The sequence below is a fragment of the Aquarana catesbeiana genome, linkage group LG07 (assembly GCF_042186555.1).
Source record: "Aquarana catesbeiana isolate 2022-GZ linkage group LG07, ASM4218655v1, whole genome shotgun sequence".
Taxonomy (NCBI): Eukaryota; Metazoa; Chordata; class Amphibia; order Anura; family Ranidae; genus Aquarana; species Aquarana catesbeiana.
Window position 1 is genome coordinate 322,918,239 of NC_133330.1, and position 144,179 is coordinate 323,062,417.

At 44.0% G+C, this 144,179-nt stretch overlaps 2 protein-coding genes across 3 annotated transcripts; both read left to right on the plus strand.

Annotated features, from left to right (window-relative positions):
* Positions 1 to 237: 237 nt before the first annotated feature.
* WLS (Wnt ligand secretion mediator) lies at positions 238 to 81,298 on the plus strand. Its single transcript, XM_073593767.1, has 12 exons — positions 238 to 451; positions 21,786 to 22,058; positions 27,494 to 27,618; positions 28,711 to 28,872; positions 34,483 to 34,619; positions 41,912 to 42,080; positions 44,687 to 44,784; positions 52,727 to 52,790; positions 61,173 to 61,316; positions 66,850 to 66,933; positions 67,145 to 67,298; positions 80,797 to 81,298. The coding sequence occupies exons 1-12, from the start codon at positions 346 to 348 to the stop codon at positions 80,904 to 80,906; spliced, it is 1,626 nt and encodes a 541-aa protein (XP_073449868.1). The 5' UTR covers positions 238 to 345; the 3' UTR covers positions 80,907 to 81,298.
* Positions 81,299 to 117,587: 36,289 nt separating this feature from the next.
* DIRAS3 (DIRAS family GTPase 3) lies at positions 117,588 to 128,426 on the plus strand. Of its 2 annotated transcripts, none has more exons than XM_073593770.1 (2): positions 117,588 to 117,735; positions 125,362 to 128,426. In XM_073593770.1, the coding sequence occupies exon 2, from the start codon at positions 125,456 to 125,458 to the stop codon at positions 126,050 to 126,052; it is 597 nt and encodes a 198-aa protein (XP_073449871.1). In that variant the 5' UTR covers positions 117,588 to 117,735; positions 125,362 to 125,455; the 3' UTR covers positions 126,053 to 128,426. The 2 variants fall into 2 exon arrangements, with proteins under 2 accessions (XP_073449871.1, XP_073449870.1); XM_073593769.1 differs by lacking the exon at positions 117,588 to 117,735 and adding an exon at positions 124,584 to 125,043.
* The last annotated feature ends 15,753 nt before the right edge of the window (positions 128,427 to 144,179 follow it).

The following is a 144,179-nucleotide window of genomic DNA, read 5'->3' on the forward strand; positions in this document are numbered from 1 at the left end:
CCCTGTGCCGGTCAGTGTATGGCTGATAGGTGATCCTTGTGCCGGTCAGTGTATGGCTGATAGGTGATCCCTGTGCCGGTCAGTGTATGGCTGATAGGTGATCCCTGTGCCGGTCAGTGTATGGCTGATAGGTGATCCCTGTGCTGGTCAGTGTATGGCTGATAGGTGATCCCTGTGCTGGTCAGTGTATGGCACTGCAGTATATGGACAGGGGGAGGCAGGCAGGGGAGGTGCAGCACAGCCGGGCGGGCGGGTCACGTGACGCTGCGGCAGCTCTCAGTCTGGCTCGGTCGGTAGCCGCTCTCTCTCCGCTCTCTCCGGCATTTCTCCGCTCCGTTGGCAGCCATGGCGGGGGCGATCATCGAGAATATGAGCACCAAGAAGCTGTGCCTGGTCGGCGGCGTCCTCCTCATCTTCCAAGTGCTGGCATTCCTGGTGGGGGGGCTGATCGGTGAGTGGCGGCTTCCAACAAACTTTTCTCCCGGGGTTCCCGGATCGGCCCGGATCCTAACCTCCTAAAACTGACCGGGGGAGCCGGGACCCCCCCTCCCCCGGCACACAGGGGGGGGGGGGGCACCGGGCAACTTTCCTGAACAAGAAGAAAAGTTTACTTTGTAACTTATGTGAGATCCTCATCCTGCCTTTGTTGGAGGATCCTCACCAGGAAGGGTGGGCTGCCTGTGATCACTCCTCCAGACCCCCCCCCTTTATCTATGCCCCCCTAAATACACCCCCTTATCTACCCCCGATAGTAGGATCCCCCAATCCTGGCACTCCTTATGTACTAATGTCCTGCTGACCCCCCCCCCCCCAATGGGGGACTTTACTAAAAACATCCACAACCTTCATCTAAGCCCCCCCTATACAACCCCCCTTATCTACTCCCCATACCCCAATTGTAGGAACCCCTTTCTTGGCTGCAGGCACTCCTTATGTATTCATGTTCTTCAGACCATACCTTATGTTTTTAATTAACCAGACTCTATTTCCCATGTACGTTTTGATTATGATCTTCTTTTTTCTTTTTTTTTTTTTTTTTTTTTTTTCATTGTATGGTCTCTTATTTTACCGGCACTTTAATTTATGAGTTTAAACAAAAGGAGTACCACTTAGGGGTTGTTATAAGACCCCCCACCCCCAGGGTACTCCAATCCCTAGCGGAGAGTTTGCAGTGCTTTGAAGCCCTGTTTGTTTGGGGGGAGGGGTATTTGTAATTTTATTATTTTTTTGTGTCTAATTTTTATACTTCTTGTTTTTTCATATTCTGCTTTACAGCAAGATGCTTATTAGTAAAAAAAAAAAAAAAAAAAAAAAAAATACCAAATAGAAAGTTTACCTTTTAAATGTCTGCCTACATGACACAGATAACAGGACTTGCACATTTTATGTGTGTGTGTGTGTGTTTTTTTTTTTTTTTTTTTTTTTTTTTTTAATATTTTATTATATTTTTATCTGTATGCATAACACAAATAAAAGCAGGACTCAGTTTTTTGTTTTTTTTTAATTTTTATCTGTATACATGACACAGATAAAACCAAGGCTAACACATTTTATGTTTTCTTGATTTTTTTATTTTTTTTTTATTATATATTTTTTTTATACCTATTAACAGTATCAATTTCTGTCTGTTTTTATGCATTTATTTTCCTTTTTATTATGCTGTTTGACCATAGTTGATCAAACTGCATATAATTTGAAAGTGTGTGTGTGTATTTAATATTATTATTGTAATCAGATTTTATTTAAAGTGCATGTCACCCCAACACTTCATATACCTGATATGTGCCTGCTGTACCATGTACTTGAATTAGGAAGTCTCCTGTTCTCTTTGTGTTCTCTATCTCTGTATGATCCTTTATGTGAAAAAAGTTGTTCCTGCTAGTTCCTCTGCTTTCCTATTAAAAACTGACCACACTAAGCAGGAGAGCACATTGTGCTCTAGCTGTTCTGGGAACTCAGCTGATCGGTTCCAATTCCTTCAAAGAAAGCTTTACACCCCTTTCACACTGAGGCGCTATATCGCTAGAAATGGCGCCTCTACTTTTACTTCAATGTGAAAGCCTGAGGGCTTTCACACTGGAGCGATGCGCTGGCAGGACGCTCAAAAAAGTCCTGCAACCAGCATCTTTGAGGTGCCGTAGGAGCGGTGTATATACCGCCCCTAAAGTGCCCCTGCCCATTGAAATCAATGGGCAGCGCCAGCAAAGTAGTGGCGCTTTTAACCCTTTTTTTTTGGCCGTTAGTGGGGGTTAAAAGTGCCCCGCTAGCGGACGAAAAATGTGGCAAAAACGTCAGTAAAGCGCCGCTTTACCCCCGACGCTGCGCAGTGTGAAAGTGCCCTTATACATTTACACCATTGATAGGCTGCCACACAGAGTGCAAAACAAAAACAAGAAAAACATATTAATCATACATTATATTTAAACCAGAGTAAAAGAAAGGAATACATTGTGAATAACACTATAGATTTTTTTTTTTTTTTTTTTTTTTTGGGGACCCTCAAAAAATGTAAATGATTATTCAAATACGTTTTTGGTCTGCATACCTGGCATAGAAAAGTAGGACAGACACTTTTGTTTTTAATGCTTTCCTACGTTATTTTATTATTATTATTATTATACAAGATTTATATAGCACCAACAATTTGTGCGACGCTTTACAGAATAAAGGCAGACAGTACAGTTTCTCTACAGTTCTAGACAAGTGGGTTGGCTGACCCTGCTCATGAGAGTTTACAATCTATTTATTGTTTGTATACTTTGAGTATTGATGGGCTCTAAGGATTTGGCAGTTTTTGTTTTGTTTGTTTTGATGATGTTGACCTTTACTGCTGATTTGTAATGCAGTCTGTGTTTAATGTATGTATGTTTTATGTAACTATGTTGCAATTTTTATTCATGCTTGCTAAATATTTAGCAAAATTGTTTATTTTAAGATAGCTTATAGTATTAGTTGTCAGTGTCACATTCCATTGTGCTTCTGCAATCTTAAAGAGGCTTATCTCAGTCTCCCTTCCTTTTTTTTTTTTTTTTTTTTTTTTTAATTAAAAAAAAAAAAAAAAAAAAATTAAAAAAATATATTTTTGTTATCAATGGATAACAAATGTTAATATTGAACTCCCATTTTTTTTCTTGTACACAGCATGAGACTGTTTACATTTTGTGATGACAATTAGGTCCTAGTGTAGAGACACTCCAACAATTGGGGGGGATTTACTAAAACTGGAGAGTGCAAAATCTTGTGCAGCCCTGCATAGGCAACCAATCAGCTTCCACGTTTTATTGTTAAAGCTTAACTGAACGAGCTGCAGTCTGAAGCTGATTGGTTACAATGCAGAGCTGCACCAGATTTTGCACTCCCCAGTTTTAGTAAATCATCTCCATAGCTTTCAAGTAAATCTGCCATTGTAACCTTCTCAAAATGTAACAATGTTACCTTAGATTTAGGAAATAAAATTGCTTGATTTCCCCCATTCACACTGACTGTGTTTGATGGGGAAATCCCTCACGCTGCGCTATTGTATTCTGGCAGCAGGAGGTTTCCCCACCATCGGAATACAATGAACCGCTGAACCTGACAAATTTCGATCTGTCTATTGCCGGCTTTAGTTTACCTGCTGTATACAGATGGACCCCCCTACACCCTGTTCTGAGCTAGCCGAACACATATACAGTGCCTTGAAAAAGTATTCATACCCCTTGGAATTTTCCCCATTTCGTCATGTTGCAGCCAAAAACATAAATGTATTTTATGTGATAGCCCAACACAACGTGGCACATAATTGTGAAGTGGAAGGAAAATGTTAAATGGTTTTCAAATTTTTTTTTTACTAATAAATATGTGAAAAGTGTGGGGTGCATTTGTGTTCAGCCCCCTTTACTCTGATACCCCTAACTAAAATCTAGTGGAACCAATTGCCTTCAGAAGTCACCTAATTAGTAAATAGAGTCCACCTGTGTGTAATTTAATCTCAGTATAAATACAGCTGTTCTGTGAAGCCCTCAGATGTTTGTTAGAGAACCTTAGCGAACAAACAGCATCGTGAAGGCCAAGGAACACACCAGACAGGTCAGGGATAAAGTTGTGGAGAAGTTTAAAGCAGGGTTAGGTTATAAAAAAAAAAAAATATCCCAAGCTTTGAACATGTCACGGAGCTCTGTTCAATCCATCATCCGGAAATGGAAAGAGTATGAGTCTATTGCATTTCATGTAATAGACACTGGGGGCGTTGTTTTGCTCAACAGATCCAACCTGCCCCAATATATCTGCGGTCGGCAACTGATTAATTGAGCAAGCTGAAGTTAAAAGCTGGTTACTATGCACAACTGCACCAGATTCTGTGTACTCCAGTTTTAGTAAATCAACCCCCCCCCCCGCCCATTGTGTCGCAGTTATATATGCCTTTTTTTTTTTTCTCCGCAAAAGTGAAGTTACACTTTGATTGTCCTGTAATCTATTTTTATGATCCTTGCAACATTTTCCATGAACTCCCTCTCCTTTTTCCCTCTAACGTCTGTTTATTGGAAGTGAGCAATGCATATTAGTTGTGGTCATGTGCACTACAAATCCCATAGTCCATAGTGTATGTTAGGAGCGAGCAGGAGAGGGTGGCTACATAACATAAGGAGTGGCCTACGTACTGTGAGACCATGGAGAATGAACATGGCCACCAGTGGCGGCTGGTGGTAAAAATTAGTTTTGGGGGGGTGGCAAACAGTGATGGGTGGAGGCTTCCCCTTCCCCTGCAGGCATCACAGCGGCTTCCACCATGCGTCTCCTCCCTCCTCCTCCTAGGTTAATTGGGAAGCTTCTCCTTTCGGCCAATCAGGGAAATGGGTCTCTAACCCGCTTCCTGATTGGCCGGGAGGAGAGTCGGTGTGACAACAGCGAATACTCATTTGCTGTTGTCACACAACTGGGTGGGATCAGAGCCCACCTTTTTTTGAAGCCTATTAGAGCCTCTGGCTCTAATCACATGCTACAAAAAAAAGAAAACATTGGAATCCATGTGTCCAGTGCCCTGCATGTAGTTTAGGGGGCCGGACACATGGATGGTGGGGGGGCACCCCTAATGGAAGGTCCGTCACTGGTAGCCACCCTCTAACAAAAAGTTGGATCACAGCAGCAAAAAAAAAAAAAAAAAAAAAAAAAAAGAAAGAAGGAATTTGGAGATTTGGGGAAGGCTGAGAGTAATAGGAAGGGACTTGACTGAGCTAAGAATAAGGACTTGAAGATAATTTTCTTCTCTTCCTGGAAACCAGCTAACCAGAGCATTGATCTTTTTTGTTTCAGTGAAACTGTAATTTTTTTTTTTTCTCATCTTTGACTTTATTTACTTCCTAATTGTCATCCTGTATTGCTAAGACAAATAACGTGCTCCAGCATGAGCTTCCTTTTCTTCTCTTTAAATTCCAGCATTCATTTCAAAGCCGGGAGTGTCAATTACAGCACTTTACACAGGAAGCCCATACTCAGCGCTCGGCGGCTTTTATTGTGTTGAATCAGGAAATTGTTGTGTCTGGCCCTAAGGCTGTCACATGGGGAACCTGCAAATAATGACCTTCAACTTCATATGGAATGGGAGGTGAACGCTGACCCATCATCATATTTCTCATGTTAAGGGCGTATATGATATAGAATGTATAGGTTAGGTAATGTATAAGTGTAGCATTTCCAGGTATTTATTACCACGCCTAGATATCACAGTCCTTCCTCTGACAATGAATTTTCTTTCCAGAATGTTGGAACCATCTTTGTCCAGGAATCATCCAGAGCCTCCATCCACTCCCTGAACTGAGATGCCAGCTCAGACATGACAAAATCCTGTAAGGCTCCATGCACATTGGACGTTAAAATAAAGTTATAAAAACGCCAGTAGCTTTGCAGTGAGTCTTTCAACGTTTTTGAAATAGCGTTTATTATCTTTTTTTAGCGTTTTTCCGCGTTAGCGTTTTTAAAAATATTTTTATTTTTCAATGCATCAAAAACGTTAACGCTGGTGAGCCACGTTTTTGAGCGTTTATTGGCATTTATGAGCATTGGGCGTTTTTTGTGGTCAGAAAAATGACTCCTGAACGCGATTTTATGGCGTTCAGAAAACAGCCCATTAACTCCACTGCTGATGAACATCAAAAAACGTCCATGTGTGCATGGACAAATAGGATAACATGGAGGGGAGTTTATGGGCTTTTAAAAAAAAAAAAAAAAAACGCCCAAACTCCCATAAACAGCCGTTTATGAGCTTCAGTGTGCATGGAGCCTAAATCTTGATGCCTGTGCATTATTTTTCTCAAAAAATAGGTGCAGGACCCCCCCCCCCCCACCACCACCTTTTCTGAATTATCTTTTGTCTCCACCCCCTACCCACCTCCCAGTACCGTCCCAGTTAGAGATTACAGAACCAAGTACTATTTTGTGATGCTACAGTGCATATGAAAAGTCTACACACCCCTGTTAAAATGTCAGGTTTCTGTGATGTTAAAAAATAATTTCAGAACTTTTTCCACCTTTTTAATGTGACCTATAAACTGTACGACTCAATTGAAAAACAAACTGAAATATTTAAAAGTAAAAATAAAAAAAAAATAATAATGTGGTTGCACACCCTCTAACTGGGGATGTAGCTGTTTACAAAATTAAGCAATCACATTCAAACTCATGTTAAGTAGTAGTCAGTACACACCAGCCATCATTTAAAGTGCCTCTGATTAACCCCAAATAAAGTTCAGTTGTTCTAGTAGGTCTTTCCTGACTTTTTCTTAGTCGCGTCCTACAGCAAAAGCCATGGTCCGCAGAGAGCTCCCAAAGCATCAGAGGGATCTCATTGTTAAAAGGTATCGGTCGACGTGTCCTGGCTATGAAGGAGTGACAACGTGTATCGCCTCAGCTTGGTATCACCGCCGCTTACAGCACAGCTCCGGAGGGGGACTCTTGCCTCAAACAGCTCCTCCAATGTCCCAGCGACAGCGGCTTTCTTCTCAGCCGCCACGGACTGACCGCTCGCGGCAGGGACAGCTAGATTCGAACTACCCTGGAACCCGGGGGCAAGGCCGCGAGGCTTCCAAGATGGCGCCGACCAGGAAGGCCAAGAAAGCCGCAAAAGCCTCCCAGCATGCCGCAGCTCAGCTCCAGAAGACTGCAGCTTCCCCGGTTCCCTGAATCAGCCCCCCACCTCCCCCGCATCTCCAGATAGAGGCTCTGAATTGCCTGACTTTCTTGGGGATGAGGACATCAGATGCCATATTTTGTCCCTCCCCACTAGAGAGGACCTGGAGCGCTTCACTAGCAGGGTAGAGAAGGCCTTCACAGAGGACATTGCACACGTAAAGGCTGATACTTCACACCTGGGTGCCAGAGTGGAATCTTTAGAGTAGAACATTGAGGAAGCTCTCCCTGTTATTACCATGTTACAGTCTAAATGTCTCATGCAGGATCAGCAAATTGATACTTTACTATGTCAGGTGGATGATGTGGAAAACCACAGTTGGAGGGCAAATATCAGAATCCGGGGCCTGCCAGAAGCCACAGCTTCCAGGGACATTATCCCCACTCTGGTGGATATCTTTAGGGAAATACTGGAACTACCAGCCTCTGCTCCCATTGAGATCGATCGTGCACATAGAGCACTCCGACCTCCATCTCAGGATGTGGACAATCCCAGAGACATCATTTGTAAGCTACATAAGTTCACGCTTAAAGACCGCATCATGTAAAAAATGCGTGGCAAGCCCTTTTTTGATTTTGATGGAGCACATTTATCTTTCTATCAGGTTATCTCCAGATGTACCCTCATGCAGCGCAGGGCACTCCGCCCCCTACTGGCTGCTGTCCAGGAAGCAGGCCTGACATACCGCTGGGGTTTTCCCTTCTTTCTACAGGTGACTAAAGATGGCAAGAAGGTCACCCTACGCACCAAAGATGACCTCCCGCACTTCTTATCTACTCTTGAGCTGGACTCTGTGGAATTCCCGGACTGGTGAGGATCTTCAGACATCCCTGCCATACAGCTACCCCAACCATGGCTGCCTACTAATTGCAGAAGTCGTAAAAGTGATCGGCAGCTTCCAGCCCCTGGTCCCCCGTCAGGCCCCTCCACTTCCAGAGACTGACAGAGCAGGTTTTCATGGTCTCCGCGATTGAATCCGAGGTCCTTCACTGTTGTTGTGAGGTGACCCTGCTTCCTTGCATATAATTACATTTTTATTTATTTTTTTCTTGCATTACAGAAACCTGACATTTTAACAGTGATGTGTAGACTTTTTATATCCACTGTAAGTAATTTGTATGGAATTTGCTAATGACGAGACAGTAAAATAGATTCCCTGTAGCTAGCAACAATGGACCCCCCCCCCCCCAGCAACAATAGACTCCCAACAGCCAGCATCAATAGATAGACCCTCCAGCAGTAATAGACCCCTCCCTCAACAGTAGATTTGACTCCCCCAGCTACATAAGACCCACCCCCATCAACAATAGAGTTCCCCAGCAACAATTATCCCCCCCCCTTCTCCTGCAAAAATAGATCCCCTCCAGCAACAATAGATTCCCCAGCAGCCAGCATCAATAGACCCTCCAGCACACCCCACAGCACCTCTTGCTACAACATACATTCGGTGCTGGGATTGCTTTGCCGCAGAAAAAAACCCTGGTCTTATTATGGCTGCGATCAGACTGCTCCGTTGCAAAAATGCATATGCATTTTTGATGCGTTTCCAGTGCATTTTCTGGGTGCTTATTACCCAACATGCACCTGTGAAACTTGAACATGTGACTCAAAGAGCACTATAAATGCAACGCAGGTGCGGTGTTGCCACGTTTTCTAATCATTTTAATGGGGACCTGTGTTTTTGGTGTGGTTTTCATAACTTTCGAAGATGCAGCGTGCAGGACTTTTCAAAATGCACTACACCGGCAGTACAGTGGTGTGAAGAGTCCCGTGGAATTTCACAGGATTGAGTTTTTAGCACAGTAAAAGCAGTGTGAAAGCAGCTTTAGGGAGAAAGAGGAAATGCTTCCTGCTGCCTGCAGCAGACTGATATCAACATCTCGGGCATTTGCGCTGCAGTGCCTATGTGCTCTCCAATAGGAGCAGAGAGCAGAGTGAATGAGAGGAGTCATCGGCGTGTTGCTTCTCCTTTCACTGTCCAGTCACAGGCTGGGGGAAGGACCTGTAAGTGTTACTGAACTGTAGTAGAGGGAAAAGAAGGTTTCCTGTGCTGTGTGGCAGAGCTGTGTAGATCTCAGAACTGGATGGACAGACATACAAATCCTTTGACAAGTTTACCAGCTCCTGTGTATACATTTCATTTATTGTTTGCCTGGAGTTCAGCTTCATCCTGATCCTAATGAAAGTTTTTTTTCTTGGATATGCAGCATTTCACTCATTAGATATGGGATAAATTACTCCGAGCATCACCTTTCTGTTCATTTCTTGAACATTCTAAATTGAAGGTGCCAAAACAGACTTTCCACTGCTAAGTATTAGGCAATGGCAGTGTGCGTGTTCCAATGTGCTTTTAAAACATTTATAACCTATATAATCATTTTACTGATCTATATTCTCTCTCCTGCTATGTGACCGGCCTGCTGAGCCTGTATGTATGTATGTATGTATGTATGTGGATAAAAATCAATGATTTATTTTTTTTTAAATCTGTTTTTTTTTGTGTTTTTTTTATAAAATTAATTTGAATAAAATGCTTTTTGGAGTAAAAATCTATCTAAAGATAGTTTTCTATTTAAGATACATTAATATTTTAGTTTATTCAGCATGAAATTGAGCTTAGTTATGTAGCATGAGGCTGTATATTCTGCAATATTTACATTTGGGGTGGTTATCATGTTGGAATACTGCCCTGCGGCCCAGTCTCTGAAGGGAGGGGATCATGCTCTTCTTCAGTATGTCACAGTACATGTTGGCATTCATGGTTCCCTCAATGAACTGTAGCTCCCCAGTGCCGGCAGCACTCATGCAGCCCCAGACCATGACACTCCCACCACCATGCTTGACTGTAGGCAAGACACACTTGTCTTTGTACTCCTCACCTGGTTGCTGCCACACACGCTTGACACCATCTGAACCAAATACGTTTATCTTGGTCTCATCAGACCACAGGACTTGGTTCCAGTAATCCATGTCCTTAGTCTGCTTGTCTTCAGCAAACTGTTTGCGGGCTTTCTTGTGCATCATCTTTAGAAGAGGCTTCCTTCTGGGATGACAGCCATACAGACCAATTTGATGCAGTGTGCGGCGTATGGTCTGAGCACTGACAGGCTGACCCCCCCCCCACCCCCACCCCTTCAGCCTCTGGCAGCACTCATACAGTTGCGGTGCATCCATTAAGGGCTCTCTCCAGCCACCCCCTCTGTGTAGTATGGATAGATTCATGCATTGCATGAATCTATCCATGGCCGCTGTAGCCACCCCCCGATTCAGGCATCCAGACCCTTTTTCGGGCGCTGGTTGGCTGAATTACGGCAGCGTAGGGGGGGTTTGAAGCACCTGCTTAGAGCCATAGGCTCTAATGGGCTTCAAAAAAGGTGAACGCTTTGCGCTCGCAGTCCACCCAGGTGTGTTAGCAAAGCAAATGAATATTCGCTTTTCTAACACTGATCCGCCTCTCAGCCAATCAGGAGGCATGAGTCTAATACCCGTCACCTGGTTGTCTGAAGGCAGAGGCACTCTGGACGCCTAGCAGAAGGAAGAAGACACACGCACAGGAGGAGAGAGAACGATGGAGGATGCAGGAGCCGTCGCCTGACCCGCCACCATAGGGTCAGATGGGGAGTGGGGGGGGGGCGCTGGGTGGGTGTCACAGAGGCTGTATATGATATTCACAGAAGCTGCATATGATGGGCACAGTGAGGCTGCGATGTATTTTGTTTTTGGTTTTTTTTTCAGTATTTTTCAAAATTTTTGAGCACCAGCCACCACTCATACGTCTTATTTCCCAAAGACAACCTCTGGATATGATGCTGAGCATGTGCACTCAACTTCTTTGGTTGACCATGGTGAGGACTGTTCTGAGTGGAACCTCTCCTGTTAAACCGCTGTATGGTCTTGGCCACCGTGCTGCAGCTCAGTTTCAGGGTCTTGGCAATCTTCTTATAGTCTAGGCCATCTTTATGTAGAGCAACAATTCTTTTTTTCAGATCCTCAGAGAGTTCTTTGCCATGAGGTGCCATGTTGAACTTCCAGTGACCAGTATGAGCGAGTGAGAGCGATAACACCAAATTTAACACACCTGCTCCCCATTCACACCTGAGACCTTGTAACACTAATGGGTCACATGACACCAGGGAGGGAAAATGGCTAATTGGGCCCAATTTGGACATTTTCACTTAGGGGCGTACTTACTTTTGTTTTCAGTGGTTTAGACATTAATGGCTGTGTGTTGAGTTATTTTGAGGGGACAGCAAATTTACACTGTTATACAAGCTGTACACTCACTACTTTACATTGTAGCAAAGTGTAATTTCTTCAGTGTTGTCACATGAAAAGATAGAATAAAATATTTACAAAAATGTGAGGGGTGTACTCGCTTTTGTGAGATACTGTGTGTGTGTGTGTGTGTGTATAATATAGCAATAGCAGAAAACTTCCTGTGTCCTCATAGCTGTTTATCTGCAGTGTGAAATCATCCAAGGCACTGCTGCCTTTGTCTGCTAGTCTCACCAGATTTGGTGTGAGATTTGGTAATGTTCCTCCAATGCTGTTTATTGTTCTCCTTGCTGGAGAGGAAGCTGTACCTGAATACTCGCAGTGCTTCTGCATTTCTTTTGGATCTGCGCTTACCCCACCTCTCCTGACTGCTCATCACAGTCCATAATGGTGAAAAGATCAGCTGCAGGGAGCCTACAGGCAGTTCTAGGGACTAGTTCTTTTGGCCTCTGCTTTATTTATTTATTTTTTTTTGGAGGGGGGGGATTTGATAAATGTAGTGACTGACCCATCAGAAGTATACAATAAGAAACATATAAACGTGGCGTCAGAAAAAAGACTGAGTAGTCCATCGCGTCTGCCCATGGTGTGTGTGTGTGTGTGTGTGTGTTTTGTTTTTTTATTTTATTTTTTTTAATACATAGTTTGAATTTCTTATTGTGTGTGTTTTTTTTTTTTTTTTTTCATTAACTTTTTTGTCTGCGTAAAGATCTATGTTTCTAACAAGTATGTTTGAAGCCATTTACTGTTGACTGTCTCACTACCTCTACTGGAAGTTTATTCCAAGCAGAGGTAGTGAGCCTGTCAACATCTGACAACCTACAGTTCTTTTCCTGGGGTGAGTAACTCAAAGTATTAAAGCCATTGGATGAATATGAGAGCAAGACACCTGAAATATTTAGATGGAAGAGCTGGCAGTGGAGTCTCCATTACTTTCCCTGTGGGAAATTTCCTTTCATTATTATGTTGACTTCTCTGCTCCTGCTTTTATTACTGTGTCACTTTTAATTACAGTTTGATGTTGTATTGATTTTGCTGTATTTTAGCATTTGGTTTTAAAGGACTCGGCTTGCATAGCTTTTGCTTATTGTCAGAGGCTGTGAGTTGCTCACCCAGGCTTATAATGCCTCTGCCCTGTATAAATATGTCTGCAAGTCTTGCATTGTTTTATAGCAGCATTGACCCTTGGCATTATATATATATATATATAATTATTATTCTTCATAGGGGGTGCTAAATTTGCTCATTACAGATTGTCTTGGAAATGTTATAGATGGACAACTCCCTATCCTAAAATTGATCAGTGGTTCCAAATTAATAACTACTCCAGTAGGGAACAGACACCTAAAGAAACGCCCACTATCTTTCCAAATGTTCTGTTTATTCAGTGCATTTGTGTTTTTATTTCATTTATATCATGCTTATGTAGGTATTACATTAAAACCACTTGACCTCCAGAAGATTTACACCCCTTCACGACCAGGCCATTTTTTGCGATATGGCACTGCGTTACTTTCACTAACAATTGCGCGGTCGTGCAACGCTGTACATGAATGAATAGGGAGCCTCTGTACAGAACTCTTCCTATTCATTCATTTCCAGCGTAGCTGAGGCTGCAGAGAGAGGATTGAGGACCTCGCGTCCTCATTTTTTTATTTTTTTGTTCTCGTTCTCAAAAAAGAGATATTAGCGGTCTGTTCTGGGGGTTGCATCAAGTTGACTGTATGGGGCCGTGTGATTTCTAAATTCAGCCCTGCAGGCTATTCTCCTGTACTGAATTTGCTTACTCTGATTTCACTGCACACTGTGCATTAGATACTGTAGCAACTTAGTCTACCTCTTTTTCTGACTGGAAGACATCCAGCATCATCTAGCACTTTCCTCCCCAGCTTGACTGACCCTGGCCAGCCCCTTTCATTTGTTGGACTTCAGTACTTTTGATCATGGAGGCTCAGCATCGCACGTGGGCATTACCTAAAGTGAACTGCATGCAAATACAGCCTGCCCACTCCTCTAGACTGACATCCACCCATCAAGGCATTTGCGTAACTCCTCCCAAGAGCCAGCCAACGGCTTGCATCAGGACTGAGGACTCTTGAGAGGACTACTGAGGCAAGGGGGCTGTGATGTTTTCAGGAAGCAGCCTGTTGCACCCTCCCACCAGCCATGATCTGCCTGCACTGCATGGAGAAGCACAGAGTCCGAGTGGTAATGTCACTGGGTCTAGAATAAGGATATGTAATAAAAACGGAAATTTTATAAAAAATTGAACTGACACGTTGAGGGGGAGGAAGGAACCAAAAAAGGCAAATATAGGCAGATTAAACTACAGCGTTAATCAGCCATCTGCAGATTATCTCAGACCAGTGGTGGAACTACCAGGGTCGCAAAGATCGCACTTGCCAGTGGGCCCTGGCGTTCTGCCAGGGGTCCCCACCGCAGGGCTCTAAGCTGAGAGCGTCTCCCTCATACAGCCCAGAGCCTGCACTCACAGTTCCCTCCTCCCTCGCACGGATAGGAGAAAGCCGATCTGCTCCTTCTCCTCCCGCCCCTCTCCTCCTGTGTGGGCACCACGGGGAGTGTGAAGCTAAGCAGCCGGGTTTGATCATTTAGCAGCTGGGCTTCACATTTCCCACAGTGGACACACAAGAGGAGAGGGGCGGGAGAAGAAGGAGCAGATCGGCCCTCTCCTCTCCCATCTGTGCGAGGGAGGGGGAACTGTCAGTGCAGGTACTGGGTGGTATGAGAGAGACGCTCTCAGCTCAGATCCCTGGTAAGTGGGCACTGATAGGAATTTAGGCGGCACTGATGATCAGTGCCCCGATTAGCAGTGTAAACAATGTACAGTTTTGCTGGTTAACGGCTCTCCTTTCCCCACACAGGCACAGCATGGGAGAAAAGGACTGCAGATAACTGGCAAGTCTGTTTACAGGTGATTAGCTGATCACATAGTAATGGGTCGCTGTGATTGGACCTTTACCATGTGATCTGTGCTCAGCTGTGTCCGAAGGACACACCAGTCATAGAGCGTGCTGGATGCACGCCCCCAGGGGGCACGCAGAAGGCAGGGTTCTGAGAGATGTCCAGGGACATCCTCCCAGAACTGGAAGCCCGGGGTTTAGATGGATGGGGAGACGGTCAGAGGGGCCCTTCATGGCTTCTTGCCCCGGAGCCCTCAAGATTTTAGTTAAGCCTCTGTGTCAGACTGATGAAGATTTTATTACACCCAGACTGGCCGGATGATCAGGACCTTGTAGTTCTCCGAGCCTGAAGGCCACAGCATGCGAATCCTGATCAGAATACAGATCAATCCTATCCTTATTCATTCAGATTCATTCTTTCGCATAATCCTCCCCGGCTCTATCTTATTTCCCTTTCTGGCTGGTTGCCCCCCCCCCCCCCCCAATTGGCAGCGCAGAAGAATTTGGCCGCCCAGTCTCCAGCTCACAGTGGGAATGACTAAACCTCGGCCTTTGTGTTGTACAAGGTCATTCGTATTGTCTGGGGCAGACACAAAGACCAGCTAATGCCTTTTGGTATGCTTGAATACCTGAAGAGAAGAGTCCTCCAGCAGAGCTGAAACGGAATCTTTCAAACCGTTCGGAATGTTTGGGGACGTTTGGAGTAGCTCAGTCATAGCCTCAGGCCTACAAACTACCAGTTTGTTCACATTTCCCCTTTCCTCGTAGGTTTATGAAATCTACAAATATTTGGCTTGCCAAAAGTAAGTTCCTGCTATTGGCACTGAAAAAAAAAAGGATTATTGCTTTTAGCAACAGAAAAGGTCGTTGGTTCCAAAGGATTTGGGCAGGTGGGCAAGAAAAGGGTGGACAATGGCCAGAGGTAGAATTGTAGCAGAAAGATGGGCTCCAGAAAAACTTCTTCCTTTGGGTAGGAAACTTTCGACCCTCTATTCCGCATGTGTGTAGGTGCAGCGTGGTGCAGCAGAAAACATTTAGAGTCCAAATGCAGAAAACAGAACTGCATTGAAATTGCGGATCAGCAGCACCCGCAGTGGAGAAAATAGACTGCACCTACCTACAGGCGACTTCCAACTTTTTCTAGCTTGAGGCGGCTTACACACAGATATGGACAGCTGCTTTACCTGTCCGTTCTCGGCTGCGCTAGTGGGCAGTGTGGTGCGTGATTCAACACATCGCATGGCTTTTTTTTTTTTTTTTAACAAACTTTATTTAATGTGTACTTTTGATTCAATGTACAGCAGCTTTGATGCACTATGTGATTCTGCGTTCATTTTATTCTGCGATAAAATGCAGCACGTCTGCTTTTTGAATGAATGTTAAAACAAAAAATTATGAACAAAATTCTACTAGTGTATGGCAAGCCTAATGCTGAAACTTTTTTTATATTTTTTTTTCTTCTGTTTTATGGACCATTATAAATCCAAAGAAAATTAAATAGATGCAGCACACAATGCACAACCTTTTAACAGACTAAATCGGTAAAGTAGTGCAAGGAGAAAAGTGCAGCGTTTTAACTTTTGAGTATTGCGATCGGTGACTGCACCTTGAATTTTTTTTTTTTTTTTTTCCTATTATAATTACATATCAGGGTTGGTAATTTCAGTGTTGCTTTCCGGCCACAGAAACCTTCCACACTGACTTCCTGAATTCCAGCATTTAGAATTCCAAAACGGTCCCCACCTTCTTTTGTCAGTGCGGGTTCCATCGTGTGTGTGTGTGTGTGTGTGTGTGTGTGTGTGTGTGTGTGTTTTTTTTTTTTTTTCTCTTTAAAATGTGATTGAGGCCAGTAAACAGCAGGGTTGCATTTTACTGCCACTAGAATATGTAACAATGTATCATATTCCTCTTGAAGTCATCTGATTATTTTTTTTTTTTTTTGTTCTCCCTTTTTTATTTTTTTTTATTATTTTTTTTTATTATTTTTTTTTTTTTTTTACTAGAGCGAGAGATGACCTGGGATTTCCTGATTTTCAAAATTTCTGGGCAAGTTTAAACTTGTGCGCTTATGTAGCAGCCCAGGAGTCCAACCCTCCTGTGTTTGAATGCATTACTAATACCTAACCGCAGGAGAGCGCGGAACATGATTGGCTTCCTGACTGCTCAACAGATCATTGGAATTTTATATTTAGATACATATGTTAAAGGGAAAGTGTTTTCATTGAGCATTTTTTTTTTTTTTTGGGGCTTGTTCCCATTTCAAGATGTGCGTGTGTTATAATATTTGTTATTATTATCATACAGGATTTATATAGCGCCAACAGTTTGCACAGTGCTTTACAATATAAAAGGAGACCACGCAATTACAACACAGTTCAACACAGAATGAAAAGGAGGGTTTTGCTCATGAAGCTTACAATCTAAAACTTTTTTTTTTTTTGCACTTGACAGGCTGCACTGAGAGTCCTTTCACACTGATCTGTTTTTCTGCTGTTTTTGGCTTACCAAAAAGCAGAAGAAAAATGTATGACCATTAAATCCTAGGGAACTCTTCACACCAGTCAGTTGCATTTTTAAAGGTCCTGCATGCTGCATTTTTGGTAAAAAAAAGTACACTAAAGGCACTAAAAACGCACCTCCCCATTGAAATAAACACATCGTAAACATGCCCCCCCCCCTTTTCACATGTGCATGTGAAAAATGCACTGGAAACATGGCAAAAATGCATATATATTTTTTTTACAATGGAGCAGTGTAAAAGCAGCCTACTCCATATATACTGTAGGTACCCCACAGAAAAGACCTATATGAACAATGGAAAAATAAATACATTAACTTTTTTTTTTAAAACTTCATAAAATCCATATTAAATACTTATGACCCCACATAAACATTAACACATTTTATGCATACGAATACCTCAATATATAAGCAAGATGCAAAATAATTATAATCTAATAGAGTGTGCCATAAAACATTGCAACAACCACCATTTTAGTCTCTAGGGTCTCTGCTAAAAAAAATAAATAAATAAATAAATATGTGTGTGTGTGTGTGTGTGTGTGTGTATGTATATATGTGTGTATATATATGTATGTGTGTGTGTGTGTGTGTGTGTGTGTGTGTGTGTGTATGTATGTGTGTGTGTGTGTGTGTGTGTGTGTGTGTGTGTATGTATATGTGTATATATATATATATATATATATATATATATATATATATATATATATATATATATATATATATATATATATATATATATATATATAATGGTTGGAGGTTCTAAGTAATTTTCTAGCAAGAAATACTGATTTTAACTTGTATGCAACAGAGCGGATCTGCCCCATGTAAAAGGGGCCTTACAGACCGAACTCCATTTCTGCGGCTCTGGTGCGCTCAGATGAGGCGGCTCTGGTGTGCTCAGATGAGGCGGCTCTGGTGCGCGCCGATGATACTTTAACACAAGCCAGTTATCGCCTCTCTTCTCCTCTCCTCATGCTGTCAGCATGAGGAAAGAAAAGGCGATAACTGGCTTGTGCTTACATCCATGATCAGCTGTCATTGGACACAGCTGATCACGTGGTAAAGGTCCCCTGTGATTGGCCCTTTACCCCGATCTGTGATCAGCTGAGTCCGAAGGACTCTGCAATCACAGAGCGTGCCTCAATCACAGGAGGACGTCCATGTACTCCCTCCCAGCAAAGTAAGCCCGGGCTGTAGCTGTCTTTCGGCTATAGTGCAGGCAGAAAGTGGTTGAATACTAGAGGGCGCTTTCAGTGGCTCAGTGCAGTCACTTAGGGATGTATTTATAAAACTAAAAACTGCATAGCAATTCCTCCAGTGGAACTGCTGGTTACTGACCTTCGTTCTTTGCAAATGGGAAAAAATCAAATGTTCTCAAGTTATTTCCTCCACATTTCAAATGTTATTTATTGATAAAGAAGTGTGGTTTGGGAAAACCCTGCCTTATGGCCAATAGATGGAGCTAATGATCATAGGAAATACATAAAACAGAAACATTCTTGAAGCTATTGATTTTTTTATTTTTTTTTATTTTTTATGGGAATATAGCAAAAGGTACAACAAAATACATTCATAAAATCATAGTTTTTTTTTTTTTTAATTTTATTTTATACAAATATTAAAGTTGTATATAGTACTCAATTAAATTCATATCAATTAAACATCCACACGTTGGCTCAACGTGCTTCAAATGCTACAACGGGAGCACATGTGAGGAGTATCCGTATAGGAAAACCCAGTAATGTAAAATCAAGTTTCCATACATTTTGCTGGAACGGAAATTCTCAAATACGGAAGGGGACAGCCTAGGGACATAAAGATAGTAGTTCAAAAGGTGTAATAAATCTCCAATACAGTTCTCCACTTTTCTTCATCAAAAGCAAAGAGCTTCAAAGGCAAAGAACAAAATATTCCTGCAAGAATCGGTTCTGGTCTGGAGTTTACTCCTGCCATCCATAGAGGGGATGCAACAGCACCCCCAGATCCTTAACCACAGTAGCAATATACTGTATGTATTCCAGATAGTTTAATAATCAGAAGATCAAGATACTCCAAACACCATCCCCCAGGCAGATCCTATCAAACTGTCTAAGGCTAGCTATGTGGTTGAACAGACCATCCCTCTTTCCTCAATGGCCGTCCGACAACACCTCTAGCAAGAAGACAGCTGCTTTGACAGACAGAACTTTTATCTGTCCTCCATGCATTTGCCCCATTGCTCGTCACACTTTGGAAGACAGAACCCCCTCCCCCTGAATTCCTCATGAGACGCTTGTCTCGGGCAAGTGCTTGAAGATGGAGCAAAGTGATGTCTATCAAAGCAGCCATCTCCTTGCTAGCTGTGTTGTCGGATGGTAATGGAGGGAATAGGGGCGCCAACATCGCAGCTAGCCTTAGACAGCATCTAGGAAGATGGGACAAAGTACTAAATGTTATTGAAGAAAGACTTCTTTAAAGTTTTGAGGTTCACCCCTTTTTGTCATTCTTCTTGTGCATTTGAATGTGATTTTTAAATAGTTTTAAATAAGGGATTTATCGCATTCTACTGAGCTTCGAATAATAGTTAAGTTTCCTGCAATTGGAATGGAATACATTTTATCCCTGCCAGGCTGCTGCTTGGAGTAATGAGGCCGGGCCTCTATTGTACTATTTGTGCTGTGCAGAGCGGTTTACCCGCACCAGGGGGTAATTGACCGTAAAGGCAGATCGCACTCATTGGATGAGAGGCGCTGACACCACATCTGTGCTCCGTTATACAGGATTTAATCAGCGCGGACACCCAGCATCGGAGGGTTTGAAAAGGCTTGTTGTTGGTGCCGTCCCAGGGGTCAGGTGCCAATTAAATGCTTCCTTGCTGTATTGTGAGCTAAACTTGCCTCCAATGCAGTGTCCATGCTCAGAATTACTAGGAAAGCCAAGATTTTTTACCTTCTTAACTGAGTGCATTTACAGCGTATCTAATCCTAAGAACGTAAATGGAATATATTGCAGCTTGTCAGGCTTTAGATGTAGCAGTTGCCTTCGTTTTTTGTTTTTTTTTTGTTTTTAACTTTGCATCCCTTTGTTAGCAGCTGGTGATCCCGCCATTAACCCCACCTCCTGTCCTCCTGCCAATAACCCACCTCTTGTCCTCCTACCATTAACCCACCTCCTGTCCTCCTGCCATTAACCCCACCTCCTGTCCTCCTGCCAATAACCCACCTCCTGTCCTCCTGCCATTAACCCACCTCTTGTCCTCCAGCCGTTGACCCACCTCCTGTCCTCCTGCGCCGTTGACCCACCTCCTGTCCTCCTGCGCCGTTGACCCACCTCCTGTCCTCCTGCGCCGTTGACCCACCTCCTGTCCTCCTGCGCCGTTGACCCACCTCCTGTCCTCCTGCGCCGTTGACCCACCACCTGTGCCATTGACCCACCTCCTGTCCTAGGGTGAGAACACTCACACACACTGTACTGTATCTATGTAGCGCTACCCCACAGAAGCCGCTAGTAATTTTTCCCCCCCACTCTCAGCCTGCACAGCCAGGCACATGGCATTTTCAGCATTGTTCCACTGGCTCAAGAATCAGTCTAGGGGTTTCTTTTTATGGTTTTTATTGAACAGGAACTTGCATAGGGTGGGGAGAGCATGGTATACCCCCAACTGTAGAAATGAAGGGCTGGTAGGTTTCTGGCTGCTCTAAAAAAAAGTTGCAAACTGTATTGCACATCGTTGGGCTACACTGTACTCTCTCCTGGTTAATTAGTACAAATCCTGGCTGTCTAAGCACTTTAACAGCATGGCACACTCCTGGTGGGGCCCCCAGCTACTGAACACACCTCTCCAGGGATTGGCCAGAAATCTATAAATATTCAGGCTGCTTGTTCTGCTCTCCTTCCCATTATATTTCCAGAACTCTCCAGAAGACATGGGAAAGTAGCAGAAAAGCAACCTGTGAGACACTGAATAGCCCAAAGTAATCAACCCCTGCTCTTCTGCTTATAGAGGAGCTAACTAAATTTACCTAGCAGCCTACTCTAAGCCGAGGAGGATGCTACATTTATAAAAGTGGACTGGACTCCTCCTACTCTCCTCTTCTCCATGACATAGGGAAGATTTTCTGTAGTCCCCAGAGATTTGAAAATGATGAACTTCCTGTGTTGTACTGTTATCAGCTCACAAGATTTTTTTGGCAGGATCAACAGGTATTTGCTCGCACATATTGAACGGATAGAACATAACATACATTTTACAGAGTAACTGCAACTTTCTACGCTTTTCTGGCTCCAAAGGAGTTTATATATGTTCACCCATGGTGCTATATGATGCCAGGAGACACCCGTTTTAAGGTAAACCAAAATCATTTTTAGCCAGTTTTAGTTAGAAGCTGGTCATCCTGGTATAGACATCTTGGAACTTTAAAGTGGTTGTAAAGTCTCAAGGTTTATCCCCTAAATACATTCTATGCATTAAGGTGAAAAACCTTCTGTGCAGCAGCTTGCCCCCCAGACCCCCCCCTTTGTCTTATCTGAGCCCGATCCAGCAATGTGCACCAGCGCAGCGGCTCCAGCCGCTGTCGCTCTCCTGATTGCACAGATTGATAGCAGTAGGAGCCATTGGCTCCCACTGCTGTCAATCCAAAGGTGTGACACGGGAGCAGGGGGCAGGGGCGAGTGACGCTGTCTGTGACAATGGACGCAGCAGCGGGCCTTGGGAGCGAGCCCACATGGGTGCCCCCATGGAAAGCAGTTTTCCGTGGGGGGCACCCGATGAAGAGGAGTAATGAATGGTATCTAATATCTTTGGGTACCTTTTTGTAAAGCAAAGACAAACATTTAACACATATGACAGAGCTGTTCTAATAACATTTGTTCTGTGTTTTTGTTTTTATTTTGTAATATACTTTTTGTTTTCTCTCATTCAGCACCAAAGCCAACAACGTCACTGGACTTCTTGGCAGCAAAATGTATAGATGTCCGGAGGCCCCATCAAGCTCAAAAGTGGTTGCTTCCATGGGGGAACGATCGCTGCAACAGCATCCGGACCTTCGACGATGCAGCAAGTCGTCTCATTGAAGCTAATGACATCGTATTTTCTGTCCATATCCCTTTCCAAGGCCATGAGATGAGCCCCTGGTTCCAGTTTATGCTGATCATCTTACAGTTGGACATTGCCTTCAAGCTCAACAATTATATTGGTACGAACCCTTAAAATCCCTTTAAATTCTCTTGATCTGTTAAATGTGTGATTTTTCTTTTTAATTCCTGTGTGGAAAAGACACAAAAGGAAGCAAGAGAAACATTTTTGCCAAAGTGAGAAGAACTTAGGTTTTTAAATGTCATTGAAACAGGTGTCACCCCATTGAAAAATTTCTCCTTACCTCCTGTTTTGGCAATGGTCACCAAGGCAAGACGGTAGATCTCCCCGATGGGGCTATTGAGATTTCACAAGGCTTACTATTAACTGAAAAAGAAAGAAGCAAACTATAGATGCTTTAAAAGAGGCTTTTCAATTATATTTTTTATTTGCCTCTTAGGACCGCAGTCGTTGACACAAGGCCTTAGGGAATAGCTTGGCATTTTGGCCTCTGTTGCACATCAGAATTTGGACTGGTCATCAAGGATCAGACTTCCATGACAACTACACAGGATGCCCTCTCTTTGTGACCAGCAATGTTGAGGTGTGGTAAATGCATAGCTGTAACTCTGCTTGAGTGCTTTCGTCATATACCGCTTCCTCCCAGTCTGAATATAGATATCAGATATTCCAACCGCTAACAACCAGAAAACAAGACAATACTCGTTTGGTTGCCGAACATGGACTGTTTATTGAAAACACAGGTAATTCTCTGGACAACCCCCCCCCCCCCTTTGCATTCCAAGCGGGGTAGACTATCCAATCAGCAGTGAGAGCTGTTGGAGGAATATCTACATACACATCCCATAATATCCAAGGCAGACAGACACAATAGAACATTGGAATACAGCCACACCCCAAACGACCCAGCAATAATAATGTCCTTTTGCATTACATAACGGAATATCTTCCTAAATGCTTGTAGCTCCCTCAAATGCCAGGGCCCATAGTCGGTAGGTAAGAGGCTAGCATTCAGTCCCCTCCAGAAGTCTCTGTCCTGGGTGAGTCTGTCACAAGGTCATTAGAAGGGTTGGCTGAATTCTCTGTCTCAGTCTTTCTCAACCCTTTAAACACAGAGGAACCGTTAAAATAACTGTTTGGTCTCAGGGAACCTCTGCTAAAAATGACTTTATCTACAACTTATGATACAATAGTGTCAGGGCCGCTGATAGGCCAGTACAACTGGCCCTGTTGTACCGGGCCCGGCCAGCAGGGGGGCCCGGGCAACCTGAACAGTTAAAGTGGGGTTCCACCCAAAAAAAAAAACCACATGAAAAATCCTAAAAAAAAATACAAAAAAAATTTGGATATTTTTTTTTTTTTTTTACTCACCTCTAAATGACTGTTGCTAGGGGGTCCCTCGTAGTCTGCCTCTTCCAGTGCCTGGGCTGGTGACATCACTTCCCCCTCGGCACAGGAAGGGCTCAGCTCTGTTCCCTCCCGTTACAGGTCCCAGGTGACTGAGCGGCCAATCACGGTGCTCGGTGCCGCTCGCGCATGCGCAGTGGGTGCCAGGCTGTGAATCCACAGCCCGGCGCCCACAGTTGCAATGCCGGCGCCGCCAAACGGAGGGGGAGACGAGCGGAGCTTCGACCCCCCCCATCGCTGGACCCTGGGACAGGTAAGTGTCCAATTAAAAGTCAGCAGCTGCAGTATTTGTAGCTGCTGACTTTTAATTTTTTTTTTTTTTGACTGGAACTCCTCTTTAAGTAATTTAATGTTAAGAAAAAAAAAAAATGCTCCAGCCATGACCGATCAGAGTCCCCGCACCCACTGCAGACTAGGTGGTGGCAGGGGAGGGCCTATTTCTTCTATTTCGGGCGCGGAAGAATGCCTCTTCTGTGCCCGCTCCTCATGCTGGCTCAAGTCCCGGCCAGCGCGACCTCCATAGTGCTGTCACCCTGGCACCGCGGAGTGATTCCTCTCTCTACGCGTGAGAGAATTAGCAGTGAGGCGGCAGAGGACAAAAAAGAAGCAGCTGTCATCGGCATCGCATCTGACTGTAATAGTTTGTGGACACTCCAGTCCAGGCAGCAGCAGGATCAGGGAAGAAGTGACTCCTTGGGCCCGGCTAACAATTACACAGGTGTGTGCTTGCTTGGGGGGGGGGGGATTCAAGATCTACTACTACTGCAGCAGCATCTTTACATTATGGCATTGGCGGCATGGGTGGCACTGTCTACAGCACAATATGGCATGGGTGGCACTGTCTGCAGGTAGCACATGCGTTATGGCCCATATTGCATGTGCTGCCTGCAGAGACAGTGCCACCCATGCCGCCAATGCCGTAATGTGCTGCAGACAGTGCCACCCATGACGCTAATGCCATAATGCATGTGCTGCCTGCAGAGACAGTGCTACCCATGCTGCCAATGGCATTATGCCATTGGCGCCATGGGTGACACTGTCTGCAGCACAATATGGCATTGGCCATATTCACTTTGTTTCAAGGCAGGGCCTGGGGAGGGGCCGGGGTGGGGCTGAAGGAGGGACCAGGGGTGGAACTGAAGGGGGCCCCGTCAGGTAGGCTGTACGGGGCCCCATGATTTCTATCAGCGGCCCTGATTAGTGTTATATTCACTGGGAAGAATTGTTCTTTACACTTGTGGTCATTTGAAAGAATCACCCCATTATAGATAGCTAAAAAGATCAGTGGTCAGTGGGAACTTATCTGAGAGGTGGAATATGCTCATTGCTCAAGGAACCCCTAGCAACCTAGAGGAACCCTGGTCTAGCAGTATGATCCTTGAAGACCATATACAAGATCTATAGAGATCCATTTGTGAAGTGACTGTCTCCTCACTCCCCTCATAAAGCAAAGGGTATTTATTACTTGCATACTGAGGTTCACCTCTACATGTTCTGCCACCTCTCAGGACACCTTGTTGGTCCTTAGTGTGGTAGATGACCAGTAGGGATGATTGGGAAGTAGAAGGGGCTATTCCAAGTTTGACTTGGTTGTCTAGAACAGAGGTCTCCATGCTTTCTAAACAAAGGGCCAGTTTACTGTCCTTCAGGCTTTAGGGGGGACAGACTGTGTCTGGTGGGAGTAGATAATGCCCTGCTATCAATGGGATTAAGCATTACCTCATCATTGGTTTTTTAATAGAAGAAGGAATAGCTCCCCATCGCTGGTAGGAATAGTGCCCCATCATTGGTGTCAAGGGTGAGGAAAAGCACCCCATTGTTGATATCGGTGGCATGAATAGTGGCAGTGATTTTTTTGGTTTTGCGTTATCGCAAAATGCCATCTTGTCCATTCAAGGCAAAGTGAAAGTGCCCTTGTAAAGGGTCCCCATGACCCACTATTAATAATCTTACCAGCACACCCCTGCCACTACTGCATCCCAGCTGGTGGCAGATTATGGTGCTTCCAAGTATGAGGGAGCCCCAGTGTAGCAGTGCTCGGGGCTGGCAGCCAAATGCTAGGCCTAAGCACTGCCACATGATTGAGTTTGCAGTTGCAATGGAGGGTACAAGACATGAATGGGTGAGGTGACAATGTCTCCTTATGCACCATGCTTTACAAAATTGTGAATTAAAATAATGCACCCAAAACATTTTTAAAGAAAATTCTGTGTCCTGAATTTCATCTGTCTCATTTCTCTTTTGTCCGTCCATGGAACGCAGGGTGTTTAGTTATGTGAGATGCCTTCTTTCTGCAACAATTTGGCCACTTTGATTAAAGAGGGGCTTCTCGAAATAGACATCTTGTCTCACATATGTAAGCTGTGTGTATAGAGCGGGCTCCGTCTATTGGGGCTGGAAGGGCTCCAACAAAAACACAGCTGCTCTGAACAGGAATGTTTTGAAGTTCAACCTGACAGGCCGTCTGCAAGATGACAACAACCTTTAAATTTCACTGGGGAGGTCCATGTGCCCTAATAAACTTGGATATCTCCTCGCCCTGTACTGGTAGCTTTAACCCTTTGCAGGTGGTGGAAGCCAGCCGGTCAAAGGTTCGTAATGCTGGAGGTGTTGCATGGGCTTCCTGGTCATGATTGACTTTCACAGCGATTATGTGATCGGGAGCCCGTCCCACAGGCTGATTATAATAACAGTGACTGTGTGGTCACTATACAGGGGGTGTGCTGAGAGAGCGCGGTCACGGCTATTTTTGCATTATATTTACAAAAACATGAGAGGTGTACTCACTTTTGTGAGATACTGTGCAATATATATATATATATATATCTCTCAAATCAGGGTGGATTTGATTTGAATTAAGTCAATTTAAATCACTAGAAAAAGGCTTGATTTAAGTCAACTCAATTTTTAAATCATAATTTTTAAAGAGCAACTGTCATTTCTGTCCCGATATCTGAACATTCAGGAACAATCGGTGCGGCGGGGAAGTTCTAATCACCGATCTCCCTGTGTGGCATTCAATAAAGCAGCTCATAGCCATGGAGCGGAGAGGAGGAGAAGCACACAGGGAGATCCGTGATTATAACTTCCCCTGACGCCACACCGATTGTTCCTGAGTTGTCCCCTGTATCCTCCTCTGGCTCCCCTCTGTGTCCTCCCCCTGTGATCCTCCATGGGCTCCTCCGGCCCCCCCCCCACTGTGTTTTCCTCCAATCCCCCCTGTCCTCCGGTCACTTTCTTTGTGCTCCTCTGGTCCCCCTCCTCCCCCTCTGTGCGCTCCTCAGGTCCCCCTCCGTCCTCCTCCGGTCCCTCCCCTGTACCAAATCTTTCAGGATGAAGAGCAGAGGAATGAGCCGGTAAATATGTCATTTACCGGCTCCTTCCTTTTCCGAATGCAGAGTCAGTAATCACTGACGGTGTTTACGATGCTTCAGTTTATGAATGGAGAGGAGCCGCGGTCTCCTCTCCATTCATGTTCAGTGCAGCTGAGGTTGCTGAGAGAGGGACTGGGGAATCTCTATCCTCAGTCCCTTTCCATGTCTCAAAGGGGAGATGTAAAAAAAAAGGAAACATTATAATATTCTAAAGTAATATTGTAAAACAAATAAAATAAACACTGACGGTCCACTCCACTCAAGCATTGTAAAAAAAAAAAATTGTAAAATTAAAATAAAAAGCTACGGACAGTCCCTGCCTCATTAGTGGCCATCAGTGCTGCATATTAGTGCCATTGTCACATGACATTAAAAAAAAGTTATCGTATCGGCGAGTACTTGAAAAAAGTATCGGTACTTGTACTCGGTCCTAAAAAAAAAGTGGTATTGTTACAACCCTAGCTAAAATCAATGGCCACTACTCCATACTCATTCTACTAGACCTGTGGCCTTTGATGCTGATGACCACTCGCTCCTTCTCAATAAACTGCACTCCTTGGTCTTGAAGATTCTGCTCTTTCCTGGTTCTTCTCCTATCTATCACAGCACTCCTTCAGTGTAACCTATAAAAAAAGAGAGGATAGTTTGGCTTTTTTAATTGCAAAAACATCAAGTGGTTCTCTAGTAAATATCAGAATATTTGTTTCATCTATTTGGGTGATTCTGAATCTATATTTTTTTTCACGTTTTTTAGAAGAGAGCGCAATGGTGACTCTGGATGTGGCCATGGCATACCGGGATGAGCTGAATGACCCGTGGACTGAAATGGCTCGATCGGTGGAGCAGAGAAAACTTCAGTGTACTTTTCCGGCTGCAAAGGTTAGTTCACCAAATACTTTACTAGTCCACGGAGCCCGGTGTTTTCTTGCTTTTTAGTGAAAGTTCTCCCTACACTGCCCCCCTCCCACATGACCGTCTTGAATTCACCCCGCGGGGATCTTTGCCAGGTCTATGGAACCCAGCTGATGCCCGTGGTGTGTCTGTGCAATGCGCCCGAGGACACACCTTTGGACCTCTGCCAGTAAACTCTCCGACATCTCTTAGTGCATTCTGTGCATTAAGCTAAAAAACCTTCTGTGTGTAGCAGCCGCCCCAGCACCCCCATAATTACTTACATGAGCTCCTTCTCTCTCCAGCGATGTCCACAATCCCCTCAGCCATCCAGTGCACACTCCTCCTAATTGGCTGAGACACAGCAGCGGCGCTATTGGCTCCCATGGCTATCAAAAAAATTCAGCCAATCAGGGGAGAGAGGGGGCGGGGTCAGGCCGGGGCTCCATGTCTGAATGGCTACATGGAGATCTGACTCTGGCTGAGGGGCACTGAAAGGAGGGAGGGGCCAGGAGCAGCAAAGAGGGACCTGAGAAGAGGAGGATCTGGGGGCCACTCTGTGCAAAACCAACTACACAGAGGAGGTAAGAATAACATGTTTGTTATTTTTAAAAAAAAAAAAAACACAAGCCTTTAAAGTCAGTTTTTCTGCTGTCTGTGCCCCCTTTAGGGAGAGTCACTCTCTCTATTTGTCCCTTTTACTATTATCATTGAAAGTGAACGTAAAAGAAAATCCCAAATTTTGGATTGTCCCCAGAAAAGTAATAGAAGGGAAATCTTCCAATGAGGACACTAGTTCTGGTGACCTGGGGGTCCCCAAGGAATTCCCTTAATTTACATGGATTTCCTCTCACTTCCTGTTTTGTTTTCATAATGACGGTATCCTCTGTAACTGTTTGTTTAAAGCGGACTTTGACCCTATTTTTATTTTAATATAATAAAATAAATAATAAAACCAAAATCTCAATTTTGAGTGGATTCAACCTTTTTTTTTTTTTTTTAAATAATTAAAAAAAAAAAAAAAAATGTTATGTCCTTGAATGTTTGCTTTACTTGCACCTCTTTTAATTATCTTTACAGACAGAAGAGAACGAAGGACGTTATTATGAGTGCGACGTTCTTCCCCTCATCGAGCTGGGCAGCGTGACTCATAAATATTACCTACTCAACATCAGGCTTCCCGTCAACGATCGCAAGAAAATAAATGTGGGCATTGGAGAGATAAACGAGATGCGTCTTGTGGTGAGACATCGTAAAATATTCCAACTCCAGACGTTAATTCTTAGTTGAGACTTTCACAGGCTCGTTACTCTGATAAACGACCTGAAATGGAGCAAATGTTTTTGTGCCTTCCTTCTTGTTGATTAGCGGTGCTCGGCAGAATACACAATTGAAAACTTTTGGTGTTGAACTGTAAAACTCCTGCAGAGTGGTGATACCAGGAAGCAGACTTTTTCTAATCAAAAAAAATATTACACACACACACACACACACACACACACACACACACACACACACACACACACACACACACACACACACACACACACACACACACACACACACACACACAGTGATGGGGGGAAAAAGCATTTGTTCCCATGCTGATTTTGTACGTTTGCCCACGGACAAAGAAATTATCGGTCTATAATTTTAATGGTCGGTTTATTTCAACAGTGGGAGACAAAATAACAATTTCCATAAAAACGCATTTCAGAAAAGTTATGAATTGATTTGCATTTTAATGAGTGAAATAAGTATTTGACCCCTCCGCAAAACATGACTTAGTACTTGGTGGAAAAACCCTTGTTGACAATCACAGAGGTCAGTTGTTTCTTGTAGTTGGTCACCAGGTTTGCACACATCTCAGGAGGGATTTTGTCCCACAGATCCTCTCCAAGTCATTGAGTTTTGGTAACTTGAACCCTCAGCTCCTTCCACATATTTTCTATAGGGTTAAGGTCTGGAAACTGGCTAGGCCACTGCAGGGCCTTAATGTGCTTCTTCTTGAGCCACTCCTTTGTTGCCTTGGCCGTGTGTTTTGGGTCACTGTCATGCTGGAATACCCATCCACAACCCATTTTCAATGCCCTGGCTGAGGGAAGGAGGTTCTCACCCAAGATATGACGGTACATGTCCCTGTCCATCGTCACTTTGATGCGGTGAAGTTGTCCTGTCCCCTTAGCAGAAAAACCTCCATGTTTGACGGTGGGGATGGTGTTCTTGGGGTCATAGGCAGCATTCCTCCTCCTCCTCCTCCTACAAACCGTGAGTTGAGTTGATGCCAGATAGCTCGATTTTGGTCTCATTTGACCACAACACTTTCACCCAGTTCTCTTAATCATTCAGATGTTCATTAGCAAACTTCAGACGAACCTGTACATGTGCTTTCTTGAGCAGGGGGACCTTGCGGGCACTGCAGGATTTCAGTCCTTCACGGCATAGTGTGTTACCATTTGTTTTCTTGGTGGCTATGGTCCCAGTTGCCTTGAGATCATTGGCAAGATTCTCCCGTGTAGCTCTGGGCTGATTCCTCACCGTCCTCATGATCATTGAAACTCCATGAGGTAATATCTTGCATGGAGCCCCAGACTGTTGTCACCCTCTCACCAAGCTGCTTGGTGATGGTCTTGTAGCCCATTCCAGCCTTGTGTAGATCTACAATCTTGTCCCTGACATCCTTGAACAGCTCTTTGGTCTTGGCCATTGTGGAGAGATTGGTATCCGATTGATTGCTTCTGTGGACAGGAGTCTTTTATACGTGTAACAAGCTGAGATTAGGAGCACTCCCTTTAAGAGAGCTCCTTACCTGTATAGAAGACACCTGGGAGCCAGAAATATTGCTGATTGGATAGGGGATCAAATACTTATTTCATTCATTAAAAAGCGAATCAATTTTTTACTTTTTTTAAATGCATTTTTCTGGATATCTTTGTTCTGTTTCTCACTGTTAAAATAAACCTACCATTAAAATTCTAGACTGATCATTTCTTTGTCAGTGGGAAAACAGCCAGATCCCTCTCAGATTACACTGTCACAATGGTCATAGTGGAGGACCGGGCCATATAAGGTACGCCGTTGGAATTATTGTAAGGTTTCTAGGTCTTGCCTTGTACTCCCAAGTTCTATAGAGAATTTAGGTGCGTGCTACAGCCTTAAGATTAGGTAAGAAAACCTTTACTGAGTTTACTGTGAGTGAAGGAAGAGGCCTCACTGTGCCACCTTCTGTTTTTTTCAATCTTTCTCCGAGGGGTGGGATGTCTGATGCCACTATAGACTTAAGAATCTGTCCAGGTCTAGCTGACCTCAAGGCATTGGCCAACTTTATACATAATTTTCTCCCTGTGCTGGTAGATACTACTTTGCAATCGAGCAGTCACAAGGGGCCCTGGTCTCAGACCTCCACTTCATTGACTTGAATTTTACATTTTCTTTGAGCCTGTAATCTTCTACAAGTGGTCTGACTCATCATTTCTGATGCCGCCAGCCCAGCAGAGCTTATTCATTTCAGAGGCTGAGGCCTGACTTACTGATGACCTTTCCTGCGCCAGAGAATGTTTGTCTAGAGCTGTTGACTTTAATGCTGAATGGTTTCAATTGTTTCTTGTGCCATTTACTGCAGAATAAATGCATAATCGCAAGTGAAAGGGTAGACCAAATTGGTTTATAATATGTAATCCATTGTACGATCTTGAAGTGTACCTGTTACCCTAGTAGACCTTTTGCGGCTTAAATATTTTTCTTGCTTGTTCAAAGGGAGCCTTTGACAGAACTTGTAATGCAGCAATGTTACAGGCTCCTAGCAAACTGATAGAAGGGTGATCTGAAATATTGGCAGTGACTGCCTCCCCTCTACATGGATGTTGGGTAGACCTTAAAGAGAACCAGTCACAGCTGGACTGTAAGACTTAGAATATTCTGTTGTAAATTTGCATACCTACTTATGATTTTCATTTGTCCCCGTAGTAAGCATTTTTTTTTATCAATGATATGATTTAGGTACCATAACAAGTAAGATGGATGGCCATCTTGCAGGGTCAGTCAAAGCCTGGCAATCTATACTTTAGGAACTTGTGAAGTCATCTTCGGAGATAATATGATGGCTGGCCATTGACCATTTTCTCCGAAATACAGCCTACCAACAAAAATCCTTTTGCTAGTAGTAGAAGTAGTGATTTTGATTTTCCTAAACAGTTTACACAACATTTTTCTAGGCACAAGTAACAGAAAACACAACAAAACAGGTTGGTTTCAATTGAAAGTTGGCGCAAATCCCGGACAAGCCCCCAATTGTTTTGCTTGTACCTCTTATGCCACATACACACGACCGGTTTAGCCGTTTGTAATAAACTCCGGTTTCTCCGGCGGAATTCCATTCAAGCGCTCTTGCCTACACACATGGTAGGAAGAAGCCGTCACCTGAAGATATTAAAGGCTTACCTTCAGGTGACGGCTTCTTCCTACCATCCTTGCCTTTCCCGGGAATTCTGGTTGCTTTCACATAGCCTCTCCACACACCTTTTATTCCAACCTTCAATCCAATATGGGCGTTTAAAGTACCACACTTTTGTTACCCCGTTGGTCTCATAGCCTGTTGCGACTTGGCTGGCATAAGTCGTCCCAAGTCATTTACTTCTGGTAAGCCCCCTAAGATCCTGGGTGGTGGCTTCCTCACTTCCTTTATACTGTCGGTGGACTTTAATATGTTGGCTCCTTGTGGTGCCAATCCTATTTAGAGCCCTCTTGGATTTTTTTAAGTTTATTCTGTATCACTTCTCACATGTTTTGATACCTTTTATTATTATATATTATATACACAGTGTATTATTCGTAATTTACACTAATACCGTAGAAGTTTTTTACACATTGGTTCACACTTTTGTATATTATATAGATATTATCTGGTCTTTTTATATTACATGTAACCATATGGCATGTCAATATATACAAACTTTATCTGGTTTGATATGTCACTTATTCTATTATAATCTCTTTTTGAATCTATAGCGCCACATTTTTTTATATATTTTTCTACTTCCTGGGTCTATAGGTGTGTTGGCAGCTGTTTACTCATTTTTTACGCAGCGCTGTTTTATTTATAACATTTTTCTAGTGTATGCAATGCTACAGACTGTTGGATACTGCAAACTTATTTTAGGGAATAGTGAGAGACTACAGTTATACTACCAGTGTGGTTGAATTGTATAGAAGTATGGTGTAAGACATAGAGACTGTGTACGTTGCTTGAAACTGCTGGGGATGACAACTGTTATAGCCCTATTGCAAATCAATACTCTCACTGCTAAATGCTTAAGTCCAAGGGCCACACTCTTTTTGTAGTGTAGCGGTACCCCCATAGGGGCTGCTGGTAATTGTGGCCCGTCCCCCCACCCCACACAGCCAGGTACATGAATTTCCAGACACACTTCAGTCAAGAAATAGTCCTTTGTTTTGTTTTTTGTTTTATTAGGGGAATAGAACTTGGGTGGGGATAGGGTACATATGGGATGCCAGTAACAAACATGCCCACTTGATTGAAGATAGGAAATTTAGGGATTAAACTATATACACCACTGGTATATACAACCTCTTCCCTTCACCTCCAGCACATACACTTGCTTGCAGACTATCACTCCCAGGACCAGCTAGAACTGTGGTTGAGGCCTGACACTGGCTCAGCTAAGCCCAAAGCAAATGCCATTTGCAGGCAGGGACTGAAGGCCCCTATGGTGTAGCAGAATTGGTATTGGTTCTTAGTGCTAGCTGTCCCACATGTGGCTACTGCTCCCAGCACCACCTCTTCAGGCTCTGCCAGCCCTCCTGGCTTTAGCTGCCTCTTTCCACTGCCCGTGCCACAAAAGTCCTCCTGATTGCCTCTGCACCCATCCTAGACTGCTCCATCCCAGTCCTCTCAGGCTTGCCTCCCAGTCCTCCTTCTGATTTGTGTGTCACTCACCAGCCCTCTCGGCTGTTTCTGTTGCGCCTGGAGACTTGCCTGGCAGTGTTCCCCCACTGTCCTCCTTGCTCCTGTGTCTCCTGTCTAGGACATCTTAGTCTGTCTTGAGGAGGGCCCTGTCTACACCCGAGCCCAGGCCCAAGGTCACCCCCCAGACTGGGGAGCTCCCTCAAAGGCCACGACAGCCTAAATCTCCATCTCCAGCTTCTACCCAACACTTCTCCCCAGCTGGGCTGACCCTAAGTATTTGAGTTGCCTGCACCCTGTCAATCCAAGTTGGGGATTGGTCAAGGCCTTCAGAATACTCCAGGCAGTTCCACCTTACCTCCCCTCCCATCTTTCCAGAAGGTTCCAGCACATTCTAGAAACAGATGGGAGTTCTCAGTGATGCTGCCTGTGAGTCATCCAGCTCTCCCTGGATTTCTGCCCAACCCAGGAAACAATCTGGCTTGGCTGCCAGCCAAGACTGCATAAATTTACCTGTACTATGAAAAAACTATTTACACTTATAGCACTAGAGGTTGCTACAGTAGTATGGGTGCATTTCTTAATTTTTTACAAGATGTGGCATGTACCTTTTTTAAGGAGAAATTCACATCCTGGGCAAAGTAACAGGTTGACATAAAGTGGCTAGTATCTATGTTCCCTGCAGGCTGCAAGACTAAAGCCCCTTTCCCCAGAAATGTCCGGTAATTACAGGCATAGGGGGACACATGACACTAACCTCCCTGCTACTCTACAATGGAGGACTGCTGTCCTAAGCTAGTCAGCAGATTATCTGTTAATTGATTGGTAGCTCCTAGATTGTCCTGACTCCACCATAGACTGCCGTCCCTGCTCCAGGTACATTGCATGTTTGCCTCTGATTTATTTTTTATTCTCTATCCCCTATGTAGTCGATTTTCCAGAATGGAGGCTTTACCAGAGTGTGGTTTGCTATGAAGACATTCCTGACACCGAGCATCCTAATTATTATGATCTGGTACTGGAGGAGAATCGTTATGATGACCCGGCCGCCGGTGCTGCTGGAAAAGTAAGGGAATAGTAAATTCTTCTTTAGCAGATTTGCGTTGTCTTGCGTTGTCTTAATAGCTGCAGTCTGCAGATACCGTATCTACAATGACATCGGTCATACGATACAGGAATAGAAAGAAAAAAAAAGTAACATAATACATAGTTCTACAGTAAATGTTGTCAAATTAGATGAGCTGTTTCATTTTGAAAATTTTTGATTATTTAAAGTCTTTTGTTAACAGCGATTTATATGGAGCAATCTGTGCTTTGACACCCATTTCCTAATATTCCAAACTCTGCCGTCATCTCTTGGCAAATGTACCAGTTCCTGGAAAGATTGTCCAATACTTGGTGACTTTGTCTTTTTAAATATGGATGTACAAATATACCCTAGCCTGGCAGATTGACTCCATAAAAAGGGCCAAATAAATTAAGATTGTTCAGGAGTAAGAATTGTTGCTCATGACCTATTCTGTTCATAAAATAAGTGCTGCACTAGAGAAAAAAAAAATATGATGCAAAGAATTATATCAAAACTTAATCACACCATGTGCAAGAAATAAGAGTCCAAATAACTATATAACAGTCCACCATTCAATGTGACAACAAGTATAAGTTTGCGATAAATCTTCCCTCAGTGGTAATAAAGTGCAGTTCTTCACACTTATGGACACCACACCACAGTGTTGCTCGCCAGCACTGAATGGGGAATTGAGCTTTAAGACCTGCTTAGACATGTGCAATTCATTTTGTTCTAAATCTAGTTTTTTAACGAATTTCGATAAATTCATTAATTTGGAAATATCCGAATTAACGAAAACCCGCTTAACAAATTTTTTCAAATATTTAAAAATTCATAAATTTGAAAATTTGTAAACCCGAAAATCCTAAAATCTGAAACAATAACTAATAACTATTACGAATTATTTATAGGTATTGGAATTTCCTTTTAAAAAAAAAAAAAAAAGTTGGTGAGCGTAACGCATATGAATTTATCCAAATTTACGAATTATCCAAAATAACGAATGCCATATCTAAACGAATGGAACGTAACAAATTTATAATAATTAAATAACAATAATAATATTTTTATAAATTATGGACACCACACCACAGTTTTGCTCACCAACACTGATGGGGGAATCAAGCTTTAAGACATGCTTAGACCTGTGCAATTCGTTTCAGATTTGTTTTTTAATGAAATTTCGACAAATTCATTCATTTTCAAATATCCGAATTAACGAAAACCCGATTAACACATTTTTCCGAAATATTCGTAAATTCAAATATTTTAGGATTCGTAAATTCGATAATTTGTATATTCATAAATTAGATTATTCGTATATTCTAAAATTCGTATATTCTAAAATTCGTATATTCTAAAATTCGTATATTTGCATATTTGTAAATTCGAAAATTCGTTTATTCCAAAATTCGAATTTCGAAAATCCAAAAACCCGGAATTTTGAAAATCTGAAATAACTAATAACTATTACTAACTATTAAATTATAGGTATTGGAATTTCCTTTCAAATTTGGCTGTTAGTGAACGCAACGAATACAAATTTATCCGAAGTTACGAAATCCGAAATAACGAATGCTGTATCTACACGGATGGAACGTAACTAATTAATAGTAAAAATAATTTTAAAAAAGTATTACTATTTATTAATTATTTTGTCCCATTTCTTTATATGCGGCATTCGTTATTCTGGATAATTCATAACTTTGGATAAATTCGTATTAGTTACTTTCACGAGCAACCAAATTTGAAAGGAAACTCCAATACCTATAATTTAATAGTTATTAATTAGTATTTCTTATGGATTTTCATATTTTCGGATTTACGAATTGTGATCATAAAGAATGACCCGAAAAACTGAAAAAAACAAAACAAACGAAAACTAACGAATTTTTCGGCAGTTCACATGTCTAGTTTGCGATAAATCTTCCAATGGTAATAAAGTGCAGCTCTTCACACTTGTGGACCAACACCACCGTGTTTTTCGCCAACACTGATGAGGGAATCGAGCTTACCTGAGCCATTTGACCCTCCATTTAAGAGAAGTCAACATGCATTCATATATAAGGGATCCTCTGGAAATGTAGCACTTCACACACGCTATTCTCAACTGGCTTCCTCCAAAGCTCTAAAAGATTCATAAAAAGGATGCCATATAGTGTAAAAAAATGTATTAAAACATCCAAAATACTCACGTGTGTGTGATATATATATCACAAAGCCGGTCCCGGGAATCAAACGGGCCGCTTCTGGACTAGAAGACGCGTGATGACGTCACATACGTTGACTTCACCCATTTGTGACATCATCTTCTAGTCTGGAAGAGGCCCGTTTGATTCTTGGGATTTGCTTGTGTTTGTGTAAGCATTGTTCATATACAGTATATACTTGTGTGTATTTTGGCTGTTTTAATACATTTTGTATCTGTATAATATTACACTATATGGCATTCTTGGCTTTCTTTTTATAAACCTTTGGGGGAGCCAGTAGAGACCAGTGTATGTGGAGTGCTACATTTCCAGAGGATCCCTTGTATACAAATGCATGTTGACTTCTCTTAAATGAAGGGCCAAATGGCTCAGGTAAGTATGTCTTAATAGGCATGCGGTGGATACTGTGGTGCGGTGCCCATAATTGTGAAGCGCTGCACTTTATTACCATTGAGGGAAGATATATCACAAACTTATATTTAGTCTTTTACATTAGATTGACCGTTGTATAGTTTTTTGGACAGTTGTATTATTTCTTGCATACAGTGTAATTATGTTTTTAAGTCTTGTATTTTTTTGAGTGCAGCACTTCTTTTAAGATTTTAGTTGCCAATTATACAGTTGTGCTCTAAAGTTAGCATACCCTGGCAGAAATTGTGAAATTTGGGGATTTATATTGAAAATATGACTAATCATGCCAAAAAACTGTCTTTTATTCAAGGATAGTGATCACATGAAGCCATTTATTATCACATAGTTTTTTGGCTCCTTTTAAAATCCTAATAACAGAAATCACCCAAATGGCCCTGATGAAAAGTTTACATACCCTGGAATGTTTGGCCTTGGTACAGACACAGAAGGTGGCAATCACAGGTTAAAATCTGGGTATAAATAGTCAATGAGTTTGTTAGCTCTCAAATGGATGCACTAAGCAGGCTAGATACTAAGCCATGGGGAGCAGAAAAGAACAGGCAAAAGACCTGCGTAACATGGTAATGAAACTTTACAAAGATGGAAAAGGATATGAAAAGATATCCAAAGCCTTTGAATATGCCAGTCAGTATTGTTCAATCATTTGCCAAGGTCAGATAGATCAAGAAAGATTTCAGCCACAACTGTCACAGGAATTGTTCAGGATACAAAGAAAAACCCACAGGTAACCTCAGGAGAAATACAGGCTGCTCTGGAAAAAGATGGTGTGGTTGTTTTTAAGGAGCGCAATACGATGATACTTGAACAAAAACAGCTGCATGGTCAAGTTGCCAGAAAGAAGCCTTTACTATACAAGTTCCACAAAAAAGTCTGGTTACAATATGCCCAACAACACCTTGACATGCCTCATTGGGCTTTTTTGGCATTGGCGCAGTAAAGGCTTCCTTCTGGCACCTCAACCATGCAGCTCTTTTTTGTTCAAGTATTGTTGAATTGTGCTCCTTAAAAACAACCACACCGTCTTTTTGGAGAGCAGCCTGTATTTCTCCTGAGGTTACCTGTGGGGTTTTTTTTTTTCCCGCCAGTTGTGGCTGCAATCTTTCTTGGTCTACCTGACCTTGGCTTGGTAAAAGCGCCCCGAATTTTCAACTTCTTAATAAGGGATTAAACCGTACTGACTGGCATATTCAAGGCTTTGGGTATCTCTTTATATCCTTTTCCATCTTTATAAAGTTCCATTACTTTGTTACGCAGGTCTTTAGACTGTTCTTTTCTACCTCCTCATGGCTCAGTGTCTAGCCTGCTTAGGACATCCATGTAAGAGCTAACAAACTCATTGACTATTTATACACAGACACTAATTGTGATTTAAAAAGCCACAAAGGTGGGAAATTAACCTTTTAATTGCCATGTTAACCTGTGTGTACCACCTTCTTTGTCTGTACCAAGGCCAAAAATTCCAGGGTATGTAAACTTTTTATCAGGGCCATTTGGGTGATTTCTGTTATTATGATTTAAAAAGGATCCAAAAAACGATGTGATAATAAATGGCTTCATGTGATCACCATCCATAACCGCATGCCGACCAGCCGCTGCAGTTTTACAAAATGGTACGGCTGGGCGAAACGACGTTACCTTGCGTCTCTTTGCATTTTTGGCCACTAGAGGCGCGCGCACCGCTGCGTGTGCCTGGTGCCGATGCAAGCGCCCGGCCGGCATGATCGCTCGCGACAGAGCGAGAACTGGGATCTGTGTGTGTAAACATGCAGATCCTGGTTCTTTCAGGGGAGTAGAGACAGATCGTATGAACACCGATCTCTCTCTCTCTCTCTCTCTCTCTCTCTCTCTCTGTCTCTCTCTGTCTCTCTCTGTCTCTCTCTGTCTCTCTCTGTCTCTTTCTGTCTCTCTCTGTCTCTCTGTGTCCCTCTGTCCTCCTAGACAGTCCCATCCCCTCCTACTGTTAGAACACACCTAGGGAACACAGTTAACCCCTGGATCGCCCCCTTCCCTGCCAGTGACATGTATACAGTAATTTGTGCCTTTTTTATAGCACTGATCGCTGTATAATTGTCAGTGCACCCAAAAATGTGTCAAGTGTCCAATTTGTCCGCTGCAATATCGCAGTCCCAATAAAAATCGCAGATCGCCGATTGCTACTAAAAAATAAGACTGTTTTTTGGCATGATCAGTCATATTTTAAATATTAATGCCAAAATTTCACAATTTCTGACAGGGTATGCAAACATTTGAGCTCAACTGTATCTGTTGGTGTGCTACCAGCTGACTTTGAACGGTACCTAGAAGCGCAATTTCTTTTCTAATGAATGACCTATTACATTGGTGCAGGGCATGTCATATAAACTACTGTTGGAGTGCATATTGCGCCATCGTCCTCTTGGCATGCTATTGCACAACCCTATTGCACCAAATCTTGACAAACCCCATTTTTTTAACTATTATTTATTTGGTACCAATTGTCAGCCTATTTTATTTTTTTACAAATGTCACAGCCCATAGATTATTCGATTGGTGGAAGGAAAGAAAATCGCTTGATTTCCTCATCAAAACAGTCAGTGTTAATAGGAGAATGCCTCCTGCAGCGCTATTGTGTTCTGCTGATGGAGGGCGTAGGGATCCTTCCAGTGGTGGCTGGTGAAGTTTTAGGATGGGGGGGGCGCCAGACCCAGCCCTTCCTTTTTGACCCCTCCCACTTGGTGAAAATGGGTGTGGTTTCAGCGAAATAGTGGGCATGGCTCTAAGGTGGTGTGGTTAGCGTCTGAGATGAACAAGGGATGGAGGGAGCGAGGGATGGAGGGACAGCAGGCCCAGATCCTACACAACAACAGAAATATGTGTATTCTAGAAAGTTTAACAATCAGCAGGTATAGATATTCCAAACACCTGGTGTTAGCACTTCAATCATCCCGGCACCATGGTTGTTATGGTGTCAGGATGATTGATGCGCATTATTTCTATTATTACATTGTAATATAAAATGAAATCATTCAACTTGCCATAATGCAGAATCAGTGGGAGCCCTGAGCGTGTCACTAGCCATGTCGCATGCCATCAGGTGTCCCCAGCGGAGTCCGTCCTTACGTGCAGCCTGTGTTCCACCAAATGCAGCCTTGCCTGTGTCACATCGAACCCCCCCCCCGTTCTCCGCGGGAGCACAGCGGTACTTACCTTGCTGTGTGTTGTCCTCTTCTGCGGTGCCTCCTTCCACAGCAGTGATGGAGGAGTTCGCTCCTCCCATACTTCCTGTTTTCTCTGTCCTGGGTGCAATGGGAAAGAGCAAACAGGAAGTGACATCAAACTGAGATGTCAAACCGCCCGGCCATAGTAATAGATACTACAAGCGCTGGGTAGAAGCTACTTGGCGCTTCGGAAAGCGCCGCAAGGTGGGATAAACGCTCGCAAATTAAGCGCCGCATCTGCAATCTCATGATTGCATAGATGTGGCGCTTCCCATAAGTGCACTGTGTCTGGCGTCCGAACACAGTGCACTTAAGGACTTTTTTTGTATTTTTTTTTTATAGGGCCAGTATTAAAATTTGTTTTTTGTGACTGCTTGGAGGGGGGGGGGGTGGCGCCCATGCGCCCCCTGTGGACGGGCCACCACTGGATCCTTCCTGACTGGCACAACACAATAGTGCTTTGGGAGGAATTCCCCCATCAACACTGTAAAGCCAAGATCCATCCATCGCCTGAACCAGCTGAGTGAAGCTGAAAACGGGTCACAGAAGTGCCAGAATAGCTGCACTCCTGTTATCTATAGGAGAATTAGGGCAAAAAAGATATGGCTATGCTTCTCATTTAAAGCCAATCTCCTAGGAAACAATTACTCTGATATGCATAGAAGGGAGATGTTTTACCTGCCAACAAATTTGTATTTCTGTCCATCCAGTCTTGAAACTTAAGAGGTCTGTCTACACCATGCAGACCTGTCTGGCAATAGAAGAGACCCGATTTTTCTCTGCTCCAGTTAAAGCAACACTTACATGTCTTGTCCCTCTTCCAGCCTGTGACTGGACAGTGAGGGGAGAAGCAGCAGACTGGTAAGCTCATCTTTCTGTCGCTCATTTACAGCATGTTCCTTGCACTGCAGCAGAGCTGATTGGCTTCTTGTGCTGCTCCTCTTTTCCCCAGTCTTGAGTTCTGCTGTACAGGGACTACAAAAGGCTGATACGAAATCAAAACTCGGTACTTGCTTTTAAATGCGAGTCACGTTATTTTAATGACATATTATTGGGCTTCTATGGATAACCATAATTACATACTACAAACAACTATATGCAGTCTTGTAGACAGATTTTGGGGTCTCCATAATGGCAGCACAAATAGGGCGTCTCTGGGACAGATATTGGGGTCTCCACAATGGCAGCACGTATAGGACTTCTATGGGGCACAGATATTGAGGTCTCTACAATGGAAGCACAAATAGGGCTTCTATGGGCACAGAGCTGAATTAATGCTGCCTCTCCCTGGAATTCACTTTTTAAAAGAAAAAGTTTTGGCTGGAGTTAAGGTTTTGGTATATTTGCAGCGCTATAGTTCCAACCTGCAGTGTTTCGAATGATGAATTGTTTCTGGTTGGCAAATATTTATCCTATGGATATCCTTTTTAATCCTATTTTCTTCCTTCAGGATTATCTTCGCTCTGGGAATCTCCATGACTTTTATTAACATTCCCGTTGAATGGTTCTCTATTGGGTTTAACTGGACATGGATGCTGCTTTTCGGAGATATTCGCCAAGGCATCTTCTATGTGATGCTCCTTTCCTTTTGGATCATCTTCTGTGGGGAACACATGATGGTAAGAATTGAGACTTGACCAGTAAGCAGAGGCCTTCTTCTGCTCCCTGAGGCTTCGGACTGGGTCACTTTTCCTCTACTCTTTTCAGAGCTGCACAGCAAAATGAAACCCCTTTTTACCAAATATCTGAAAATTTTAAGTTGTCGGAGCCCTAAGCTAGCCCGGTTACTGGAGTTCCTTCCACTGTTAGTGGAAGGAACCACCAAGTGCAAAGTGGACACCATGCATCCAACACTCCTGGAAGTACCAGATGTTGAACATTTTTTTTTTTTTAGGTAGCGATATCTCTTTTTTATAGTATGGAATGGTGGTGCAGTCAGCAGGACTGGTTTTAAAAGCTACTTTTTTTTTTTTTAAATTCTATTAGGTGGTGACAAGATTTCTTTTAAAGGATTCGTTCATCTAAAAGTGACATTTTAAAGTTTTTGTAGACGCTAGCTAGTCTCCAAAGACTTGTGGCTACTCTGAGGGGCTTCCCTGATGATTTTTTTTTTTTTTAATTTATTACAAATAATGTAAGATACGGAGTTGGAACACATGAAGATGGGAGGGAACACCCCAAACTCCCAGGGAGGCAAGGAGAAATGGAATTATGAGAGGGAGATCTCAACCTGGGACCTTTGGTTGTAGTGACTCTTTTAATGTGATCAAATTGTAAGCTTCCCAGTTTTGGTCCTATTCTGTTAACCTTACCTTTTTAAAGCGTTACTAAACCCACAAAATCAGTCTGTATATGCAGTAAAGCATGCTTGTTATACTCACTGTGGAACCCAAGGGGTTAATCCTCCACATTGTTTAACCACTTGCCCACTGGGCTCTTAAACCCCCTTCCTAACCAGACCAATTTTCAGCTTTCGGTGCTCTCACACTTTGAATGGCAATTACTCAGTCATGCAACACTTTACCCATATGAAATGTTTGTCCTTTTTTTCACACAAATAGAGCTTTCTTTTGGTGGTATTTAATCACTGCTGGGTTTTTTTTTTTGCATTATAAATCAAAAAAGACTGAAAATTTTGTAAAAAAAAAAAAAATTCTTTCTGTTAAAATTTATTGGCAGAGTGTTGGCACTGATTGCAGCGCTGTGGGCTGGATGTTTAGTGCCCACAGTGCTGCTGCAATCTCTCCCCCTCTCCCCTCGCACTGTACCGATCGTGACGCCGGTTTGTTTACATGTGATTGCTCCGTCATTTGACGGAACAATCACGTGGTAAACGGCCGCGATCAGCAGCTATTTACCGTGATCCGTGATGCGCCGGGTCCGGGGGATGTTCCCGGGGGCGCGCGGGAGCAACTTTCTGGGAGGACGTCCATGGATGGATTTGATCCTGTCTTCTCTGATCCTCCCCTTCTTCCACAGTCCCCAATCTATCTGCTGATAGTACAGAGTCTTTGGAGGCACTCTGTACATGATTAGTTTGGTGTGTATTGCTAGAGGTTTTTTTTTTTTCTCTTGGGAGAGTGCATGTGATCAGCACAGGGCCAATCATCACTTTCCAGACTGAGGGTCAGGGGTCCTGCAGCCTCATAGAGAATGAAAAATCCTCCTACAAGCTTTAACCAGACACTCATAAAAGTCACAAGACTGCTCTATACTGCTGATGAGAAAAGGTATTTAGCAGTTTATATTTACTAAAATAATTGCATTTTCATGTTCTGTGTACTGTGGGAGAACAGATATAGTGAATGCAGGTTCTGGGTTTAGTAACACTTCAAAGGATAGCCCCACTTTAATAGGAAAAAATAAAACAAATAAAAAAATAATAAAGCTTATAAAATTGCTACAAAGTCATATTGTAATTTTAATGTTAGTAAAAATTACCTTTCCTGTTCAATACACAGCCACTGTGAATTTTCATAAAATTCAATGCAATATGGCAACCTGGAGGCGTTCTGTGCATACCAATAAATTGATTGCTTTTCTGAATGCAGAGTTCAGAATACCTCCAAAATCGATGTTTCCTGGTTGTGTGATTGGCTTACAGATTTTCCCAAAAGACGCAAGTCAAATTTAACACCCCGTGCAATAAGGGGTTTCTGTTTTTGGTGAGATACTCCACATAGGTTAAATACTTCTAAAGAGATGCAAACCTTGCAGCTTTTCTCCCTAGAACACTGAGGGTGCACCATGTGATTATAATGAACCAGACCCTCCCCATTCAGATTCATTCTGCAAAGGATATGGTGAAACAAAGAGCTATTGTGTGTGATACCTGCTATATACATTGATTACACAGAGGGGATTGTTTTTTTGTTTATTGATAAACTATATATATATATATATATATATATATATATATATATATATAGTATATTTATAATCTTTAGGTCTAAAAAAAAAAAAAAAAAAAAAATAATAATATTATATATAATTTTTTTTTTTTTTTTTTAGACCTAAAGATTATAAATATACTCGTAGAAAGCATTTCTTAACTGGTTAAATCAAAAGATTTGATGAGAGAGTGCAAAGGGGACCTGTCCTAATTTGGGTGACTTCATGCCGTCTGTGTAATCTGTTCTCTCTGCTATTCAGGCCAGAATGTATTGACTACATGTTCATTGCTAAATGTATTAGTACTTAAATGTCTTTACTTTTCCCTCTATAGGACCAGTCTGAAAGAAATCGTATATCTGTATACTGGAAGCAAGTTGTCCCCATAGCATTCGGCTCCTGCTGCCTTTTTATATTTGATATGTGTGAGAGGTAATTGGGGGTTTGTTTGTTCTGGATGGGCAAAGTCTAGGTTCACGTTTTTAAAAATCATTCAATGTATTGGTATGAGCAAAATGCCACAGGCACTGTGTAAAAGCTAGAATAAGGTGCTGACTTTTTACAAGCGACGATGATGGAACAAAAAACGGCAAAACAGCCGCTGTCTGTCACTGTATTCTACCACTTCATAATAATACTATTAACTGCTTCTCTACCAGGCCAATTCTGACATTCCTCTCCATGTAAAGATCTTCTTTTTATTTATTTTATTTGCTACAAAATTACTTGGAGCCCCTAAACATCATATATTTTTTAAGCAGAGGACCTAGAGAATAAAATGGGCATTGCTTTTTTTTTTTTTTTGCATATCACGCAGTGTTTACGCAGCAGTTTTTTTTAACCACTTCTTGCCTGCTGTATGCAGAATGGCAGCCGCAGGGTGGCTTTATTATCCTGATCTGGCCTCATATGATGCTCAGCAGGATAAGCCGCTCCCGCTCATCCGATCCTGGTAAAGAACCTATGGCGTTGGCTCTTTAGCAGGTGATCAGCTGTGTCCAATCACATCGTGACCAGGAAGTGCCGTTTATCAGCTTTTCCTTTATTTGCGCTGACACGGTGTGAGTAATGGAGAGACAATCAGCAGCTCTCCTGATGGGGGGTCTTTAGTGTTAATCAGCGCATTGATTTTCAGTACACACCCATCCAGGATGCCCACTAGAGCCCACCAGGGATAACCATCCAGTGGCCATCAGGGATGCCAATCAGTAGTGTCCATCAGTGCGGCCTACCAGTGCCACCTATGAGTGCATATCAAAAAATATGTTAAAAAAAACAAAGTCTTTCAAACATTAGTAGCGTTTAAGAAGTTCATATGTGAATCAAAATAAGTTCCACTTGTGCTTTAATTATACAAAGCAGGTTGTGGAATAGTGGCTGATCCGTTCATACAAAATGTTGAGGGCATGAGCACACAGCTACCCACGCCGTTGATCTTCTGTGATAACTTACCCGGGAATACCGCTCTCATCGGTAATAAGGTATATCGGGACTCAACGATCTAGTACAGAGATATGATACATGCTTATAATATTTTTGATACATTGTAAGTGTACATCTATATGGGATCACTTTGTTTTTTTTTAAATAAAATTATTTTAATTCACTGGAAACGGATCAGCCACTATCCCACACCCTGCTTTGTATAATTAAAACACAAGTGGAACTTTTTATTTTGGTTCACATATGAACGTCTTAAGTGCTACTAATGTTTGAAAGACTTTGTTTTTTTTTTTTAACATGTTTTTCTTTCTCGAACATCACGGGACACAGAGCCTCATTAATAACTGATGGGTTATATAGGTATCACTAGGTGATTGGACACTGGTCACACCCTAACCAGGAAGTTCAACCCCCTATATAATCCCTCCCCTCACAGGGATACCTCCGTTTTTACGCCAGTGTCTTAGGTGTTGGACGTGTAAAGATGTCCTGTGCTGAGCTCCAAAGGGAATATCCTATACTGGGGCAAGCCAGGCGAACCGGATCCATTTCAAAGTGTCTTTTCTAGGCCGAATTGGATGGTACCCGGGCCTCGTGTCCGAAGAAACGAGGTTTTACCTGTAACGCTTCCTCTTTTTAGAGAGCTGGACCCCGCATATTAGAAAATGTTTTTCTTATTTCTGGCCGGGTGCTTTACAGGCCCAGAACTGTGGATCCCCCTATTCGTAGGGAGCCACAGTCTCTGAAGGTTTTTTCAAATGGAGCCCATCGTGAGAGGCGAAGATTGGGTCTGTACAACAGAACCCTGCGGCTGGATAAGGTAAGGAAGATCCCACAGAATTTTTTAATTCTAGTAGGTTTCTCCTTTAAGGTAAATGCATGCTATGCCTATTGTCGCCACCGGGGGGCTGCCAAGAGCACATACCTTCTCATGCTGATGTCTGTCCCAGTGTTTCCACGCTGCACAAGCTCCTCCGGCCGGCTCAGGCAGGATGGGATGGGGAACTCTCCTTAGGGATATCCCCCCCCCAGACTAGGGGGAGGCCGCAGGTGGTCTGTGAGGTGGTTATACACCGCACTTTCACCGCCGCCGCCATTTGCCACGTGCAGGCCCCATCACTACCGGCCTCTCTCCTTCCTCCCCCTCCCCCAGCCTTTCCTCCACGCTGATCCCAGAGGGTCGGCTAGCGCTGGAAGCGTGCGGTTTCCAAAAATGAAGGGGGAGGCGGTGGGGGGGGGGGGGGGGCGGGGCATCAGCACAGCGTCCAGCGTGCTCAGATGCCCACAGGTGCTGGCTGCAGGCTATTAAAGGCACAGATTACAGGTGCACTAAGCCTTTGGAGGGACACAGAGCTGACGGTCGCATGTAAGGTGGGACACAGGCATTCTCCTAGGCAGCATTTACTAAGGTAACACCAGACTGGGCATTTGGTAGCAAGGCTTTGGCCAGGCTACATCGCTCAGCAGTCAGTGTTCATTTTGTGATACCTCCACCTTGTTGCTATGCACTATGGGTAGAAGAGGATCAAATACCCCAAGAACCAGAGACTCTAGGGGATCTCGTTCAGGTTCTGAGGACCCCCTTTCTGCAGCATCCTCCCCCCCTGAAGGGCCAGGGACGGCTAGTCAGGGAGAGCCATTGGGGTCAGGGGCTACACCTGCTTCTGGCACTTCAGCCCCTGTATACATTACACAGGAGGTGTATCCTATGGAAGAAAAGTTTATTAAGATGTGGGGAATACCGGCCATTGATGCCGCCATTTCCTTTGTAAATAATAGTCTGACTTGTTCTGTAGACAATGCTCAGATGCTCAGGGATCCTGTGGATAAAAAGATGGAATCTCTATTGAAGGATGTTTTCTCCTTGGCAGGTTCAGTGGCTCAACCTGCAGTAGCAGCGATTGGAGTCTGTCAATACTTAAGAGACCATGTTAAGCAGGTCATCAAAGTTTTACCTGAACAGCAGGCCCAGGGGTTGGCTAACCTTCCAGCGGCCTTATGTTATGTTGTTGACGCCATCCGAGATTCTATCATGCAAACCTCTCATCTTTCACTGGGGTTGGTGCATATACGTAGAATCCTATGGTTGAAAAATTGGTCAGCCAAAGCACCATGTAAGAAGCTGCTGGCTGGGTTTCCATTTTGTGGTGCAAGGTTGTTTGGAGAAGACTTGGATAACTATATCAAGAGAATCTCTTGTGGGAAAAGCACTCTCTTCCTGTTGAGAAGAAGAGTAAGCGTCCCTCTTTCAAACAGACTCTTTCCCCAGCGCCAGGGGCTTCAGCCTCCAGGCAGTCTCGACGGCCTCCTCCGTCTGGGTCAGGAAACAAGAGTCAACCCCAGGGACAAAAGAAGTCCTGGGGGAAGAAGCCTACTAGGCAAAACACTAGGACCTCTTTATGAAGGGGCGCCCCTGCTCGTTCGAGTGGGGGGAAGACTGCGACAGTTCTCAAGGTTCTGGCAGGAGGACTTCTAGGACAGACGGGTAATCTCCACGGTAACCTTAGGGTACAAGCTGGAGTTTCAAGAATTTCCCTTTCCTCGTTTCCTCAGATCAAGTGTCCCCAGAGATCCAGAGAAAAAAGTCGCTCCTTATAGTGTTAGAGTGACTTTTGTCGCAGGAGGTCATTATGGTGGTTCCCACAAAGGATCAAGGATTGGGCTTCTATTCCAACCTTTTTACGGTCCAAAAACCAAATGGGGAAGTCAGACCCATTCTGGATTTAAGGGATCTGAACCGATTCCTAAGGATTCAGTCCTTCCGCATGGAATCAATTCGGACAGTAGTCTCCACCCTGTAGGGAAGAGAATTTCTGACATTGATAGACATCAGAGATGCATATCTGCATGTGCCCATTTTTCCTGCTCATCAGAAGTTTCTGCACTTCGAGATAGGGGGGGCGTCATTTCCAGTTTGTGGCTCTGCCTTTTGGGATAGCCACTGCACCTCGAGTGTTCACAAAGATCTTGGCTCCTCCTCTGGCCAGATTAAAGGCTCAGGGTATAGCTGTCATAGCATACCTAGACAACCAGCTCTTGATAGACCGGTCGGTAGCCTCCTTGAACGGGAACTTGAGGACCACAGTCAAGTATCTGGAACACCTAGGTTGGATCCTCAACCTAGAAAAATCTTTCCTAAAACCAGTAAGAAGACTGGAGTATTTGGGTCTGATCATAGATACAAGCCAGGAGAAAATATTTCTACCTCAGGCAACGATCACGGCTTTAAGGGAGCTGATTCTGGCAGTCAGGACCAAGAAGGGTCCTTCTGTCCGCCTTTGTATGAGGCTGCTAGGAAAGATTCAGGCATTAGACTTTCCGATGCACCTGTCTCATGCGGTGCATCAGAGCCTCAATTGGTGGCTAATACCCGAAAACCTGCAGAAGGGGAAATCCTTTTTACCGGTTACCTGGACGGTGGTAACAACAGATGCCAGTCTGTCGGGTTGGGGAGCAGTTCTGAAACAGTCTGCGGTTCAGGGGGTATGGTCCAGAACCGAGAGGGCCTTACCCATCAACATTCTGGAGATCCGTGCAGTATATCTAGCCCTAAAGGCCTGGACTATCAGGCTACAGGGTTGCCCGGTCAGGATCCAGTCTGACAATGCCACAGCAGTGGCTTATATCAATCATCAGGGAGGCACCAGGAGCCGAGCTGCTCAAAAAGAGGTGAACCAGATCTTAGTCTGGGCAGAGATGCATGTGCCATGCATATCGGCAGTTTTCATTCCAGGGATAGAGAACTGGCAGGCGGACTATTTAAGTCGCCAGCAGTTACTCCCAGGGGAATGGTCTCTGCATCCCGACGTCTTTTGGGCCATATGCCAAAGATGGGGGGTTCCAGGTGTAGATCTCTTTGCATCCCGATTCAACAAAAAGATACAGATTTATGGCAAGGACAAAGGATCCTCTTGCATGCGGGACGGATGCATTGGTGATTCCGTGGCATCGGTTCTCACTGATTTATGCATTCACGCCTATTCTGCTACTGCCACGACTCCTTCGCAGGATCAGGCAGGAAAGGAAGTCAGTACTTCTGGTAGCCCCCGCTTGGCCCAGAAGGACGTGGTATGCGGAAATAGTAAGGATGACGGTGGGTTCCCCGTGGACACTACCGGTACACCCATACCTGTTATCTCAAGGTCCAGTGTTCCATCCTGCCTTACAAATGCTCAATTTGACGGTTTGGCTATTGAGACCCACGTTCTGAAGAGTCGTGGGCTTTCAGGTCCTGTGATATCTACCTTGATCAATGCAAGGAAGCCAGCTTCCAGAATGATTTATCATAGAGTCTGGAAAGCTTATGTATCCTGGTGTGAATCCAGGGGTTGGCATCCCAGAAAATATGTGATAGGTAGAATTCTTGATTTTCTACAATTGGGATTAGAGATGAAGCTGGCCTTGAGTACTATCAAGGGCCAGGTCTCGGCCTTATCAGTATTATTTCAACGGCCACTTGCTTCGCATTCTTTGGTCCGAAACTTTATGCAGGGGCTGACGCGTCTTAATCCTCCGGTTAAGGCGCCCCTAAACCCCTGGGACTTGAACTTGGTTCTGTCTGTGTTACAGAAACAGCCTTTTGAACCAATACGCCAGATTCCTTTTGTCTTGTTGACAAGGAAGTTCATTTTTCTGGTAGCCATCTCTTCTGCTAGAAGAGTATCAGAATTAGCAGCTCTTTCCTGTAAAGAGCCTTATTTGATTGTACACAAGGATAGACTGATATTGCGCCCTCATCCTTGTTTTTTACCGAAGGTGGTTTCAGATTTTCATCTAAACCAAGATATTGTTCTGCCTTACTTTTTTCCAGATCCCTGTTCTCCGGAAGAAAGATCACTACATTCTTTGGATGTAGTAAGAGTAGTCAAGGCCTATCTGGAAGCAACTGCTCAGATTCGCAAAACGGATGTTTTGTTTGTGCTGCCAGAGGGTCCCAGTAGAGGACAGGCAGCGTCAAAAGCTACCATTTCTAAATGGATTCGACAATTGATTATTCAAGCTTACGGTTTGAAACAGAAGATTCCTCCGTTTCAGATCAGGGCACATTCCACAAGGGCTATTGGTGCTTCTTGGGCAGTGCATCACCGGGCCTCTATGGCTCAAATCTGCAAGGCCGCAACCTGGTCTTCAGTCCATACACTCATCAGATTTTATCAGGTGGATGTGAGAAGGCATGAGAATATCGCCTTTGGGCGTAGTGTGCTGCAGACGGCGGTACAGGGTCCTCAGGTCTGATTGCACCCTACTTGGTTGTGTCCCCCCCCCCTCAGGTGGCATTGCTCTGGGACATCCCATCAGTAATCACTGTGGCTCTGTGTCCTGTGATGTTCGTGAAAGAAAATAGGATTTTTTATAACAGCTTACCTGTAAAATCCTTTTCTTTTGATGGACATCACGGGACACAGAGGTCCTGCCCCTCTTCTAATACACTTATATTGCTTGGCTACAAAACTGAGGTATCCCTGCAAGGGGGAGGGATTATATAGGGGGTTGAACTTCCTGGTTAGGGTGTGCCAGTGTCCAATCATCAGTGATACCCTATATAACCCATCAGTAATTACTGAGGCTCTGTGTCCCGTGTCCATCGAAAGAAAAGGATTTTTACAGGTAAGCTGTTGTAAACTGTATCAAAAATAGGATTTTTTATATTTTTTATAGTAGCAGCTTTAATACCTTATCATTTTTTTGCATGAGCGCTGAGGGAGAAATATTTTGTATCTGTTTATTTCTCATTGTTTGTAAGAGTGCTGATCAGTGCTGCATATCACTGCCACCTATGAGTGTATATCAGTGCCTATCAGTGCTGCATATTGCTGCCACCTATGAGTACATATCAGTTACGATCAGTGTCTCTCCTGACGGGGGGGGGGGGGGGGGGGTTTGCTCTGATAATCAGCGTATTGATTATCAGTACAGACCAACCAAGGATGCCAATCGGTGCCCATCAAGGATGCCAATCAGTAATGCCTGTCAGTGCTACCTATCAGTGCCACCTATAAGTGCCCATCAGAGCTGCATATTAGTGCCTCATCGTCAGTGAAGGTGAATACTTACTTATTTACAAAATTTTATAACAGAAACAAAGAAAAACTTTTTTTTTTTTTTCAAAATTTTTGGTCTTTTTTTATTTAGCAGAACATAAAAAAAACCCAGAGGTGATCAAATACCACCAAAAGAAACGTCCTATTTGTGAGAAAAAGATAAAAATTTAGTTTGAGTACAGTTTTGTATAGCCGCGCAATTGCCATTCAAAGTGCGACAGCGGTGAAAGCTGAAAATTGTCCTGGGCAGGAAGGGGGTGATTAAAAACACAAATTGGAGGGGGGTGCAGATACTGGTCTAATACAGGTATTTGCACCCACTTCCTGGAATAGCCTCCTGCAGGAGTCACGCCCCCCCCCCCCCCCCCCCCGCTGTCTCCTGGGAAACGCACGGGTCCCAGGAGATAGCAGGGACAACTTAGGACACGCAGCGCGACTCGTGCATGCGCAGTAGGGAACCGGGAAGCGAAGCCGCAACGCTTCACTTCCTGATTCGCTCACAGAGAATGGCGGCGGCAGCAACCGAGAGCCGAGCGATTGATCGGCTTCGGCTGCCGACATCGCTGGACTCCAGGACAGGTAAGTGTCCATTTATTACAAGTCAGCAGCTGCAGTATTTGTAGCTGCTGACTTTTAATAATTTTTTTTTTTTTTTAGGTGGACTCCCTCTTTAAACCAGCTGTATAAATTCTGGACTTTGAATAGATATAGTGAAGAGAAGACTGCAGGTAAACACTGTAGGAGGATTTGATTCATCTCTGAGGCCAGTCACTTCACTGGGTATATGTAAGAATTTTACAACCACTTTAAGGTGTATATTTGTTTATGGCGCCTATACACAGGGATTTTTTTCTATAACTATGATGTTCTTCTCTTATTCTTATTCCCAGAGGAATGCAACTGAAGAATCCATTTTACAGTATTTGGACAACAGATGTTGGGGCCACTCTTGCTGTATCCTTTCCTGTCATGTCATGGAGTCTCAAGAACGTGTTAAAGAGCAACTTCAGGCAACAAATGTGGCTTGCCTGTATATATCTTCATTTCAAAAAGATTGCTACGTTTATTTTTTTTATTTTTTAACTGCATCATATACATGAACAGGCAGACCTTTTATTTTTTTCCCTATTTAATGCAAGCCATTTAAGTACCTGAATATGATGTGCTATCAGCTTCCTACATTCCTTGTTCAGCAGAGCTCAGTTGTGCTGCAGTACTCATGTGCTAACAAGGGACATGTTGATAGGAGGAGAAAGCAGAGTGACAGAGATGCTCCTCCTTTCACTGTCCAGTCGGGCTGGAGGAAGAAGACCCGAAAATCTTAGGCTCGGTTCACATATAAGCAAATCGGATGCATTTGATTCACATAACGTGAATTGGACCGGCTTTCAATGGCGTCAGTTCACACATGTCCGGGGCGGCCATTTCTAAAAAGTACAAAACAAAAAATTGCTGCGCCAAATAAATAGTGTTCAAAAATTAAACAATAATCCATAAGGTGCTTTGAACGCTGAAGTGTATAGTGACAAATGAATAAAAGAAGTCCATTGAAGTAAAAGCCAAACAAATGTGATGGTTTAGATCAGGGATATGCAATTAGCGGACCTCCAGCTGTTGAAGAACTACAAGTCCCATGAGGCATAGCAAGACTGAAAGCCACAAGCATGACACCCAGAGGCATGATGGGACTTGTAGTTTTGCAACAGCTGGAGGTACACTAATTGCATATCCCTGGTTTAGATGAATATCCACCAGGTGCACCTCCACCATGATAATAATTGGGATGTAGGCTTACCAGATCTCTAGACTCCAAGTTATAGGAGTCTAGACAAGCGTTCGGATAGTGATCCGGCACTCAAAGCGAATCCCTCAGTGGTTAGACTGGAAAGGGTGGTAATATGGTTGGCCAAACGAGCCCCCAGTGTTTCTCAGACATGACCATATAAGGAAGAAAAAGGGGTCCACATAGTGTAAAACAGTCAAGCACTTTATTCTGAAAAAAGGTTGTTAAACACTTCCAGTAAATAATCAGCAGTTAAAATAGTAGTTTCCATGGTAAAAATTACTTGTATACAAGCTCAGATGGCATGGTTAGTTCAGACATAGACTCCGCCCTACATGTTTCGTCATCGAGGGACAAGCTTTTAACCACATCTGATTCACGTAACGTGAATCGGACCGGCTTTCAATGGAGTCGGTTCACACATGCCGGGGGCGGCTGTGGTCTGTTTCTAAAAAGCGTCCTGTGCGATTTTGGGTCTGGTTTAGGTTTGAATTTGAACAAAATTTTGCACCTGAGCAGGTGAACAAGACTGCACTCGACTCTGGACTGCAAGCTCCAGTCGGACATGTGTGAACCCAGCCTTCGTGAACTGCAGCATTCAAAAAAGGATTGTGCAGCATGGCAGAGCTGTGTAAATCTCAAGACTGGACAGACGGAAATACAAACCTTTTGATAGGTAATACATTTCCCATATATGTTTAATTCCACTCTGACATACTAATTTCTAATTTTACTAATGGTTCAGACCAACCCAAACTTGGGTAATCCAATTTCAGAAGCTCCACGTTTCTCTTTGAGGCTTCCTACAAAGGGTTAAGAAACCCAGTAAATGGTGTGAAAGCTTGCTGGGGGAGGGGGGGAGGGCCTGTGAACAGTGTGCGCACTTAGCACTTTCCCTTGAGCATTCCTTTCACACCAGCAGAGTGGAAGTGATAAGTCTTAGCTCAGCTCACACAAGTGTGCTTAATGAATTCAATAATTTATCCCTGTTCCTATTGCATCCAGTAACACTGATTTCATGTCAAGTGCTGGAGCAGCTATGTATTACGCAACCCATTCGTTCTTCTTTTTTTTTTTTTTTTTTTTTTTTACTAAACAATTGTTATAAAAACTGCTCAGGATTTTAATAATATTATTTTAATATAAACCAACAGGTTATAGTGGGGAGGGTCAAAAGGAGCAAAAAAAAAGCCCTCCACTGGACAATTGTGAAGCACAGTAGATCCACCTATGTCTCACTCCATCACAAGAACAGCTTTTTTTTTTCTCATTTTAGGATACTGGACGGAGCCATACAAAATATTCGCTCATGCCCCTTTGCCAACTGTACATCCCGATCCGCTGGTTTAACACAGCACATAATACAGCTTGATATTATAATGCTGGATTTCCTAACCAGGGTTCCAACCCAAGGGTTCCTCCAGAGGTTGCTAGGGGTTCCTTGAGCAATATTTGCCTCTCAGATAAGTTCCCACTGACACCATTGATCTTTTCGACTAACTGTAAGGAGGTAGTTATTTCCAATAACCACAGGTGTAAGTAGCATTCTTCCCACTGACCATCCAGGGGCGGATCCAGAGCCTAGTCTCGGGAGGGGCACTGGCAGAAAATACACTAACTGACCTCCATGCTACACTAACTGACCATTATACTACACTAACTGACCCCCATGCTACACTAACTGACCCCCATGCTACACTAACTGACCACCATGCTACACTAACTGACCACCATGCTACACTAACTGACCACCATGCTACACTAACTGACCACTGAGCTACACTAACTGACCCCCATGCTACACTAACTGCCCCCCATGCTACACTAACTGCCCCCCATGCTACACTAACTGCCCCCCATGCTACACTAACTGCCCCCCATGCTACACTAACTGCCCCCCATGCTACACTAACTGCCCCCCATGCTACACTAACTGCCCCCCATGCTACACTAACTGACCACCATGCTACACTAACTGACCACCATGCTACACTAACTGACCACTATGCTACACTAACTGACCACTATGCTACACTAACTGCCCCCCATGCTACACTAACTGCCCCCCATGCTACACTAACTGCCCCGCCATGCTACACTAACTGCCCCGCCATGCTACACTAACTGCCCCGCCATGCTACACTAACTGCCCCGCCATGCTACACTAACTGCCCCGCCATGCTACACTAACTGCCCCGCCATGCTACACTAACTGCCCCGCCATGCTACACTAACTGCCCCGCCATGCTACACTAACTGCCCCGCCATGCTACACTAACTGCCCCGCCATGCTACACTAACTGACCCGCCATGCTACACTAACTGACCCGCCATGCTACACTAACTGACCCACCATGCTACACTAACTGACCCCCATACTACACTGACTCCCCCCCCCCCCCCCCCCCCCGGGCCAGTAACAGGACTGTCACGAGGGAGTCTCACTCACCTTCGTGTCTGCCTGGCCTGCATCAGTCCGGAGGAGGAGAAGACAGCGGCGGCTCACAATGTTTCTCTCCCCCCCGCGCTGTAGCTGCCATGTTCAGTGTCCGGGGCAGCGCTCTGTGATTGGGTGTATGGGGGTCATGTGCAGAGGCGGGACTTCAGGAGCAATCACGGACAGGCCAGCTCTAGCCTCACGTGACCCCCATACGCCCAATCACAGGGCGCCGGACACTGAACATGGCGGCCGGAGCCCAGGGACACAGGAAGATGAAATTAGGAGGCGGCAGCCAGTGACACATACTGGCGCCCCCCTAAATGTCACGCCCGGGGCCACGGCACCCCCCCACACTAGGAGCTCACTCACCTGCCTACTCCCGCTGACTGGCCCGCCCGCACACTCGTCCCTGGGCCCTGACTGGCCTGTTCATTGCACTAATTTCTCGGAGGGGGCAATTGCCCCGTTGCCGCCCCCCCCCCCCCCCCGATCCGCCCCTGTGACCATCTCACTAATGTATTATGAGTTGTAGATATAGTCATTTTTAGCAGCAGTTCCATGAAACCGCAAAATTACTTCAAGGGTTCCTCAGTGTTAAAAAGGTTGAGACCGGCTGATTACAGAACCATTTCCTCCAGCCTGCATACAGCTGTTTTAGGCTTGCTGGTCTTCATGTGTGTATTGTATGAAAACCTTCTTTGGAGTAGGCTTGAGGCCAAACAAGGAGGTAAAACTGAAGGTTATGGTGAGGTGGGCCAAAAGAAACTAAAAAAAGTGTGACGTACAGCAAAATCACCTCTAAACAGAGGGCATCTTCACCTCTGATTCCTTCACAAATCCCCTCGGAATAGTTCTGGATGTAAAGTTGGTCAAGGGGCATAAAGGGAAAACAACTGTGTCGCTCTGCCCTTGTCCTAAAATGAGGAATACAGGAATAACCCCCTTTTGTGATTCGTGAAGGGATGAGTGAGACCTACCCTTTATTCTAAAAATCTACTTTTGGCCCACCTCCCCATAACACTTCAAGTTCTATTTTTTCATTGGTTCCCAAGCACTAACCCATAGAAGCCATTGTATACATGCATGGCACCAATGGTGGCCAGCAAACTTGTTAACGTTGGAACCAATGTCTCTGTATGTATAGGCTCTATTGGTGCTGTTAACTAGCCTGGAGACACAGTTGGCTCAGGGGCAAAAAAACAATGGTTTGTAAGGCCTGGCCCGCTCTCCTAAAATGAGGTATAGCCTTTTACTTTGGAGATTTGTTAAGTAATTGGAAAGGGTAGGTACCTTCTGTTCTAAAAAAAAGGCTATTCTGTGCATCACCTGTGTATTTGTGTATATACAGTATGTAAAATATTAAAGTGATGGTAAAGCCAAGGTGCCCCTAGACATCAGATGCCACTGAGATATCCCAATAAAATCCGACTGGCTAAAGGTCTTTTATACAAACTGTTCTCCAATTGGCCGAGCATGCATTTTTATTCTCATAGAGGGAGGATGAAAAGATGACGTTTCATACAATTGTCCTTATACTAGATGGTAAGCACAATTGCCTCTGTCTAGCATAGTTTTTTATGTTTTTTTTTTTTTTTTTTTTTCCATCCATAGAAATAAGTATTTAATATGTGAATGAGAGAAAGATGTTTGCTGGGTCGGGTGCGGCCCTCGGTCTTGCCAGTTAACATGGTTGCGAAATTCTGGCCGTGCTGCAAGGGCAGTCTGTTTTGTTAAAGAGAAAGTATAATGCTTTATGGGGGAGCTTTATGTGACACTTTTTTTTTTTTATCACAAACAGCATTCCAGATCATCCCAAGTGCATAGCTCCCAACTGTCCCTAATTTTGAAGGACTGTCCCTCATTCACAACAAAGTCCCTTGTTCCTCCTCATGTTTCCCTCATTTTGGTCTGATCTATATAGTATATAAAATGCACTACTTGTGTATCAAAAAGTGTTTCCCAATCCTAAACCTTTCATCCAATGTCTAAATTGCTGCATTTGTAAATTCCTAAAGCCAATATAAAGAAATCGTAATGGTAAAAAAAGCACTTGTGGTTTTAACCACTTAAGGACCGAGCCTCTTTTTTTGAGATTTGGTGTTTACATTTTTTTTTTGCTAGAAAATTACTTGGAACCCCCCAAACATTTATATATTTTTTTTCTAACACCCTAAAGAATAAAATGGTGGTCGTTGCAATACTATGTCACACCGTATTTGCGCAGCGGTCTTAAAAGCGCACTTTTTTTGGAAAAAATGCAATTTTTTGAATTAAAAAATAAGACAACAGTAAAGTTAGCCCAGTTTTTATTTATTTATTTTTTTATATTGTGAAAGATAATGTTATGCAGAGTAAATTGAATACCCAGCATGTCACGCTTCAAAATTGCGCCCGCTCATGGAATGGCGACAAACTTTTACCCTTAAAAATGTCCATAGGTGACGTTTAAAAAATTCTACAGGTTGCATTTTTTGAGTTACAGAGGAGGTCTAGGGCTAGAATTATTGCTCTTGCTCTAACAATCGCGGCGATACTCGACGTGTAGTTTGAACTCAGTTTTCATATGCAAGCTCTACTCACGTATGCGTTCACTTCTGCATGCGAGCTCGGCGGGACGGGCGCGTTTAAAAAAAAATATATATATTTTTTCTTATTTTACCTTTTAATTTTTTATTTTTACACTGTTCTTTTAAAAAAAAACAAAAACAATTGTGTCACTTTTATTCCTATTACAAGGAATGTAAACATCCCTTGTAATAGAAAAAAAGCATGACAGGACCTCTTAAATATGAGATCTGGGGTCAAAAAGACCTCAGATCTCATATTTACACTAAAATGCAATAAAAAAAAAATGTCCCTTTTAAGAGCTATGGGCGAAAGTGACGTTTTGACGTTGCTTCCGCCCTGCAATGATATGGAGGGGGGGGGGGGCATCTTCCCCCTTACTCGTCTCCATACCACACAGGAGAAAGGACCCGATCACCACCGCCGCTGCCGACGGCTCCGGTAAGCGGCGGGAGGGGGGGGGCCTTTCTCCCGCCGCCGATAAGTGATCTCGCGGCGAATCCGCCACAGAGACTACTTTTATCTTAAAGCGGACCATCTGCTGAAGAAAAGGATATCTGAGTTATGGCAGCTAGCTGCTACCAGAACAACGATATTCCTTTTTAAAGTAGTGAAGTAAAATGATGGCGGGCGGTCCGTAAGTGGTTAACCGATCATTTTTTTTGTGTATAATTCTCCTTTAAGGGGGGGGGGCGTGGCAGAGGGGGGGCTATGCCTACATACTTTTGCTAATGGGTGTCCCTCATTCCCATCTCAGAAAGTTGGGAGGCATGCCAAAGGTGTTCAGTATGGTTGAGGTCAGGGTTCTGCATGTAGGACACTCAAGTTCCTCCACACCAAACTCATCAAACCTTTATGGAGATGGCTTTATATATAGGGACACAGTCATGCCCGAACAGAAAAGGGCCTTCCCCAAACTTGCCAGAAGATTGGAAGAGCACAATTTTCCAAAATGGCTTTGTATGCTGTAACCTTAACAGTGCCCTTTACTGGAAGGACATAAACATAATTTGGAGATACTACCTGCTTTGAGGTTTAGTTTGTCTGATTGAAACCTTGGACTTGGCCATCTGATAAAAGATGAGTTGCTTCTATGACTGATTTAAATGTATGCAAATTTCAGCTTGAGCTTTTAAGTTCAGTAAACAACTGACTTCTTTCTGCAAAGCAGAGGAGGATACACAGTTAAAATGTAAAACGGAGACTAGAGCTCCAACTAGTGGCTAAAAAACGTAATGCAGCATATTAATATGCAATTTCCTATTTACCTGATTAAGAAAAACAGAGAAAAAAATATTTTTCTGAACCCAATATATGATCAAAACATCTGCTCTCATGTTATAGAGGTTAGAAGAGGGGTAGCTGTACTGTAGTCCTAATACATTTCTTGTTTTAGGGTGACAACGCTGCTCTTCAAAAGATACAGGGGTTGATTTACTAAAACTGGAGAGTGCAAAATCTGGTGCGGCTGTGCATGGTAACCAATCAGCTTTTAACTTCAGCTTGTTCAGTTAAGCTTTGACAAACAAAAACTGGAAGCCGATTGGTTACTATGCAGAGCTACACCAGATTCTGCACTCCCCAGTTTTAGTAAATCAACCCCACAGTACAGTAAGGAAATGTTGTCACTCTAAAACAGGAAGTGTGTTTTTGGCAGGATAACAGGTCCTTTATATAGGCAAATAACAAAAAATTAATGCAGCCATCACATTGTATGCTGCAAAATATGAAAATGTTCTTGGGTTTAGATACATTAACTTTTACAACGCCTTAACACTGTGTAAACAAAAACGTAAAAGTCAGCAGCTACAAATACTGCAGCTGCTGACTTACAAAAAAACCCTCACACTTACCTGTCCCAGGATCCAGCGATGTCCTCACCCAACCTGGTTCTTTGCCGGTTTTTGGGTCCAGGCGATGGCCACTTAACTGTGGGCAGCCAACCGAAACTCGGCTTCACAGTCGGCTGCCTACTGCGCATGCGCAAGCCCCAGTCTCGCAGTTCCCTGGTCCCGCAGTCTCCTGGAACCCGTGACATGTCCCAAGAAGGAGGGTCCAACTTCCGCCAAGATTGCTGCGACAATCCGACCCATAGTGGGGGGGCAGGTAACTGCCAAATGTGAAGGAGGAGGAGGAGGAGGAAGAGTAGAACTTCTCTTTTTGGTGATATATCCTTTTAAATGGGCGATTATGTGGAATATTGATTTGTAGACACCCGCAGAGAAAATTTAGCGTAGGAATCTAAGTGCTTTTCAAATATGTAAGCTCTTAGATTAATATCCACCAATGTTCATAGCAACTGTAATATAACTCGTGTTTAAATATTTACCATTGCTCGAAGCAAGTTTTTGTACTCCTTTTTGTTACATACAAATGTTTCCAGATGTCCCCCCCCCCCTCCCATCTTCTGGGGTCATCTCATTCTTCAATCATTAAAGGGTTTTTAGTTGCCCCGGAGTGTTGTGGTTTGTGATGTGCTCAGACATCTGTATGTGGAACGCACATCTTTGTCATTCAGCGAACGTTTTCCTTAATTGGCCTCCTCCAGATGGCTTTCATCATTGTTGCTGGAATTTGTGCTTGCCTTTATTTCTTATTCCTGTGTTTCATGGTCTACCAGGTTTTTCAAAACATTGGTGGAAAGCAGAGCAGTTTACCAGCGATGACTAAAGCTCGCCGCCTACATTATGAGGTGGGAGATCGATTGGATTTCTTTTTAAGTCTTGTGTATAAATTGTACTGTAAAATGACATTATTAAGTAAGGTAGGCATGTGTTGGGGTTGTAAGAGGGGTCAGTCCACTTGAAAATTTTATTTTTGGAGGAGCCTGGTGGATGTTCTTCACCTCAAGACTGGTTGCGTCAACTCAAGCTTATGTCTGGCATATACAAGTATGCCCAATAGCAAGTTCTCCCTGCTATAGTTCCCAGCTCTGTGCCTTTGGGTGAATGGAGAGGAGCGCCCTGTGTCCAGAAAAATGTCTCACTTGTTTATTGAAGATTAGATGTGTGCGGTTCAAAATAACAAAATGAAATTCAGCTAAAATTCAAATCGAACTCGAAAACAAGAATATATAAAATAGAATCGAAAATAATAGAATAGAGTGAAATAATAGAATAGAAAACAAAGGAATATAATATAGTAGAATAGAAGAAACAATAGACAACAAAATATAACTGTCTTCCAAAATTGGAATTTCGAAGAGAATAAAATCAAAAAGAATAGAATAGAAAAAAAAAACAATAGAATAGAGCAAAATAGAATATAACTGTCTTCATGTGAATTTTGAATAGAATCAATTGAAATAGAATGGAATTGAATAAAATAGAAAAGAATAGAACAGGCATGAATAGAAAAAAGCTCAATAGAATATAACCGTCTTCTGAAATTCAAGTTTTAAATAGAATAAATTTGAATGCTGATTCAATTTGGCCGAATTTTTTAAATTCAAATCAAGTTCCAAGACAATTTACCTAAATTACAAATCAAAACAAATTTTTTGTTCCATACGTCTATTGAAGATAAAAATATACAAGTGAAGCCAATGTGTTTCGGGGGAATTGCCTTTTTTTTTTTTTGGCTGTATTTCTTGGGCAATGGTTAAGCTCTGAGAGGGCATGGGTGTCTGCAAGGCGGGGCAAGTGCTGCCCCCCCCCCCCCCCCGGCATGGGTGTCTGCAAGGCGGGGCAAGTGCTGCCCCCCCCGGCATGGGTGTCTGCAAGGGGGGCAAGTGCCCCCCCCTGGAATCAGGGATCGGCAGGGTGTCACGGTCCTTGCAGGTTCCGCCGCAGACTTTTATTTTTTTTTATGAGTCAGCTGCTCTCTGGCTCACTGAGACCGTTCCTCCCTCATCCCCGATGCGATGGCTAAGGCCTCGGCTCAGCCTCTTGGTTCCATTTCCTCCTGTGTACTGTGAAGAGAGAAATGTAGATCTGGCCGGCGCCGCTCACCCAAGTGGTGGTGGTGGAGTCCTGCCTGCGTGCGGAGTGATCTGAGGGACTGTGCTGTGCAGCAACCGCCCAGCGCAGGAGAGAGAACTGGAGAACAGGCAGGCAGCCTGAGCTGAAGAGGAAGCACAGAGGACTCATGGAGTGGAAAATATTTATATATAATATGTTTGCAGGCGGAGAGCCTGGAGTGTGGTGCTGCAGGAAAACCTGGGGATTATATATGCAGGTGAAAAAAAGTTAAAAGTAAGAAGACTAAAGGGGGATCTATTCTATGGGGAACCTGCTCTAAAGGTGAATCTATATGGGGGACCCTGGCCTAGCCTGCTCTAAAGGGGGATCTATGGGGGACCTGGCCTGCGCTAAAGGGGGATCTATGGGGGACCCTGGCCTGCTCTAAAGGGGGATCTATGGGGGACCTGGCCTGCTCTAAAGGAGGATCTATGGGGGACCTGGCCTGCTTAAAGGGGGATCTATGGGGGACCTGGCCTGCTCTAAAGGAGGATCTATGGGGGACCAGGCCTGCTCTAAAGGAGGATCTATGGGGGACCTGGCCTGCTCTAAAGGAGGATCTATATGGGGAAGCCTGGCCTGCTCTAAAGGGTGATCTATATGGGGCACCTGCCCTGGCCTGCTCTAAAGAAGGATCTATATGGGGGACCTGCCCTGGCCTGCTCTAAAGGGGAATCTATATGGGGGACCCTGGCCTGCTCTAAAGGGGGATCTGCCCTGGCCTGCTCTAAAGGGGATCTATAAAAGGGGTACTTGGCCTGCTCTAAAGGGAGATCTATGGGGGACCTGCCCTGGCCTGCTCTAAAGGGGATCTATATGGGGGACCTGGCCTGCTCTAAAGGGGGATCTATATGAGCATGCCTGCTCTTTGTGATGATGACTAAGCCCCCCAGGGGAGGAGCATGGGTGGTGACCTTAATATATTTAACCCTCGCAGAGCTTAACCACTCTCCAAGAATTACAGCCCAGAAAAAAGGGTGAGGCAATTCCCCTGAAACGCGATGGCTCCACTTGTGTACTTTTATCTTCAATAAACAATTTTAAAAATCATCAAGTGAGACATTTTTCTGGACACTAGTCACTCCTCTCCAAATACTCCCCATTACCCAAGTGTTCCCTGTGGTTATGCCCCCCTTGTCATTTTCATAAAGGTAGTAACCCTAGACCCCAATGGAGTCTATCATCTATCATCTACCATCTACAATGGGGATGAAAACCCATTGGAAGCGATTCCCTCTATGCACTCTATACAGTGGTTTGCTGCTAGGCAGCCTCCAGCGGCACCAGTCCAGCACTGCCTTCCACCCAAACTTGATACCCACAGCTTTGTTCCTATCCACCTTGGAGTTTTTGGTATTTCCATTCACCTTTGGATGTTGGCACATTCTCTATAATATACAATTAAAAATCCAGTAGCGACTATGAAGGGCACAACAGGTGTGAGAGTCCGGAACTCAGTATAGAGGTCTCAACCAGAGTGTCCTTGAAACTGTTGGGTAGTGTAATCCTCCTGTATTTATGAAACATTGAAATAGAAGTTTTGGGTGGACTGACTTTTAATATTACCAGGTATTTCTAGACCTAGAATCCCTCTAGGACAGTGGTCTCCAAACTATGGCTCGAGGGCCAGATGCTGCCTTTTGCTTGCCTTTCTCTGGCCCTTGGTATACCATACCATTGCTCCACTAATATGAGGTATTTTTACCACTGACACCAATGCTGGGGCATCACTCCTTTAACACCAGTGATATGGCACTATTCCCCCCACTGACACCAACAAAGGGGTACTATTCCTCCCACTGACACCAACAAAGGGGCACTATTCCTCCCACTGACGCCAACAAAGGGGCACTATTCCTCCCACTGACGCCAACAAAGGGGCACTATTCCTCCCACTGACGCCAACAAAGGGGCACTATTCCTCCCACTGACGCCAACAAAGGGGCACTATTCCTCCCACTGACGCCAACAAAGGGGCACTATTCCTCCCACTGACAAAAGGTATGGGGAACTGTTCCTCCCACCTATAATGATGGGGGACTATTTCTCCACTCATTGATCACAGGTGCTATTTAATTTCTTACTACCATGGACAACCAAGCCGGAGGCATTATTTAATCCCACGGATGCCGGGGCATTTTCTCCTCCCACAGAATACAGTCCTGACCCCCTAAAGTCTGAAGGAAAGTAATCTGACCCTTTGTTAGAAAGTTTGGAGACCCATGCTGTAGGACAATACAAGCTAGACTCCTCACCCAGAGATCCCATTCCCCCTTTGCATACTACTGTGATATGATACCTGTAATGATATTTAGGGATGGTAACCACCTTATCCATATACAGTTGGGTCCATATATATTTGGACACAGGCAAAATTTTCATACATTTGGCTCTGTATGCCACCAGAATAAAATTAAAATGAAACAATCCAAATGAATTTGAAGTGCAGACTTTCAGCTTTAATTCAAGGGGTTGAACATAAATATCAAGTAAAAATGTTAGGAACTGCAATCATTTTTATACACAGTCAACCCATTTTCAAGGGCTCAAATGTAATTGGACAAATGAATATAATCATATATAAAATGTTCAATGTTTTAATATTTTGTTGGGAATCATTTACTGGCAATGACTGCCTGAAGTCTGGAACCCATGGACATTACCAAAAACTGGTTTTCCTCCTGTCTGATGCTTTGCCAGGCTCTAATTACAGCGTTCTTCGATTGTTCTTTGTGGGTCTTTCTTGCCTTTAGTTTTGCCTTCAGCAAGTGAAATGCATGCTCAATGGGGTTGAGATCAGGTGATTGACTCGGCCATTGCAGAATGTTCCACTTCTTTTCCTTCAAAAGCTGTTGGGTTGCTTTTGCATTGTGTTTTGGATCATTGTCCATCTGTACTGTGAAGCGCCGTCCAATCAACTTTGCTCCATTTGGCTGAATCTGGGCTGCCAGTATATCTCTAAACGCTACAGAATTCATCCGGCTGCTTCTGTATTCTGTCACATCATCAATAAACACCAATGACCCAGTGTTACTGGAAGCCATGCATGCCCATGACATCACATTGCCCCCACCATGTTTTACGGATGACGTGTGCTTTGGATCATGAGCTGTTCCAAGCCTTCTCCCCACTTTTTTTTCTTCCTGTCATTCTGGTACAGATTAATCTTAGTTTCACCCATCAAAAAATGCTTTTCCAGAACTGGTCTGGCTTTTTTTAGATGTTTCTTGGCAAAGTCTAATCTGGCTTTTCTATTTTTTAGGCTTATAAAAGGTTTGCACCTTGTGGTGAACCCTCTGTATTTGATCTCGTGAAGTCTTCTCTTGAATGTAGACTTTGACAGTGATATGTCCACCTCCTGGAGAGTGTCCTTCACTTGTATGGATGTTATGAATGGGTTTTTCTTTACCATAGAGCGGATCCTGCGATCATCCACCACTGTTGTCTTCCATGGACATCCAGGCTTTTTTATGTTGCTGAACTCACCAATGCGTTCTTCTTTCCTCAGAATGTACCAAATTGTTGATTTGGCCACTCCTAATGTTGCTGCTATCTCTCTGATGGATTTGTTTCATTTTTTAAGCCATACAATGGCCTGTTTCACTTGCATGGACAGCTTCTTTGAACGCATGATGTAGGTTCACAGCAATAGATTTCAAATGCAAATACCACACTTAGAATCAACTCCAGACATTTTACCTGCTTAATTGATGAAGAAATAATGAAGGAGTAGCCCAAACCTGGCCATGAAGCAGCTTTTGATTCAATTGTCCAATTACTTTTGGCCCCTTGAAAAAGGGAAGATGGCTATTTTAAGAGCTGTAATTCCTATACTCTTCCTCCGATTTGGAAGTACATACCCTAAAATTAAACCTGAGTGTGCACTTTGAGCCCATATTTAGCCTAACTATAGCTTGAAAATGTTTTGGTAAATACCTGAAAAAAACTAAAATTGTGCCTGTGTCCAAATATATATGGACCTAACTGTATATGGAACCCTTCATTTCATGTATGTTGCAGTTGACCTTCCCTATCCCATATTGTGTTATCTTGTAACAATAACTGCTGTGAATTTAAGATCAATAAATACACTGAACAAGAAAGGGGTCTCTTGCTATAGGAACAAGATAGAAACAAAAACCCCCAAAAAATCATGATGGGCATTGCTCTGGAGGGGAAGAGGGAGGTTTGGCGTTTTAATTTGGACAATGCCTAAACAAAGCCTTTCATTTTCCCCTTCTATTCATTTTTACTTTTGACTTGCAGGGTTTGATTTTCAGATTCAAATTTCTGATGATCGTCACACTGGCCTGTGCAGCTTTAACCACCGTGTTCTTCATCACAACACAGGTCAGCCCAAATTTCATCTTCTGTTTTCAGTTGGTATACTTTGATGCTTATTGCCTGCTTGGACTTTTATTTGACTCTTCTGATCTGCATATTCTTTCCGAGTCAGTGACTTGGAGAGTCCTGAAGCCAAAGCAGTGGAGACAATGTTTAGGTTCCAGGTATATGTCCAAGTACAACTTGATCTCCATTGTCTACCTCTGTATGTCTGTAGGTATCGGAAGGTAACTGGAAATGGGGTGACTATTCCATTCAGTTGAACAGCGCCTTCTTCACGGGCATCTACGGCATGTGGAACCTGTACGTGTTTGCCCTTATGTTCCTGTACGCTCCATCACACAAGAATTACGGCGATGACCAAAAGAATGGTAAGGGACCTGCTTGCCAAAACCCCAGGTGGCATATATTTCCTAAAATGAGGACATGTAATCTGCCCAGTGCACCATATTTTCATAAGACGGTTGTGTTTTCTGGACCAGGCCACCCAATCCTTTTTTTTTTTTTTCACCAGAAACTCATTTAAAGCATATCCAAACCCAACCACAAAAATGTAATACACTGCTCAAAAAAATTAAAGGAATACTTTTTAATCAGAGTATAGCATCAAATCAATTAGACTCCTGGGATATTGATCTGGTCAATTAAGTAGCAGAGGGGGTTGTAACAATATCACAAAAGCTGTAGCTAGTGGCCATGTTGTTTGAGAACCTTAGCGCAGCCATGACAGCTTGGCTAACAGTAATATTACAGAAAAATCTGAACACACTCCTCCCTTGTGTTCAGGAATTCATAGTTTTAGATTTCAAAGGAACTGTTATCTCAACAGAGAAAGCAGAACCAGGCTAGGTCTGTAAAAAAACAGCTAATGTTGGCCTGGCAGGATGTCCAGGCCTGTCGTAAAACTGTCACCCTCTCAATTCAGAGAACCAGCAGACACCAGCCGTAAATACTTTAGTGTACATCAAGCTTAAACAGAGGAATAAGTATGAAATTTCAGCATGTTTCATATCTTCCAAAGTAATAATAGTACACCCATAATATGGACATATTTAGTTTCCTCAGATAATTTGTAACATTTCAAGTCCAGACACCCCTATATCAGGTCAAATGGGAAACTACTGATACCCCTTATACCTTCTAGGTAAACTAGACATTGGAGACATGGAATGTTTATATCTGTTTTGAAGGAAATCTAACGCTGAACAATAATATGGATATTTGCAGTCTGTAAAAACTATAGATGCAGAGATATGAATATGTATCACAAAGTGTACCTGGGACATGGTCATAACTGTAGAGACCTCCCAGCAACCAACCTCTAAACAAGATGACCAGACGATTGGTCACTGTCAACACCCCTTTGATCTGACAGAAAAGGGAGCTGCCAAGACCATGGTCAGTTCTCCTTTTACCATCCAAGCAGGAACATCTGCCAAGTTTGAAAACTGATTACCCAGCTCATCGATTGACCTCTGATCAACCCTTGGACATTAATTGCAAGTATTCTTCCTCCCCAATTCTACAATATTTCTTTGTTGCTGTATATTGTCTTTATCTCTTTGAAACGTTCTCTCTCTCTCCCCTGCTAGCATCACTAACACCCCCCCGCCCCCCACCAAGGCTCTTTCTTAGCACACATTCTCACCCCTCAAATACCCCCCCCCCAAATCATCCCTGCTAGCACAAATCCACTCCCCCCCCCCCCCCCCCAGTCCCAATTCCTACCACAATTTCCTCTTCTAGCACACATCAACCCTTCTAGGACAACCCACCAAATCCCCTCTCCTGGCACAAATACTATTTTCCCCGCATCCACACCCCAACCCCCCCCCCCCCCAAGTTTCCCTCCTAGAACAAATCTTACCCCTGACTTCGCCCCCCCCCCCCTTCCCCAGCACAATAGCACAAATACCTCCCCAATCCCCCCACCTAGAAGTAATCATTCTCTCCTCCCCCCTCCTAGCACAAATACTCTCATCCTCACCACAAATATTTATTACTCTATAGTGGCAGCCCATCCACTGTTCTACATACACAGCGCCGGATGCCTGGATTCCAATGGCTGGGTGTGTTTTTTTTTTTTTTGTTTTTTTTTTTAAGCATGTGATTAGAGCCAGCGGCTCAAATTGTTGACTTGGTGGTTCAAGTTCCTTCGCTCCTGCACAGCATTATTTCACCTTAAAGTGATTGTAAAGTCTTGTGGGGTTTTTTTAGGTAAAAATAACAAACATGTTATACTTACCTGCCTTGTTGCAGTGGATTTGCACAGAGCAGCCCGGATCCTCCTCTTCTTGGGTCCCTCTTTGGCTCTCCTGGCCCCTCCCTCCTGTTGAGTGCCCCCACAGCAAGCAACTTGCTATGGGGACACCCAAGCCGAGCTGTAGCTCCGTGTGTCCGTTCAGCTTTCTCTTCTCATTGACTGACTTTGACAACAGCGGGAGCCAATGGCGCCACGCTGCTGTCTCAGCCAATGAAGAGCGGAGTCCCAGGCAGCCGAGACAATCCTACAACATCCCTGAATGACTATGGGGCTCAGGTAAGTATTGGGGGGGGGGCTGAGCTGTTGCATTAAGATAAAAAAACTACCTGCCTTTACAATTACTTTAACCAGTTGCCGACCGCCTCATGCTGATATACGTCAGCAGAATGGCACGGGCAGGCAGAATCACGTACCTGTACGTGATCTGCCTCCCGCGGGCTGGGGGGTCCGGTCGAACCCCCCCCCCCCCCCCCCCGGTGCCCGAGGCGGTCGGCTTCTGACTGGGAGCGTTCAGAGATGAGGGGGAGGCCATCAATTTGTGCCCCCCCCCCCCCTTCGCAATCGCTGCCAGCAAATCGGATCATTCCCCTGCCTCTGCCAGAGGCAGAGGAAATGATGTAATCTCTCCTCGGCTCGGTATTTTCCGTTCCGGTGCCGAGGAGAGAAGACTGCAATGTGAGTGCACCAACACACACACAGTAGAACATGCCAGGCACACAATACACCCCCCTTTACCCCCCGATCACCCCCTAATCACCCCTCCCTCCATCACACTAATACCAAGCAGTTTTTTTTTTTTTTTTTTCTATTTACTGCATTGGTGTCAGTTTGTGACAGTTAGTGTGGTAGGGCAGTTAGCGTTAGCCCCCTTTAGGTCTAGGATAACCCCCCCCCAATAAAGTTTTAACCCCTTGATCACTCCCCGTCGCCAGAGTCGCTAAGCGATCATTTTTCTGATAGCTGTATTAGTGTCACTGGTGACGCTAGTTTGGGAGGTAAATATTTAGGTTCGCCGTTAGCGTTTTATAGCGTCAGGGACCCCCATATACTACCTAATAAAGGTTTTAACCCCTTGATTGCCCCCTAGTTAACCCTTTCACCAGTGATCTCCGTATAACTGTTACGGGTGACGCTGGTTAGTTCGTTTATTTTTTATAGTGTCAGGGCACCCGCCGTTTATTACCGAATAAAGGTTTAGCCCCCTGATCGCCCGGCGGTGATGTACGTCGCCCCAGGCAGCCCAGCCCACCCAAGTGCAGTATCGATCAATCACTGTCACTTACAAAACACTAGACGCATAACTGTAGCGTTCGCAGAGTCAGGTCTGATCCCTGCGATTGCTAACAGTTTTTTTGGTAGCATTTTGGTGAACTGACAAGCACCAGCCCCAGGCAGCGTCAGGTTAGCGCCAGTACCGCTAACACCCACGCACGCACCGTACACCTCCCTTAGTGGTATAGTATCTGAACGGATCAATATCTGATCCGATCAGATCTATACTAGCGTCCCCAGCAGTTTAGGGTTCCCAAAAACGCAGTGTTAGCGGGATCAGCCCAGATACCTGCTAGCGCCTGCGTTTTGCCCCTCCGCCCAGCCCGGCCCAGCCCACCCAAGTGCAGGATCGATCGATCACTGTCACTTACAAAACATTAAACACATAACTGCAGCGTTCGCAGAGTCGGGCCTGATCGCTACGTTTTTTTGGTAGCGTTTTGGTGAACTGGCAAGCACCAGCGGCCTAGTACACCCCGGTCGTAGTCAAACCAGCACTGCAGTAACACTTGGTGACGTGGCGAGTCCCATAAGTGCAGTTCAATCTGGTGAGGTGGCAAGCACAAGTAGTGTCCCGCTGCCACCAAGAAGACAAACACAGGCCCGTCGTGCCCATAATGCCCTTCCTGCTGCATTCGCCAATCCTAATTGGGAACCCACCACTTCTGCAGCGCCCGTACTTCCCCCATTCACATCCCCAACCAAATGCAGTCGGCTGCATGAGAGGCATTTTCTTTATGTCCTCCCGAGTACCCCTACCCAACGAACCCCCTCAAAAAAGATGTTGTGTCTGCAGCAAGCGCGGATATAGGCGTGACACCCGCTATTATTGTCCCTCCTGTCCTGACAATCCTGGTCTTTGCATTGGTGAATGTTTTGAACGCTACCATTCACTAGTTGAGTATTAGCGTAGGGTACAGCATTGCACAGACTAGGCACACTTTCACAGGGTCTCCCAAGATGCCATCGCATTTTGAGAGACCCGAACCTGGAACTGGTTACAGTTATAAAAGTTAGTTACAAAAAAGTGTAAAAAAAAAAAAAAAAAAAAAAATATATATATATATATATAATATATATATATATATATATAATAAAATAAAATGTAAAAAAAGTAGTTGTCGTTTTATTGTTCTCTCTCTCTCTCTCTCTATTCTCTCTCTCTATTGTTCTGCTCTTTTTTTACTGTATTCTATTCTGCATTGTTTTATTGTTATTATGTTTTATCATGCTTGCTTTTCAGGTATGCAATTTTTTATACTTTACCGTTTACTGTGTTTTATTGTTAACCATTTTTTTGTCTTCAGGTACGCCATTCACGACTTTGAGTGGTTATACCAGAATGATGCCTGCAGGTTTAGGTATCGTCTTGGTATCATTCTTTTCAGCCAGCGGTCGGCTTTCATGTAAAAGCAATCCTAGCAGCTAATTAGCCTCTAGGATGCTTTTACAAGCAGTGGGAGGGAATACCCCCACCGTCTTCCGTGTTTTTCTCTGGCTCTCCTGTCTCAACAGGGAACCTGAGAATGCAGCCGGTGATTCAGCCAGCTGACCATAGAGCTAATCAGAGACCAGAGTGGCTCCAAACATCTCTATGGCCTAAGAAACCGGAAGCTACGAGCATTTCATGACTTAGATTTCGCCGGATATAAACAGCGCCATTGGGAAATTGGGAAAGCATTTTATCACACCGATCTTGGTGTGGTCAGATGCTTTGAGGGCAGAGGAGAGATCTAGGGTCTAATAGACCCCAATTTTTTTTAAAAAGAGTACCTGTCACTACCTATTGCTATCATAGGGGATATTTACATTCCCTGAGATAACAATAAAAATGATTTAAAAAAAAATGAAAGGAGCAGTTTAAAAATAAGATAAAAAAGAAAAAAAAAAAAAAAAAAAGCACCCCTGTCCCCCCCTGCTCTCGCGCTAAGGCGAACGCAAGTGTTGGTCTGGCGTCAAATGTAAACAGCAATTGCACCATGCATGTGAGGTATCACCGCAAAGGTCAGATCGAGGGCAGTAATTTTAGCAGTAGACCTCCTCTGTAAATCTAAAGTGGTAACCTGTAAAGGCTTTTAAAGGCTTTTAAAAATGTATTTATTTTGTTGCCACTGCACGTTTGTACGCAATTTTAAAGCATGTCATGTTTGGTATCCATGTACTCGGCCTAAGATCATCTTTTTTATTTCCTCAAACATTTGGGCAATATAGTGTGTTTTAGTGCATTAAAATTTTAAAAAGTGCGTTTTTTCCCCAAAAAATGCGTTTGAAAAATCGCTGCGCAAATACTGTGTGGAAAAAAAAAAAGAAACACCAAACATTTTAATCTGTAGGGCATTTGCTTTAAAAAAATGTTTGGGGGTTCAAAGTAATTTTCTTGCAAAAAAAAAAAAAAGTTTTTTTCATGTAAACAAAAAGTGTCAGAAAGGGCTTTGTCTTCAAGTGGTTAGAGGAGTGGGTGATGTGCGACATAAGCTTCTAAAAGTTGTGTATAAAATGCCAGGACAGTTCAAACCCCCCCCCAAATGACCCCATTTTGGAAAGTAGACACCCCAAGCTATTTGCTGAGAGGCATGTCGAGTCCATGGAATATTTTATATTGTGACACAAGTTGTGGGAAAGAGACAAATTTTTTTTTTTTTTTTTTTTTGTTTTGCACAAAGTTGTCACTAAATGATATATTGCTCAAACATGCCATGGGAATATGTGAAATTACACCCCAAAATACATTCTGTTGCTTCTCCTGAGTACGGGGATACCACATGTGTGAGACTTTTTGGGAGCCTAGCCACGTACGGGACCCCGAAAACCAAGCACCGCCTTCAGGCTTTCTAAGGGCGTAAATTTTTGATTTCACTCTTCACTGCCTATCACAGTTTCGGAGGCCATGGAATGCCCAGGTGGCACAAAAACCCCCCAAATTACCCTATTTTGGAAAGTAGACACCCCAAGCTATTTGCCGAGAGGTATAGTGAGTATTTTGCAGACCTTACTTTTTGTCACAAAGTTTTGAAAATTGAAAAAAGAAAAAAAAAATGTTTTTTCTTGTCTTTCTTCATTTTCAAAAACAAATGAGAGCTGCAAAATACTCACCATGCCTCTCAGCAAATAGCTTGGGGTGTCTACTTTCCAAAATGGGGTCATTTGGGGGGGGTTTGTGCCACCTGGGCATTCCATGGCCTCCGAAACTGTGATAGGCAGTGAAGAGTGAAATCAAAAATGTACACCCTTAGAAATCCTGAAGGCTGTGATTGGTTTTCGGGGCCCCGTATGCGGCTAGGCTCCCAAAAAGTCCCACACATGTGGTATCCCCATACTCAGGAGAAGTAGCTGAATGTATTTTGGGGTGCAATTCCACATATGCCCATGGCCTGTGTGAGCAATATATCATTTAGTGACAACTTTTTGTAATTTTTTTTTTTTTTTGTCATTATTCAATCACTTGGGACAAAAAAAATGAATATTCAATGGGCTCAACATGCCTCTCAGCAATTTCCTTGGGGTGTCTACTTTCCAAAATGGGGTCATTTGGGGGGGGTTTGTACTGCCCTGCCATTTTAGCACCTCAAGAAATGACATAGGCAGTCATAAACTAAAAGCTGTGTAAATTCCAGAAAATGTATCCTAGCTTTAGACGCTATGACTTTTGCGCAAACCAATAAATATACACTTATTGACATTTTTTTTTACCAAAGACATGTGGCCGAATACATTTTGGCTTAAATGTATGACTAAAATTGAGTTTATTGGATTTTTTTTATAACAAAAAGTAGAAAATATCATTATTTTTTTCAAAATTTTCAGTCTTTTTCCGCTTATAGCGCAAAAAATAAAAAACACAGAGGTGATCAAATACCATCAAAAGAAAGCTCTATTTGTGGGAAGAAAAGGACGCAAATTTCGTTTGGGTACAGCATTGCATGACCGCGCAATTAGCAGTTAAAACGACGCAGTGCCAAATTGTAAAAAGTGCTCTGGTTAGAAAGGGGGTAAATCCTTCCGGGGCTGAAGTGGTTAAAGGGATTTTAAACCCTCGTTTTTGTTTTCTTTTTTTTTTTTTTTATTGATCCTAGCGTTATTACTAATTAAATTACAAAAACGAGTATACAATGTTCATTATGGATTTAGCAAAAATATAAATTTCTTACTCAATATTTTCTCCCTCCTGTTGTGGCGGTTGCCATCATGATTGTGGGCATGTGAATCCCAATCGATATCTCTTCCTGGATTAGCTTTGGAGAAGAGGTGCATGCTGGGTAACTTTACCCAGCATGCACCTCCTGATCTCGTGCATGTGCGATTCACCGGCGGCCGTAGCGCCGATTGTTTATAAAGTTGCCATAACAATGGGCGGCAATGGAGGAAGGTCCCACCCCGTTGTTATGGCAAGATAAACACATCTCGGTGCTGTGATCCGTCTTCAATCGCGTCATTTCCTGTTAGGAAATAATGCGATTTTTGATCACAGTACTGCCCACAGACTCCTGGGAAATGATTTTCCCAGGAGCATAGGCGAGGGAGGACGTGACGAGGAGCAAGTTTTTGGTAAGTATAAAAAAAAAAAAATTCCACCAAATGTTTTTTATAGGTTAAAAGGAGTCTTTTAGTGGGAAAAAAAAATTCAGGGTGGAACTCTGCTTTAATGCATCCTATGCATTAAGGTGAAAAAACTTCTAACCCCCCCACCCCAGTTTTACTCAGCTGAGCCTGTTCATTCCCTCAGCGGAGACGCGCTTACCCTCTCTGCCCGGGATTCTCGGCTCTTGATTCGATAGATTGATAGCAGCACAGCCGTTGGCTCCCGCTGCTGTCAATCAAATCCAATGACGCGGGGCCGAGTCCGGCATTCTGTGTCTATGCGCGTAAATGCTGGACTCAGGAGCACGCCCACAAGGTAACCTCCCCACCCCCCGGGTGATCGTTTCTCCCAGGGGGTTTACCGATGCGAGGAGGAGCCACGGGTGCCGCCGGGGGACCCCAGAAGACCAGGTTCAGGGCCACACTGTACAAAACGAACTGCACAGTGGAGGTATTTAAAAAAAAAAAAAAAAAAAAAAGGAAGGTTCACAATTACTTTAACTTTAGTTATAGTTAGGAGTTAGGAGGACCTTTGACAGGTTTTTAAATGTTGTCTGTGATAGGCTGCAAAGAGAGTGTTCCAGGATTCCCCTCCCCAGTAGGTGAGGTCCTGCAATCCACAGCTGTAATGAAAGGATAAAAAACGGACTACACCAAACTCAACTGGAATGTGAGTCAAGCAGATTCAAGTTTAAAGTACATCTAAACCCAATCATTAAAATCTCATATGAATTTTCAAAAATTAATTTCAAAAGTTGATTTAAATTTTTCTAAATGCTCTACTTTGAATAAAATAATACCTGATGAGCCTTTCATGAAGCTCTTTGTTCAGCCACTGGGGATTAAAATTTAGATTCCTACCACTTCCACCAGCTCATTCCCCACAGTTACAACCTTTTGTACCACCTGCCCCACCCTATTAGATTGTAAGCTCTTCTGAGCAGTGCCCTCTTAATCTTCTTGTATTTTATTGTATTATAACTGTATTGTCTCCCTTTTATATTGTAAAGCGCTGCGTAAACTGTTGGTGCTATATAAATCCTGAATAATAATAATAATAGAGGCTGTAGTTGCACAACATTTGCAAATACACTATATTACCAAAAGTACTGGGATACCTGCTTTTACACGCACATGAACTTTAATGGCTTCTTCGTCCATAGGGTTCAATATTGAGTTTGTCCGCCCTTTGCAGCTATAACAGATTCAACTCTTCTGGGAAGGCACTCATTTGTGAAAGAGAAGGCCTGGCTCGCAGTCTGCGCTCTAATTCATCCCAAAGGTGTTTTATCGGGTTGAATTCAGGACTGTTCAGGTCAGTCCAGTTTCTCTACCGCAAACTTGCTCATCCATGTCTTTATGGCTTTTGCTTTGTGCACTGTTCCAAATCATTTAGTGGAGGGGGGATTATGGTGTGGGGTTGTTTTTCAGGGGTTGGCCCCTTAGTTCCAGTGAAGGGAACTCTTAAGGCGTCAGCATACCAAGACATCTTGGACAGCTTTGTGCTCCCAACTTTGTGGGAACAGTTTGTGGATGTTCCTGTTCCAAAGACATGGATGAGCAAGTTTGGGGTGGGGGGAACTTGACTGGCCTGCACAGAGTCCTGACCTCAACCAGACCAAACACCTTTGGGATGAATTAGAGCAGAGGCTGCGAGCCAGGCCTTCTTGTCCATCATCAGTGCCTGACCTCACAAATGCGCTTCTGGAAGAATGGTCAAACATTCCCATAGACACACTCCTAAACCTTGTGGACGGCCTTCCCAGAAGAGTTGAAGCTTTTACAGCTGCAAAGGGTGGGCCAACTCAATATCGAACCCTATGGACTAAGACTGGGATGCTAATAAAGTTCATGTGCATTTTTTAAAGGCAGGTGTGCCAATACTTTTGGTCATATAGTGTATATGTGGAAGCTGCACTGCCTCATCAAGGCCCCTCTGTGAAGTTGCGGTCCTAGCTCTAATTTTTGGGAGTCTAATATAGCAATGGATAAATTAAGGGCAGGCAGTCGTAGGCATCCAATGTGTCCCCATTCCAAAAACGTCTGCTTTTTGTCTGTGCTGTGCAAAGCCCTTCCATGTGCATTTTACTTAAAAAGCTGCTTATAAATTTGGTTGGTTGCCATTTTTCAGTCTCGAATGTATTTGTATTTTTTTTCATTTTTTTTTTTTTTTTTTTTGGCCAAAGGAAAGCTAGCTCCTTGGGAAAAAATGGGAGATACACAGGTTATCCCATTGAAGCCTATTGGGGCCAAAAAGGGGTTTAAGCTTGTGGTTCAACGGCACTCAATAGGTACAGTTAAAAGCCATGGGATTTTGGATGTTGAGCATTTTGGAGCTTTGAGCTACAAAACACTTAGGTGTGAGATGGGGTCTGGTGTTTCTAATTTAACCTCTGGGCGCTGGCGCCTCCCAGCCATTTAAAAGGTTAATGATGCTGGAAGGCGGGGTGCGGCATAAGATCACGTGACAGTCACGTGGTCCGAAAACTCCCAATTACAAGGAGCGATCGGGAGCTTTCGGTTAGGCAATGTTAAGTGTGCCGGGTGCACATCTGCATTGAGAGCAATTCACGCAAATATGCGGCTTCTCAGGGCTGAGGACTAGGCGCAGATTTGTGTACGGCCAGCACCAAGGGGTTAATAAAGTGTACGCCTGGCAATAAAAAAAAAAAAAACATTCTTAGTTTTTGATAGAGTGGGGAAGGGTTTTATGCTTCCTTTGGTTGCCCGGTATTCTCCAGCCACATCTTTCTTCACCAGCACTCTTGTCTTCGGATGCCGTTTAAAAGGATAAGTTCACCTTTGGGAACATGTTACATCATGTTCCACCTGTTTTTAGGGGTCATAGAACATGTTCCTGATCTCCCACACGACTACGTCATTCATTCACCGAGTTCTGTGAATTAATGAACTACAGGTACCGACAGCCTTTGCGGCTGTTGGCTTGTAGTACTCGGTGAACTACCAGGGCACTGTTTAGTGCTCTAGGTAGTTCATTGATGCTTCCTGTCATTGTCTAACTGCCTACCCGTATGAGGTACGAGCAGACAGCTTACACTTACAGTCTGCTATCCAGGCTCTTACAAAAGAATGTGCATTTATTTATTTTTTTTTAAAGGCAAACTTATCCTTTAACATTCCCTTTCCAGAATTGAAGTTCTTCCTTTAGATTGTATCACTGGATTCCCACAAATGCACACACATTCATTACAAAGACCATTCCCTTCTGTCAAGTCTTAGCAGAGGGGATGATTCAAGTCACATGAGCAGGAGCCCAAATGCTCATTGAATCCACTCTGTCTCCCTCTCTAGAGGAGTCCTGGTGTAGTTTTGCATTATAGCCTAACTCTTAGAAATGGATGCTCTGCCCTCCTCTTGCCTCTGAGTCCTTTGGGTAGAGGGAGATGCCGTCTTTGTCAGAAGGTGAATAGTCCTCTTCTGGAGTTTGTGACGATGCTCCTCTGGCTGCTATGTTTGAGTTGGCTGCTGTGGTTGAGGAATATTGTCTGGAGTGCCTGGGCCATGATCTCCCCCTTGTGCCCTTGTTAACTCAAGCTTGTGGGTCTCATTTGTGAGGAATAGTGTGGTTATATATTGGTCTCTTGGGGGGGTTTCAGTTCCAAGTTCCTTCCTCTGGAGCACTAGGGTCATCATTGTCCATGGAACATTTTGGTTTTCTTTATGAATGGGTCTTGTTACTCACACGAAATGCGCTTCACTCCTACTCCTTAGGAAAAGCCCCCTCCTATCTTTTGAGAAGTGTCCAGTATAACAGCAGCAGAGGAAGAGCCGCTCCTTTTTCCTTTCCTCCTTTACTGGAGTGGAATGTTGCCAGCAGGTCAGAGCCCAGATCACCAAGAGTGGTCTCTTCATCTAGAGTTTTCTACCATTGGGGGGTTGTCGAAACAGGACCAGGTGGCCTTCTATTGGTAGTGGACAGGTTGGGTGATTTACTAAAACTGGAGTGTGCAAAATCTGGTGTAGCTCTGCATAGAGTCAGCAATCGGAGTCCTACAATCAGCTTCCAGATTTTTTTTTTATCAAAGCTTAACTGAACAAGCTGAAGTTAGAAGCTGATTGGTTATCATGCACAGCTGCACCAGATTCTGAGTGCTCCAATTTTTTTTTTTTTTTAACAAGAACAAGAAAAGTGCTCCAATTTTAGTAAATCTCCCACATTGTGTCCAGGACCAAAACATACACCCACCATACAGGACAAGAGATGTACAACAGTGGAGGAGCCATACCTAGAGAATAAGAGCAGATACTGAAAATTACACCCCGAATAAAGAAACGGCAATGTGCTACTGTGCAGAGTCCATACATACAGAATTAGAATAGATACTAAGACTTAATCCTAACATAGACTGTGCATGAGTCCATGCATACAAAATTATATCCCTGCCCCAGGACTGTAAGGAGATGCAGAACTACTGATATTGGGCTGGAGGTGGTATCAATGGACTACAAGCGTGGTGACCACACTGCACTTGTGCTCCATTGAGATCTATGAGTCCTTCTGTCGTGGTGGAAAATGGGCTTTGTAGTCTTTCCATTTACATCGCCCACACAGCCATATTGAATATAAAAGAATACAGAATGCTGTGGGGAGAAGAAACCCATTAGTCAGGTAAGTGTTGGGGGTAGGGGTTGGCAGTTTAACAGTGAGGTTGGATAGTTTGACCATGTTTAATTCTAAATTTGGGTGCTACATTGACACACAATCACAAACTTGGACTAAACCTTTTATAAATCTGGTCATTGACTTTGAACGAACATTTGTTGATTTTACCATTCAATTTTGAAGTGTGTGGGTGCAACTTGGTGTGGTGGTAGTAACACACATGGAGTCCAGAAGTAATGCAGAAGTCCCTAGACTTCCCTACTCATCTGGAACCTTTATCGACATTACTGTCCCTGACAGACCGGTAAACCAGTCCCTAAGCTGTCCACATGTGAAATACTCACCAAACCCAAGAGGCAGGTTCTTAAATAGACCCTGCCTGACCTAAGATGGCCACCAGAGTCACATGGGCCATCAGGATCCAACTGGATCCAATTTTCCTCTGCACTGCATTGCCGCTGCAGTTGAGCGCCACCTGGAGTGGAGAAAAGAGACTGCACTTGCCAACAAGTGAATGCATTTTCCAAAATGACAGCCACATATACCAGGGGTCTCCAAACTGCGGCCCTTTGCCAGCCTTTATCTGGCCCTTGGGGCACTATTTCTCCCACTGACACCAACAATGGGGCACTATTTTTTCCACCGATACCAATGACGGGATACTATTCCTCCTCCTAATAGGGGCACTACTCCTCCTCTTTGACCACCAACCCTGAGGCCATTATTATTCTCACTGATGCCAAACCTGTGACGTTTTCTGCCCCTGCTAGCCACACTCTGTCCCTAATAAAGTCTGAAGAACAATAGACTGGCCCTTTGTTTGAAAAGTTTGGAGACCCCTGAGATATACTGTTAGTAATTTGTTAAACATTTTCCACCCTTCTCCTTCAAATTTAATCATCAGACGAATGTCCATTTGACTCCACTAATGATTAAAAAAATGAAACAAATGCTCTTACAACTACAAATTTCGACTGAAATTCTACAAACGTATGGCCAGCTTTGGGATAAGAATCTGCATTTATTATATTGGATACATTGTTGTAGGTGATGGACGCCCATAACAAAGGTTATACAATTTACAGAACCTCATTCCATGCTCTGCATAATAATTGCTGCCATTCCTTTGCAGGCAGAGACGGCATGAGCAGCAGGGAAGAGCTACAGTTAACGACAACAATCACGCACGCCGATGGACCGACGGAACTGTACCGACTGGCCGGAAAAGAGTCTCAGGAATAAGTCCCGTCACCCAAGAGTGGGCTTTGATGTAGACATTTTTTTAGTTTCATTACATCCCACTTGAACACTGACAATAAATAGCCTTCCTTACATTTCCCGTATTTATAGCTGGAATGCTCTGTTAGAGGAGTGGGAAAAAATGACTATTTGTAATGTAGCTTTTTTTATACATATACATATATTATACAGATACGTTGGTGAAGAGTGCTCACTTACACTGGTTAAATATTCAGTGTTTTTAGTTTTCCTGCTGCTCAGTCTGTCGACTCAGCGTTCGGTTGTTCTGGTGCTCTAAGGCACGATTGCACTGAGACTCTCAGTATATATAAACATACTGCCTTTCTTCATAAGCAATATCTAATAAGCAATAAAGTGAATTTCTTTTTTTTGTATCTTTTTGTGGTGTTTTGTTAATTGTTGCTGAAAAAACTAGTCAAAGGATGGCTTCGCTCAAGACAACCTGCGTCCCCAAATAGTGTACATAAAATCCCTACCCGTACATGAAAGTATTCGACCATCTCTGGAACTTTTTGTTTCCAAGTTTAAATTTAGTATTATTCTGTAGAAAATTATTTCAAACCCACAAACACATTTTTAGCAGAGACCCCGGAGAATAAAATGGCGATTGTTGCAGTATTTTATGTCACACTGTATTTGCACAGCAGTCTTTCAAACACAATAAAAAAAAAAAAAAAAACTTTAATGAATTAAAAAAAGTTAGCCCAATTTTTTTGTATAATGTAAAAGATGATGTTACGCTGAGTAAATAGATACGTAACATGTCACGCCTTAAAGTTGCGCACGCTTGTGGAATGGCCACAAACTACGGCACTTAAAAATTTTGAAAGCCGACACTTTCAATTTTTTTTACAGGTTATCTGTTTAGAGTTTCAGAGGAGGTCTAGTATTAGAGGTATAGCTGTCGCTCTAACGATCGCGGCGATACCTCACATGTGTGGTTTGAACACTGTTTACATATGCAGGTGCGACTTATGTAAGCGTTCCCTTCTGTACGTGAGCACAAAGAGATGGGGCGCTTTAAAAAAAAAAAAATTGTATTTTACGTTTTAACTTTTTTTATTATTACACTGTCCTTTTTTTTTTTTTTCTTCTTCTTCTTCTCACTTTTATTCCTATTACAAGAAATGTAAACATCCCTTGTAATAGAAATCATCATATACCGTTAAAAGCAAAAAAAAAAAACAACAACATTTTGACACTAAAATTAAGTGTACAAAAAATTAATACCAGTATATAAAAGTATTCAACCTTTTCTGGAAATTTTTGTTTACAAGTTTAAAATTAGTATTTTTTGCTAAAAAAAAAAATACTTGGAACCCCCAAGCATTATATATGGCCATTTTTCAGAGAATATGAATAACACAAAAACTTTTCACTCATGGTTAGTGTTTGGGTGAAGCCATTTATTATGAATCAACTGTGTTTACTCTTTTTAAATCATAATGAAAACAGAACCTACCCAAATGACCCTGATCAAAAGTTTACATACCCTGGTGATTTTGGCCTGATAACATGCACACAAGTTGACACAACGGGGTTTGAATGGCTCTTAAAGGTAACCATCCTCACCTGGGATCTGTTTGCTTGTAATTAGTGTGTGTTTATAAAAGGTCAATGAGTTTCTGGACTCCTGACAGACCCTTGCATCTTTCATCCAGTGCTGCACTGACATTTCTGGATTCTGAGTCATGGGGAAAGCAAAAGAATTGTCAAAGGCTCTGTGGGAAAAGGTAAGTTGAACTGTATAAAACAGGAAAGGGATATAAAAACATCCAAGGAATTGAGAATGCCAATCACCAGTGTTCAAACTCTAATCAAGAAGTGGAAAATGAGGGGTTCTGTTGAAAACAAACCACGGTCAGGTAGACCAACTAAGGTTTAAGCCACAACTGCCATAAAAATTGTTCGGGACGCAAAGAAAAACCCACAAATAACTTCAGGGGAAATACAGGACTCTCTGAAAACGTGGTGTGGCTGTCTCAAGATGCACAATAAGGAGGCACTTGAAGAAAGATGGGCTGCATGGTTTGAGTGGCCAAAAGAAAGCCATTACTACGCAAATGGCACAAAGTATCCTGATTACAATACGCCAAACAGCACAGAGACAAGTGAAAAATAGAAGAACCTTGCGCTATGGAATAGCTAGATTAACTAGTTCTAGAAAATTATAAATATACATTATCTCACAAAAGTGAGTACACCCCTCACATTTTTGTAAATATTTTATAATATCTTTTCATGTGACAGCACTGAAGAAATGACAGTTTGCTACAATGTAAAGTAGTGAGTGTACAGCTTGTATAACAATGTACATTTGCTGTCCCCTCAAAATAACTCAACACACAGCCATTAATGTCTAAACCGCTGGCAACAAAAGTGAGTACACCCCTAAGTGAAAATGTCCAAATTGGGCCCAAAGTGTGAATATTTTGTGTGGCCACCATTATTTTCCAGCACTGCCTTAACCCTCTTGGGCATGGAGTTCACCAGAGCTTCACAGGTTGCCACTGGAGTCCTCTTCCACTCCTCCATGACAACATCACAGAGCTAGTGGATGTTAGAGACCTTGTGCTCCTCCACCTTCCGTTTGAGGATGCCCCACATATGCTCAGTAGGGTTTAGGTCTGGAGACATGCTTGGCCAGTCCATCACCTTTACCCTCAGCTTCTTTAGTAAGGCAGTGGTTGCCTTGGAGGTGTGTTTGGGATCGTTTTCATGTTGGAATACTGCCCTGCGGCCCATCTCTGAAGGGAGGGGATCATGCTCTGCTTCAGTATGTCACAGTACATGTTGGCATTCATGGTTCCCTCAATGAACTGTAGCTCGACAGTTCTGGCAGCACTCGTGCAGCCCCAGACAATGACACTCCCACCACCATGATTGACTGTAGGCAAGACACTAGTCTTTGTACTCCTCACCTGGTTGCCGCCACAAACGCTTCACACCATCTGAACCAAATAAGTTTATCTTGGTCTCATCAGACCACAGGACATGGTTCCAGTAATCCATGTCCTTAGTCTGCTTGTCTTCAGCAAACTGTTTGCGGGTTTTCTTGTGCGTCATCTTGACAGCCATGCAGACCAATTTGATGCAGTGTACGGCATATGATCTGAGCACTGACAGACTGACCCCCCCCACCCCTTCAACCTCTGCAGCAATGCTGGCAGCACTTATATGTCTATTTCCCAAAGACAACCTCTGGATATAACGCTGAGCATGTGCACTCAACTACTTTGGTCGACCATGGCGAGGCCTGTTCTGAGTGGAACGGAGTGTCCTGGTAGCCTCCCTGGCGGTTTTCCCGAGTGTGGCTCGGGGTTAAAATTCAGCACCATTAGCGGTAACCCCGAGCCACACTCGGGATTACATCGCAGGATCCTGGTGTGGCTTTACTTGCCTTGTTCCCGGGATCCTGCGATGTCCCCCGCTGTGTCTGTGGGCTCCGTCCTCCTCCGAAGCCTCTGCTTGCCAGGCTCCGTTCCCTGCGAGCGTCGCAACGCACGGGGGTGGAGCCTGGCGGCAAATTCAAAAAATTGTACAGTACTGTATGAAATGATTTCACATCCCTTTTGTCCCCAGTGCTTTGGCCCATGCCCTGCATGCAGTTTATATGATATATACTGTTCTTTCTGCCTGGAAACTGGAGATTGTCCATAGCAACCAAAAAGTGTCCCTTTACTTCAAAAGTGGCTTTAGACCAGCTAGAAAACAGCGATAGTAAATTAGAACACTTGCAGAATTGGACGATAGTGAATCGTGGGGAAATTTATTTTATTATTATTATTTTTTTTTTTTAATTATTTTTTTTTATTTATTATATTATAATTTATGTTTTTGTGTTTCAAACTTTATCATACCCGGGATATCTACTAGACTCTTGTTTGGACAGATTTAAGTGTGTTATTGTTAAGAATTACAGACCTACAATATAAAACGCCAAATTTCCATGCAAAATAATTGTACCGCTTTCAGCACCTAAAATCCGAAATAATCATACCGCCAGGGAGGTTAAACCGCTGTATGGCCTTGGCCACTGTGCTACAGCTCCATTTCAGGGTCTTGGCAATCTTCTTGTAGCCTAGGCCAACTTTATGTAGAGCAACAATTCTTTTTTTCAGATCCTCAGAGAGTTCTTTGCCATGAGGTACCATGTTGAACTTCCAGTGACCAGTATGAGAGAGTGAGAGCGATAACACCAAATTTAATACACCTGCTCCCCATTCACACCTGAGACCTTGTAACACTAACGTGTCACATGACACCGGGGTGGGAAAATGGCTAATTGGGTCTAATTTGGACATTTTTCACTTAGGGGTGTACTCACTTTTGTTGCCAGCGGTTTAGACATTAATGGCTGTGTGAGTTATTAAGAGGGGACAGCAAATTTACACTGTTATACAAGCTGTACACTCACTACATTTCTTCAGTGTTGTCACATGAAAAGATAGAAGAAAATATTTACAAAAATGTGAGGGGTGTACTCACTTTTGTGAGATAATGTATCTGAGCTGCTCCCCTCAAAGTGCAATAGTGCTAGCCTTGTCTGATTTGGAGTGTATAATAATAGGGGGCGCTGTGAACTTAATAAATTGTACTAAATTTTGTGCGCATACAAATAAAGTGCATGGTGCTTAACTAAATAGTAATTAATGATAAATTGATGATTCAGTGCTGAAATAATAGTGATTTTAAATATTTAATCAAAACCAATACTTCATCAAAAAACAAAAAGTCCATAAATCTTTTGTGATGCAACTTTAAACTTTACATTGTCAAAGAATGCATTAAGGTGAAAAACCCTGAGAATTTACTCCTTTTAAAGATTTTTTTTTTTTTTAAATCGGTGTAAAAAAAAAAAAAAAAAAGATCTAGCACAAGACCTCTTCTGTAACTCTAAACGGATAACCTGTAAAAATTTCAAATGGTTACCTATGGAGATTTTTAAGTACCGTAGTGTGTCACCATTCTATGAGTGTGCGCAATTTTAAAGCATGTTGGGTATCTATTTACTTGGCGTAACATCCTCTTTGACATTATACAAAAAGAAATTAGGCTAACTTTAGTGTTTTGTTAAATTCATCAAAGTTTATTCTTTACAAAACAATTGCGTTTGAAAGACTACTGCGCAAATATGGTGTGACATAAAATATTGCAACGATTGCCACGTTATTCTCTAGGATCTCTGCTTAAAAAAAAATAATATATAAATATAATGTTTGGGGGTTCTAAGTAATTTTCTAGCAAAAAAATACTAATTTAAACTTGTAAACAAAAAGTGCCAGAAAAGGTTAAATACTTTTTTATATACAGGTATTAGTTTTATGTGCACTATTTGTAGTGTCAAAAATGTTTTTCTTTCTTATGCCTTTAAAGGTAAATGATAGATCTGGTGTCTTTTTGACCCTAGATCTCTCAATAAAGAGGACCTGTCATCCTTATTTCTTTTTTTTTTTTTTTTTTTTTCAATAAATGTTTATTAAAAATTTTCAGATATACATAAAGTCACAGTTATCGGGTATACATTGAAACAGAAGCTGTTAATACAATCAATAAGTCATACAATCAATAAATAAAGCAGAGATGAAAGAACAAGTTCAAAATACGGCCAACTGAGCCTCTTACTAGGTCACTTCTGTATTAGTGATGGAGGTGAAGTTCCGACCCAGTAAAGTATTCCTATGGTAAAGTGGGAATACCCTAATTAACAAGTATATAAACTAAAGATCATTAAGCATCTCCGTGTGAGGGAGAAGGGGTTGGTGTGGGGGTAGGGGTCCAATCGGGGTAATGTTATGGTACCGATCAAAGCCACCCTTAAACCCGTTCACCCCTAAAGGGTTCTAACTGTGAATGGGTGGGGGCCATGTGTAGTAATGTGTGTGGTGTTAAACCTATTCGGTACCCTTATGATTGAGAGGCAGCTCCGTAATAATATTATGTTGTTTAGGAGGGGGGGGGAGTAAGGAGACCAGAAACCGTTAGGGTGTGTGCTCCTGCCGGAACAGTGAAGGAGTAATGTTGGTATCAGGTTGAGAGGGTGTGGAGATCGCCTAAGTATGATCGGTGAGGATCAATTGGGTTAGAGGAAGGGTATGGACGGAGGAAGGGGTGTAACAGCACCGTGACTCACAACTGTGTGGGGGTTTGCAATCACCAAGCAGTATAGGAGGACTATAGGTAAAGGAAAGAATTGTATAGTCCGCCACCACAGGGTCTTCAGGTGATAAAGGGAGGAGGTTTTGGAGAATGTATTATCGGGGGGGATATATAATAATAGGGCGAGGGGATACTCTCAAAGAAATGTGAGTGCTGGGTGGTGGGATTTGGGTGAATAAATGCCCTCTCATGGGTCAAGTGTCGGCCTCAGAATGTGTGAGGTAATTAAACAGAGGACGTTTATAGGGCCTAAAAACAGTACAAAAATCTCAAAAGAGGGATAGAACACTATAACCGGAGTAACATGTAAATAAACAAGTAAATCAGTCAGCAAGGTGACCATGCAATCAGTGGCAGATCTCCAACTAGAAAGTCTGAGTAATACTAAACTTGTAGACTAGAAGATTTCCCATAGAGAGAGTGTGGAATATACCTCATACCTCGCTGTGCAACCTAACATGCCAGCAAGTGTGATTGGGTAAAGTTACAGTTACAGGCCAGTAGATGGCGGTAGTGCATTCTGCATAAGCCTGCAGGTAGGTGTCACATCAGTTGAGTGTCTGTACAGGACATGTAGATGGATGTAGTGTACTGTGTATAAGTCTTCAGGTAGGTGTCACATCAGTTCCCAGCAGTGAGTGTCTGTACAGGACATGTAGATGGAGGGGGTAGCCCCTGTAGGCTCCTCAGTCAGTACACGAGTGGTTGCCGCCAGCGATGAAGTGGAAGAGGAGACCATGTGAGATGCAGCTTTGGAAGTCAGCCTTGAGTGTGATGATCTGTGTGAGGCGTTGTCCAAGTAACAGTCGCAGTGTTCGTCGGATGTTCTTGAGGCTTTTCCTTGGTGTCAGGGAGATTGTGGGCGGAAGTGATACTATACAGAACTGCTGCCAGGTCAGGGGCGGGTACAAACTGCAGGGTGTTGTGGGTCATGTAGTTTTAGAACACTCCACTAGACATATGGGCGGTGTTCATTCCATAGGCAAATGCTGCTGCTTTTTAGCTAAACTTGCAATGTCCATGACAGGGACACAATCCGAACCCAGTACAAGATGCAAAACATCTATTGTGCTGAATATCTCTTGAAGAAAGTCAGTCATATAAACATTGAGTTAAAGGTTAACAGTGTGAAAGAACTGATTAGAAGCCGAACAGAGCAAACGCATAGTTGCCAACTGTCCCGGATTTCCCAGGACTTAGACTCCATTCCTGAATTTGTGGTGTCCCGGCATATGTCCCGAGAAATCCGGTTCTTCACGCCGACCGGCCGCCATCTTAAAGAAGTTCAGGAAGACGGCTGGGGGGAGGGGGGCTAGACGGAGCTCCTGCGTCGCCGCCCACCCTTCGCCTCACTCCGCCTACACCCCGCCCCGCTGCCAGTCTGTTATCGAAAGGGGCGGGGGTTCTAGCCATGTGGCCAGCGGACACACTAGGACACCTCTGAGGTGGGGGGGGCGCACCGCTGTGGGAATCTGATGTAAGGGGGCTCCACTGGGGACACACCTGATGTAAGGGTGGCTCCACTGGGGACACCTGATGTGAGGGGGGTCCGTCGGGGACACCTGATGTGAGGGGGGGCTCCACTGGGGACACCTAATGTGTGGGGGGGCTCCACTGGGGACACCTAATGTGAGGGGGGGCTCTGCCGGGGACACCTGATGTGAGGGGGGCTCCGCCAGGGACACCTGATGTGAGGGGGGCTCCGCTGGGGACACCTGATGTGAGGGGGGGATCTGCCGGGGACACCTGATGTGAGGGGGGGCTCTGCCGGGGACACCTGATGTGAGGGTGGCTCCACTGGGGACACACCTGGTGTGAGGGGGGCTCCACTGGGGACACACCTGATGTAAGGGTGGCTCCACTGGGAACACACCTGGTGTGAGGGGGGGCTCCACTGGGGACACACCTGATGTAAGGGTGGCTCCACTGGGGACACACCTGGTGTGAGGGGGGGCTCCACTGGGGACACACCTGACGTGAGGGGGGTTCCACTGGGGACACACCTGATGTAAGGGTGGCTCCACTGGGGACACCTGATGTGAGGGGGGCTCCGCCGGGGACACCTGATGTGAGGGGGGGCTCCACTGGGGACACCTAATGTGTGGGGGGTCTCCACTGGGGACACCTAATGTGTGAGGGGGCTCCACTGGGGACACCTAATGTGTGGGGGGGCTCCACTGGGGACACCTAATGTGAGGGGGGCTCTGCCGGGGACACCTAATGTGAGGGGGGCTCTGCCGGGGACACCTGATGTGAGGGGGGGCTCCGCCGGGGACACCTGATGTGAGGGGGACTCCGCCGGGGACACCTGATGTGAGGGGGACTCCGCCGGGGACACCTGATGTGAGGGGGGGCTCTGCCGGGGACACCTGATGTGAGGGGGGGCTCTCCCGGGGACACCTGATGTGAGGGGGGGCTCTGCCGGGGACACCTGATGTGAGGGGGGGCTCCGCTGGGGACACCTGATGTGAGGGGGAACTCTGCTGGGGACACCTGATGTGAGGGGGAACTCTGCTGCGGACTCCTGATGTGAGGGGGGGCTCCATTGGGGACACCTGATGTGAGGGGGGGCTCTGCCGGGGACACCTGATGTGAGGGGGAGCTCCGCTGGGGACACCTGATGTGAGGGGGGGCTCCGCCGGGGACTCCTGGTGTGAGGGGGGCTCTGCTGGGGACTCCTGGTGTGAGGGGGGCTCCGCTGGGGACATCTGATGCAAGGACGGACTCTGCTGGGACACCTGATGCAAGGACGGACTCTGCTGGGACACCTGATGCAAGGACGGTCTCTGCTGGGACACCTGATGCAAGGACGGACTCCGCTGGGACATCTGACGCAAGGACGGACGGCTGGTGGCAGGCAACGTGGCTAGTGACACGCTCAAGGATTCCACTGATTCTGCATTATGGTGAGTTGAATGATTTCATTTTATATTACAATGTAATAATAGAAATAATGCACTTTAATCATCCTGACACCATAACAACCATGGTGCCGGGATGATTGAAGTGCTAACACCAGGTGCTTGGAGTATCTTTATCTGCTGATTGTTAAACTTTCTAGAATACACATATTTTTATTGTGTAGGATCTGGGACTGCTGTCACGTAAAACCACGCCCATTTTTCGCCGCGACGCGCTTCACGTGCCGCACTTGTATATTTTTCCTAAACAACGCCTACAAACGAATGCCCCGCCCCCTAATTATTGTACGGCTCTGGCTACAGCCACAAAAGTGTCCCACATTTTTTTTTTACAATGTTGGCAACTATACAAACTGAGATTGCATGGTAGCGCGTATCTGAGGCCGGCTAGCGGTTTCGGCGAGCTCTCCTGAGCCTCGGCGAGTTTGTGGGGCTGCCCTCCTGGTAGTGAATGTGGGTACCGGTAAGGTGTCTGAGGGCGGATGGGGACCTTCTCCTATGGTACCTGGTATCTTGCGCCTCCATGGGTTCTTCCTGAGGTGATGCTTTGCTTGTCACTGAGTGACGAAATTCCACATACCAGTTAGGGACATCTACCAGGGGTATGCCCAGGGTTCCGCAGAAGTGTGGGAGATCCTCTGGTACTCTCAGGAGAGCCGTGCGGCCCTGGGTGGAGGCAGAAAGGCAAAACGGGAATTTCCATTTATATTGAATACCTTTTGTGCGAAGGGCGTCCAGCAGAGGCTTCAGATCACGTCGGTGCTGTAAGGTGATTCCTGAGAGGTCCTGATAGATTTGTATTGCTTTCCCATCATGGAGAATTTGAGGCCTGCTTCTTGCTTGTCTGATAATTTCTTCCTTCAGTTTGAAGTCTATTATACAGCAAATGATGTCCCTCGGGGGGATCCGTCTCTCTTCCCTTGGGACGCCCGGTGGATCCTTTCCATGTCAATGGGCGTATGAGGTGGTCTATTAGGCAGACCATTGAAGATTCCAGTCACGGTGGGGGCTATTTGTTCTCCCTCGATGGCCTCTGGCAGGCCTCTGACTCTGAGATTATGGCGCCGACCTCTGTTGTCGAGGTCTTCCAGATGGCGTTGCATATCTCTCATTTGTAATGTGTGGGAGTCAATGCGATTCGCAGCTTTGCGGATAGTCACATCATGGCGTTCAGTCACTCTTTCAACTGTGAGTACTCTGTCACTGAGCGCACGGATATCGAGCCTGAGCTCTGAAATGGCGGCAGATAAGGTGTCTTTGATATCCTCTGCGATGGTCCGCAGGTCTTGCATGTTTAAGTGCGGCTGTGGTGAGAGTCCAATGACATTTCTATCCCTGTGAGGGCTTGGAGATCCCGCGTGTGGTAGTTCTATCAGGGCCGCCTCAGAAGCCTGAGAGTGTGAGTGTCTGTGGTGGGAAGGCCCCGTGTTCCCTATGCCGGTATGAAGCATTTCAGGAATATTATAACCCCCGTCCCCCGTCCCGGGAGGCAGAAGAGTTCCGCGATGCAGTCCCCATGATTTGGAGGTATTTAGGGGCAATTTTACCTCAGATTCCAGTCAGCTTTTCCCTGTGGTGGCAGGAGCTCAGGGATTAAGCTTCCATCTTCCTGCTAGGTTAGGCCACGCCCCGTCCTCCTTATTTCTATTACAAGGGCTGTTTACATTCCTTGTAATAGGAATAAAAGTGAGAAAAAAACAAAACCGAACCTTTGCAGTCACTTTATACCCGAGAACTGGAAGTGAAATCTGAGGTCGCTCAGGTCCTCCAAGGGCATAGAGCCAAGTGGGAGCCATCTTGCCCTCACTCGACTTCCTGCCTATCTACCTGAGGGATCCGATCGCTTCTGGGTTTACTGGCTCCAGTAATCCCCGGAAGTGACCAGAAAGTGGCGGGGGGTGGGGTGCACCTCTCCCGCCGCCTCTACAAAGTTGTCCCGTGGCGAATCGCCCACAGAATAAAATGATACCGGGGTTATGGTAGCTAGCTGCTGCCATAATCCCGGTATTAAACATCAAAGTAAATGACGTACTGTGGGCGGTCGGCAGCTCCCGCCCAAATTGTTTTGGATAGAGCGGGGAAGGGTTAGAGCCTTTGTCAAGTTTTTTTGTTCCTGTCGCTGTTTTTGTTGAATGGGGACACAGACAAAAACACATATTTAGTAAAGTTAGGGAGGGCTAAACGTTCTGGCTACATTTTTATAGCTGCCTTTTGCTTTTCTGTCCTATTAACATACATTTTATTACAAGCAGAGTGAGTACCTGAATATGACCTGGAGGGAGAAGCAACACAAGTAGCATGCTAATAGGAGGAGAGGTCGGAGTGACAGAGAGATGAGCGCATCCGTGTGCTGCTTCTCCTTTCACTGTCCAATCAGTCTGGTGGAGGGACGAGATCTGCAAGTGTTTAATGCACTGCAGCAGTTTAAAATCATGTCTACTGGCCTGCCAGACAGGGCAGAGCTGTGTAAAGCTCAGGAATGGATGGGCAGAACTGGGATTCAGATTTAAAGTTTACAATTGTAAACACGTTGAACTGATGCTTCTGGGTCCTAGAAACACGTATTGCGTAGGTCGTCCATTTATTTTAAGAGGCAATATACAAAGGTCAGCACATTTCTGATACACAGAGATTTTTTTTGCCCGTGTCTGGCTTACATAGGAATGCTTTTTCTTACATTCAGCTCAAATTCTCTTATTTCATCACTTTATGTATATATAACAGTTTATGCGTTGAAGGGGAAATAACTTGGTTGAAGGTAGAAGGGGACAGGGACTGAGGTTCAAAATGAGAAATATATATATATATATATATATAAAATATTTTATTTATCACATTTATATTTTTTTCCTCCGATAAGAAGTGTGTTGAAAACTAAAAAAAAACTAACATTGTATTTTGTTGCCATCTGCTGGCCAACATGTGATATTACACAATTTTTATATAAGCGTTACAGCTACATTAAAAACATAGCAAAATGTACAGATCATATACATAAATACACTCACCGGCCACTTTATTAGGTACACCTTGCTAGTACCGAGTTGGACCCCCTTTTGCCTTCATTCTTCGTGGCATAGATTCAACAAGGTGTTGGAAACATTCCTCATAAATTTTGCTCCATAGTGACATGATGGCATCATGCAGTTGCTGCCGATTTTTTCGGCTGCACATACATGATGTGAATCTCCCGTTCCGCCACATCCCAAAGGTGCTCTATTGGATTGAGATCTGGTGAGTGTGGAGGCCATTGGAGTACAGGGACCTCATTGTCCAGTGGTGAGATGATTGGAGCTTTGTGACATGGTGCATTATCCTGCTGGAAGGAGCCATCAGATGATGGGGACACTGTAGTCATAAAGGGATGGACATGGTTAGCAACAATACTCAGGTAGGACGTGGTGTGCAAACAATGCTCAATTGGTACTAAGGGGTCCAAAGTGTCCAGGAAACGTATTTCCAATCTTCTATTGTGCAATTTTGGTGATCCTGTGCGAATTGTAGCCTCAGTTTCCTGTTCTTAGCTAACAGGAGTGGCACCTAGTGTGGTATTCTGCTGCTGTAGCCCATCTGCTTCAAGGTTCGATGTGTTGTGCGTTTAGAGATGGTAATCTGCATACCTTGGTTGTAACGAGTGGTTATTTGAGTTACTGTTGCCTTTCTATTACCTTAAACCAGTCTGCCCATTCTCCTCTGACCTCAACAAGGCATTTTCCTCCACACAACTGCCGCTCACTGGATATTTTCTCTTTTGGACCATTCTCTATAAACCCGAGAGATGGTTGAAAATCCCAGTAGATCAGAAGTTTTTAAAATACTCAGACCAGCCCGTCTGGCACCAACAACCATGCCACATTCACTTAAATCCCCTTTCTTCCCCATTCTGATGCTTGGTTTGAACTTCAGCAAGTCGTCTTCACCACATCTAGATGCCAAAATACATTGAGTTGCTGTCATGTGATTGGCAAACTGTGTTACCAAGCAATTGAATAGGTGTACCTAATTAAAGAGGTTGTAAAGCTCAGAAAAAAAAAAAAAAAAACCTGCAAGACAAAGGCATAATTCGCTATTATGTATCGTATACTAGCTCATTATGAAATACTCACCTTAGAACGACGCCCTGCATTCCGCTCCCGCGGCCGAACATCTTTTACCGGAATTACTTCCTGGTTCACGTACTCTGGTGCTGTGAATGGCCGGAGCCACGATGACGTCACGGCATGGCCATTGAAGAAACGGCACCAGCGGGCTGCTTCATCCATGCGCATGTGCCGATGAAGTTTGCAGCAGCACATATATAGTGAATATCACCTAAACGGTGTAAGTTTAGGAGATATTAATAGTACCTACAGGTAAGTCTTATTATAGGCTCACCTGTAGGTACAGGCGGTGTAACAAGGTTTACAACCACTTTAAGTGGCCAATCAGTGTGTGCATATGTGTATATATGTGTGTGTGTGTGTGTGTGTGTGTATATATATATATATATATATATATATATATATATATATATATATATATATATAAATATAAAATATATGCTGTTTTACCCTGCCAAAGGATTTTTATTTCTGTTCCCCTAATTCAGAGATTTACAGTATGAAGGGTGGAGACCTGATTTTTCTCTTTTCCAATTCAGTAACACCTACAGGTCTCCTCCTCACCCTGTGAATGGACAGTGAAAGTAGAAGCAGCAGACTGATGAGCTAATCTCTCTGCTCTCTCCTCCTATCAACATGCTCATAGCACTGTAGCACAACTGACTGGCTCCTTGTGTTGTGTGTGATTATATGTCAGTACTACATTGTATATTCCTGTATGTTGTGGTCATTCAGGTGCTTATCTAATAGTTTTTGAAACTATCGATGCCCCCCGCTTAGACCACCGACTGTGGAAGGGAATTCCACATCCTTGCCGCTCTTACAGTAAAGAACCCTCTACGTAGTTTAAGGTTAAACCTCTTTTCTTCTAATTTTAATGAGTGGCCACGTGTCTTATTAAATTCCCTTTTGCAGAAAAGTTTTATCCCTATTGTGGGGTCACCAGTACGGTATTTATAAATTTAAATCATATCCCCTCTCAAGCGTCTCTTCTCCAGAGAGAAGTTCAGTGCTCCCAACCTTTCCTCATAACTAATATCCTCCAGACCCTTTATTAGCTTTGTTGCCCTTCTTTGTACTCGCTCCATTTCCAGTACATCCTTCCTGAGGACTGGTGCCCAGAACTGGACAGCATACTCCAGGTGCGGCCGGACCAGAGTCTTGTAGAGCGGGAGAATTATCGTTTTATCTCTGGAGTTGATCCCTTTTTAATGCCAATATTCTGTTTGCTTTGTTAGCAGCAGCTTGGCATTGCATGCCATTGCTGAGCCTATCATCTACTAGGACCCCCAGGTCCTTTTCCATCCTAGATTCCCCCAGAGGTTCTCCCCCTAGTGTATAGATTACATTCATATTTTTGCCACCCAAATAGATTATTTTACATTTTTCTACATTGAACCTCATTTGCCATGTAGTCGCCCATCCCATTAATTTGTTCAGGTCTTTTTGCAAGGTTTCCACATCCTGCGGAGAAGTTATTGCCCTGCTTAGCTTAGTATCGTCTGCAAATACAGAGATTGAACTGTTTATCCCATCCTCCAGGTCGTTTATGAACAAATTAAATAGGATTGGTCCCAGCACAGAACCCTGGGGAACCCCACTACAAACCCCTGACCATTCTGAGTACTCCCCATTTATCACCACCCTCTGAACTCGCCCTTGTAGCCAGTTTTCAATCCAGGTACTCACCCTATGGTCCATGCCAACGGACCTTATTTTGTACAGTAAACGTTTATGGGGAACTGTGTCAAATGCAAAATCCAGATACATCACGTCTACGGGTCTTCCTTTATCTAGATGGCAACTCACCTCCTCATAGAAGGTTAATAGATTGGCAAGAACGATTCTTCATGAATCCATGCTGATTACTGCCTATGATATCGTTCTCATTACTAAAATCTTGTATATAGTGCCTTATCATCCCCTCCAAGAGTTTACATACTATTGATGTTAGGCTAACTGGTCTGTAATTCCCAGGGATGTATTTTGGCCCTTTTTTAAATATTGGTGCTACATTGGCTTTTCTCCAATCAGCTGGTACCATTCCAGTCAGTAGACTGTCAGTAAAAATTAGGAACAACGGTCTGGCAATCACTTGACTGAGTTCCTTAAGGACCCTCGGGTGCAAGCCATCTGGTCCCGGTGACTTATTAGTGTTAAGTTTTTCAAGTCTATTTCTAATTCTGTCCTCTGTTAACCATGGAGGTGCTTCCTGTGTTGTGTCATGAGGATAAACACTGCAGTTTTGGTTACTGAAGCCCCCCGATTCACTCGTGAAGACTGAGGAGAAGAATAAATTCAATACCTTCGCCATCTCCCCATCCTTTGTAACCAGATGTCCTTCCTCATTCCTTATGGGACCAATATGGTCTGTCCTCCCTTTGTTACTATTTAAGTACTTAAAGAATTTCTTGGGATTTTTTTTTTTTTTGCTCTCCTCCGCTATGTGTCTTTCATGTTCTATCTTAGCCGCCCTGATTGCACCCTTACATTTCTTGTTGAATTCTTTATAAAGTTGGAATATAAAAATACATTTACAAAGTTGTTCAAGAATACAGAGCTTCATTCATTTATATTGTTTTTATCTGCCTGGAGTTCAACTTTGAATTTGCTCGAGAAGGTGTGGTGAAACAGAATATTTATTTTTCCCCGTACGTTAATTAATAAAAAATAGAAAATAAATAGGGATTTACATGAATTTAGAACCTGTTCTTCTGCAGAAAGACTTCTGCAGAAAGCATTGTCAAAGAAGGAAAGGGTGACCCCTGGAAGTAGCACATCTATGGTGTCCTGCTACGATGAATGGAGTGGCAACCTCAGCCTGGACCCCAACCAGGCCATGCCCCCAACTTGGTTCACTCCGCCCTCCGGAGCTTAGTCATGGGGGTTTAAGCATTGTCACACTGGTCTGGTTCTCCCTGTGATTGCTTCTCCTGTAAGTTGCCTAAGCTCTTCTGCTCTTCGAGTGGTGAAATATGAACAAAGCATATCCCTCTATTGTGTAAACTTATCTAATTCCAGAGGACTAAGTGTCATTTCTGTCTACTGCCTTGTTCCTCTGCTATCTGCATGAATACCTTCTGACATGTTTTCCTGACACACAAGAGAAAAAGGGTGATGGGAGGGATCTCCAGCACACAGCCCGTGATTGACAGCCTCAGCTCTGCTCCTGTGTGTTGTGTAAAGGTGGGGGGGGGGGGTCCCTTCCCTCCAATCAGCTCTCACTGAGCTCTGCAGAGTGTAACTTTAGCTCCCCACCCCCTGTGTTCAGACAAGCTGTAACAATTCTGGACTTTGAATGAAAGTAGAGGAGAGAGTGCTGCAGATAAACAGGTACAAATTATGAATGTATGTTTCATCTCTGTGTATCACCTGAGGCCAATCACTTCACTGGGTATATGTAAGGGTTTACAACCACTTTCAGCTCCCAATGGCCAAAAAATATTAGGATAGCATTGTGCAAAGCATTACACTCCTGGTGCCCATTCTGCTTTTCATTTGCCACTTGTGTGGCCCTTGGAGGCCCTTGCCGACTGCATTCTGTGGTTTTGGTGCATGCTCAAGCCAGTGAAGTTAAAAAAAAATGCTTAAGACTTGCTTCCAGTAATGGTTTGGTTTATTTCTTTCACATTGTTCTACTTTTGTTATGTTTTCCACCCCCTTTCTCATTACTTTTTAATTTTTCTTCTGGTACTTTCTAATGAACCTTGTTGGGGAAATCTGAAACAAAATTCTATAAAGGGAACACAAATGTAAAAAGCATTGATTTGTAAAGGGCAGTAATAGCAGGGATCTCTAGCAGTCTCATGTAATGTGTCTCCAGTCTATGACTGTCTCCTGAATCATCTCCTCAGTCTCCAGCTACTTTATAACGTATTCATGGTCTCTGATCATCTCCTGTACTGTTGGTGTGGAACAGTGGTCTCCAGACTGCGACTCTTTGATTGCCTTTTTTTGATTGAAAATGTATACTTTATTTTGCAAGAAAGTATACAAAAAACAAGTACTTAAACAGGGTACATTTCAATCTGTACTGCGACACAGCGCATAAATACACTACATAACAATACATTGCCAAGCATACAAATAAATTACATTCATCCTGCGGTATGATGCCTAATGTGTTGTGCAGAGTAATAATACCCTGAAACATCACATCATGCATGATGCCGCATTATCCTGAAAGCATTACTTCAAAAACATGTCACAAAAGTCAGGTCATATAGTCTAATAACATTCAAATGGGCAACGGGTGTGTTGGGGAGGGTGGAGAAGGTGGGGTAGGGGAGGGAGCAAAGAGTTCACAGGCCCGAAGCTTTATTTAAACTGCCAAAGGATACACGGGGGAGGGGGGGGGAGAAATCTTCAGACCTCCTCTTCCTCCTTGAAGTCTATCAAGTGGTAGTCTCTGAGCAGACTGTGAACCAGTCTGCGACAGTCCTCGATGGACATCCTCTCCTGCTGGTGGATGAGGCGCTTTCTGGCGCACCACAAAGCGCCCTTAAAGCAACACAGCACCTGCCAGGCACCGTCAATGTCCTCCTGTGAATGAGATCCACAGAAGAGTCAGTTCAACACACCAAAGTGTGTGATAGCAGTCTGTGGTACAAAGTCTTTGAGTTCAGGTTCCAAGGCCCTCAACAGGTCCTGTGCAAAGGGGCACTCCCAGAAAACATGCAGAGCAGTTTCCTCCTGGATGATGCAAAAGGGGCAGTGCCTGTATCTGCACAGGTTTCTGGCATGCATAAATGTCCTGAGTGGCAACCCCCCTTGGATTGCCGTCCATGCCAGATCTTTGTGCCTGTTGGTGAGTCTCTTTGAAGAAACATTCCTCCAGACCACTTTACAAGTGGCTGAAGGGAGGCCTGGAACAGTCTCAACAATGTCCGATGCTCTAATCAACTTGTGGATAGTTTTTGGCTTCCACAAGTCGGGCTTCACTCCATGTAGCCCCAGCTCCTTAATAAACTTGAAGGTGTCCAAGTAGTACCAAGGGGTGTCCCAGTTGTAGGGGATGGAACAGTCCCATTTGTCCCATCCAAGGGTCCTCCAAAGAGGCAGGAGGAAAAAACGGGACATGGAGTTACCACCAGAGTCCACAGTTCTGTCAACCAATGTCCTGTGCAGTTACAAGCAAACACACCCTCAGTAGGGTAGCGATGTCGGGCACGCCCTTACCGCCCTTGAGGGGTTCCTTGAACATACCCGCCGCTTCACTCTGTCCATTATGGAGCTCCAGATAAAGTGAAACACTGCCCTGGTGATGGCCTTAAAGGTGTTAACCCGGGGGGGCCAGGCCTGGGCGAGGTAATGCAACACAGGGAGAATCTCGCTGCGGAGTACCAGTGTTTTACCTTCGATGGTAAGTTCTCTGAGGCTCCAAAGTCCAAACTTCTGTCGCATCTTTGACAGTCTTTCCTCCCAGGACTTCAGGGCTGCTCCCTCAGCTCCAAACCAGACCCCAAGAATTTTGATGAAGTCTGTCTTGATGCTGAAAGGAATGGGTGCAGAAGAAGGCAGGAACCACTTTCCGAAGAGCATGACTTCTGACTTCCTGCAGTTGACCTTTGCCCCTGAAGCTTGGCTGAAGTCCTCACAGGTCTGGGCGAGTGTGTCGATGGAGCGCCGATCAGCACAGAACACCGTCATGTCGTCCATGTAGAGTGAGCACTTGACCTCCCGTCTGTCCGGTCCTGGTGCGGTGATCCCTCTGATCTCTGGGTTCCGTCTGATGCTTCAGGCGAAGAGCTCTATACAACAAACAAAAAGCAGAGGTGAGAGAGGGCAGCCTTGTCTGACCCCAGACTAAATTGGAAAGGGGTCAGTTTTCCAGCCATGCAATCAATGCTGCAGGAGCTGGTCAGAGAATGGGGATTGAGAGTGTGAACTTGCCATGGGAGATGGTCAGAGAGTGCGGACCATCTCTCAAGATGGTCCTACAAAAGGTAGAGTGTGTGGACATGCTACAGGAGATGGTTGGATTGGTTAAGGCTTCTCTCACACGTGTGTGGATATAAATGCTGTGGTATTTTCTATTTTTTGATCCTTATTGGAACTGAAGACGTGACTTGGACAACCTCTGAAACATCCTCAACATTACAGAACAAGTCCAGTTGAATGTGACTACTACTAGATATATCATGACCTGGATAAATGAGAACCTTCACATACACAGTGTTCCTAATACTGACTGATGAGGTGCAAGGGTCATAGAACACATACCGAAGGATCACAGGTGGCTGTGAGTTGCATGTTGGGCACCAGGGCTTTAATGATGTTATGTCTAGCTTGGCATGCTGTCACTTGTGGTTCTTCAGCCTTAGGATCTACATACTGCCTGCAGGAATAAATATCCCTGAAGAAATTCTGACCAGCATTCACATGGTTTGTATGTGTATCAGAAAATCTGCCTCCATCACTGCATCTCACAGGAGACCCAATCTGCTTACAGATGAGCGGAGAGAGCAGCCTATCTTGGGACGTCTTGCTTGAATGGGTTTTAATAAAGCCACTTAAATGCTGTGACTGAGATGTTGCCTGCAGCCTGTTAATGAGAATTCCTATGCTATGACACTGTAGATGAGTTTTGCCTTTACATTACAGAAGAGGCTTGCCACTGAGCAATATGTGAAATGACAACATCGCATAACGGTCATTGTAAAACGCCATTTCTGGTAAGAAAAAAATGAATAAATATATATATATATATATATATATATATATATATATATATATATATATATATATATACACACACATACACATACACACACACATACGCACACACACACACAATACTGTGCAGAAGCCTTATCCCTGGTTCACACCTATGCAGTTTGCATATTCCAGGTGCATTTTGCATTTTTCAATACACGTTTTTGATCCATTGAAGTCTATGGAATCAAAAACCAGAAAAAAGTCCCTGGCCCTTTATATAAAATGCACAGATGTGAACTACATCCATAGGAAACCATGTTAAATAGACTGTAGTGTGCTTCTGAAAAACTAAAAATGTGCATAGGTGTGAACCAGGCCATAGGCAGGTGTGAATGCTTTCAGAAATAGAACTGTTAATAGTTTATTTTTATCATTTAATAAAATGGAAATTAAATGAACAGAAGAGAAATCCAAATCCTATCAATATTTGGTGTGACCACCCTTTGCCTTCAAACCAGCACCAACTCTTCTAGGTACACTTGCACACAGTTTTTGAAGGAACTTGGCAGGTAGGTTGTTCCAAACATCTTGGAGAACTAACCACAGATCTTCTGTGGATGTCGGCTGTCTCAAATCCTTCTGTCTCTTCATGTAATCTACCTTGTCTTGTTGCTGTTAACTGTTGCTAGTTCAGGTGTATCTAAGGGCCACAACCTGGGAGCCATCCTGCAGCAAAATTGATCACTTATCAAGAGTTTGGGTTTGGTCTGAACTTGGATCCAGACTGAACCTGGAAGGAAACTCACTCCTGCCCATATCAACCCTGAGCTGATATGTCGCCATATTAGGTCAATGATGTGATGAACATCCCCACCTGTGACGGGCAGAGCAGAGCAGGGAATGGTCTGGCTCTGGCCACAGTTGTTTGGATGGCAGTGGGCAGGAGTTACAGCTTCCTTCTAGGTTCAGTCTGAACCCAAGTTCTGAACCCTTGGCGGGGTGCATAAGTCTTTTGTAACATTGTTTTATTACCTGTTGATCCTGCCAGTACAGCCCCGGCCAAAAGGTTTGAGAATGACACAAATATTCATTTTCACAAAGTCTGCTGCATCAGTGTTTATGATGGCGATTTGCATATACTCCAGAATGTTATGAAGAGTGATCAGATGAATTGCAATTAATTGCAAAGTCCCTCTTTGAGCTTGCTCAGGAATGTCAGCAGGCAGGTGTGAGTACATCGGCACGCACAGTGAGGAGAAGACTTTTGAAGGATGACCTGGTGTCAAGAAGGGCAACAAAGAAGCCACTTCTCTCCAGGAAAAACATCAGGGACAGACTGATATTCTGCAAATGGTACAGGTATTGGACTGCTGAGGACTAGGGTAAAGTCATTTTCTCTGATGAATCCCCCTTCCGATTGTTTGGGGAATCCGGAAAAAACCTTGTCCGGAGAAGAAAAGTTGAGCGCAACCATCAGTCCTGTGTCATGCCAACAGTAAAGCATCCTGAGACCATTCATGTGTGGGGTTGCTTCTCAGTCAAGGGAGTGAGCTCACTCACAATTTTGCCTAAGAACACATCCATGAATAAAGAATGGTACAAAAACATCCTCCGAAAGCAACTTCTCCCAACCATCCAAGAACAGCTTGGGGAAGAACAAAGCCTTTTGCAGCATGATGGAGCACCTTGCTATAAGGCAAAAGTGATAACTAAGTGGCTTGGGGAACAAAACTCATAGTTGCCAACATTGTAACAAAATGTATACACTTTTTTGTCGGTAGGCAGTGTCTTGTAATTAGGGGTGGGGCATTCATTTGTAGGTGTGGTGTATCGCGAAAAGGAAAATGTGACACGGAAAATTGGGCGTGGCTTAAACTTGAAATTGGGCGTGGCTCAAATGGGGTGTGGTTAGAGTCTGAGATGAACGAGGGATGGAGGGAGAAAGAAAGAAAGGAATAGGGAGAGAAGGAGAGAGAAGGAAGGAAAGAAGGAGTGATGGAGGGACAGCAGGCCCAGATCCTACACCACAATAGAAATGTGTGTATTCCAGAAAGTTTTACATTCAGCAGATAAAGATACTCCAAACACCTGGTATTAGCGCTTCAATCATCCCGGCACCATGGTTGGTATGGTGTCAGGATGATTGAAGTGCATTATTTATATTATTACATTGTAATATAAAATAAATCGTTCAACTCACCATAATGCAGAATCAGTGAGAGCCCTGAGCGTGTCATTTGCCATGTCGCCTGCCACCAGATGCCAGGCAGTGGAGTCCCTCCTTACATCAGCATCCCCAGTGGAGTCAATCATACATCAGGTGTCCCCAGGCAGTAGAGTCCCTCTTATATCAGGTGTCCCCAGTGGAGTCAATCTTACATCAGGTGTCCCCAGGCAGTGGAGTCCCTCTTACATCAGGTGTCCCCAGGCAGCGGAGTCCCTCTTACATCAGGTGTCCCCAGGCAGCGGAGTCCCTCTTACATCAGATGTCCCCAGGCAGCGGAGTCCCTCTTACATCAGGTGTCCCCAGGCAGTGGAGTCCCTCTTACATCAGGTGTCCCCAGGCAGCGGAGTCCCTCTTACATCAGCATCCCCAATGGAGTCCCTCTTACATCAGGTGTCCCCAGGCAGTGGAGTCCCTCCTTACATCAGTATCCCCAGTGGAGTCCCTCTTACATCAGGTGTCCTCAGGCAGTGGAGTCCCTTTTACATCGGATGTCCCCAGGCAGTGGAGTCCCTCTTACATCAGGTGTCCCCAGGCAGGGAAGTCCCTCTTACATCAGTGTCCCCAGTGGAGTCCCTCTTACATCAGGTGTCCACAGGCAGCGGAGTTCCTCTTACATCAGGTGTCCTGAGGCAGTGGGATCTCTCTTACATCAGTGTCGACAGGCAGTGAAGTCCCTCTTACATCAGGTGTCACCAGGCAGCGGCATCCCTCCTTACATCAGTGTCCCAGCGAAGTCCCTCTTACATCAGTGTCCCAGCGGAGTCCTTCTTACATCAGTGTCCCAGTGGAGTCCCTCCTAAATCTGGTGTCCACAGAAGAACAGCTCGTGGAGGCGGAAGGGAAGAACCAAGAGGCAGAGCCTGGGTTCAGCCCTTTGTTTCTTCCCCACGATAGCTGGTCTTCTGTATAAAGGCGGACGGCAAAGACAATTCAGTGCCGGCCGCGGACCTCTAGTGGCTAAAAAAAAAAATCGGGAAAACTGCAATTTCCCGGGACATTTCCCGGGAAACGGTAAGTCCGGGACAAAGGTCTAAATCCTGGGTTATACCTGGATGACTTGCATGCATTATCCCCATATCAAAATTTTCGTCTGGTGATGGGATTTCTTAAAGAAATTATCCAAGCGGCTATATAGCTACCGGATCACTGATAAAGGACATGGAGGGGGGGGGGGGGGGACACTGGTAATGCAGCTGCTCGGTGTCCATGTATACTTGCCTCCCCTCTGTGATGCAAGAAACCAAAAGTGACGAAGATTTAATCTTTTAAAGCGCCGCCTGTGGAAATTTTTAGGTACCGTAGTTTGGGGGGCGTTCCAGGAGCGTACGTGACATAGGTGTCTTTTTTTCTCTGCGTAACATCATCTGTTTTTTTTTTAACAAAAAACTGAGTATTATATTATGTATGTGCGTTCTAAAATTCATTAAAGTGTATTTTTTCTTAAAAAAAATTATGTTTAAAAAATGGCTGTGCAAAAAAAAAAAAATCAGAAAAGAATGGAGAATGGAGAATAAATAAATGCTGATAAATGCAATTAAAAAAATGCAGATTTTTACATGTATGACAGAAATGTCAGAATTGGCCCAGGGATAAATTGGTTAAACAGATACAAATGAAATGTAAAAGAAAAAAGAAAAAAAAAAAAGAATCTAAGTTAGCCATTGTAAACACCCGGACAGTGTAAATAGTTTCTTCCAGTCCTTGCAGTGAAAACTTTTGCTGGACAGCTTGGCCTGGAAAAAGTAAGGGATTTACTGGCATGATCAACAAGTAATAAAACGATATTACATAGGAGGCTCAGCAATGACAGGCAGCATAATAGATTTCATATTTTATTTTGAGAGAAATATGGAGGTTGTCATTGGTGACCTCCTCCTGAAAATACTGGCAACTCTTAAAAGTTTAGATTTCCAATCACATTCTTTCTGAGGAAGGACAAATAGAAATGATAAATCTCCCCTCATGGGGGGCACAGACACAAGAAAAACAGGGGTTCCAGCACTTTCATACTCTAGATACAGAACATGTGGACATTGTAGAATGTTTTGTTTGAAACTGATCTCCAGTGTTACCTTCAGGCTTGCACAGCTGTACAGGCTGGCCCCACCCCATTAGCCATGATCTGCCTGCATTGCATAGATAAGCACAGGGACCCAGTGATGACGTCACTGGGTCTAAAATAATGTAATGAAAATAGAAAGCTTATGAAATGTATTAGCATGTTGATGAGGGGTAGGGAGGAACAAGGGAAGGCAAAGTAAATGTAGATGAGGCCCCTTTCACACCAGCAGACCGATCGTGCCCGCCTGTCAGTTTTTCAGGCTCACCCAATCGGACCACCCATTGTTCTCTATGGGGGGGGGCGGATGTCAGTGGATGTCAGTGGACATGTGTCCGCTGACACCCGCCGGGCATCTGATACAACAAAATGTGCTAACAATAGACATATGGTGATAAGATCGCCATCCCTCCAGCGGATCGAATGGCAGTCTATTGGGACAACACCTGTGCTTCCCCATGCTGGGAAGACATGGACCTGCATGGGGGCCCCCAGTAAAGCGCCCCGAGTGAATGGACCCTAAATGCTGCTGATCTCCTCCAGCCTCTTTCAGCTCCAGCATCAGCTGCACACCAGTGGCGGCCGGTGTTTTTTTTTTTTTGGAGGGGGGGGGGCGGCAAACAACCGCCCGCTCTAGGTCGATGATGGGCACTTACCCCATAGGTTGTGGACAAGCAGTGCTCCGGCTCCAGTGGGCGACGGGCAACAACTCCTCTTCTCCATCACGGCGTCTTCCGCTGTGCGTCTCCTCTCTCATCCAATAGGATCGCCTGTCCTTTCAGCTAATGGGGTGACGAGTCTCAAGACCCGCTTCCTGATTGGCTGGGAGAAGGATTAGTGTGAGAATAGCGAATATCCCATTCGCTATTGTCACACAACTGGGTGGGCTCAGAGCGCAGTGCTCTGCGCCCTGAGCCCACCCTTTTTTTAAGCCTATTAGAGCCTCTGTCTCAAATCATGTGCTTCAAAAAAAAAAAAAAACCCGATTGGAATCCATGGTCCGGTGCCCCTGTATGTAGATCTAGACCGGCTTCCTGATAGTGACAACAGTGGACCATGCTTGTGTAATGTGGCTGGGATTGGCCGCTTGTAGTCTCCACCGGGGGGCAGGGTGATAACGTAGGAGCTCAATTAGGAGAGAGGTTGTCACCCTAAATCAGGAAGTGTCCAAACAAGGACCTTCCCGGAATAATTTCAATGAAAGCTGCGGATTTAAATAGAAAAAAAAAATGTTTGAAATGATATGAACATGCTGAAGCTTCTATGAGACTTATGTGATCAGGTTTAGATGTTGCTGTAGTGATATCCCTGATATGAAACATCAGTCCATGTATTGGGTGTCTCTGCACACCTGTCACCTTTCTTTGTCACATCCTCTGAACAGAGCCACCTGCTGCAATTCTCTATGGAAAACATGGAGGAGAAGTCCGGTTAATAAACGGCTGAAGTTATTCTCGGCACAGGCAGTAATAGACAGTCTCTGATACATATTCATGTCCAATATTGTCCTTTGTGCTCGCTTCATTATTCCATTCAGTCAGCTGATTCATAATTTATTAGGAAGACGAGCCGTCTCACATGATGAATATTCAGATCAGTTTTAATGATAGAAGAGATTAATAAAGGAGTAACGGACCAAATTACCCACTCAAGTACCAGCCTGCAATCCCCTTCATCACCGGGTCATTTGTCTGTTACAAATGCTGCTTTATGCAGTGATCTACCTCCTTAGACCCAGTCTGGTCACATGCTGACTTGCCATCATCCACAGGCAGCTTAACTCTTCAATAACACTTTACTTCAGATAATTGCAGTACAGAGGTTTTTTCAGTCTTTTAACCACTTAAAGACTGAGCCTCTTTTTGACATTTGTTGTTTACAAGTTAAAATCGGTTTATTTAGCGCCAACAGTTTGCACAGCGCTTTAAAACATTGGGGAAGACAGTACAATTACAATACAATACAGGAGGGATAAGAGGGTCCTGCTCATTAGAGCTTACAATCTAGAAATTATATATATATATATATATATATATATATATATATATATATATATATATATAAATATATATATATATATATATAATTGCCCAATCAATTATCAGCACTGACCCCCTAAGGGGCTGCTGATAATTGATTGGGCCTGCACTCTGCCTCTCAACCCCAGAAAATGGCCTCAACCCCCTAGGCACAACTGTGTAGTATTGTGGGTGTAAGACCCAATGGGTAAGAACAACACAACAACAACACAATATACTGTATATTTACCATTATATATATCTATATCTATATATATATATATATATATATATATATAGATATAGATATATATCTATATCTATATATATATTTTTTTTTTCAGACACCTTAGAGAATAAAATGTCGGTTGTTGCAATACTTTTTGTCACACCGCATTTGCGCAGCGGTCTTACAAGCGCAATTTTTTGGGAAAAAATACACTTTTTTTTGAGTTAAAGAATAAGACAACAGTAAAGTTAGCTCCATTTTTTCCATATTGTGAAAGATAATGTCACGCCGAGTATATTGATACCCAACATGTCACGCTTCAAAATTGCGCCCGCTTGTGGAATAGGCGAAAACTTTATAAACCTCCATTGGCGATGTTTAAAAATGTCTACAGGTTACCAGTTTTAAGTTACAGAGGAGGTCTAGGGCTAGAATTATTGCTCTCGCTCTAACGATCGCGGCGATACCTTTGAACACCGTTTTCATATGCGGGCGCGACTTACGTATGCGTTCGATTCTGCGCGCGACCTCAGCGGGACGGGGCGCTTTAAAGAAAATATTTTTTCTTATTTATTTTACCTTTTATTTTTACTTTTACATTTTTATTAACAAAAAAAATGTGGGTCACTTTTATTTCTATTACAAAGAATGTAAACATCCCTTGTAATAGAAAAAAAAAGTATGACAGGACCTCCTAAATATGAGATCTGGGGTCAAAAAGACCTCACATCTCATATATACACTAAAATGCAATAATAATAAAAAAAATTCTCCTTTAAGAGCATTGGGTGGAGGTGACGTTTGACGTCACTTCCGCCCTCCAATGCTATGGAGCTGAACGGGGGCCATCTTCCCCTCACTCGGCATCCACGCAGTGTGGGGAGCGGATGCGATCATCTCCGCCGCTACCAACGGCTCCGGTAAGTGTCAGAGACGACCGGCGGCGCGGGGGGGCCCTCTCCCGCCACAGATAAAAGCGATCTGTACTGGGAACATACGGTCAGTCTCCTCTCCCCTGACAGGACGTGGATCACACACAGATCCACGTCCCGGCTCTGTTACCGGCAATCGTGGGTGCCCGCCGGACATCACGAGAGCCAGGCACGTGCACTGGCTCCTGAGTGACGCGGGAGCGTGTGCCCCCTAGACGGCCCGGGAAGCCCAGGACGTCATATGACTCCCGCCCAGGATGGGAGATCCCTCCTGCAGACGTCATTTGACTATGGGAAGGTAGGAAGTGATTAATCATCGCTGTTTTTTTTTTTTAGATTTGCTAAATAAAAAAAATAAATAAAAAAAAGACAGAATTTTGAAAAAAAAAAGAAAAACTTTTTTCATAGTTTGTTATAAAATTTTGCAAACGTGTAATTTTTCTCTCTGTCCCTGTTGTGTGCTGATGAGGCTGCACTGATAGGTGGCACTGATAGGTGGTACCGATGAGCACTGATGGGCACTGTTGGGACTGCACTGATAATCAAAACACTAATAATCAATGCCCTGATTATCATTGTAGATGTCCCTTTTATTGAAGCCGGTTATCGTCTCTCTTCTCCGATCCGATGCGTGAATGGGCTACCCTATGCCTGACACATGGAAACAAATGCGCAATTAAGATCGCAAGTAGGAACGCTCGTCCCCACAACGCGATGTCTGCATTGGGCCTCACCTCTGCACAATGTTACATTGTATCCAGTGGTGTATTTTGGTTTTGTGCTGCCTTAGGCAAGACTAAAATTGAGCCCCCCTCCTCTAAATTTGTCCCACCTTAGCCGCGGTATACCGTTCTGGTCTCAGAGTCTGATGAGGAAGCTGCAGTCATTCACATGAACAGCTGCGGCTTCCCCATTAGACCCCGAGACATGATTCATCCAAGTGCCACATATGTGGTCAATGGGGCAGAGGATGGGGGTCAGCGGGGACATAGGACAGGGTCAGCAGGCCAGAGGATAAGGCGGCACTGGTGGCACTGATAAGGAGGCACAGATGAAGCTGTACTGATAGGCGGCACTGATTAGGAGGCACTGATTGGCAGCACTGACGGGCACTGATTGGCAGCACTGATGGCATACCTCCCAACGTTTTGAGATGGGAATGAGGGACACCTATCAGCAAAAGTATGCAGGCATAGGACACACCCCCTGCCACGCCCCCTTAAAAGAGAATTGCACAAAAAAACAAGATTGGTTAAACCCACAAGTGCTTTTTTTTTTACCACTACTATTCGTTTATATTGTCTTTTGGAATGTACAAATGCAGCAATTAAGAAATCGGATGAAAGGTTTTTAGCGCTGGAAAACACTTTTTGATAGATAAAAAGTGCATTTTATATACATCTATATAGATCAGACCAAAATGAGGGACAAATGAGGTGGAATGAGGGACAGAGGGACATTGCTCCAAATCAGGGACAGTTGGGAGCTATGCTGATGGGCTCTGATTGGCAGCACTGATGGCCGGCACTGAAAGGTGACACTGATAAGAAAGCATTGATGGGCATCGATAGGGCTGCACTGATCATCAGGACATCCTGATGATCAGTGCAGGTGTCCCTCTTCACACTAGCCAGGTTATTGGCTCTCCTCTCCTCACACTGACAGCATGAGGAAATGAATGCTGATAACCAGCAAGTGTGTTTACCAGGAGAGACCAAACAGGTCTCTCCTCCTCCTCCCTCCCCCTTCAGTTAGAATCACCTCACAGGCAACACAGTTAACCCCTTCACCGCCCTCTAGTTTTAACCCCTTCACTGCCAGTGACATTTTTACAGTAATCAATGCATTTTTAATCGCACTGATCAGTGGTTCCAAAAATGTGTCAAAATTGTCCGACGTGTCCGCCATAATGTTACAGTCACGATAAAAATTGCAGATCGCCTCCATTACTAGTAAAACAGTGTGTGTAGCGGTACCCCCGTAAGGGCTGCTGATTTGGTTATAGCAATCCTCCAATCACCCCACTGCCATACTCCCCAGAACCCATTAAAGTAAGAGAACAGTCAATCTTAGGGTTTTCGGTTGTATTTATTTCAGGATTTAACTTGGATGGGGAAAGGATAACATGAGATGCCTTTCTCATTTGATGCATTGCATGTGGTAAATAGTTATTCAACGGCCGTAGCCTTGTAAGAACACTGGATACACTCCTTTCTTCCCAGTTTCTTTTGGTTTGATTGACTTTTCTGCAGATTATTACTTCCTCTTGTTCTGTGCAAATCCTTAAATGCAAAAACATACTAATGTCCTTTTTCTTCCCTTCTAATTGAGCAACAAAGAATTACCCTAAATAACTCCTCAGTTGTAGACTTTGATGAGATTGTCCCTGAGAATCAAAAGGCCAGAAACTGTACCCACTTCTTCCCAATGTCCCAGAGAGCTAAACACCCACACAGTTTTTGGAAGGCAGCACTGTCATTATGCTAACCAGGCCGGAGATAACTCGGGTTTTCCCACACAATGACCTGACATATGACAGTGAACGGACTATTGCTTTTACTCAGTTCAGAATTACTAATGCTGTGTTCCCCGGCCACAGCATTCTACACTGCTCTGACCAGTTTCTCCCCGGTCACAGAATGCTGCTCTGCTTCCTCCGCTTGACTGCTACTTCCTCTGCTTGATCCAAGTCCTTTGTTCCCTACTTTACATCCAAGTCCTGTGTTCCCCGGTCACAGCAGCTCGATGCCTCCTTAGAGATCCTTATCTTTAGCTCCTTTCCCGCGGTTCCTCCATCCCTCCTCCGCGCATGGCACATCCCCGCATGGGGATGCCCAAGACAGCACCTCACCACTACATGCTGTCTTTCTGGAACTCTCAGCTCCTCCCTGGAAGCATGTGACCCCAACTTATATGAGAGGCCTGCCCCCTGCCAATGCAAGTTAATGATTGGTTAGGACTTCTCACATGAGCTGCCTGCCACTCAGATCTCAAATCCAATTCTCCTTCTGAAAGCAGGGGAGGTATCTCTGAGTCAGAGTGTAGGTGGCCACACACCCCACTACACAGATCACTCCCAGTCCCAAATCACAACAACCATGCCCGGTGTTCTGCCGAGAAAGTTCCGCTCGGCGGATAAGGACCCCCCTCTACTGCGCAGGCGATGCGCCTGCGCAGTAGGATCCGGCGGAAATAGCCGAAGCGGAATAGCTGAAAATCAGCTGTACACGGCGCCTGTAAGAGGGCCCCTCGCGGGCTCGCTTCACTCGCCACGCTTCGCTCGTCACGCTTCGGGCACGGCCTCGCTTCGCTCGGCTCTTTTAGATTCCCCCTCTAGGTCCACTTGGATGGTGAGGAAGGAACCTGGACCCAGGGCGCAGGCGCCGTGTACAGCTGATTGAAGAGTTTGAGCTTCGGCTATCTCCGGCGGCTGACAGTAGTTCATACTGCGCAGGTGCTGCGCCTGCGCAGTACAGGGGGGAACTTATCCGCCGAGGGAACTTTCTCGGCAAGACACCGGCCTTAAGTACAGGCCTGGCTAAATTTACCTACACTTATACTATACTACTCTAGCACCTACCTTTAGGTAGAGGGTGCTACATGTGTGTAAACACACACTTCCCTGTTCTGTTCTGACAGGAGTGACAGATCGTGTGTTCCTATTAGCTAGGAACCACGATCCGTCACTTCCTCTAGTTAGTCCCCTCCCCCTCCAGTTAGAATCACCTCCCAGGCAACACAGTTAACCCCTTCACCGCCCTCTAGTGTTAACCCCTTCACTGCCAGTGACATTTTTACAGTAATCAGTGCATTTTTAATCGCACTGATCAATGGTTCCAAAAATGTGTCAAAATTGTCCGACGTGTCCGCCATAATGTTGCAGTCATGATAAAAATCGCAGATCGCCTCCATTACTAGTAAAGTAAAAAATAATAATAAAAATGCTATAAGTCTATCCCCTATTTTGTAGACGCTATAACTTTTGTGCAAACCAATCAATATACCCTTATTGCGATTTTTTTTTTTTTACCAAAAATATGTAGAAGAATACATATCGCCCTAAACTGAGAAAAAATTTGCTTTTTAGAAAAAAAAAAAAAGGGAATATTTATTATAGCAAAAAGTAAAAAATATTGTGTTTTTTTTTCAAAATGGTTGCTCTTTTTTTGTTTTTTAGCGCAAAAAATAAAAAACCGCAGAGGCGATCAAATACCACCAAAAGAAAGCTCTATTTGTGGGGGAAAAAAAGGATGTTGATTTTGTTTGGGTACAACGTCGCATGACAGCGCAATTGTCAGTTAAAGCGACGCAGTTTGCCGAATCGCAAAAAACGCTCTGGTCAGGAAGGGGGTAAACTCTTCCGGGGCTGAAGTGGTTAAATTGCACATTGAGCAGATAAAGAAATAAAAAAAAAAAATCGAAGCATGTGTGTTCCACACAAGTGATGGTAAATCCCAAATTTTTAAGTTTTCACCCAAACAAAAAGTGTGGGGGGGGGGGGGTTGTCCAATGTTCCGGTGACAACTGTACAAGACTCTCATTTCTTGTTGCAACTCCAGGACAGGAAGTGAAGGGAAATCTCCACCACGGGACACAGACAGCATACAAAATAATCTGTCAGGAATTTTAACCTTTCCCTACTCTATGACGGTGATTCCATTGTTTGCCTTTTAGTAACCCCAGGGTGTCACAGAGGATTCTAATGAGGACAGCAGGTACGTCACCTTTGCCATCTGCCGTAATCCTTCAACATAAGTGCATTTGTATCTAATTAACGTGGACCTTCTGTTAGGGAAGATGTCTTGATTGTCTTCTATTCTCCCCCCATCCATTGTATTTCCGGTCTGCACATTATTTCCTATAGGAGAAGAGTGCAGAGGACTATATATAGAAGCAGTGTGACGTCATCGCAGGCATGTGTCACCCATGAACGTGCCATGTACTTCCCGTCAACGCAGCTGGAACACAATGCAGACCTGGATGTGATTCATCCCCATTGTCCATCTGGGCTGCAGAACTACGTGACAGCTGGGGGAACCGAACGCTGAGCTGTCAATCATTAGCATGGAGGGCTGGAAAGAGCTAATACAGGCAATGCCGGATTACCAAACAGGCACCAGCCTACGGACCCCACACTGTTTAAGAGCCCCCGCAACAAGGGATCAAAATCATATTGATTTGCAAAGGACAATCAAGATTTCTTAAATTGTTTACAAAAAGATAGAAAAAAAAAAATAATCAACTCCCAGAAATAAAAACTTTACATGAACCTCTTGACCTCCAGATGATTTACTCCCCTTCATGACCAGGGCATGTTTTGTGATACGGCACTGCGTTATTTTAACTGACTATTGTGTGGTCATGAAACCTTGTACCTAAATAAAATTTATGTCCTTTTTTTCCCCCACAAATAGAGCTTTATTTTGGTGGTATTTGATCACCTCTGCGTTTTTTACTTTTTGCGCTATAAACAAAAAATAAAAAGACAATTTTGAAAAAAAAAAAAAATTCTTACTTTCTGCTATGAAGCACTTCCAATAAAAAAAAAAAATCAAATTTCTTAATAAATGTAAGCCAATATGTATTCTGCTACATATTTTTGGTAAAAAAACATCCCAATAAGCGTATATTGATTAGTTTGCGCAAAAGTTATAGTGTCTACATATGGGATATTTTTATTTTTTTTTACTAGTAATAGCGGTGATCAGCGTCTTATAGCGGGACTGCAATATTACGGTGGACATTCAGACAATAACTGACACTTTTTGGGGACCAGTGACACTAATACAGTGGTCAGTGATAAAAAATATGCACTGTCACTGTGCTATTGACACTGGCTGGGAAGGGGTTAAACATCAGGGGCGATCAAAGTGTTAAAGGGTTTACTAAACCCCCAACAGCAAAATCAGTCTGTATATGCAGAATAGCATGCTTGTTATACTCACTGTGGTGCCGGACGCATGGATTTCAATGGTTTTTTAGTTATTTTTTGAAGCACGTGATTAGAGACAGAGGCTCTAATTGTCTTTAAAAAGGGTGGGCTCGGGGTGCAGTGCACTTGAGCCCACCCTCTTGTGTGACAATAGTGAATTAATATTCACTATTGTCTTCCTGATTCTCCTTCCGGCCAATCAGGAAGCGGGTCCCGAGACCCGATTGGCAAGAGAGGAGAAGCGACCATGTTGGCTGCCAAGGAGGAAGAGACGCAGGGGAAGCCACCAAGGAGGAGGAGATGCAGGAGAGGCCACAGAGGAGGAGGAGATGCAGGGGAAGCCACCAAGGAGGAGGAGATGCAGGGGAAGCCACCAAGGAAGAAGAGACGCAGGGGAAGCCACCAAGGAGAAGGAGATGCAGGGGAAGCCACCAAGGAGGAAGAGACGCAGGGGAAGCCACCAAGGAGGAGGAGATGCAGGAGAGGCCACCAAGGAGGAGGAGATGCAGTGGAAGCCACCGTGAAGGTGCTGAGGAGGAGGAGACACAGGAAGGATCCGAAGATGCCCGCGACCTAAGTGCGGGGCTGGTGGGTGGACGAGCGAGCAACGGGGGGAGGGGCGACTGGGGGGGTGACGGGTGGTTTGTTTGCTGCCCCCCCCCCCCCAAAATGGAGCAGCAGCCGCCACTGAGTAAAACTGCTAAAGGGCGGCCCTTAAGTGGGTAATGTAATGTACCCAATAACAACCTAAAGTACATAAAGCATAGACATCAGGATCACATTACAGTTTGGCTCTTAAAATCTCATCTTCTTTCAGCTGTCAGTTTTTAGAAAATGTGTTGTAACCTACATCAGTGTAATGTACAGTAATGATGATCAACTCCTGACGTGCACGCTACTTAGTTCAATGTTATTCCACTAGAACACACGCATGAGAAACCTCCAGAAACCTGAGAGGGGAGCCCCAAGATTCCGACTGCCTAGGGGCCTCCACAGAGTTTAATCCGGCACCGAGTACGGGAGGCAGCAGGCTGACATTCTCCAGGGGGCCACAAGTCCCAGCACATCCTTTCACAAACAAGGCAGGCTGAATTGCTCAGACCCCCCATTCACACATTGCACTGCTCTAACATTACATTGTCTTGGACTAATGCAGCATCATTCATTGGTGGCACACAGCACCTGAGATTTGGGTGTTTTATCCAGCATGAGATTTGGGGTGTATATGCAGCATGAGATTTGGGGGGGTTTATCCATCATGAGATTTTGGGGGGTTTTCTATCATGAGATTTTGGGGGTACATGCCTCATGAGATTTTGGGAGTTTATCCAGCATGAGATTTGGGGGGGGGGGGGGTTCATGCAGCATGAAAGTTCATAGGTTTATACAACAGAACTTTCCAGAGTTCATCCATCATGAGGTTTTGGGGGTCTGTCTAGCATAAGATTGTATAGGTTTATCCATCATCAGATTTTGTGGGTTTATCCAGCCAGAGATTTTAGAGTTCATACAGCATGAGATTTGCAGGGAGGGTTAATCCAGCATAACATTTGAGCGGGGGACACTTTGGGGGTTCATGCAGCATGGGATTTCAGGAATTTATACAGGAGACTATGTTGGGTTCCTTCAACATATTTCAGGAGTTCCTCCAGCATGAGATTTTGGGGGCTTATCTAGCGTAACATTTCAGAAGTTTATCCAATATGAGATTTGGGTGTTTTATCTAACATGAGATTTGGAGGTACATGCGGCATGAGATTTTAGAGGTTTATCCATCATGAGATGTGGGGGTTGCGTACATGCCACATGAGATTTTGGCGGTTTATCCATCATGAGATTTGGGAGGTTTATCCAGCATGTGATTTGGGGTTGGATTATCCATCATGACATTTAGGGGGTTCATGCAGCATGCAATTTCATGGGGTTATACAGCAGAATTTTTCTAGGGTTCATCAACCATGAAGTTTTGGGGGTCTATCTAGCATAGATTGCATAGGTTTAGCCAGCATGATATTTTGATGGTTTATCCAGCCAGAGATTTCAGATTTCATACAGCATGAGATTTGGGGGGGGCAGTTATCCAGCATGACACTTTGGGGGTTCATGCACCATGAGATTTCAGGGGTTTATCCAGGAGAACTTTTCAGAGTTCCTCCAACATATTTCAGGAGTTCCTCCACCATAAGATTTTGGGGGCTTATACAGCGTAAGATTTCGAGGTTCATATAGAATGTGATTTGGGGTTGGATTATCCATCATGACATTTTGGGGGTTCATGCAGCATGCAATTTCATGGGGTTATACAGCAGAATTTCTCTAGGGTTCATCCAGCATGAAGTTTTGGGGGTCTATCTAGCGTAGATTGCATAGGTTTATCCAACATGATATTTTCATGGTTTATCCAGCCAGAGATTTCAGAGTTCATACAGCATGAGATTGGGGGGGGGGGCAGTTATCCACCATGACACTTTGGGGGTTCATGCACCATGAAATTTCAGGGGTTATACAGGAGAACTTTTCAGGGTTCCTCCAACATATTTCAGGAGTTCCTTCACCATGAGATTTTGGGGGCTTGTCTAGTGTAAGATTTCAGAAGTTTATCCGGCATGAGATCTGAGTATTTCATCCAGCATGAATTTTTGAGGGTTCATGCAGCGTGATATTTAGGGAGTTTTCCAGCATGGGATTTTGGAAATATATCCAGCATGACATTTCTGCGGTTTATCTAGTATGAGTTTTTTGGGGGAGGTTATCCAGCATGAGATTTTGGAATCGTATCCAGCATGACATTTCGGGGGTTCATGGAGCGTGATCTTTGGTGGATTTATCCGGCATGGGATTTCGGGGGTTCATGGAGCGTGATCTTTGGTGGATTTATCCGGCATGGGATTTCGGGGGTTCATGGAGCGTGATCTTTGGTGGATTTATCCGGCATGGGATTTTGGGGGTTTATCCGGCATGAGAAGGTCACCTTCAGGTTACTGGAAGCACAGTGAAGCTCCATCTCTGATTACATTGCACAGAGCAGGTGTCAGAGGCTGGCTCAGCCTTACTACCTCAATGAACACATGCTGGTAATGACACATGAATAGCAAACAGCAGCTTCTCCTCCAGGACCTCCCAAGCCTTGTGCTTTCCACCAGCTCCAGGGCTGCATTAACCCCTGCGTACCGCCACCTGCCAGCAAAGCTTCCCCTTCCACCATGCTCCAGCCCCCTCCAGCACCCATCTGGTTAAAGCCCATTTTTCCCTCTGCAGTTGCATGAATGGGCTGTACCACTTGTGGAAAAAATGAATGAAACATGGGGGGGGGATCCGGCCATTGACACCCACTCAGTACTACTGCTTGCAGGTGCTGGGAAGGAGGCACTTCTCAGAAGAATGGCAGGTTGGCCTGTGCTACTTCCAAGAACTCATTGGCTGGGTGATCAGAATCAATTATAGTGAATCTATCTGAGTCCTTTAAATCTTGCTCCCCCCTCACAATAGCTGCACTATGGGTCTGCCCCACCTTGGGTGTTTGTTGGATGCTGTAACACCCTGCAGATTGTATTTCCAGATTGACTGACCTGTGCAGGTAAGTGCTGCTGCATGGTGCAATGATCAGACGTGGGTGGTTGGATGGGGCGGTAGGGATGCTTTTTCAGGCTGCAAGGGGAGCACATGGATGGAGCAATCCCTGGCTGTCACTTAGAGGGATGCTCCAGTGTCACATGTGTGTTGTCAGCTGTGATCTGCTTATTACACCCGCTGGGGGTCTTTGTGTCCTATGCCGGTCACCTGGGGTACAACAACAGAAATATAAGAGCCGCAGTCCTTTCCTGATGTCCTTTATCTATTCCCTTTGATGTGTGCAGAGTACATCAGGGTGACAGCTGGCTCATTTCCTGGCTTGATGTATCTCTGTTTACCGATCAACTGCATCATAAAAATTTTATTTTGTTGCCTTCGCACATAAACCGAGAAACACAGGGACATCCACCGCTGATCCCTGAAAATGCCAACTAGTATTCTCAGAATAAAAAAATAAATAAAAAAATAAGGCAACCAATGTGTCTGTCCAAAAAAGGTTCACCTTTAAATTAGAACGGCAAGAAAATTGCTACAAATTTAAAAAATGGACAGCGAAAGAGCAGCACTGCTGAAGTCATCACTCTGTTCTTTCCTCCTGTCAGTGAGTTCCCTAGTGTTAGACTGACAGCACTGCAATGCAGTGAAGCCTGACTTGGCATATTGACCCTTCTCCTTTTATTGGAGAACTCCAAACAAACTGCTGAAATGTAGACCGTGCCATGTTAATATCCCACAAGCTAGAGTGGTCCTATAGACGACTGAATGCGTTTTTAGCTCTATAGTTCCTAGCTGAAAAGTGCACCCCCCCCCCCCCTTTTTTATTTTCGCATTGCAATTTCAGGCATTGCTTTGCTATTTGGTTGCCTATTAACTTAATGCTACTGGGCCTGGTGGTGGTTCCCCCTTCTCCTTTATTGGAGAACTCCATGCAAACTGCTAAATACATACTTGGAGTATAGACCGAAAAGAGCAGCAGCTTACTGATGAAGTTGGCACTCTGTTCTTTCCACCTGTCAGTGAGTTCCCTAGTGTTAGACTGACAGCACTGCAATGCAGTGAAGTCTGACTTGGCATATTGACCCTTCTCCTTTATTGGAGAACTCCAAACAAACTGCTGAAATATAGACCGCGGCATGTTAATATCTTTCATTGCGAGCCTCTGGGATGAGGGTGGCCTCCCTTTCCCCTACCCCCTTCTTTTTTTCTTTTTCTCCCTTTTTCCTTTTCTCTGATTCTCTCTGCCTTGGAACTTCCATTTTGCCCACAAGCTAGAGTGGTCCCATAGACTGAATGCGTTTTTAGCTCTATAGTCCCTAGCTGATAGCGCAACCCCTCCCCCGTTTCCCCTTTTTATTTTCGCATCGCAATTTCAGGCATTGCTTTGCTATTTGGTTGCCTATTAACTTAATGCTACTGGGCCTGGTTCCCCCTTCTTCCCCACCACCCCCTTTTTTTTTTTTTTTTTTTTTTTTTTCCCACAATATATATCTCTGTATCATTGATTAATTTATAATACTTGCAGAGAGAAACTCATTTTGAATTTGCTTTTGCTATTGTATAATCTTATTGCTCTGTGTAAGTGCCCGTTTTCCTTATTCTTCTCAATAACGTTCAAGTAAACTAATTATAGACAGTGAAAAAGCAGCAGCTTACTGGTGAAGCTGTCGTCCTTTCCTCCTGTCAGTAAGTTTCCCAGTGTTGGACTGAAAGAATTGCAATGTAGGGAGGCCTGGCTTTGCATATTGACTCTTCTCCCAGGTTTCAGTCTGGCTGTGCAGCAATTCCAGGAAGGTGAAGGTAGGACCAGGTACATATACTAGCCTTAATACATTAAAGGGGTTGTAAAGGTTTATTTATTTAAAAAAAAAAAATCAAACATATCATACTTGCCTCCACTGTGCAGTTCATTTTGCACAGAGTGGCCTCGATCCTCCTCTTCTGGGGTCCCTCGGCGGCTGTCTCGGCTCCTCCCCACATCAGATAACCCCCCTCTGGGAAGCGCTCTCCCAAGGGGGTTAGCTTGCGGGGTGCGCTCCCGTGTGATACAGTCGGCGGCGCCGCGTTGTTGATTTGATTGACAGCAGCGGGAGCCAATGGCTGCGCTGCTATCAATTATCCAATGTAGAGCCCACAAGAGCTGGGGGAAAGCGACCCTGGATCGCACCCACGGAGATTGGGGGGGGGGAGTGCAAGGTATTTTTTCACCATAATGCATAGGATGCATTAAGGTGAAAAAACACGAAGCTTTACAACCTCTTTAAGGCTGGAATTGCACTGTTCCATGTGAATGAGCACACCCAATGGGAGTTTCTCTCCTACTAAACTGGGTTGGTGGTTGCCATGCAGCACTGGGGTCCGTGGTTCAAGTCCCGGTCAGGATTTTATCTGCATGGAGTTTTCTTGGTCTCCCTGGTTTCCTCCCACACTCCTAAGACATGCTGGTCGGTTAATTGGCTTTTGTGTAAAATTGGCCCTAGTATGATATTCTACACGCAGGGATATGCAATTAGCGGACCTCCAACTGTTGTAGAACTACAAGTCCCATGAGGCATAGCAAGACTCTGACAGCCACAAGCATGACACCCAGAGACAGAGGCACGATGGGACTTGTAGTTGTGCAACAGCTGGAGGTCCGCTAATTGCATGTCCCTGTAAAACAGAGTGTGCCCAAGCTGGCCACCTCATTATTTCCAGGTGGTTGAGCTGCATTTACTATCCTTAATCTGCAAAGGCAGCCAGATGGGGTTGTACACATGTCCTGGCCATGGGACTTTGCTTTGCAAATGCAGCAAAAATTCACAATCAGCTGGCAGTACTGCCGCTAAGCGCGACCCATTGAGGCGAATGCTGCCACACCGCAATCGCATGCATTTATAGGGTTGAAACGTCTGTGAAAAGCAATCTACCTGGTAAATAGAGGGGTTTCCTGCAGTGCCTGGCAATGTTGCAAAGATATGTAAATCACAAGACTAGCTGAACAGAGTTAGAAATATTATTTTAGCAGGTTAAACAATTCACCTCCATGTATTCAACTTTTGTATTCAGCAATTTACATAAAGTTCTGCTTTGAGTGGTTTCAAAAGCATCTTATAAGACAGTCCTAGCTCTCTTCTTCACCAATAATGCCTGGGCTCCCCCTCCCTGTCGTATACAGGACTGATTAGGCATGGGGCATTTGCCCTCCTGCACCAGTACTAATAAGAAATGCTGGACTGGTGGTCCTGAATAAATCATTCAGACATTGAACAGTGTACACAGGGAAGGGCTGGGCATGGGGGGGGGGGGGGGGGGGGGGCGGCATTTGTCCTCCCGGGCCAGTACTAATCTAATATGTTGGGCTGGTGGCCCTAAGTGGAGATACTTCATCATTGAGACATTGATCAGGGAAGGACTGGCCATGGGGGTATTTGTCCTCCTGGGCCAGTACTAATAAGATATGTTGGGCTGGGGGCCTTAAAAGAGATACTTTGTGCTTCAGACATTGATCAGTGTACATTGAGAAGATATGTTAGGCTGGTGACCCTGAGTGGAGACCTTTCACCATTCAGATATTCTTCAGTGTACACAGGGAAGGCCCGGACCAGTATTATTAAGATATGTTTGGCTGGTGGCCCTGAATGGAGATACTTCATTCAGACACTGATCAATGTACACTGGAAAGGACTAGGCATGGATGCATTTGTCCTCCCAGCCAGTACTAAGATATGTTGGTCTGGTGGCCCTGAGTGGAGATACTTCATCACTGAATCATTGATGCATGTACACAGGGAAGGACTGGCCATAGGGGCAATTGTCCTCCCAAGCCAATACTAATAAGATATGTTGGGCTGGTGGTCTTGAAAGAGATACTTTGTCCTTCAAACATTGATCAGTGTACAAAGCGAAGGTCTGGGCATAGGGGCATTTGCCCTCTCAAGCCAGTAATAATAAGATATGTTGATCTGGTGGCTCTGAGTGGGGATACTTCACCATTCAAACATTTAGCAGTGCATATCTCGCAGGCAGTGACCTACAGGCCTGGGACAAGGCTTGGGCAGGAGGGGAAGCTGCCCTGGGCACAGCAGAGCAGGGGGCAGAGAATGAACACAGGACATTAAACCTATTCTATCACATGCATTAACAGTGGGGAAGGGGGTGCAGTTCGGCATTAGCCTTGGGCACTAGATGAACTTGTACTGATGACACTTAATGAGAATATACAGTATAGTTACCCATTTCGACCTGTGCTTTACAACGTCTAGAGGGACAGAAGGATACTTCCTGCATCATGTAATCAATTGCAGAGAGCTCCCAAGGCAGCCGATACCAGGACATGTGTAAAGGAGGACCAAAAAAACACATTCTTTAGGAACACTTGCCAATCAATGCAACACAATGACACCCTTCATTGCCTTTAGACCAGTGTTTCTCAACTCCAGTCCTCAAGGCGCCCCAACAGGTCATGTTTTCAGGATTTCCCTCAGATGAAACGGCTGTGGTAATTACTAAGGCAGTGAAACTGATCAAATCACCTGTCCAAAATAATGGAGAGCCTGAAAACATGACCCGTTGGGGCGCTTTGAGGACTGGAGGTGAGAAAGGCTGCTCTAGACCATAGAAATCCCTACCTACCATTAAAAGGGATATATTTGGTTGCCCCCCCCCCCCCCCCCCACCCAGAAGTCTTCCCTTGCCAGTACACCTATGGTGGTCCCTAATGGGCCCTATTGCGCTTGGGTAACATGTGCATTAGTGTAAGCTGCATTAGTTACATGTCCAGCTCTGAATCTGGAGAAGATGAATTGCAGTAGAGTGGCTGGGGGGTGGGGGAAGCGGAATCCCCTGTGAAGTTTTTCTGCTCGGCTGGTTATTGCAGTGTCAGCGGAGATGAGGACTTTATTATTAATGCATGTGTAAATCAGTCTTTAGATGCCACAGGGCTTTCTTAGAACTGTCAAAGGATTCAGAAAAGGAAGTCCTATTTCCAAGAAAGGTCCAAGAGCGAGCTCCATTTCCCACTTGCTTCCTTACAGTCGTCATGCTTTTTATATACTGAAAACATTCTAGAAAGCCAATGTTTGAAATGCCAGATCTGGTAAATGGACTTCCACCACATACTTTCCATTCCAAAGCTATGGGCACCGATATGGAGCTCCCCTCTTTGTGGGACCGCCATTATTTTGGGAGGGCAATCCGATTCCAAGGTTATGAGCATTTGTTGAGGCACTAACAGTCTCCACTCTTTTGGAAAGGCAATCCCATTCCAAAGCTACGGGCACTGATATGGAGCCTCCCCTCTTTGTCGGACTGACCCCTCCTTTTTTGGGGGGGGGGGGGGGACCATCCCATTCCATTTGTTGAGGCAAAAAGCGCCTCAAAGGTGATCCCATCCCAAAGCTGTGGGCACTTATATGGATTCCCCTTCTTTGTGTGACTTCTCTCTTTTGGGAAGGCATTCTGCAGGAATTTGCAATGTGTTTGTCTGAATTTGTGCCCATTCAGCCAAAGAACACGTGTGAGGTTCAGTATTTGATGATAAATGAGATGACCTAAAAAAAATGGTAAAATTTTGCCAAAATCTTCAGATTTTTCTTTGACCGAACTTTCAGGGGAAGTAGAATTTTTCATTTTACAGTGCCTTGAAATAGTATTCATAACCCTTGAAATTTTTGCACATTTTGTCATGTTACAACTAAAAATTTAAATGTATTTTATGTGATAGACCAACACAAAGTGACACATAATTGTGAAGTGGAGGGAAAATGAAAAATGGTTTTCAAAATGTTTTACAAATAAATATGTGAAAAGTGTGGGGTACATTTGTATTCAGCCCCCCTGAGTCAATACTTTGTAGAACCGCCTTTCACTGCAATTACAGCTGCAAGTCTTTTTGGGGATGTCTCTACCAGCTTTGCACATCTAGAGAGGGACATTTTTGCCCATTCTTCTTTGCAACATAGCTCAAGCTCTGTCAGATTGGATGGAGAGCATCTGTAAACAGCAATTTTTATGTCTTGCCACAGATTCTCAATTGGATTTAGGTCTGGACTTTGACTGGGCCATTCTAACACATGAATATGCTTTGATCTAAACCATTCCATTGTAGCTCTGGCTGTATGTTTAGGGTCATAGAAGGTGAACCTCCGCCCCAGTCTCAAGTCTTCTGCAGACTCCAACAGGTGTTAGAGAACCTTTAGGCTCCATTCACACTAGCGCGTTTTTTGATGCATTTTGCAGAAATGCATGGGAATTTTTTAACATGGGTTCCTATGGAACACGTTCACATCAATGCCTTTTTGTACCTCTGCGTTTTTGGAAAGGGTCAGGGCATTTTTTTTATGCAAAATGCAGCGTTTTGCATGTAATAGAATTCAATGGACCAGCATCAAAAACACAAGTGCAGCGTTTTTGCAGCTTTTTTGGCTGCTTTTTTTTTTTTTTTTTTTTTACTGTATACAGTCTAAAAAAAAAAACGCTGCTCAAAAACGTGGCAAGCATCACAAAAAAAACGCTCAAGCAACATGCATAGATGTGAATCGAGCCTTAGTGAACAGACAGCATCATGAAGACAAGGAACACACCAGACAGGTCAGGGATAAATGGGATAAAGTTGTGGAGAAGTTTAAAGCAGGGTTAGGTTCTAAAAAAATATCCCAAGCTTTGAACATCTCACGGAGCTCTGTTCAATCCATCATCCGAAAATGGAAGGAGTATGGCACAACTGAAAAACTACCTTTTGCAAAGACGAATTGCAAATTTCACTCTAGATGTCCAAAAAGACTTGCAACTGTAATTGCAGTGAAAGGAGGTTCTACAAAGTATTGACTCAGGGGGGCTGAATACAAATGTACACCACACCTTTCACATATTTATTTGTAAAAAATTCTGAAAACCATTTATCATTTTCTTGCCACTTTGTGTTGGTCTATCGCATAAAATCCCAATAAAATACATTTATGTTTTTGGCTGTAACATGACAAAATGTGGAAAATTTCAAGGTGTATAAATACTTTTTCAAGGCACTGTTGGTCATCCCTTATCAGGACTCTTTGTATAGTGACCAGCTTTAATGGATCATAAATGCTGCTACGTACCAGTTATCAAATGCAAAGGATGGGCAGGATGCAAAAGGATTGAGAAAAAAGTCTGGTACATCCACTAGATGGCAAAATAATCTAATCTTGCAGGCAGCATTCAAAACCAATAATACAAAAAAAAAAAAAAAAAAAAAAAGGGAGGGAGCTTCTGATTTCATCTGCAGCTGAGCCGTCTGAGAGCGACATAGTAATCAGACCGCAGGAAGGGTTGAAACAAAGCAGAGTGCTCAGGCAAGGTAAGGTGTGAGCTTGTTTGTGTGTATATATGGATATATGTGTGTGTCTTATTGTGTTCATCCCAAAAAGTGATGCTCTGACCAACCGCCAGAAGGATGGAATTAGCTTGTTATCTGGACCAGCATCATCCTGGCTCCTGCACTTCCTAGTACTTTATAGCCTACTGCTAGCTTGGGGATCCTGACGTAGCAACAATAATGTTCTGCAACTGATGTGCTAACAATTATACCGTAGCTTGTATTTTTGTTGGACTCAACCAAAGTGTTTGCACGGCACTGAAATATTTTTTTTTTTTATTTTATTTATTTCCTCAACAGGTGCCTGCTCCATCCCGGCATGTAACTTCTCCTTGCCCTTGCATTCAAGACGGAATCCTTCTGAGCCCGTAACGCGAGATCCTTGAAAGAAAAGATGCCGGAACAAAGCAACGACTATCGGGTGGTGGTGTTTGGGGCGGCGGGAGTCGGGAAAAGTTCTCTGGTGCTCAGATTTGTCAGAGGGACTTTCAGAGAGACCTACATCCCGACCATCGAAGATACCTACAGACAAGTCATCAGCTGCGATAAGAATATCTGCACGCTGCAGATCACCGACACGACGGGGAGCCACCAGTTCCCGGCCATGCAGCGGTTGTCCATCTCTAAAGGCCATGCTTTCATCCTGGTCTACTCGGTTAGCAGTAAGCAGTCCATGGCAGAGCTTCAGCCAATCTACGAACAGATCTGCCACATCAAGGGAGACACTCAGAAAATTCCCATCATGCTGGTCGGAAACAAGAGTGATGAGGCTCTACGGGAGGTCCAGACCAGCGAAGGGGAGAGTTTGGCCAACAAGTGGAAGTGCTCTTTCATGGAAACCTCAGCCAAGCTTAACTACAATGTACAGGAGCTGTTCCAAGAACTTTTAAACTTGGAGAAGAGACGAACTGTAAGTCTCCAGGTGGGTGGGAAAAAATCCAAACAGCAAAAGAAGAAGGAGAAGCTCAAAGGGAAATGTTCGATCATGTGAACTAGACCTCAAGCCAACAAACTGAGACATTCCACTCTCTGCTGGACATCAAACCTGCAGGTGTCAAGCTCCTAGGTTGGACTGCTTTTTTTGGGGGGGGGGGGGGGGGAGTGGTGCCACGATTCTATGGCATCATGGTTATCATAGCAACCATTTTCAGCTACAGGTTTCATTTTTTTTATTTTATTTGAAGGCAAGCTCTCCGCATGCTCTGCCACCTCCATTTTGCACTCTGAACACATTTGCGCATCGGGATGCTCATTCGCCAGAAGAAGGGAACCAAGTTTTGGGTGGTTTCTGTACTTGTGATTAATTTGGGAGATGTTTTAACGGCAAATTACACAGACATGAAATTTTTGTGTAATATTTGCATGATGGGATACTGGGGTTATGGAATGAAAGTGCTGCTGTAAATTAAATATTGACTTTGTGTTCAAATTTTTTTTTTTTTTTTTGTGGTTTTTGTAACTTGTACTTCTCTTTAGAGTTTTTAGATATTTTTTGGAAGGTCATTCATTGATGGCTGCATAAGTTTGCAAATCGGAACCTCAAGTGGAGCCACAAAAACTTTTTTTTTTTTTTTTTTTTTTTATGCTTTTCGAGGTCACAGATTAAAGGTGGAACTGCTAGTAAAGTTGAACTTCGGACAACTTGTCCAGCCTATTTTTATTTTTTATTTTTTGCATAAACTGTGGAAGGGTTAGAACCTACTATTGAGTTTTTATTGTGGTCTGTACTCTACCTACCCTCACTTCCTTTTTTTTTATTTATTTATTTTTTGTTACTGTGATTTGGGTCACCAGGACAGGAAGTGAGGGGAAATTTCCCCCCAATGGTTACCCAGTCTAAAAAATTGCGCTGGTTCCAACCCTTCCTACTTCAATCAAAAAAACTAAAGATTATAGTAGGGATGGTTGGAACCTGTACTAGTTTTTTGACTGGGCAACCATTGGGGGAAACTCCACCCTCACTTCCTATCCAACACACTGGAATCAAAAGCGAGGGTAAGTAGAGCACAGACCACAATAAAAAAAACAAAAAAAAACAAACTTTTCTTATTGTGGTCTGTACTCTACTTGCCATCACTTTTGGTTCCAGTGAGTTGGGTCACCAGGACAAGAAGTGAAGGGAAATTTCCCCCAATGGTTACCTAGTCAAAAAGAAAAAACTGGCAGTGGTTCCAACTCTTTCTACTTCAATCCAATAAAAAAAAGTTTTATCTGGAAATCTACTTGAAAGCCCTAGAACAATCTTGCATTCCTATTTAACGTAAACCTGTATTCTTTTTTAGGCTGGGTTCACACTGAATTCGAATGCGGCTCACAGCAGGGGGTCTGGTGTGTCCCTGTTCTCCATTTCAGGTCCAAATCGGGCCTGAATTCGGACCTGAAACTGAGCTAAAGACGCACAGGACTCCTGTGCAATTCGTTCCGCAGCCACCCCCAGAGATGTGTGAACCGGCTCCATTGAGAGCCGGTCGCAGTCTCCTGTCATGCGAACCCAGCCTTAAAAATGGTAAAGTGGTGTGTTTTTTTTTTTTTTGTGTGTGTTGTGTTTTTTGTTTTTGTCTTTGTCTTTTTGTTTTTCTTTTAAAGTGCATGTGCATTGAAAACTTTACTCTTCCCCTTTTAGTTTTGGGGGGGAAAAAAAAGGGTTAAAACCTGTGTGTGTGTTTATTTATTTTATTTATTTTTTTTTTTTTTACTTCGCCATCTGTGTCCCATAAGGGAGAATTACCCTTACTGTAATCCAAAATGCAACAGGAAATCTCTGAAATGTGAGGAATAATGCCTCTCTTAGACAGTTGTCACCGGAACAGGTGTCCCCATTGGACAATTTCCCCTCCCCTCTTGGTCAGGTGATCCTGGTTTCAGTCTCAGTAACGATGGTAACCAGGACAAATAGGGTGCATCTACCCAGCAGGGATACAGACCTGACGGGGGTGGGTCTAACCCTTCACCACTCAATCCACAAGATACCGGCTATTAGTTTGCTTGCCCTAGTGGCTGGTGAAGACATGTCTAGAGTGGCAATGATCGTTGTTAAAAATGTAAAATGGAGTAAAGATTCACTTTTTTTAAAGCAGAACTCCAGGGAAAGTGTCAAAACTGACAGTGTAGTGGGGCTACTCCCACACTGCAAGGATTAAATACTCATCTTTGTCTAAGGGGACATTACAAAGCTGTTTTACTCCCACCATGTTTCTTGTTCTGAGGAAATCCACCTTCACTGTGTGCCTACTGTATACACAACTGAATGCTATTTTTGTTCAAGTGTGATAGATGGATATCCTATTTTATTTATTTTTTGTGGATGTACTTTTTGTTGCTTTTAACAAAAAACAATAAAGCTTGTTTACAAAAATTAAAAAAAAGCAGTTTTACTTACCTTACCCCCCCCCCCCACCCCCAGCAACTGGTGCATTCCCTTTCCTTATAATATTCCAGCTTGTAGGCGGGCCCTCAGCTGTGATGTCAGCATGACTGAAGTAGTGCTGAAGGGAACTTAAATGGTACCGTAGATATATAGGAGCATTTAACCCTTGCAGTGGGGGGAGCCCCACTGAGAAGGCAGCTATGAATTTATTCCCCCCCCTCCCCCCAGTGCATTGGTGTGAACCTGCCCCATTGGGGAGCAAGGCTTTTTGCCATGTCTTTCTTTGGCATTTTGCTGGGCAAGGGTGCCCAGTGCAGTCCACCTGATGTAAAAGGGTCTTTAAAGTGTTCGTAAACTCCTTCTTCCATATACCCAGTGAAGTGACTGGCAATACACAGATGAAAAAGAAAATCCTGCTACATAAGTTGTACCTGTTTATCTGGGGCCCTATCTCCTCTACATCTGTCCAATGTCCAGAATTTATAAAGCTTGCCTTAGCTGTCAGAATGCAGGGGCCAGAGAGCTGAAATGACCCCCTGCAGAGCTCAGTGAGGAGAGCTCTGACAGCTGATTGGAGGGAAGAGCCACCCCCACCCCTCCAACCTTCACACAGGCTGTGTGCTGAAGCTCCCTCCACTTTTCACTTTTTTTTTTTTCTTTGAGTCAGAAATGATTCATGCAGATTAATTAGAGGAACAAAGCAGCAGAGAGAAATAGCACTTAAAGGGGAACTGCAGTCTGCTCACATAATTTGTAATAAAACCATCTTTGCCATTCTGAAGCTTCCCTCCAACCACTTTGCATATTATTTTATATATACTGTGATTCTCTACTTGCCAAATATGCTGCAGAAATCTCCCTCCCACTGAGTCTGGCTGCATCCATTTCAACTGTTGGCAGCTGAGGCTGCTGCCTGTTCACTTCCTGGATTTACACAGACACACACCTGCAGCTGTCATTGGCCCTCCTATGACTCATCCCCCCCCCCCCTCCGCATTTCCTGGGAAAACTCTCACCAGTGAGAGAGAGCTGTGTATGATGTCATAACCCTAAACTTTTTTTCCAGGCAAGAAACAGGAAGTGGGCTGTATAAGGGATTTACTGGCAGAAAAAAAAAAATGTTTTACTATCCAAAGGTAAAACTGCAAGGACAGAAGATTTAATAGATGGAAAGTTGAAAAAAAAATGACTGAAGTTCCACTTTAAGCCTCGTACACACGATCAGATTATTGGACAAATATTCATCCATTTTTTTTTGTTGCATGCTAGTCTCATATTGAAAGTGAAGAGGTTTCGTACGACAGAATACAACTTCAGAAGTCATGTAATGTGTTGAGTTGTTTTGTATGTGTTCTGAGCTTTTGTGTTGCTCTTACAATTTTTTTTTACGGATGAAAACTGTACTAATTAAACGAAAATCGGACGTTGTGTTCACGTACGATAAAAATGTTGTGGTCTGAAAAGTCACTACACTTCCCATGAGGCATTGTAAAACTCTGACATTCACAGACATGACTAGGCATGATGGGAAATGTAGTTCCTGAACAACTGGAGGGCCGTAGTTTGAAGACCCCTGGAGTAAGGGATGGGTTTTAACCCTTCTTAGATTTTTTTTTTTCTCGCCACCTGTGTCTCATTGCAGAGATTTCTCTTCACTTCCACTTCCATGGCCAAACAGGAAGTGAGAGGAAATCCCTGCAAATTAGGCCCTACTCGCACCTGAGCGTTTTGTAGCTTGAAGCCTGAAGCTACAAAATGCTGGAGAGGGAAAAAAAAAAATCAATTATTCTCTATGGAGATGGTTCACTTCTCCACTCAAAAATGCCTGTATACAAGAAAAAGAACCGCTGCTCCAGATGTTTGAGATAGAACTGGTTGGAATATCTCATGGAGTGCCAGCCCCGGCCCGCCTCCGTGGGAAATTTGGAAAGAAGAAAGAAATGGCTGAACATCCAGAACTTCCGATTTGCCTTTTATTTTGTTTCACAAAGATGACACCAAACTGTGGTCACGTAGACGCGTTTCACACATACATCTTGTGCTTAATCATTACCACGGTAATGATTAAGCACAAGATGTATGTGTGAAACGCATCTACGTGACCACAGTTTGGTGTCTTTGCCTTTTCTTTTGTTTCACAAAGATAACTCCAATCGGAAGTTCTGGATGTGCAGCCTTTTTTTTTTTTTTCTTTCCAACTCCAAAATGCCTGAAGCTCAAACAAGTTCTGGAACTTTTTTTTTTTTAGGCAGATTAGGGCATTTTTCTGCTTTTATACATTGGTGACCTGTACAAAATCGTGTCAAAAACGTGCGACTTTTTTCTTGTTAAAAAAAAAAAACCGTGTGACTTTCTGCCTGAAAACGCTACGCTCAGGTGTGAATGGGGCCTTAAGGGAATTCCTTGGGGGACCCCCAGTCGCCAGAACTAATATCCCCAAAAAGATCTATGCAGGTATGCATTTTTAGCTCAGAAAAGTCTATTGATCTCGACCTCCAAATTTTTTTTTTTTTTTTTTTTTTCTTGCTGCTGTGATCTGACTTTCTGTTAGAGGGTGGCTACATTTGTTCTTCAGGGTCCCAGTGTATGAAGGAATGTAGCCACTCTCTCTTGCTCACTTCTGAGATGGACTATGGACATGACTGCATCTTCTGTAGAGGAAAAGAAGAGGTTTGGGAGCTCACAGAGGACATTACAAGGAGGCACAAAAACACGATAAGAAACATTTTCATAATAGATTAGAGGGCCATTAAGTAGTGGATGTGTATGGATTAGTTTTGGACAATAAGGATATTATTTTGTTGGCTAAAAAGTAAAAGCAAAGACCATGCAATGCCCTACCTGTAAACAATGCTACCGCTTTTCTGAGATCCTCTGCTTAAAGCAGTATTAAACCCAAAAGCTAACCTTTATTATATTGCAGCTTACCAATTCTTAGATGCGATGGCTGCATTCCTTTTCTTTTGTTTTAAGCTTTCTTTCCTTTATCTTCCTCTGGTGATCCAGCCAGCAAGTCTGTTTTTCAACAGAACAAGCTCCCCTGCAAATGTAGCAGCTACAGGGATGAGATTAACCATTTACCACTGATGAGGTTGATTACGATGATCAGCTTTTTATTTATGCTCCTGGTCCCTCCCTCCTGTCCCCCCCCCCCCCCATAGCAAACAGCTTGCTATGGGGGAACCCAAGCTGAGCCACAGCTCCTTGCTACGATTCAGACACAGAGTCGCAGCCCGCCCCCGCCTGCCCCATTCTCTCCTCATTGGCTGACTGACGTTGACAGCAGCGGGAGCCAATGGCGCCACGCTGGTCTCTCTCAGCCAATGAGGAGGGGAGTCCCGGACAGCTGAGACACTCCTGCAACATCGCTGGATCTAGATGGGGTTCAGGTACGTATTAGGGGGGCTGCTGCACACAGAAGGCTTTTTATCTTAATGCATTAAGATAAAAAAAAACCTTCTGCCTTTACAACCACTTTAAGCTGCAACATATTACATTTTTTATTTTGGTTTTCTGGCTCATTCTTCTCTCTGAAGTCTTTTTCTGGCTGACAACTCCTCAATAATGCCTGGAATCGATGAACACCGGCAGGATGATGCCACAACCCTATGGGATTCAGCACCACCGTCTGGCGCTCTACATTGTACAGACTGGCCAAGCTTGTGGTCACATGATCACATTGAAAAAGGGATTAAAAAAATGATTTCATTAGAAAACATAAAGGGCTCCATTTGCCTATCTACCACCAAAACGTGGTAAAATACCGCTTAGCGTTTTTCAAAAAGTTTTTTTGGCAATAACAAAAAAAAAAAAACGCTTCTAAAATACCACATTATATGCAGTTTTTAAATCATGATTTCATTTATGAAGGGAAAAAAGCTGTCCAATCCTGCCAGGCTCTATGTGAAAAAGTAATTGCCCCCAAACCTAATAACTGGTTGTGCCACCCTTGGCGGCAACAACTGCAATCAAGTGTTTGTGATAACTGGCAATGAGTCTTTCACATTGGTGTGGAGGAATTTTGGTCCACTCTTTTCCGTAGAATTGTTTTAATCCAGCCACATTGGGGGGTTTTCCAGCATGTATGGCCTGTTTTAGGTCATGTAACAGCATCTCAATCGGATTTAAGCCCGGACTTTGACTAGGCCACTCCAAAACCTTCATTTTGTTTTTTTATTAGCCATTCAGCGGTGGGCTTGCTGGTGTGTTTCCGTTCATTGTCCCGCTGCAGCATAACCCAAGTGCTCTTGAGCTTGAGGTCAGGAACTGATAGCCGGACGTTCTCCTTCAGGGTATTCTGGTAGAGCTCAGAATTCATGGTTCCATCAATGGTGACAAGTCATCCAGGTCCTGAAAATGCAAAGCAGCCCCAGATCATCACACTACCACCACCATGTGTGACTGTTGGTATGATGTTCTTGTTATGAAATGCTGTATTAGTTTTATGCCAGATGTAACGGGACGCACACCTTCCAAAAAGCTCAACTTTTGTCTCATCAATCCACGGAATATTTGCCCAACAGTCTTGGGGATAATCAAGATGTTTTTTGGTAAACGTGAGATGATCCTTTGTGTTCTTTTTGGTCAGCAGTGGTTTTGGCCTTGGAACTCTCCCATGGATGTCATTTTTGCCCAGTCTCTTTCTTATTGTTGAATCATGAACACTGATCTTACCTGAGGCAAGGGAGGCCTGCAGTTCTTTAGATGTTCTGGGTTCTTTTTTGGCCTCCTGGGTGAGTCGTTCTAGTTGCGTTCTTGGAGTGATTTTTGTAGGCCGGCCACTCCTGGGAAGGTTCACCACTGTTCCAAGTTCTCTCTATTTATGAATAATGGCTCTCACCGTGGTTCTCTGGAGTCCCAAAGCCTTAGAAATGGCTTTGTAACCCTTTCCAGACTGATACATGTCAATCACTTTGTTTCTTCATCTGTTCTTGAATGTCTTTAGATTGCGGCATGATGTGTTGCTTTCTTAGATCTTTGCTTCACTTTGTCAGACAGCTTCCATTTATATGATTTCTTGATTCAACAGGTCTGGCATTAATCAAGCCTGGGTGTGTTAGGTACCTGGTAGTTGAGCCCGACTGGTAGGAGAAGACCCCTCTTACAACGCTGGTTCAGGAGCCACTGGAGTGGGAACAGTGGTCTCGTGAGCACAGTGGGTAGGAGTACCTGGTGAAGGTTCCTGCAGAGGCCGGCACAGGAGCTGGGTAGAAATCCCTCAGGGATGGCTGGGCTGCAGATGCTGGCAGGCAGAAGCGGATCAGCAGGCAGGCAGGTCTAGCAGCAGCGGAACCTGGAGCTGGATGAGAAGGCTGGAATGCAGCGATACAGGACACAGGCAAAAGCAGGGTCAGACAGTCCGTTCGGTAGGAGATCAGGCAGGTATTGGCAAATGGATAATCACAGAGTAGTCAGGCAAGCAGGAGTTCAGCAACGGGTCACAAGAATAAAGCAGAGTCAGGCAGGCCGGGTCGGATTGGAGATAGTAGGAGGGTCAGACTTAGCCGGGTCGATAACAGCAAGGATAATCAGCAGGCAGATTCAGGAACACAGGTGCAGAGCTGCAGACGAACAGCAACACATGAGTGCAGCTGACATTCTTTTAAAGGGCTCTTGGCGCCAAACAGCGCTAGCACGCACGGGCGTGCGCGAGAGCACGCCGGCGCCTACCAGTGGGGAAATTCAACTGTGTTGCCCTGGACAGACCCCGCGTGAGCATGCGCGCACGCATATTCGCCTGACGGGTATCGGCACGTCCCTGACAGGGTATGACAAGTGAAATTTAACTCAGCTTTCCAAAAAATGTGGTTAATCACAGTTCATTCATGATTTAGAAGGGGCGGGCAAAACCTCTACTACAGCGCCTTGAAAAAAGTATTCATATTTCTTGAAATGTTCCACATTTTTTTTGTCATGTTACAACCAAAAACGTAAATGTATTTTATTGGGATTTTATGTGATAGACCAACACAAAGTGGCACATAATTGTGAAGTGGAAGGAAAATGATAAGTCGTTTTCAAAATGTTTTACAAATAAATATGTGAAAAGTGTGGTGTGCATTTGTATTCAGCCCCCTTTACTCTGATACCACTAACTAAAATCTAGTCACCTAATTAGTAAATAGAGTCCACCTGTGTGTGTAATTTAATCTCAGTATAAATACAGCTGTTCTGTGAAGTCCTCAGAGGTTTGTTAGAGAACCTTAGTGAACAAACAGCATCATGAAGGCCAAGGAACTAGGGTAGAACAGTATTTGTAGGCCAAATCAGGAGAGCAGGCTAGGGTGACAACATTGCCGCTCCATACAGTGCAGCGAGTGAGTGTTGTCACCCTAGGACAGGAAGCGTGTTAGTGACAGGACCAATAGATGACAATAAAGGGGAAAAAAACTGAAAAAGGAAACGAATGCAGATCTAAGGACTAATAAGCTGCAATTTATGACATTTTTGGGTTAGATACACTCGCTTTGAAATCAATTGGTGCTTTGTTGTTCTTCCTCTGCACATATCAATGTAAATGTATAGTGAATGTGTCTCGAATGCGTCCCGATTGTCTTTTTGCGCTAATCCCAATGCCTACATTTCCCAGCTCCTCCCCTCCCCCCTCTTGACACTTTTGTTGCTCAGACAGCGCAGTGAATATATTAACTGTTGGGAACCGGCAGCAGTTTGGATCAAAGACTTACAGGGAAAATATTATTTATATTCAGCGAGTGAATATTCTGAGTTATTCTTGCAGTGTTTACTGTAAAGCAATTGCTGAGGTGACTTTGATATCTTTACATGCGGAGTTAAAGCAGAAGTTTAATCTGCTTATATTTCCCCTTCTTCCTCATCAACATGCTGAATACATTTTCATTACAGAGTTCACTTTAGACCTAGTGATGTCATCACTGGGTCCCTATGCCTCTCTATGCAATGCAGGCAGATCATGGCTGGTGGGAGGGGCCAGCAGGGTGCTGAACATAGCTTCCTGCAAACATCACAGCACCTTGCCTCAGTACTCCTTTCAAGAACCCTAATGCAACCATCAGGTTGGCTCTTGGGAGGAGCCCCCCAACCATGTCTCCAGCCCACTAATCTACATGCCAGACGCATGGATTCAAATGGGGGGGGGTGGGTTTGAAGCACATGATTAGAGCCAGAGGCTCTAATAGGCTTAAAAAAAGGGTGGGTTTGTGGCGCAGGGTACTGCGCCCCGAGCACACCCACTTGTGTGACAATAGCAAATGAATATTCGCTATTGCCACACTGATCCTCCTCCCGGCCAATCAGTACCTTGCGCCCCAAACCCACCCTTTTTTTAAGCCTTGCAATGCCTCATGGGACTTGTAGTTTCCCAACAGCTGTAGGGCCGCCAGTTTGAGACCCCTGTGTCTCGTTAAATATTGAGTGCGTTGGCTTTTATTGGCTCAGTTACACCAGATGAATTGCCATACATTTGAAATAAGATTATCATTTCAGCTACTTATATAGCTCCGTCAATTTACCCAGCACTTTACATATACATTGTACATTCACATCAGTCCCTACCTTCAAGGTGTTTACAATCTAAGGTCCCTTAAAGCGGGGGTCCACCTATCTATCGTTTTTTTTTTTTTTGAGTTCATTCACAAACTTTTCTTCTCAGCATTACATACTCACATATTGTGTGTAATATGTCCGCCTGTGTCAGATTTCGTCAGAAAGAATAACTTATATTATTCACTGCAGGCGGTTTCCATCTTCATTGTGGGCATTTGAAGCCCACAAGCATTTATTTCCTGGATGTGGTGAATGCTGTGCTCCCAGCATTCACCGCTCGTTCCCGCACATGCTCAGTTGCATCCTGGGAAGCCTGAGACTAGCTCCCAGGAGTCTGGGAGAGGCTAGAAACACGCCTACTCCCACGGGAGGAGAACCAGGAAGTGCAAAGAAGAATAGAAAAATAAAAGGTAATTACGGCGATTTAAATTTTTTTAAACGGCATGTCAGTATCTAGGCAAGGAAGAGGATACATGCAGATATTGTTCAAAATTTGGGTGGAACCCCGCTTTAAGCCCCATATACACTATCAGATTTTTCTGCTGATTTTTTCCTTCAGATTTACCAAAACCATATAATATAAGGTCAAACCTTAGGAGTTTCAATTTGTATGCAATCAGGCAGGCCCTTCCACTACATGGTTTTGGTAAATCTGAAGACAAAAAATCAGCAGAAAATCTGATAGTGTGTATGGGGCTTAAGGCTCCATTCACAGATACATTGGATATAAAAAGTCTACACACCCCCCGGTAAAATGTCAGGTTTCTGTGATGTAAAATAAATGAAACAAAGATAAATCATTTTAGAACTTTTTCCACCTTTAAAGTGACCTATAAACTGTACAACTCAGTTAAAAAACAAGCTGAAATCTTTTGGGAGGAAGAAGTAAAAATAAAATAATGTGGTTGCATAAGTGTGCACACCCACTTCTAACTGGGGATGAAGCTGTGTTCAGAATTAAGCAATCACATTCAAACTCATGTTAAATAGGAGTCAGTACACACCGGCCATCATTTAAAGTGCCTCTGATTAACCCCAAATATAGTTCAGCTGTTCTAGTAGGTCTTTCCTGACATTTTCTTAGTCACATCCTACAGCAAAAGCCATGGTCCGCAGAGAGCTTCCAAAGCATCAGAAGGATCTCATTGTTAAAAAGTATCAATCAGGCGAAGGGTACAAAAGAATTTCCAAGGCATTAGATTTACCATGGAACACAGTGAAGACCATCATCATCAAGTGGAGAAAATATGTGACATTACCAAGAACTGGACGTCCCTCCAAAATTGATGAAAAGAGAAGAAAACTGGTCAGGGAGGCTGCCAAGAGGCCTACAGCAACATTAAAGGAGCTGCAGGACTATCTGGCAAGTACTGGCTGTGTGGTGACAACAATCTCCCGTATGCTTCATATGTCTGGGCTATGGGGTAGAGTGGCAAGTCGGAAGCCTTTTCTTATAAAGAAAAACATCCGAACACCCGGCTAAAATTTGCAAAAACACACCTGAAGTCTCCCCAAAGCACCCGGGAAAAGGTGTTATGGTCTGATAAAACCAAGGTTGAACTTTTTGGCCATAATTCCAAAAGATATGTTTGGTGCAAAAACAACACTGCACACCACCAAAAGAACACCATACCCACTGTGAAGCATAGTGGTGGCAGTATCATGCTTTGGGGCTGTCTTTCTTCAGCTGGAACAGGGACCTTAAGTAAAGGTAGAGGGAATTCTGAACAGTTCCAAATACCAGTCAATATTGGCACAAAACCTTTAGGCTTCTGCTACCCTGTTTCCCCGAAAATAAGACCTAGCGTGATTGTCAGTGATGGCTGCAATACAAGCCCTACCCCCCAAATAAGCCCTACCCTGTTTCCCCGAAAATAAGCCCTACCCTGAAAATAAGACCTACAAGGACTTTAACTAGGGCTTATTTGGGGGGTAGGGCTTATATTGCAGCCATCACCGACAATCACGCTAGGTCTTATTTTCGGGGAAACAAGGTAGAAAGCTGAACATGAAGAGGAACTTCATCTTTCAGCATGACAACGACCCAAAGCATACATCCAAATCAACAAAGGAATGGCTTCATTGATGAAAGTTGATGAAAAGTTTTGGAATGGCCCAGCCAGAGCCCAGACCTGAATCTGATTGAAAATCTGTGGGGTAATCTGAAGAGAGCTGTGCACAGGAGATGCCTTCGCAATCTGACAGATTTGGAGTGTTTTTGCAAAGAAGAGGGGCAAATATTGCCAAGTCAAGATGTGCCATGCTGATGGACTCAGACCCCAAAAAGACTGAGGGATGTAATAAAATCAAAAGGTGCTTCAACAAAGTATTAGTGTAAGAGCCCTTTCACACTGGGGCGGGGGCGGCGTCGGCGGTAAAATGCTGCTATTATTAGCTGCGTTTTACCGTCGGTATGCGGCCGCTAGCGGGGCGGTTTTACCCCCCGCTAGCGGCCGAGAAAGGGTTAAATACCACCGCAAAGCACCTCTGCAGAGGTGCTTTGCCGGCGGTATAGCCGCACCATCCCATTGATTTCAATGGGCAGGAGCGGTGAAGGAGCGGTATACACTCCGCTCCTTCACCGCTCCGAAGATGCTGCTAGCAGGACTTTTTTTACCGTCCTGCCAGCGCATCGCTTGGGGCTTTCACACTGGAATGAAAGCAGCGGCACTTTCGGGTCGGTTTGCAGGCGCTATTATTAGCGCAATAGCGCCTGCAAACCGCCCCAGTGTGAAAGGGCTCTAAGGGTGTGCACACTTATGCAACCGTATTATTTTAGTTTTTTTATTTTTTCTTCCCTCCACCTAAAAGATTTCAGCTTGGGGCGAAATGCATTGAGTGATTTGGTTTGCGCAATTGCAACGTGATTTGTCACTCTACAATTGCACCGGATTTTTAGGTGTCATTTAACTGAATGTCAGCTGAACACGCTGATGTGCAATATGACATTTTAGCAGTGCGCTTTGAAATTGTGGGCAGAATTGCAGTGATTCTGCCCATGTTTCAAAATGCCTATGTGTGAACGGAGTCTAACTCATTCATACAGTACACATACGAGGGCCAATTTAGACAGGAACCAATTAACCTACCAGCATGTCTTTGGAGTGTGGGAGGAAACCGGAGTACCCGGAGGAAACCCACGCAGGCACAGGGAGAACATGCAAACTCCAGGCAGGTAGCGCCGTGGTTGGGATTCGAGCCAATGTTCATTTTATTTCCACCTGAAGGTCAGGGAGAGCCCTTCAGCACACCTGCAAATGTATGAAATAGAGAGCAACGTCAGTCTCACTTAAGCCTCGTACACAGGATCAGATTTTCCGACGGGAAATGTGTGATGACAGGCTGTTGGGGGAAAATCCGACTGTGTGTATGCTCCATCGGACAATTGTTGTCGGATTTTCCGCAGACAAATGTTGGCTAGCAAGTTTTAAAATTTTCCGCGGACAAATGTCTGTTGTCGGATTTTCCGAGCGTGTGTACACAAGTCCGTCGGACAAAAGTCCAAAGTACAAACACGCATGCTCGGAAGCAAGGATGAGCCGGAAGCGGTCAGTCTTGTAAACTAGCGTTCGTAATGGAGAATTAACATTCGTGACGCGGCAAATTATGAAATCTCCAAATGCAGCGCACAATTCTCTTCTTCTTTAATGGGATAATAATGAAGCTGCTTTGCTGGTGATACTGATGGAGTTATTGCAAACTAATTTTCAAAGGCTTTTTTTTTTCTAGTGATGTCAAGAATAATATTTTTATGCTTTTTTTTTTTTTATTTGGGCAAGTTACCACAACACCATTATCCCATAGTTTTTAAGACCAAAGATGCAACTATGTCGGTGTCCCTTTTCAATTTTACATTGTATTTTATAAAATGTAACTGCCGACTCCCAAACTGTCATTTGAAGTAAAACACATATACAAGTATTATTCTACACTATTTTTTTATTGTGCATTAACAAAGAAAACAAATAAAATTAGACACGCTATCTGCCAATAGAACTTAACCAAAAAGTGCATTCTATGCATCCAAAAATTTAGAAAATATAACAAATCAAATCATTATTCAACCAAAAAATAAAAGCCTCATGCATGTGTCCTGCTTCTTAATATAGGGGGTCAACAATGCCAAGAGTTGGTGAAAGCAGGGGTCCATCATCTGGAGATAATTCCGAAAATCATCCGGATTATTCTCCTGGAGCACCCGCAGCAAAGGCATATGACATAATTGGTCACGGTTAAACAAGCAATCAATTTTTGGTCCAATAAATCCCCCTCCTCCTGTTCCTGGACTGGACTTGGGTCAAAGCAATAACTCCAAGGCCAATAATAAATAACACGTTATCTCCTCCGATTCTGTCTGGTTGACGAACGGGCGTTCAGAAACAAACTGAAAAGCGGGAACTAAAAAGCACAAACTGAAAAGTGCGAATCAACACTCACCAAACTTCTACTAACACAAAATTAGCAGAAGGAGCCCAAAGGGTGGCGCTAAAGAGCTGAAAAACCACGAAGTACATCACTACGTTTGTAATTGTTGGCCAACAATTGTGTGCCGTTTGTATGCAAGACAAGTTTGGGCCAGCGCCCTTAGGACAAAAGTCTACGGTTTTGTTGGCCAACAATCCGAGTGTATGAGGCTTTAGGCTATCCTGCAGAACAAGAAAGTAAAATTGTGGGGGAGGGGAGGGCTGGGACAAAGATCTGCTTTAGGAACAGTTGGCCAAAATTACATGTCTCCTGCCCGGGAAATCCCTAAACATCTACATATTTTAAATATGCATTTAGCTGTTTAGCGGGCAGACAAAGGGAGACTTCTTCAAGTGGTGTTAAACCCAAAACCAAAATATGTCACATATTGCAGTTTCGATGTGGCGGTTGCTTTAGTTTTCTTTTTTAGGCTTTTTTCCCCCTCTGTTTTCACCTAGTGATCTGGCCAGACACACGCCCCCTGTATTAGAGCGCCCCCACTCTGGATGAAGGAGCACAGGTTTGGACAGCTGCATTGTTAAAGTGTTTTTGTTACTGCACACTTTGTTGTCACTGGCAGCCCCTCCAATATATTAAGGCAGAGCACACTGTATATATCTTTTCCACAAACGAGTGTCTTCAGGCCGGTCACATGACCCGTGGCCATTTTCAGATTAGATGGATGGCTTCTGCAGGAGGGGCTGTGATCTCCCTCTAAAGTCAGCCGGGGGGAGATCACTTGGCCGCTCGGCTCCTCCCGCAAAAGGCATAGAATGCATTAAGGTGAAAAAAACATGAAGGTTTACAACCCCTTTAATCACCCCTTTCTGTATTAAGTGGTTTATCTCATCCCTGTAAACTGATACATTCTGCTGGAGAGTTTGAGCTTGGGAAAAACAACAGACTTACAAAGCCTAAAAAAAAAACAAATGCAGCCATCACACTTAAGAATGAGTAAACTGCAATATAATAAACGTTTGTTTTTGGATTTAATACCGCTTTATCACATTCGGGGAAAGCAGGACCTGAAGCTCAAGCAGTTCTAAGTAGGTACAGGACGTCTTTGAAGGGATTCAGCAACTACTGCAGCATTTCCTAAATTTTGATTACTTTTAGATGAAATGAATTATTTTTTTGTTGTTGTTTGCATTATTCTATCACTCCGACTTCCTTATCTACAGAAGCGGAAAGAATGGAGGCAAGAAAGTTCTGGAAAATAAAGAAGAGATCACAGGTTTCATTAGACCCCAGAGGTGTTTTTCTATTATTGATTGATCTAAATAATGTGAGCTCACTTATCTCTTTGAAGCATAAAAGCGTCCATTCATTTTCAGGAGATTAATGCAAAATACAAGGGCAGACCAGCTTCTCCTTTCAACACGAGATGAAAGGCGGAGAGAGTCGCTAGCGGGAGCGCGGCGGAATATCCCCGGAGACAGAGCTGGAACAGACAATGCCGAATCCCTATAAATAACGAAGTCCCCGCGGATCTCCTTACAGGGCCGTCTCAGGGGGTAAGGCAGGTGAGCCAATCGCCTGAGGAGCTGAGCTCAGGAGGGCTCCACAAGGGCAGACGCTGATGCAAACAGAACCTGCGGGGCGATCGATCACTATGTAGGTGCGACCGGGCACAGGCGTGTTTTTTTTTCTGCGCGTTGTGTGTAGGGCGGCACATTTATTTTAAATAGTCTGCCCTATGCTCAAGAAATGCAGAAAAGAAGTCCCTGACCCCTTTCCAAAAAAATGCACATTTTAGCCTGCGCCAAACTGCATGGTGCCGCATCAGCATGCGATTTGGTGCACGAGCAAAAATGCAGACGTTTGCGAACGCATAGGGATGCCATTTATGCTAAAGGGCAGCGCATTTCTGTCTGGAAAGTGCACCATTTTGCTAACGTTCCCGTCTTTCATAGATGTGATCCTTGCAAACAGAAAGGAAGCATTTTCTGGGTAGGTTCTTGCTTCGCGTTTATCCCTCATTGAAATCAATGGACACACATTCATATGCATGTCAATGCGCATTAACGTGCGTTGTCTTGCATTTTCAATGCTCAATGCAATTCACTTAGTATTGACTCATCATGGCACATCAACATGCATAGATGCCCATCATGAGGCACATACAGTGGGTATAGAAAATAATTACCCCCTTTAACCTTTTCAGCCCCGGAAAGATTTACCCCCTTAATGACCAGGCCATTTTTTGTGATATGGCACTGCGTTACTTTAACTGACAATTGCGCGGTCGTGCGGCGCTGTACCCAAATAAAATTGATGTCCTTTTTTCCCCACAAATAGAGCTTTCTTTTTGGTATTTCATCACCTCTGCGTTTTTATTTTTTGCACTATAAACAAAAGAAGACTGACAATTTTGAAAAAAAAAAACATTATTTTTTACTTTCTGCTATAATACATATCCAAAAAAAAAAGGTGCATATCCAGACGCACCTGCACCGGCGGTGTGAAGCGTTTCAGCGTGAGGTGACCAGTTGGGTCCCTAGAAGAGCCTACCTGTTCCAGGATGTTCGTCTGGGCCTTGGCCGCAGGATTGGGTAAGAGGACTTTTGCCCGTTTGCAGGAAACAAGGACACTGCACACAGACAGAGTTAAATGGACACTGTATACAGACATCATTGCTGTTAGTCATCTTGCTGACACTTGTAGTGCCACAGGGCTAAAGGATAAGGCCATACATTCACAGAGAAACTGTATACAGGCACCATTGTCCTTTCACCTTGCTGAGGAAGATCCTGCATTCTTTACTTGATAATCCGGGCCAGTTGTGTTGTTTGGCCTTGTTGTTCGAGAGTTTGAGTGCACCAATGAGAGTGGCTAGCTGAAGGTACAAAGCCTCATCTTTCTTCAAAAGGACTGAGGCTACTAGTGCCATATGGGCCCGCACACACATACTCCGGGCTCTGTATTTGCAATGGGTGTGGTGTGGGACAGGTTATCTGGAAAGTTAAGCCATTAAATAGCAATTTGAATACAGTGTTTGAAGTTGGGCCTGTGGTGCCAGGGGGCAGAAGAGAGAGACCTGACATCCGCTCTCCTCCTGCCTGGACTCATAGAGCCAACCTGAGTAAAAGTAACCAATCAGGTACAGATTGCCATAATATGATTTATTGTTATGGAAGTGTTTATCTCTGATCTTGGGGTTTTTCTCAGGTTTTAAATCCCCTGAAAGCAGCCTGAATATAATATTGAGGTATATTGCTCTTAATCTCAGTTATTGCTCTCCAATTGCATTACTTGAATATATATACAGTATATACTGTTTGTTACTCTTTTCCACAGAAATATTGCAGTAAAGACAATTTCTGTGTTTTATCATAACGTGTGTGTTTCCTACTGGTCCTTGCACTTACACTATTGCCAGGTGTGCCAGAAGAGGCTGAGACTGTTATTGGGGTTGAGAAGCAGAGTACGCAACAAACGTACTTAAGCGGCTCCTGCGGGGGTAGCGCTACACATGTGTAGCACTAACTCACAGTGGAGCTGCTGGTTTAACGCGGGCTGTTACCGTCACCTTTGTTACCTCAATTTCACCAGAACCGGGTCTAGGGTCCCGTTGAGTTTAATACCAGACACTGTAGACACCAGACACTTGAGTATCTTTTCCAATCCTTTAATAAAGAGTAGGGATGAGCCGAACACCCCCCGGTTCGGTTCGCACCAGAACCCGCGAACGGACCGAAAGTTCGCACGAACGTTAGAACCCCATTGACGTCTATGGGACTCGAACGTTCGAAATCAAAAGTGC

Coding starts and splice junctions, on each gene's coding strand:
- WLS (XM_073593767.1), top strand. CDS start 346: ATGGCGGGGGCGATCATCGAGAATATGAGCACCAAGAAGCTGTGCCTG. Junction 34,620..41,911: donor CCGCCGGTGCTGCTGGAAAA/GTAAGGGAATAG, acceptor TTCTTCCTTCAG/GATTATCTTCGCTCTGGGAA. Junction 61,317..66,849: donor CTCGCCGCCTACATTATGAG/GTGGGAGATCGA, acceptor TTTGACTTGCAG/GGTTTGATTTTCAGATTCAA.
- DIRAS3 (XM_073593770.1), top strand. CDS start 125,456: ATGCCGGAACAAAGCAACGACTATCGGGTGGTGGTGTTTGGGGCGGCG.